This window comes from Cupressus sempervirens, chromosome 3 (genome assembly GCF_028749045.1).
Source record: "Cupressus sempervirens isolate cs-2001-9-10 chromosome 3, ASM2874904v1, whole genome shotgun sequence".
NCBI lineage: Eukaryota > Viridiplantae > Streptophyta > Pinopsida > Cupressales > Cupressaceae > Cupressus > Cupressus sempervirens.
In genome coordinates this window covers 865,872,445-866,016,623 of record NC_143120.1, presented here as the reverse complement: position 1 = coordinate 866,016,623, position 144,179 = coordinate 865,872,445, and the positions used below count along the sequence as shown (strand labels likewise).

The 144,179-nt window shown below is 35.1% G+C and overlaps 1 protein-coding gene across 1 annotated transcript; it reads left to right on the top strand.

The window, feature by feature from the left end:
* Positions 1-38,854: 38,854 nt before the first annotated feature.
* LOC149569516 (Cystathionine beta-synthase (CBS) protein) lies at positions 38,855-142,246 on the top strand. The gene is made up of 6 exons (XM_089822192.1): positions 38,855-39,132; positions 52,152-52,316; positions 111,387-111,829; positions 140,969-141,235; positions 141,487-141,659; positions 141,827-142,246. Exons 2-6 carry the CDS (start codon positions 52,154-52,156, stop codon positions 142,095-142,097), a joined length of 1,317 nt encoding a protein of 438 aa, XP_089678318.1. The 5' UTR covers positions 38,855-39,132; positions 52,152-52,153; the 3' UTR covers positions 142,098-142,246.
* Positions 142,247-144,179: the final 1,933 nt, after the last annotated feature.

Sequence of the window (144,179 nt, the reverse complement as noted above, 5' to 3'; positions counted from 1 at the left end):
AGTCAACATGTCCCTATAGAGTCTAGTGAGGAGGAGCCGTTAGATGGGGAGGAACAAATTGATAAAGTTGGCCCCTTGCCACACACTACTAATACAGATGCGGGTGACTCCCCAGAGAGGGAAACCAAGCTATGCTTCCTACACTCCGTCAAACAAAAAGTTGACTATTTCCTTCAAGTTGACTCTTGGATTGATAATGAAATAATGAGGCTGAAGAAGAAAGTGGAAACCTTGCAACATAACCAGGAGGTTGACCAAGCTATTATACAACACATGGAGGTGCAAATGGGAGATATCCCAATAAAACTTAAGGATTACTAGTAGAATCCTAGAATTCTTATCAAGGAAAGTGGAACACAAATGGAGTAGGTAACTTCAAGCATCTGTGTTGCTGTGATGACATTGGGCAAAAGAGCAAATGAAGGAACCATATATTTGGAGGGCCCTAGCAAGAGGACAAGACAGAGTTTGAGAAAGAAAGCGTTGATTGTTGCTACTTCTTCAGCTACTAACTCCATCTAGGACATGGCTAAGATTGGTAAGGAGGTAGTTAAGATGATTACAGACCTGCGATAGTTTCTTGGGTCTTCTTTTCTGGTTGTTACTTCTGGTTCCTGTGTTTGGTCCTATTTTCTAGCTTTTAGTTTTAATCTGTACTGATGGTTCCAAATCCTTGTAAAACTTGGGTACTTTATTTGGGCTTTGTTAGTGGTTTTAGGTCCCTGTAAAACTTGATTTAGGTACTGCTTCTAGTAGGTATAAGGACTCTTTCCTGATGGATGGCTTGTTTTTTACTTTTTTGAGGATGTGAAAGGGTTTTGGGGTCCCTTCAAAACCTATTTTTATCATAATCTAAAACATGCATAAAATACTTTGTTAATATCAAATTAATCTTGGATAAAATTTGGCCATTAATGATCTCTTTGTTAATTTCTTGAGACAAAAGATTATGTTGCAAAAAATTACCAAGTTCTTTCCATTAAGTTGAACACCTAGAGGATTTTTTATTAAGAAATCCTCTCTACCCATTAGAGAAAATCTAATTGTATCTCTTAAGCTAATTACATGCCAATCAACCAAGAACAAACATTTTCATGTGTACTTGTCAATCATCCAAGAATGAACATGTTTATGTGTACCTATCAATCAACCAAGAATGATCATGTTTATATGAGTGTTGATGACAAACCATTAATAAATATAACATCACATTAGATATTTAACAATCAAAATTCAACGCTATCAGTAGATATTGTCCTCATTTAATATCTTTGATTCTCACTTACTCATGAATTCATGTGGAAATCTCTTATGGAATATCTTGAATTAAAAATAGAGCATGATGTTGAACATAGCTGTGGCAAGACAATTTAATTTTGATTTATAATAGATGGGATAAATCTAAAGAAGAAGCAAAGAATATTTCCATGAAAAAGTGATGCAAGCGAGTGGTAATATTGTCACATCTCTTGTTTGTTATTATGAGAAAAAAAAATTATTTGCCTAAGCTGTAATCCTATTTCAAATGTTTTAAAGGTTATTCTTACTCTACAAGAAAACAAGAAATACAATATGCTACACATTTGTCTCAAGGAAAACATCTATATAAATCCATTTGAAAAAGGTGAAATGCTAGTTCTTAGCAAGTAGGAAAAAGAAAAAGACATGTTAAGTGAAAAGAAGCACATAGATTCATTTTCCTTCAGTATTATGAGGCCCCATGCTAACTAACTCAACATCACAGAAACATAAGTTTACTTCCCCATTTAATTGATCTTCTTTTTCCTCATGTGTATAGCATTACAATGTTAAATGTGACCCTATTAAAGGATCTAATTACCCTATTAGGAGTGACCTTGTTAGAGGACTTTAGGCAATCCATTACAATGCCACCTTGATTAAAGGATTTACAAAATGACTATTAGGTCAACCTTGATTAAAGGATTTTGGACTAATGGAATGGTTATAATGTAACAGTAGGTTTCTTGTGTAAACTAAAACTCACTTTGGAAATTGAGATCTACATTTTCTCATCTGTTGGTTCATCGACCAACCTTCATTGCCATTTTCATCACTGATATGATTGGTACCTTCTCAACTAATCACACTTCACAAACTCTTCACACTTCACCTCTGTTGTTCTACTCTTCATAGGTTCTCCTTGAGATTGCCAATAAACAATCAAACAACCTTACAACTCATTTTGTATGGCTCCTTAACTAGGTAATTTTGATCTGTTTCTACTTAAGCATCATTGCTGATCTTATGGTTAGGTTAGATTCATCGAATCCTTCTATCTTTTCATTCTCCTTCTTCTTCTAGAAACTTTTGATTAAATCATTGCCTTTGATCATGTAAAAAACTTTCCTCATGCATTAAATATGTCAAATCATCAATCCTTATCTTTTCTGCTCTTTGACAAATGCAAAATTCCAACTATATTAACTTCCAAATTAGATCTTTGAAACCTTAACTTTTGTTTTCACTCGACAATCATTGTGTTCTTTAGCTTTGCAATCACTATACTTTCTCACTCGGTCAATACTACACTTGGTCACAACTCAACTTCTTCATACATTTTCTTAGCAATTACCAACGCTTGACTTGAACTATTTCACTCAGGTTCTACATAAGTTCCTTAATCTTCTGCTTCAACTCCTTCATTGATCATGCAATATTGTTACTTGGTCAAGCTTAGCCTTTGACTTGTTTGAACTCTTAGCTTCATCCAATTATCTTCTACATTTCATGTATTGAATGAACAACACATTATCTTGTCAAAGACTAACTTGTCAAGTGTCCATTGTATTTGCATGATACTTAACCCATCTCAACTCAACATTTCACTAGGTCATCTCATGATCTCTTCTTTTCAAATCCTCTTTAGCAATCAACTAATATGAAACTCTACACTTTTAGTAAATGTCTCTCTTATAGGTTTGATACTCATTCTTACCAATAGGTTTGATATTAAAGATAACATAACAATTGCTCCGATTGTAGTTTCCAACAATCTCCCTCTTTGGGATTGATGGGGATACCTGCACCTCATATACATCATTTAGTATACTAGTTACCATGCAATCCAAAAAAGAATTCAATAATGTACTGCTCCCTCTATGTTTGTTTTCTCTCTTTCTTGGTTTCATTCTAATTCTCATTCAATCAATTTATGGATGCTCCCTTTATCAATTCAGTACATACTCTTTCACTGTAACAAAGTATGTCTCCCTCTTGAAAAAAATAATTCAATTCTGTATAACTTTTTTAATAATACTCTCCCACTTTGATCTTATCAATATCATACTCATCTCGCTCTTTATATGATAACTATATATCTCTCCTTCTTACTATATACTTGTATGGTAACTTATGCTTTCATCTCCCTCTTTGATAACAATGCCAAAGATATACCACACACATACACATCATCTTCATGTCATTGTTCTGATTGATACAACAATATCATATCTTCATAAACTCCTTCTTGTTCTAGCCATAGTTTTGTGTCTTCCATTTCACACCTTTAGGCAGCTCCTAAAGTGTAACCTCATGCATCAATATTCATGATATTGTGATTCTTACATATTGATGCAATGCAACATGTTTATAGCACTTTTGTTACCACAATAAATCACAACATGTTCATGATCTCTTCCTACATGCCTTTCAACAATTCCTTGATCCCTACAATTTTTGAAAAATTCACAATTGCAACAACATATTCAACCTTTGTTGTAGATTGCGAAATACAGCTATGCTTCTTGCTTGTCCATGAGATCAATCTTCTACCTAATAAGAAAGATCATCTACTTGTTCTCTTTCTCTTGTCAACATTTCCTTCCCAATCAATATCTATGTACACTTTTAGCTCAAATTTGTCACTCCTCTTGTACCATAGGCCATGATCTTTTATTCCTTTTAGGTATCTTAGTATCCTTTTAACTACCATCATATGATTTTCCCTAGGATTAGCTAAGAATGTAGCAACAATTCCACCAACTAATGTAATGTCAGGTCTACTATGTACAACATATTGTAGTTTTCCAATTATAGACTTGTACAATGTTTGCTTCAGCTCAATTGAATCATTATTCTTTGACAATTTGTGTCGAGTCACCATTGGTGTTCCAACTGGTCTTGACTCTTCCATACTAAAAGTCTTCAATATTTCTTTGATATACTTTGATTGAGTGATAAAATACCTTTGTTCATCTAATAAACTTACAAAACAACAAAGAATTTAATCTCTCTAAACATTGACATTTCAAACTCTTTTTTCATTTGATTAACAGATGAATTTCTCAATGAGTCCTTTCCTCCAAATATGATGTCATAAAAAATAATTTAGTTAGCAATGTTTTGTTTTTAGCTTCACTTTTCAAATACAAATTGCTAGTTTCATTAGTTCTTGAAAAACCTTTTCTTTCCAAGTAATTATGTAACCTTTCATACCATGTGCTCTAGGGGTTTACTTCAAACCATATAAATATTTGTGCAACTTACATACCATATTTCCTTTGTTTGAATTAACAAATCCTTCAATTTGTTCAATGTAGACTTCTTCCTCTAGAATTTCATTCAATAATGCAAATTTTACATCCATTTGATACACTTTGAATCATTTGTAAGCATCATATGCAAGAAAAGTTATCACTCCTTTGAACCTTGCAACTGGGGAAAAAGTTTCTCCATAGTCAACCCTTTCCTCTAGTGCATATCCCTTACAAACCAGCCTTGCCTTGTTTCTTGTAACTTCACCTTTCTCATTTAGCTCATTTCTGAACACCTACTTAGTTCTAATCACTTTTTTGTCTTTTGGTCTGGGTACTAATATCCATGTTTTGTTCTTCTCAATTTGTTCAATTTCTTCATTCATTTCTTTGATCCAATCTTCATTCTCCAAATCATCTTTGAGATATTTAGATTCAAACTCACATAATAAACATGTGTCATTCTTTAGTCTTCTTCTTGTCATGACTTCATAATATTTACCTCCAATAATTTGATCTAGCGCATGATGTATTCTCACATACTTTGCCGATACAGGTTCAAGTCTTGGTTCCTCTTCTTGTTGTTCACTAGATTATGCATGTTTAGTATCTCTTGTTGTCTTTGGTTTTAAGTCAGCTACATGTGTCTATAGTTCGACAATAATAGTCTATGACTTAGGTCCTATAGCCTAATGTTTGCAAAACTCTTCTGCAAAATCTCAACAGTGCCTAGCTGTTGATGTTCACTAGCCACCATTTCTAGTTTATGTAAGGTGCTAGGTTCACCTTCCTAGATATAAAAAAAAGTTTATAGAGTCTTTAGGTTCTTTCTTGCATTCTTCTTAATTTTTCTCTACACATTTATCAACTCTAACATTTGCACTTTCTGCAATTTTGTTAGTGTAAGAATTTAAACACTTATAAGCTTTACTCTTAGTAGAATAACTGAGGAATATGCCTTCATCACTTTTAGCATCGAGTTTACCTTTTATTGCATTTTTCAATATATAACATTTTCTTCCAAATAATTTAAAATAATTTACATTTGGTACATATCCACACCAGGTTCTAAAAGGTTCTTTATTTGTTCCTTTCTTTACTTGAACTAGGTTTAGAATATAGACTATAGTGCTTACAACCTCTCTCCAATACTTCCATGAAACATCCTTCTCCATCATTATTATTTTTGCAAAATCCATATTAGATTTGTTCCTTCTTTATGCTATACCATTCTATGGTGGTATCCTTGGTGCACTCATTTGCCTCTTAATTCCTTTTTTATTGCAAAAATGTTGAACTCATCTGAGATCAATTCACCACCTCTGTCTGATTTCAAACATTTTGGACTCTTGTTTATTTATCAACTCTATCAAGATACCACTTAAACATTTGAAATGCATTAGATCTTTCCTTAAGAAACATTACAACCATCATGCTTGAAATATTATCAACAAACATAATACAGTATTTATCACCATAATATCTTTGTATTCCAATAGGACCACATAAGTCAGTATGAACCAACCTTAGAAAACTTCATCAGATCAATATGTCTTTCTCTTGAAACTATACTTTTTCATTTTACCCATTTGACATTGTTTGCACATCACTTTATTAGGTTTGCTTAATCTTGGTAACCCTCCAACTCTTCTCATTTTACTTATGCTTACCAAGTTATCAAAATTAACATGAAATTGCCTCTTATGCTATAATCAAACATATTCACATTGTGTAAATAGAAAAGTATCATCAAATGGGTCTAAATAGAACAAGTTACCTCTAGTTTTCTTTGGACACCTCTAACTAGTTCACCAGTTGCATCATAGATCTTTACTTTTTTGTTTTGGAAATCAACTCTATAACATGTACTTATCAACTATGCTACACTAAACAAGTTATTCTTTAAAACATTAATCCAATATGCATTTCCATACTTGATCTTTTCATTCAGTTTAAATGATCTTATACCTTTCATATTGTTAGAAAGGTCAACGTTGTCGTTGCACCAAAAGATTGACTTGTGAATGCTCAAAACAACCAATAATCTTATATAACTATAGTAGGTGGTTAAGCTATCTTGCCAATCCTACGAGGGATGTTAGACCGCTGCCAACAATCCCCCTCCCAGTGTCACTTGTCGTGGTCTACGAGATTCAAACCTATGACCTAGCTCTGACACTAATTGTTAGAAAGGTTAGTGTTGATGTTGGACCAAAATATCAATGTGTTAATGCCTAATACAACCAATCATATTATAGAACCAGAAGAGGTAGCTAAGCCATGTCATGAATCCTTTGAGGAATAATGGTCCACTACCAACAATTAACATGGTGAATCATTAGCAAACTTAACACTACTTCCATTATAATGTTCTAGCTTATCAAACTTACTTGTATCACTAGTCATATTATATGAGCAACTACTATTAATTATCCATTTATCATTCTTACTTATATGTAAAATCAATACAATTTTCTTGTCTTCATCAAAATGATGTTTCATTGCAACATAAACGACTTCTTTATCATCATCATCATCAGAATTACTGTTAGAACCATCCTCTTTAGCAATATAGAAAGATTTCTTACATTTGTCTCTGTAGTCTCTTTTGTCTTTGTTGCTTCTTAATCTCTCCTTCCCTTGTACTTGAAATTTTTTCTATCCTCTTTATCATCTCTATCAAGGCATCTAGTTGCAATATGACCAACTTTGTTGCATGCAAAACAAATAATAGGAAGTTTACATTTATATTTGTCTTTTCCTCTAGGAAATCTTCTTGCCAACAATGCTTCAAGTTCATAAAGGTCATCATCAGATCCATTGTCACTTTATACATATTTATTTTCTTCTTTTTCTTAGAACCATCAAGGGCTAATTGCACTTTGAATGCAGAATCAGTATTTGCAAGGAAGTAATTATCAAAATTTGACAATTCAAATGCATTAAGTCTACCAATCAGACTATCAAAGGTAGGATGATTACCAGGTGCACATCTCAATTATTGAATTGTAGATACTCTAATTGCATAAATAGGAATTAAATTCCTCATTATCTTGCTTATCACAGTCTCATTAGTTATATGTCCTTCAGATCCTTTGATAATGTTTACCACTTCTTTGACTTTGCTACAATATCGTGCAATATTCTCACCCTCCTATATTCTCATGTTATCAAACTTTCCTCTTAAGATTTTTTCCTTAGCTCTTAACACATTCTTGTCTCCATTATGTATTTTTGAAAACTTTTCCCACCTTTTCTTAGTAGTAGTGCATTCCTTCACATCATCAAATTCTGCATAACTGAGGGTTGCATATAGTTCAATCATCATTTGGTTATCCCCATGCTTTTCTTTCATTTGTTCAATTGTCATAGATCTAAGCACCTCAATGTAGTCATTTTCAAAGTAGTAGGATGCGGAATCTTCAATTCTAGATAAGTGCAATCTCATGAGCCTTTTCCATGTTCGGAAGTTCTACTTGTTTAGCTTAGGTATCTCTCTTATACATCTTGATCTTTGACTTGAGTCACTTCAAAATTTCCTAACAAGCACCAAAGCTCTGATACTAATTATTACAATGATTTAGAATAACTGAGAGGGGGTGGGTTGGGTGGGGGGATGAATCAATTATCCTTAGGTCTAGATGTACCAATTCAACTTTTTAAACTATTCATACAACTTAATCAAACTCAAATATCCACTTGGCCTCTATTGCATATCATCAACAATTTAAGATTTCATGCAATATCTTTACTCTCTTTCTCTCTATGTGTCACCTTCCAGTAAATAAACTACTGTAAAATATAACATGCAAGTAATAACATCCACACATGATATTAACACTTTTGACACTAGTATTAACATGAAAACCCAATTTGGGAAAAACCACCAAGTAACATGCTACCAATTTTCACTCTTTTGAAGTGAGCTCAATTAAGAGCCAACCCTGTTAAAGGTTATACAACACATTGCTAAATGTGACCCTATTAAATGATTTAATCACCTTGTTAGGAGTGGCCTTGTTAGAGTACTTTAGAACATTCCATTACAATGTCACCTTGATTTAAGGATTTACAAAATGGTTGTTCTGTCATCCTTGATTAAAGGATTTTTGGGATGATACAATGCTTAAAATGTAACAATGGGTTTAATCTATAAAGTAAAACTCACTTTGCAAATTCAGATCTTCATTTTCTCATTTTTTGGTTCATTGATTGGTCTTCATTGTCATCTCCATCACTGATATGCTTGGCACCTCCTCAAGCAATCACACTTCAACTTTGTTTTTTTACTCTTCACAACTTCTCCCTAAGATCACCAATAAAAAATGAAAAACCTTACAACTCATTCCTTATGCCTCCTTAAATAGGTAATTTGGATCTATTGCTTCTTAAACATCACTGTTGATCTTAGCATTGTTAGCTTAAAGAATAAATTTGACAACTGAGTGTCAATACACTTAACCAAGATCAAGAATAGGTGCTGAGTGCAATAGATGCCAAGTAATCTTCAGGTGCCGAGTAAAGTGTAGGTGCCGAGTAAAGTGTAAATGCCGAGTAAAGTGTAGGTACTGAGTAAAGTGTAAATGCCGAGTGAAGATCAGGTGCCGAGTAAAGTTTAGATGCTGAGTAACACAATTTTGTGTAAGTGCCAAGTAACTTAGTAGAACAGCATGTGCCGAGCAACAAAAATATTTCAGGAGCCGACTAATCCAGGATATCAGTATAAGAGTTTGGAATCGCACAAACTATGATGAAAACAGTCTTTACAGCCGACATAAGGAAATCTTGAAGGATTTAATGATCAGATCAAATCTTTTATATTTCCTATGTAATTTGCATGCAGCCAATAAGAAAAATGATAAAGGCATGCAACCAATCAGCAAAAGATAAGTATTAAGCGGAAATGAAGATTGAATATGGATCGTAGATCCAGACCTAACCCTAAATCCTTGAATGTCTTTATAAAGAAGACGATATCTCATAGAGAAGATATGATAGAGAAGGAGATGATGAAGATGATGATATAGAGGAGAAGATATAGAGTGGTTGATATACTATTTTCAGAAGCAAAAGATATCAGATCACAAAGGATCAAGATCAGACGAAGCAGAACAGAGCCAGCATTCAGCAATCAAGGATTGTAAACTATCAGGTTCATTTTACCTAATACTTTCTAGCCATTGTATTAGCATGGAAATCCTATGGTGATAGGTTAGCTTAACAGCTATTTCATTGATCCTAGAGATAGGTGATTAAATCCTTTAACAGGGTGACACTTCATGTTAAGTGTTTGTAAATCCTCTAACCAGGTCACTATTGACACAACGTAAAGCCTTTAACAAGGCAAACCATCAGAAGTGGTTAAACAATATTGCTGCAGTAATTTTTGTGGTTATCATCCCCACCCCAGTTTTACCTTCTTATTCTTGGAGGGTTTCTGGGTTACCAATTTTAGGTGTTATGTGTTATTGATGCATGTGTTAGTTTCATGTTTACTTAATGTATTTACATGCATGCAATTTATTTCCACATAAAAATTTTATAGGACAAATTTTAGTACTTCTGATTCACCCCCCCCCCCCCCCCCCTCCCTCTCATAAGTACTCTTTCCACATTTGAATATTCCAACAATTGGTATCAGAGCGTTACCAGGTTCTCATAAGGAAAAGTTTAACAGCTTGGAGGAAAAGATCTAGAGATGGAAGCTTTCAAACTTGGAAAGATCATTGAAAATCAGGTGATAGATGTGCAACTTGCTCTGCATAGCTTGGAGGAATTTAGAATCAATTTGAGAAACTCATTAAAAAAAAGGAAAGATCTGGCCATAGCTGAGAATGATATACACTACAAGGAAATTGATACCACCAACATATTTTCCAATGGAGATACCAAAGAGTTTGATGCAGCAATAGCAGAACTGATGGAGAAAAACAAAATTCAAGCAGAAGAGATTAGATCTCTCAAGATGGAACATGAATCACAGGCCATAATGATATGTGAAATTACAGAACAAAAGAAAAGAGCAGTTGATGATAAGGTCATGATGGAAAATGACAAAAGGAATCTTGCAAATAGACTTGAAGAAAAATGTACTGAACTGACAAGGATCTCAAACATGCAGATGGATACACTTGCTCAAATGATGAACCTTCATCATGAACTCAATGTGAAGGACATTGAGATCTTTACTCTGAAGATGCAGAATGAACAAATGCAGAATGAATTGAACAGAGAAAAAGAGGTAGCAGAAAATCTCAACAAGTCAAGTGAAGCCATCAAGTATTTTGAACAGTTGCTGAAAACTCCAAGATCTGCCCATGATACATCAGGACTTGGTTACAATAGCACTGAAGTTGGAGAATCATCAAAAAGTGCTGAACAAAGAAGTGAAAAAGGTAAGAATACTAAACCCACTTGTCATTATTGTAATAAGAAGGGACATACTGCTAATGTGTGCAGGAGCAGAAGATTCAATCAACCAAACACACCCAAGAGTAAGAGTTTCTGTCACAAGTGCAACATGCAAGGACATATGACACAAGATTGCAGATCCAATTTCACAAGGACTCAGAGATTTGATGGACATTGTTATAATTGCAATAAGTATGGACATAGGGCATTTGAATGCAGATCAAAACCTATGTGGACATCAAATCAACCAGCAAAAATAGAAGGAAAAGAAAGTCATCATCATTGGGATTACAATACCAGGTACAATTGTCATTATTGTCAAGAATATGGACATACACCACAGAACTGCATAAGAACACATTTCAGAGGAAACTACAAAAGATGGTTGAACCAAACCACATGTTTCAGTTGTCTGAAAACTAGTCATATCAGCAAAAATTGTCCTACAAGATCAAAGGCACCCAAGTCTAAAGAGAATAAAGGCAAAGAAAAGATTGATATTGAAAAGATAAGGGGGCAAATGAACAAGACTTGGAAAAAGAGAGATGAGTGCAATATATCAAATGAAGGGATCACTTCACCCAATGGGTCAAGTGATCACACTTCATCAAACTAAGCATGAGAAGTGTATGGGACTGATATACAAAGTTATATCAGACATCAGTCCCAAGACAAAGAAGCAATTCAAAGTATAAATCTACATGAAACAAGATGTCAAGATGAAAACTAAATGTTGATGCCGAGCTACCTTTGGATATCGAGTCAAAACTCAAAACAGATGCCGAGCTCCCAAAAATGACCGAGCTGATAACCGATGCCGAGTTAAAAAAACTCCAATGGAAGCCGAGTAGAAAGGAAATTTAGTAGACGCCGAGTTAGGTTGAAATTTCTTCAGAAGCCCAGTTGGCAGTTGAGCATTTAATGCGATGAAATCAGGGTATATTATCGCGATTTCAATCATTTTTTCGCATCACAATCAAGAAGCAAAGCCGAAAAGAAAAGTTCAGAAGCAATTTGTGAAAGATTCCAACAACGATCTCGTCGATTCAAGGTATTTCTCTTAAGTGCCGAGCTACGTAGGTCTCACAAACTTGTTTGAATTATAAAACCCTAGTTTGGAAAACAATGGCCGGGTCAGGAACCACCAAGGGTTTAGAAAGCCATGAAGTTCAGTTGGTCAGCAACGAAGTAAAACAACCTAAATTTAAGCCCATACCTGAAGTAGCATACAAGAATGATCCTGCAGGTGCATTATCAGTTATTCCAGATAAAGTTGTTATGGTAGAAGATGTTCGAAGATGCTACAATTTTAAAATTGGTGCCATAGGAGACTTAGAAATTCATAGTGCATATGATAAATTATGTGAAAACAAAGTACTGAAAAATGAGTTTTCCATTGTAGAAAGAAAAGGATTAACCAAAACCCTAGCATTTCCAACTGTCTTCAAAACAGAATGGGTACGGATAGTTTTGAGCCGAATACATAATGGAGCTTTTTGGTTAGAGTCAGGGCCAGTAAAATTCACCAAGAAAATCGTTCATAGCGTTACTGGTATTCCAACCCTAGATCGGCCAAAGACCCTACGAAGTGACAAAAGGGAAGTAATTGAGAGAAATACAGGTGAAAAATGGAACAATAGAGGGATGACTATCGACACAGTCACTGATCCTCTACTAGACTTTGCTGTAAGAATTATTTCACACAAATTCTATCAATCAAGCAGATTAAATAGTGTACCTTGTATAGCAGTTGATGTTGCATACAAGATAATAAAAAGGGATCACACTTATGATCTGGCAGAGCTCATGTTTCAACAGATTAATGAAAATTTGGGAGCTATAAGGAAGAGCAAAGGAGCTCAATGTAAATTTGGATCAGTTTTGATATGTATGTTTTTCTATCTGATGAAAGAATTTCCTTCTATAGGGAAAGTTAAATGGAATCCAGAAAAAACAATTGTTGAACAAATTAATGGATACATTGAACAGATGGGTGAAAATTTTGATGCCCAAATGACTGGTTATTTTGAGGACTTCAAAAAGTCCATGAAACAAAGAATGGGAATTCTAGTTTCAATGACTGAGAAATATGAAAAAGATGTTTGTTTTCTTGTAGATATAGATTATACTGATGTGCAAGTAGTTATACCTAGAATAAGATGGCTTAGGCCACTAGGATATGAACTTGATGCTGATCAAGCCTCTGCAACAATAACAACCTTACTTGTAGAAGAAGTAGACAAAAATGCAAAAATCTTTGGAACTTATGATGTTGTCAAATCAAAGATAATAATAGAGTTGAAGACTACTTCAACAGTAAAGAAGAAAGAGAAAATGGTAAGACAAATCAAAAGAAAGTTTGGTGTAGAAGAAGAAGGGACAGCAGAAGAAGAAGGAGATGACATTAAAAAAGAAGAAGAAGTCATTGAAGAAGAAGAAGACAAACTTCAGGATCAGACTCAAGGGTCAAAAGGAGACAAAGAGGAAAGTGCTGAGGTTGAAGTAGCCAAGGAAGCACCAGTCAAGAAAAAGACCACAATTCCATCTGCTCGTAAATCCAAGGGGAGGAAAGTAGCTGCCCCAGCACCAAAAAGACCAACCACAAGGGCCACAACTCAAAAAGCAAAAGAAGAGGCTAAAGGGAAGAAGAAAGACTCAAAGAAGACTGCTGCTGAGTCAAAGAAGAGGAAGTTCATTCCCCAACCTGAAACAGATGAGGAGGAAACAAAGTCAGAAGACAACAGTCAATCTCAAGAGGTAAGACAAATACCCCAGATTGATGTTGATAAATTATGTACAGAAATTAGAAATAATGATTTGAAAGGATTAAAGAATCTGAATTTTTCTAAGCTCACCAAAGGAGAGCAAAATAAATTAAAGGAGTCTGTGTATGCTATGATGGCTGAATATAAGCACACACCTCTAGAATTAAATGACTCTATGCCGAGAGAACTGTATGTTAGAGTAAATAATTAATTATTAATTATTTATTCTATTGCTTAAGCTTACTTAGGTCATGCATTTATTTAATATTTCATATTTAATGCATGTAGTGGTTAGTTGTTGACAACTCGGGAGTTTTCTCCTTTTTTAGCATATTCCACTTTTTGTGGATATGTGCTGAGTTGTCATTTTTGTCCTCTACCTCCTTCCAGCTTGTTCTACAAGCTTCCTGGAGCTCTTTATATTCGGGCTCTCTCTCATTGTAATTTAATAGATCTTCACATCAACATATCGAAAGCCATTTCTTATTGTAAATGCATTTCTTATTGTGTTTGCATTTTTGGCTCTCATGTCCGTTTAGGGTTTTTGCCCGTGCTCCATGCTCCTCCCCTTCTATGGCTTCTCTTTGACAGGTTCGCATGCAGGTGATCTTGGCGTCTTCGGAGTTGGCTTTCCTCAACTCCAACATGGTATCAGAGCCTTCCTGCTGCTGCTTCGTTGAAGAAATTTTGAAGCCGTGATTTGAAGTCACAAACCCTAGTTTGTTTGTGCATTTTTTCTTCAAATCAAGGGATCAGCAATTTTCGGAGCACTTTCAGCCCAAACGGACATCACCATTGGATCCGGAAGGCCGTTTGCAGTCAGGATTCATATAAAGCTTTTCGTTTTTGGAGACAGGGCATTTTTGGCGATTTTTTGAAGAGTCCAGGTCGCTGCCGTACGGATCGTACGGACGCAGAGCGTAAATTTTTTTTAAAAAAAAGTGTTTTCGGCAGCGCCGCCGCCGCGCCACCGTGGGGCCACCGTCGCGCCACCCGCGCGCCGCCCGCAGCGGCCGCAGCAGGCAGCGCCGCCCGCGAACCACCGCGGCCCGGCCGCCTCCTGGCCGCCGCCCTCCACCGGCGGCGCCTCTCCAGCCAGCCGCCCTTTGCCGGCGGCTCCTCCCGCCTCCGCCGCCCCTGCGGCCATCTCCGCCGGTTCCGCCGCCCGCCAGCTGTACTGCACAGTCAGCGGAAGGTATCAAATCCGCGTGTGACACGTGGCAGGCGTGCTACGTGGCACATTGCCACGTGGCCCCTGCCACGTCATGATCCGTACCTGCCACGTCAGCTGCCACGTGGCCATGCCACGTGGCTCTCTTTTTTGCTGCGACGGCTGACGGGGCGTCAATTTAAATCGCAGGATCTGCTGACGTCAGCATGACGTCATCCCTAGGTCATCATCCTTGCTTGCACTCTCCTTCAAGTTCTCTTTTGGACCTACTTGTGGTTTTTTGGCCATAACTCTTGCATACGGAGGTATTTTTCCGATCCGAAAGAAGCGCCGGAAAGCTGGTTCCGAGACGGAGATTTTGGTGCAGGTATTTTTAGGTTTTGATGCTTTTTTATTGCCTATTTTTTCAGTTAAAGTTTGAAGTCCTCTTTTTGACTCCGGCATGCATATCTTTTGCGTCCCATGTCAGTTTTTTGAAAACTTTATATTTCTGGAAAGCTAGTTCTGTGTACTTTTCAGAACTGTAGTCTTTTTTCTTCGATTTTGGCCTCTACTCTTTCTATCATAGTTTTGGCATTTTTGCTCTATGGTTGATATTTTGAGTATTTTAGGCCCGAGGATCGTTTTCCTGGCATGGTTTGCTTTCTTTTCAGCTGTACTTTGTTTTGGTTCAGCTCTTTTTCAGTTCTGATCATTGCAGCTATCTTTTTGAAGCACTTTTCTATTTCGCACTGAGATAAATTGTCACTTTTGCATTCTGGGAGTCATGAACGTTGTTTTGAGTCAGGTGTACTTGCATTATTTTCATAAAGCACCATGGGGGGGATTATTTGTTTGCTGTTTTAGGCATTCTCCCTTTGTCAAGTGAGTGTCCCTTCCACGACATTAGCCCATGCAGAGTCAGTTAGACCGTGTCTTTATCGGTGTCTGTACTTCTTTTCCTCTCTCCTCGTTCTTGGTTCGTTTGCAGAAGATTTTGGCTCACCTTCTCAGTTGCCTGTCATCACACCCCGTCTGCATTAAGGGGGGATTATGCTGTGTTCTAATGCATCCATGGTTCGATGGTTCGATAGTGTGAACTATGTATTCAGTGGTTGATCCTACATACAAGGCGATTGCAGTGGCTGGCTACCTATGCATTTCGGTGAGATGGATCATCTACCATATAGACATGCTCGGCTCGTGCCTTCTTCTTCCATGGAGGTTTCTTCAGATCAACAGTTTGACAGATTTGCGACTTCTTCATGCTTCAGTGATGCTGCTTCTTCATGATCACTCATTGTTCCTGTTTTAGGGGACATTTTCCCTAGTTGGAGACTTCTTCAGCTCTTCACTGGGTTCTTACCTCTTTTTAGGGGAGGGTTTTTCCCATGTGGTTTTCTCTCTTTCCCTGCTTACAGAGGTTTCTTCTTCTTGCATTGTACATGGGTACCTAACATGGCCTCGTTGCCGGGACCCATTTTGCATTCATCTTAGCTTTGTGAGCTTAAGGCATTTCCCTAAGTTGCACTTAAGGGGGGGTGTTAGAGTAAATAATTAATTATTAATTATTTATTCTATTGCTTAAGCTTACTTAGGTCATGCATTTATTTAATATTTCATATTTAATGCATGTAGTGGTTAGTTGTTGACAACTCGGGAGTTTTCTCCTTTTTTAGCATATTCCACTTTTTGTGGATATGTGCTGAGTTGTCATTTTTGTCCTCTACCTCCTTCCAGCTTGTTCTACAAGCTTCCTGGAGCTCTTTATATTCGAGCTCTCTCTCATTGTAATTTAATAGATCTTCACATCAACATATCGAAAGCCATTTCTTATTGTAAATGCATTTCTTATTGTGTTTGCATTTTTGGCTCTCATGTCCGTTTAGGGTTTTTGCCCGTGCTCCATGCTCCTCCCCTTCTATGGCTTCTCTTTGACAGGTTCGCATGCAGGTGATCTTGGCGTCTTCGGAGTTGGCTTTCCTCAACTCCAACACTGTATACAATCATAGAGGATAAATGGCATTTTTGTTTACAAATGGAAAAAGAAATAAGGGAGTCAACATTGGCAAGATTGTTGCCTGATTTGACTAGAGATCAAATAATAAATGCCATAAAAAGGCATAATAACAGATTCACTCCCAAGTATAGAGCATTCAATATTCCACAGAATAAAATTGAAGAGGTAGTTACCAAATCTACAAGATTGTGGAAAATAGTTTACAAGAAGATTGAAGATGTATATAATGAGGAATATAAGGCAGAAGCAATTGCCAAGATAAAAGAAAAGGGAGCATCAGAAATAAAAGAGAAGAAACTAGTGGAGAAGGAGAGTAAAGGAGAAAAGGAAGGAGAGGCACTCAATGAGGAGAAAGAGGAAGAGAAAGATACAGCTGAGCCACAAGATCAAAGTATGCAAGACATACAGGTATCTCCTCCTAGTCCTCCTCATGCCACCATCACACCTACAGATTTCATAAAAATAAAGGATGTTACAGAAATTTCAGTTCAAAACATCAATCCATTAACTGCAGAGGATTTGGAAATCCTTGACCAATCATCTTTAGTAGAAAAATCAAGTTCAAATCCTATATTGGTCAGTGTTGATGAATTACAGAATCTAGAAGTCAAAGCAAAAGCAAGGGTAAAAGCACAAATGCCACCTTTGATCACACAAACTACTGGTATTCTATTCCTTCCACCACCACCTTCACCAAGTATAAGTACTGATACACTCCAAGTGCCAAGTACAGCAACAGGGGAAACAAAAGAAAAATCTGAATAGCCACCAAGTTCAACCCCATCTAGCATTCAAAAAGGGGATACTCAAGCTGAAGAAAAAGAGACACAGAAAAAGGAGGAGACTGCAATACAAACACTGGTTGCATTACCCAAATCTGGGACTCCAACACAAACTCTTCAGCAGCCAAGCACAGATGGATTACAGCTGAAAATCAGAACACCAGGCTCGAGTTCATCAAAAGCAGTTAGGAGACTTCACTATGGAGTTCCTAAGCTTGATGAAGAAATTAAAATCCCATATTATGAATCTAGCACTCTTACAAAAGAAAAGATTAATGAAATTCAGAGTGCACTAGACAAAAGAAGGAGACAAGAAGCACTAAGAAAGGAATACAAGCATAAGCGTACATTGAATGAAATTAAGGACATATTCACGAAAGCTTTTTGCTTACAATCTCCAGATGAGTCAAGACCAATCATGGAACAACTTTCTGATATAGTTGACCAGGTGACTAATGAAGACCAGGAAACAAATGTAAAATTACTTGAATGGTCAGAAAAGAAGTTCCAGGGAAAAGTAAACAGTAAAATATCTAGTGATATAGCACTAGCATAAGAAGAACTGGCAAAGAAAGTTACAACAGTTAAAATTGTACTAGGAAACATCTTTTCCCTGTACAACAAGTTGTGTGATTTTTCAACATTCACACAAGACACTAGCCAGAAAATACTGAGTTTGGAAAGCAATCTGAAAACTTCTAGTATGCAACTCCCTACAGATCCAGCTCAGAGTGAGAAGCATTTTGTCCAATTGCTTCACACACAAAGAGAGCTAGCCGTTTTGGCAGCAGAGGAGGCGACTACAAAAGCCAAATTGATACAAATGCAATCATCAATTACTCCTCATTTGGGATTACTTCATAAGGAGCAAATAAATACAGAGACAGTCCTCAGAAAAGACCCCAATCTTTCTTCATTTGATGGACTTGTACACCTAGTAGCAGAGATTGCCATCCAGCATAAGACATTAGATGTCGCATTAGCAAATTGGGATGCAGCTCTGAAGATACTCCTTGAAGTAAATAGCACATTTTTGGCCAAATATGGCATTTCATTGTAAAGATCCTTGACATAAGTGTCAAAAAAGGGGGAGAATAAGTAATTAAAGAAAGAAGTTGAGTACAGGAATGAAATGATAAGTATAATAAAAGGGGGAGTAAGTATAATAAAAGGGGGAGATAGAAGAGATGGCCAATTTTGAAATTTTGACAGGGAGATAGCAGAGATAAGCAAATTTTGGAATTTTGGGGGAGAAAGCAAATTTTGGGAAGCAAAGTTTGAATGAAGGATTAATTACTGAGTCACATGGGTTAAGTGTGTTTGCCACTCATGTCAAAGGGGGAGATTGTTAGCTTAAAGAATAAATTTGACAACTGAGTGTCAATACACTTAACCAAGATCAAGAATAGGTGCCGAGTGCAATAGATGCCGAGTAATCTTCAGGTGCCGAGTAAAGTGTAGGTGCCGAGTAAAGTGTAAATGCCGAGTAAAGTGTAGGTGTTGAGTAAAGTGTAAATGCCGAGTGAAGATTAGGTGCCGAGTAAAGTTTAGACGTCGAGTAACACAGTTTTGTGTAAGTGCCGTGTAACTCAGTAGAATAGCATGTGCCGAGCAACAGAAATATTTTAGGAGCCGACTAATCCAGGATATCAACATAAGAGTTTGGAATCGCACAAACTATGATGAAAACAGTCTTTACAGCCGACATAAGGAAATCTCGAAGGATTTAATGATCAAATCGAATCTTTTATATTTCCTATGTAATTTGCATGCAGCCAATAAGAAAAATGATAAAGGCATGCAACCAATCAGCAAAAGATAAGTATTAAGTGGAAATGAAGATTGAATATGGATCGTAGATCCAGACCTAACCCTAAATCCTTGAATGTCTTTATAAAGAAGATGATATCTCATAGAGAAGATATGATAGAGAAGGAGATGATGAAGATGATGATATAGAGGAGAAGATATAGAGTGGTTGATATACTATTTTCAGAAGCGAAAGATATCAGATCACAAAGGATCAAGATCAGACGAAGCAGAATAGAGCCAGCATTCAGCAATCAAGGATTGTAAACTATCAGGTTCATTTTACCTAATACTTTCTAGCCATTGTATTAGCATGGAAATCCTATGGTGATAGGTTAGCTTAACAACTATTTCATTGATCCTAGAGATAGGTGATTAAATCCTTTAACAGGGTGACACTTCATGTTAAGTGTTTGTAAATCCTCTAACCAGGTCACTATTGACACAGTGTAAAGCCTTTAATAGGGCAAACCATTAGAAGTGGTTAAACAATATTGCTGCAGTAATTTTTGTGGGTATCATCCCCACCCTAGTTTTACCTTCTTATTCCTGGAGGGTTTCTGGGTTACCAATTTCAGGTGTTATGTGTTATTGATGCATGTGTTGGTTTCATGTTTACTTAATGTATTTACATGCATGCAATTTATTTCCACATAAAAGTTTTATAGGACAAATTTTAGTACTTCTGATTCACACCCCCCCCCTCTCATAAGTACTCTTTCCACATTTGAATATTCCAACAAGCATTACGTCAAATTCATCAAATCCTTTGATCTTTTTGTTCTCCTTCTCCTAAATTTTTTTGATCAAATCCTTGCCTTTGATAATGTAACAAACTCTCCTCATGCATGAAATATTCTAACTCATCAATCCTTATCTTCAACACTCTTTGACTAATCAGAAATTCTAATTTTTTGGCCTCAAAATCAAATCTTTCAAACTTTAAATTTTGTTGTCACTCGACAATCACCGTGTTCTTTAGCTTGACCATTACTATGTAGCTCAAAAATCACTATACTTTCTCACTCAGCATCAACATGCTTTCTCGACCAATACTATGCTCAATCACAACTACACTTCATACGTTTTCTTGGGAATTGATAGTGCTTGGCTTGAACTGATTTTCTCGGCTACCGTATAAGTTCCTTAATCATCTACTTCAACTCCTTCATTGACTACACAATAATAATACTTTTTCAATCTTAGCCTTTTGAATTGTTTCAACTCTTAGCTTCATCTAATTATACTCTAGACATGTCATGCATTGATTAAACAATATATTATCTTGTCAAGCACTAACTTATCAAGTGCCCATTGTATTTCCATGATACTTAACACATCTCAACTCAACCTTTCAATAGGTCATCTCATGATCTCTTCTTTTCAAATCATTTTCATCAATCAAATGATATGGCATTCTACACTGTTAGTAAATGTCTCTCCAGTAGGTTTGACACTCTGTCTTACTAATAGGCTTGATATTGATGACAAAATAACAATTGCTCCAATTATAGTTTCCAACAAAGACTACTGTGAAAAATGGAAGTAGCCAATAGGAGAAAAATAGTTTTTATTTTTAGTGTGCATTTGATTATGAAATTTCATTAGTGCTATATTTTAGGGCACGATTTTCCATCTTAAATGATTTCATAGAAATAAACTAATACTTAAGGAGTACTCAAAAACTATAGTCTCCCACCTTAATGACAAGGACTAATAATATGAAAAGTATAAGAATAGAGATAACAAAATTTTTGAAACCCAACTCCCATATGTTGACATTGTGTAAAATACCACCACCACAAGTAATGGAGAATGAAAGTTGAAACATATAACATCGATGAGGAAAGAGCTTAAATTAGGTTAAACAACACATGTAATCATAGGCACAAAGTACATTAATGGATGAGGTAGATAGTTTATCGCCATGTTGTGACATATAATCTTAATTGTAAGTCCAAGAAATTTAGCATAAGAACAAAATCATTATCTAGCCTATATTTGTCAACTCTCCTTACCTCATTAATGTTCTACTTCAAAATTTCCCTCATTGTATGTGGATCATTTTCATTGTCATAAAACCTCATTTCTCAACATTATTTGATTTTGTATGTTCCACTATTACTATTAATACTAGCAAAACTGCTACTACTTCTTCAACCTGCATATACACTAATGCTTGGGCTACTTCCAACATCATCTAATTCTCTTCCTTTTTTGATATATCTTCCTCCAATCACTCAAGTACTTGAGTCAATATGATCATTACTAGGAGGATTCCCATTGGATTCATTTGATAATCCAACATGGTTGGAGGTCACAAAAGGAGAAAACAAGATCAATAAAGAGGATAAAATATAACTGATAAAGAGGAGAAAACATAATTAGTAAAGAAGATAGGGTTGGGATTTTGTCATGTTAGAAAAAGAAATCCTATATTTATTCGAAACATGAGTTCTTGCACATCCTAAAGGATTCAATACAATTGGATTTGACATTGAAATTTAGGGTTTTTATTTTTTATTTTTCCCTCTCAAACGCAACACACTTTTCACACATTTTTTGACATAGAGTTGATAAACTATGTTTTTATAATGAAGAATCAATTTTTTATTTTTGAATTGAAGATCTCCAAGCTTAAAATTGTTTAGGATTCAATTACATCAAGTAATAGAACAATCTTATAAATGGCGTATTGTTCTCCATTAAAGGATTCAATTTTTTCTCCTATTGAGTCTCTTCTTGATGAATCTTTGATTCCCTACTTTGATTCTTCATGAAAGAGGACGTTTCATGTTAAAATCCTCTATTAAACATAATATCACCATCCATCATGGAACATATTAGATAAGTAAACATTGCCTTCTCATTATTGCCCATATGTAGAGAGGGTTATGGTTAATTTTCTTTCAACAAAGCTTTAACGTGTGCTTAGAATGAGAAAATTTTAATAAGCAGTGGGAAAAGCATCTTTCAGATATAAAATAACATAACTTCAAAAACTTGTGAGGTATAGGGAATAGTGTTGTCCCTATAAATGATCAGTTGCTTGGTGGAATTTTATAAGGGAGACTCTTAAAAATAAGGGTTGATAGAATGGAAGGCTTAGTTTAATTATTTGGTGACAATTCTTAGAAAAGAATAATAAATCAAGGGGTCTTCTATAAAATCTTCACTTTTTTTTATTGGTATTATATTAATGAGAGGTATGAAATTATGTTTATTTGTTTTTTTTTTATGAATAGTCCTTTTCAATTGATAAAATTTACTAAGATTACAATTCACCAAAAAGGGGTTGGGGGATATAGGATCACCCCGCGAATGAGTTCAAACGGTTGAAGTCGGAAGAAACAACATGGCCTCAGCCAGAAACTATAAACTATTCATAAAAAAAAACACTTTTAACAACCTCAGGCTGCCAAGGCAGTACCAGCAAAGGGAGGAGGATCATCTTTATCAAGGAATCCCCACGCATTAGTGGGATTGTGAGGCGGACTGGGAACAGTCCAGCCATCAGCAGCATCAGCAGGATCTGGGGTAGTCGCAGTCTCCACATCCTTCTTATCTGGTTGCGGAGGAGAAATTGCCAAGGCCAGTCGAGGAAACTTGCCAGAGTGCGCCCATCCAGGGGGAGGAGCCAAAGACCAGCTAGAAGCCCGCCCAAGGGGGAACCGAGGACTAGCTAGAACCACCACGTGGTGGGGAAGCAGAGTGGCGCCTCCAACCGCCATGACCACTGCTGGGAGAGCAGTGGTGGGGACCTTGGGAGTGCGACATGTGTGAATGGCGGCTAGAGGACTGGCATCGGGAACGGCGACCACGAGACGAGGAGGCATCGACCGAGGCATCTAGAGGCACTCTAGCAATGGTGCAAGGAGCATTGCCCAAATGATTTAACAATTCCTGTAAGAGTGCAACCTCCAAGGAAACTTTATTAGCTTGCACCTGTATCTGCATAATGACATTGTTACAAATGCATGCCTTAGTGTACATTGCAATGTTAACATCCAAAAAACTGTGAGTGAATAAAACTGCATTCCTATCTTTCCATAGAGAAAACAAAATTTCCATCCTGAAAGTATGCCAAATATGGGAGAACTTCCAAGGAAATCTAGGGGAATCACCCAGCAGGATCATGTGCCATGAAAAAGGTTTGAGCTTGAAAGGCTTGAAAAAATCATGAATCCAGTGCCAATAATTCTGAGCACGCTTGCAAAACTAAAAAATATGCAAAAAGGACTCAGGTTGGCCACAAAAGGGGCATCTGGGATTAGGAACCCCAATGTGCTTGAGCCGAGGCCCTAGGGGAAGACCTTGGAAGGCAAGGCACCAACCAAAGTGTGCAATCTTAGGTTCTGTAATGGCACTCCAAATGGTGTCGAACCGTTTTCTCCATTGAGAAAGCGAAGAATGCAAATGCCACCATTGATTAAGCGTGTCCACCATCGGAAGGTGGGGCGAAAGCCATCTGTATCCCATATTGGGCTTATAATTGGTAAATGGAGTGGTAGGAAACCACTTCCAATCATACCACCAAGGACAAACAGACTGAATCCCCACTTTATGAAGTACGTGCACAGGGATGGAAGACAAAAGAAGGTCATAAGTTTGGCAATTGACATGAACAAGGCGGTATTAAACTTGCATATCCTCCCATGACCTAAAATTCATGGTGACTCTTGAAAAAATGTCCTTGGTAGTGCGGATGCCACATTTAAAGAAACGCAGAGCACTAACACCTTGAGTCTTGGCAAGAGGAGTACCCTGGAAGGCAAATAGGGGAGACCACCAAATGTTCTATTGATTTAAGGATAGCCCATTGCAAAACTCATCACCAACCCAACGAAGCCAAGGTCTAACAGCTTCCTAGGCTTTCCAGATGCTCTTTATAACAAAAGAGCCCTGTATGATCACTGGTTCACACATAGTGAGAAGGGTTTGAAAACCAATCCCCTTCCACGCCGATCTGTTAGCAGGGAAGCCTGAAGAAATGCAATGCCTAACAAGAATTTTCTAGGCTTCATCTCCAGAAATAGCTCTGATAATCCATTTAGCACAGAGGGCAAGGCCTTGCTTTCGAGTGGAAAGCAGGCCGAGACCCCCAGATTCCCTTGCGAGACAACAAAAATCCCAAGCAACTCTGTGAAAACCATGATGGTCAGAACCAGAGGCCCAAAGAAAATCTCTGAGCAAACGTTCTAATTTGAGATAGGAAGCTTTGGAGGGAGCCCAACAAGAAGAATAATACACATGGGTGGCAGCCAAAATCTTAGAACAAATCTGGAATTTATGAGCAAGAGAAAGCGGCTTAGTGATCCAATAATCAAGCTTTTTGCTAATTTTTGTAAGCACAGCATTCCAAAGTTCCACAGGGGAAGCCTAGAAAGCAAAGAGAATGCCAAGAAAGTGAAAGATTTCTCCACGAGTAACCCATTTCCATTGGAATTAGCTGAGCCAAGGTGGAGTTGGCAAAAAAGACTGTCGGTAGCAGAGTGTTTTATGCCATTGAATGGTAGAGCCAGAGGCTTGGCAAAAAGTGTCCAGACAATTTAAAGCATTTTTAATGTTTTCTTCATCTTCAAGAAGAGTAAGAAAAGAATCATCAGCAAAATGACCATTGACTAATTGGGAGGAAGAATCAGGCAAGAAAATGCCACAGACCAGTCCTGAAGACACAGAGTGAGCAAGTAAATAACCAAAACCTTCAGCAGCAAGGACATAAAGCACTAGAGCTAGCAGACAACCTTGTCTGATGGAAAAAAAAAGTCCAAAAGCTTTAGATTGTGAATTATTGATGGTGATGCAAGCATTAGCATCACCAAAGAGCATCTCCACGGACTGAAGGAAATTGGGACCAAAACCCAGAGCCTGAAGCATAGCCAAAATGAAAGGCCATTCAATGCAATCATAGGCTTTAGAAAAATCTATCTTTAAAAAGATAGCCTCCTGCTTGGACTTATGGGCCTATTCCATACCTTCCCAAATAGCAATGATGTTGTCAAGAATATACCTAGATTTGATGAAGCCAGTTTGCTCAGGCCGCACAATTAGAGGAAGCATATGGTAGATTTTGAGAGAGAGTGCCTTAGCAATGATCTTATAAGACACATTCAAGAGGGTGATGGGCCTCCAGTTGCAGATGTCCTCAGGATCACCAGCTTTAGGTATGAATTTAATATTGCCTTTATTCATGATCACTCTTAAGCTTTTAGAATGGTATGCTTCAAGATAGACTTTGTGCAGATCAGGACCAATTTGCTCCCAAAGATGTTTGTAAAATTCACAGGGAAATCCATCACACCCAGGGGATTTGTCATTCGCCATGGAGTAAACTACCTCTTTAAGATCTCGAAGGGAAAGAAGTTGCTCACAGAAAGTGAGTTGCTCAACTGCGAGGCAGTTTGGAGTAACAGTAATACACTTTTTGAGAGCCTCCTCCTGAGCAACCGAATGGCCCTGCGAAGCAAAGACGTTCTCATAGTGAAGAACAAAAGCTTGCAGGATGTCAGGCAGACTGGAAAGAACATTAGTTCCCTGTTTTATCTTTTTAATCCCAACATTGGTATGACGGGCTCAGAGAGCCTGGAAAAACTCCTTCGAGGCTTTGTCGCCAACCTCTGACTAGTGGAGATAGGCTTTGATTTGAGCTCCTCGGGCAGCATAGTTATTTGCAATTTTCTTTTCATGGCGAAGTTTGGCAAGCTGAATTTGAAGATCCACATCAAAGGGGTTGAAGGTGAGTGCTTCAAAGGCTTTTTTGAGGGCAAGGGTGTTGGCTTCATAAGACCATTTTCTAAAAATTTCCAGTTGATGCTCATAGATGCGCAAAAATCGAGCCGTTTTGGTAATGGTGTCATTCCACCATTGAATCCAACCTCAATGGAAATATGGATGTGGTTCCAAATTCCAGACACGTTGTATGTGGGAGATGGTGGAAGCATGCAACAACACAGACGTGTTGAGGAAGAATTGAGACTTGGCCACTTTGGGGACAACTGTTTGCCAAAAAATACCAAAATAAATGGGATAGTGGTCTGACAACGTCACATCTGTCAGGGGAATTGCAGGTAGATCACGATCTTCAAAAAAGGAAAAAAAAGATTGCGCTGAGATCATAGCACGATCAAGACGTTTCAATATGCGGTTAGGACCGCCTCAAAAATTGGACCAAGTGTGCCAGGCCCCACTATCATGACGGCGGCTAGTATTGGGATCAAAAAGGCCCAATTTATGACACATGTATAACCAGGCTTCTCTTTCCCCAGCTGTCCAACGGAAAGGCAGAATGCCATCTTTGTCAGAGGCCACTTCAACCATATTGAAGTCCCCACACAGGACCCAAGTAGCTGGCGACAAGTTGTCAGCAAGCCAAACCCACATTTGTGCCCTTTCCATAGCATCATTGTAGGCATAAACATTAATGACTCCAAAAGAATGATTATTAATGGAAAGAAAAAGCCAAATAATATGGTGTGTAGGGTCAAAACCATGCGAGATAATAGCAGAATGAAGGTGAGGTGATAGGAGAGTAACTACACCACCTCGGCCAGCTTCATGCTGAGAAGAAAACATGATGCTATCCTGCCAAATGACGCAACATGCAGCAGAAAGCATGAAACTAGAAATCTTAACTTCTTGTAGGCAAAGAAAATCTAAATTCCCAAGTCTATGACGGGTATCCTAGACATAGAACTTTCTGGGGAGGTCTGTAAGACCTCGAACATTCCAAGAGAGGAAGTTCATGAGAACTCTTCCATATCATCCTCGTCCTCTAGAGAGGAGTAGCTATTCTGCAAAAAGGTAGAAACTGGGTGGAAGTTAGATAGGAAATCCTCTGAACTTACAGCCTGTCGTTTTACCCCTGATATCTCTGCACGTCCAGGAGGATTGCGAGAATGCCTTATTGCTGGTGGTACTATGGAAGAGATTGCAAGAGGAGAATGAGCCCCAGCCAAGGACGAGGCCCTGGCGGCCACCTTAATCCCCTACGAACCAGTAGGGTTTGAAACCTGCAAAACTAGAACAAGTGTAATGGAATTTGCTGGTGTCCCCATGCTAGCAAGCATTGACACTTCAATGGAAGCAGGAGGAATCACGATAACAGTCGCATAGGATGTCTTGGGGGCCAAAGGATTCAAGGCAGGCTTGCCCTTGCGCCCAACAGTAACCCATTCTTCTTTTTTTCCTTCGACCTGTTTGACAGGTGTCGCTTTAGGCTGGGGTTTGACCCTAGGCATAGCCAAAGGGAAATCTCTAATCTTGTGTTCCACAGACTGGCACCTATAATAGGTGTTAGGTAGGTTCAAGTAAAGCACCTTCTGTGTGAAGGTTTGAGCGCCAATTTGGATTTCCACAGAATCCTTGAGATCTTTAGAAAGATCAACTTCAATGTAAACATGCCGCTGAGGGCGAGCATTAAAAAATTTATTTGGCTCCTTGGTAACAACTTTGCTAAGGGCTTGGGCAATAGACTCAATAAAAGGCCAGCAGGGCAAGAGTAGACCTGGGAATTTGACCCAAACAGGAACCCTAAGCTTTTTATCATCCGAGACAGAGAAGTCTCGGGACCATTTCTGAAAAATAAGCAGAGAGGAATGCACAAACCAAGGGCCATTGTTTTGATAAAAGGTTTAATGGCATTTTTTTGATGTTTAGTTATCTAATATAAAAGCATGAGTCTTAGGTTGAATCTTGTCACCTAAGAGTCAAGGGTTAATGGTTATCCATTTTGCTGAGCATGTTCAAAATATGATCACCACCTCATCTCTTATAATGTTAGTCTTGCATTGAGCAAGACTTGAACCCAACTAGCTCATTAAGAACTATTCAAAAATATTGCATTTAATTAGGATATCAAAATTAAATTGTGCATATGTGATTTTTAATATTTTATTACTAGACAATGAGAAGGTTTAAAAGTAGTTTATTCTTAGAATTCTAATGAAGAATTAAATGCCTATATTTTGTGCTGATGTTATTCAAATAAATGTACACAATTTTAAAAATGTGTCTAATTTAGAACTATCATTGATTTTACTACACGTTTAACATATTTTTAGCATATTATTCCACACCTTGCATTACGAGCATAAAATACTAAAATTATAATTAAGCTCACAAAAGTCATTAGAAGTATTCTAAGTTATTGAGAAGTATGTTGCCCATGTCTTTGATATTTTTTGATACATAAGAATTGATGCTATTGTAGAATACCTTAAGAAGATCGACAAATTATAAGGGAAATAACCTACTAGCTTGTCTTGAAACTGATTAAAATGCTTTTTGACAGTCATGGAAGAATTTCAACGACATTAGTCATTTTAAGGAAAATGATCTTAAGATTCTTTTTAATTTTTCAAAATGAACTCTTTATAGAATGAATCTTTTTTCAATGAATAAGATTCTTTGTATGAGTTGGATGTGAATTAATCCACATAAAATACCTTTAAACATTAAGACATAGAAATTGATTATGCAAATAGGAACCAATTTGGCTTACAAGAGATAGACAAAACCAATTTCAGAACTTGTATTTGTTTTGTTTATTATTTTAGGGGTTAATTTTATGTAGCCCTAGAATAAATATGCATGTTACTATATTGATCTACATAAGAAGGTATAGATATTGAGAACATATATTAATGAATTAAGATAGAGGAATTGGTAGGAATACTAAATTATTAATGTTGATAAAATTATAGGAAAATGTGTGAATAAGGATCAATTGGGATGGATGAAGCATTGGGTAATTAGCTCAACTTTATACAAGAGAGAATTACTTTTTAGTATGTAATCATGTTAATATACTCAAACAACATGGACTCAAAACTAAATGCAAATAAGAATGCAAAATTTATTACTCATTTTTGCATAAGTTGAAGGCTTGTGTGAGTCATGAAGTAGACATGCATTTGAAAGTAGATGATGAACTCATTTTTTTAATTAAACCAAAATATATAATATTACATATTAGGCACTACCATGTAATGTGATTAATATTCTTTTGAACATATTATTGGTTATCATTGTAGAACCCAATATTATGTATAGTCTCAATATAATAGTAGTAATGACAAGATAGCCCCCCTTCAACAATTTGTATTTGAATAGATGCAACAAATTAAATAAGAGGAAAAAGTAATATATTTATATTTGAAGTAAATATAATCAAAGAATGTAAACTTGATGGATGTGCTTTCTCTTGGTCCATAGTAACATTTATGAAAACATTAGAATTTTACGAGAGCATTTCTTTTCCATAAGGAAATACAAATAGTGGCTTGATGAGATATTGTACTTAATATTTTTACTACATCAATGGCTTGATGAGATATTGTAATTGAAAATAAGTATGGTACTCTAAGTGGATAGCTATTTTTGAATACATACATTGAAAGTTGTAACACATATTTTAAATTTATTTTTTCCACCCAAAGAGTGTAATATGTTTACCTCCATTCAACTTTGCATACATATTGTATTTATTTTTAATATATTTTAATTGACTTGTGCAATATAATATAAAAGTTATTTAAGATGAGCATAAATGAGTCATATATTAGTAAAATAAGAAATAATCTTTTTACTATATAAATAAATTTGAATAAATTTTATATAATTTTTTAGTTTTTTTAAACTTAGATGTAAGGAAAAAAATTTAGAAAGTTTCATTATAATTTTATTTTGTCTTATAAATGCTACATTTTTAATTTTTTTAATAAATTAACAAACACTTAAAAGATACCCATATCCAAAGGAACGCTGTTAATTTTATATTTAATAATTTATTTGGGTGCTTTTACTATTGATTTGTTGTTGCTGAAGTGCTAGTGAGAGGTGAATTGTAAAGAGAGGGGTACGATAAGATAGAGATAAGGAGTGAGAAATGAGTGTATGTGTATATAAGAAAGCTACAAAGGAAAGGATAGTGAGGTAGATAGAGTGTGCATTAGAGGGAGACATATTAATATAAGTATAGAGAGATAGAAATAAAGAGTAAGATGGAGAGGAAGACATAAAGATGATGAGATAGAGACAATTTCAATTTGTTAATTTCAGATAGCTAGATTGCCCATTTCATATATAGAGGTGAATAGATTGGTAGAGATAAAAATAGATTGTGAAACATAGGGAAAGATCCTTTGTAGATAGATGGATCATAATCAAATATCAAGATCGAGGATAATTATAAAGGGAAAGACAAAGAGGAGGGGAGTGAGAGTGGGAGAAATAGGAAGAGGAGAGGAGGGAGATAAAGAGAGAGAATGATAAAGATATACGAGGTGATATATGGATAGTGGACACATAGATAGACCGAGTAGATAGATAAACTAGACCAAAGAGAAATAGAGGTTCAAATAGGATGTAGATACATAAAAGAGAAAAGTAAAGAGGGCTAATAGAAGATAGATATAGGGAGGGAGAAATAAGTGTCTATTTGTATGAATAAGAAAGATATAAAGAAGGGGGTAGGGAAGTAGATAGGGAGAGTTTATGAATAAGTATTCAAGAACATCATCGAAAGTATACACGACTATCAACTTAGCCCTTGCACCCTTCAAAGGTGCAAGCATTAGTTCTAAACATTTGTTTATGTCTCCACCTTCATCAATTTTTCCCTTGTCTTGTTCTAAAACCCTCTTCTCCATCTTTCTCCATATAAGCCTCCTCATGTGAGCATAATTCTACACATTCCTTGCTAGCATAGGGTTTCTTAACCCCTAAGCTATAATCCACATTATTTTTGTATGCATTATCATTGTTGTCATCATCAACATCCATCACTTGAACCCATTCATCTATGTAATTGACGTTAGGTTTATTTTTCCCAATGTCTACACATAATAATTGCCCTTCAACATCAATACTTGTAAAGCTTCTTCTACCAATTTGACATTAGCCGATTTGTATGGCATTCCTTGCCATCACACCAAAATCCTTAATAATTACAATAATTTTAGATGTGGATAGTAGCCAAGGCATGTGGGAACTGTCCACCCAGTAGTCACCTTAAAATTCCCAACAATTTTGATTATATGAGATGGACCATTTTCTAACTAACAAATGACAATTTTTCCATGAGTCCTTCTAGGTAATAGCCAATCGAATATGTAAAATTATGAATGATAGAGAATTCAAATTATATTAGACTATTTAAAGCCAAAAAAATAATTATATGAAAAGAAAATAAATCAATTTAACCTTTATGGGGCTAAAGATAGTTTGTGGGATACATAATTTATAATTGAATTTTTGCATTTCAATTTTTTATGCAATTTGATGATGTGTGCTTTCAATTGGTCAATTCTCTCTTCATTAAATAAATCAATCCAAAAGTTAGTTGTCAAGAATTTTACACCAAAATTGTCCTTACTTTCTTGAAGGCATTACAAAAATGAAATATTTTTTTCCACTTTTCTAGAAGTGTAAAAAATACACACTTTCTTTCCACATTTCTTTTAGTTTTTTTCCAATATCTAGTTTCACAAAGAAGGTAACGAGAGTTAGTTCTTAAGTGATCAGTAAGAATTTTGACTTGTGAAAAAATATTAACCCTTATCTAGGCTTTTTGATGATGATTATGAGAGGAATTGAACTCTTCAACCTAATACTTTTTCTTTCTCTTGAGCCCTTTGTCCCAAGAATGCTTGTAGAACTTGTGCATAACAAAATCCTATATCCCCTTACTACTTATAGAACATCTATTAAAGTACTATTTACTAAAACATTTGTTATTTTGGCCTATCCCAATCTTTTTTCTATTTAGTGATGATAATGAGTGGGATTAAACTCTTCAATATATAATACCTTTTATTTTTTCCTTAGCTATTTCTTACAAGAATGCATGCGAAACTTATCCATAACAAAGTTCAAAGTCTTTTACTTTGTTTGTGAACTCTTATGGTTTAGGTAGCTCTCATGATGCTTCTATTTAGGTTTTTGATAGGAGAAGGTGGTTTTTGATATAGGTAAGCATAGCTTGTTGTCAATTTCTTCTTCTTCTATTTATTGTTAATGTGATGTTAATAACAATATGTTGTTAGTCATGTCAAGGATAGTTGTAATATGGGATAACACCCTTGTTTTGTTGTTGCTAATATAGGAAACAATTTTTTTATCTCCTTACTATTTGTGGGGTATGTGTTCAAAGTAGATATCATATTTAATAAACTATTTGTTGTTTTTCCATACCCAAGTCTTCTTTCTTTTTTACAACATGCCATTGAAGACAACCTTGAACCATTTACCCTCATCCATTTGCTCAATAATAGAACAATCTAGACACTTTAATAAGAATTGCAACACATTATTTGTTATGTAATAGTTTTATGTATGATCTCATAGGTTGGGTACATTGAATATTCAAGTTAATTTTCCATTTATTAAATAGAATTATGTATTAATTTGTTTTTATATATAATGACCGCATATAATATTATGATTGAATATGTAAAAGTTCTTGAGAAACTAAAATATTGTCTATAGTTTGAAAAATGTTAGTTTTGTGAGTGAGATTTTGTTTTGTCATTTTTTACTTGGAATTTTGATATAATTGTTTGTATAGAGCATATATGTCAAGAAAAATGCCATTGAATGTGTCTAACAAGATTAGAGAGGAATTATATTATCATTTTGGTGCTGCACAATTTATGGGTAGAGATTGTGTTATTAAACAAGTTGTATAAGCCATGCACAAGTTATAATAAAATTAAGAAAATTTATAAGATGTTATGATCCTTGTAGATCAATCACCTTCGACCCCTCGAAAACAAATGGACCTTGAACTCATGTGATTACAAAATATATGTCAATAGATATGAGTATCCCATATCTATATGTATGATTATCTTTTGAAAGGAACTTGACCTACCTTCATAATCTAGAACAAAGATATCTTGTTAGAGTATCTATTTAACGTTGACCCTAATTATCTGGAATATTTTTTTTGCTTCTACATGATCAAAGATCAATTTTGATCAATTGTAGAATTTGTATGGCATTTGAGACACCTAGGAGTCTACACTTTATTTATCCATGGTATAGGAGAAATACCACTTTAGGTGGTGACAGTAGTATCAAGTAAAAGTTCCTCAATTTACATCATTCTTATTATTGGGATTGATGTTGAAGCTCCTTAATTTGTATCCTAAAGTTGGATCATAAACTATTCTTTGAAATGTTGATAAAAAACTTATAAACAATCCACTCCATAAATCTAGAGCTAATCAATTATGGATTGTGAAAACCTCATTTTTTTAATTGAAGTCTTTGTTGGTGAATTGATGCTTAAGATCTAGATAAAGGGAATTGGGGTTTCCATGGGTCGTTGCTCGTAAATACAATAAGTTATTGTAGTCTCTTGTAGATTTGGGATCACTTGGTGATTGTAAGTGATTCATTATTTTTTGAGGCTAGATTTGGGCAATGTATTGAAGTAGCTCTTCTTACCATGGTTTTATTCTCCTTGCTTTTCTAGGTATATTTGGTGTTCACATGTGTTTACATATGTGTATGTATGGTTTTTAATTGTCACATTAAAAAGAAGATTGATGTAGCTGCAATAAAGATCACGTTTAGAAAAGTTATTAATGGTAATCAATGTTCAATCAAATGAAAACTTGCATTTACTAATTCACTCATCCCTTCTCAATAAATTGTGTGCCCTTCAAAATTAGTGAAAACATTTATTAAGTTCCACATAACAACTAATTCAAACTTTGACAAGATTTAAATTTTAAATTTTATTTTCTTCTTGTAAAAATAATTTAAGTTAACTTTACACCTACAAATTAGATGTAAAATAATAAGCAAATCAATACAAATTAAATCACTTTTAGAAATAAATAACAATAAACTTTTTTAAAGGTAAAATATTTTTTATTCAAGTTAGTTATGGATTGCAAATAAAAATGTGCACAATAAGAACTCATTAATAACACTCCAACCTAATAGAAACTTAGTAACAAGAACTACAATATCAAAAAATTAACAATCACTATATATCAATACCAACAAATAATAATAAACTATAATAAAATGGTATTACAAATCAATCCACACAAAAATATTTAGCTTTTTTATTACATTAACAAAGTCGCTCAAATAATATATTTTTTGTGATATTTTTTTATTATTAATACTGATAAACATTCTACAATGAAAGAAAAGGTGGAGTGTGATGGTGTGAGTTTGTTTAATGTTAACTTTTAACTTTGTAGGTTAAATTCGACAACCATCTACACATCAAAATCTTAAATTTAATTATTACCCAATATACTTTTAAATATAGTTTAATAAACACCACGTAAAATATTTGTTAAAATTATATTATTTTTTATTAGATAAATAGGTTTTACAAGGACCCTGAAACCCAAGAGTTAAAACATTAACAAGGCTGATAATAAGCGTGAAAAGCCTAGCCAAAAAAGTTCCAGTTCAAAGGCTGAAAATAAGCACAAGGCCCAGCTAACAGACAAAAACCAAAGAAAAGGCCAGGAACATAAACAACATGAAACGACCAGGGCAAAAGCCCTTACAAAAAGCCAAAAAAAGGCACAAAAAGAGACAAAAGAACATGCAGAGGATTAGTCCTCGTTCTTTCTCTCCAGGTCTTGCATGACCTGAGCTGCCTCATAGGCCATCTTGTTCTCCTCCGCCTCTTGCTAGAGCGCCCTTTGATCCTCCTTGTCTTGACCATTGTTGATGTTGTCCTTTGCGGTGTCGACCCCCATTCTGGCTTCTTCCTTGTCTTTTCCATCCTCATTATCCTTCATAACTCTGTCTTTGATCCAACCCGTTAAGGATATGATGTTGCTGCTAATGGAGCTTAGCATCGAAATCATCTGATTCGAGAGATTATGATTGTAGATTTCTAGGGTGTTGATCCTTCTCTCCGCCAAACTAAGCCTCTCACCATTGTCATCTCTTTTATCAGAGTCCGCTCCATTCCTATTATTCTCCATATGATCCACCTGCTCTTTGACCTCCTCCAGCTCATGGAAAAGCCACTTGATTGATCTAAAGTTATCAATCATGCTATTGCGGGCATTGTTCAAGAGATTCAGCCTGGTTTCCCTAGCTTTGTTTGAAATAGCCACAATAGCCAGGTCAATGAGTTCTTCAAGCCTCATCTCTTCTTGGTTATCCACAAGGACCTACAGGATCATGGCCTCTCTAAAAATGCCCATTTTCGAGGTCTTGACTTTAAAGTTTTTCCAAGCTTTCCTCATGTTATTTACCTGCACCTCCCCACCCTCAGTCTTAGAATCCAAATTTTGTCCCTTAGGTTGTGCATGAATATGGATAGGTGAAAGAGGTAGTGAAGACATGTCCTGATCTTGCTGCATAATCTCATCCTCTAGCCCCTCCCTCTTGCATTTCTTCCCTCCCTGATCCTCCTTAATTTCCTCCTGCGTCTCAATTTCCTCCTCTTTCATCTCCACATCCTCCTCCTCATTGCTGTCATCCTTCACATCTTTCATAGGATGCTTTTGCGCATGATCCGATGGAGGAAGGCAAGTTCTTGACCTGATGGGTGGCTTTTTTATCAGCGGATGAAATCATGTCATCCTTAGAGCTAAAGCTCTAAATGTCATCCGAGTCTGAAGAGTAGCTAGAGCTACCAGAGGTCACATTCTCAGTTTGAGGGGGATCCTTGCTTATAGTCTAAACCTTAAAATGCTCATAGACAAGCAACATGAGCCCCTCATGCAACGTGGGGTTATCAGAGGGCTTCTTTTTGAAGCTAACCACTGCCTTGCTCAAAGAAGTTAACAAGTAAAAAGGAAAAGAAATTTTACGATTGTGCCGAAAATGATTCAAAAGAATAAAGTGGTGGGTACAAGCCCTATCAAACCTAGGGTCCAAAGTAATATACTCTATAATAGCTCTCAAAACATACCTCCACAGTTTCTTCATGGTGTCAGGAACATAGTACGTGTCAATCTTCTTCAAGGCTTTCAGTTTCTTCTCATCCTTAACAAAATCCCGAACAGCATTAGCTGAGAGCTTCTTGTCCCTGAAAAGCTTAAAACCCTTAATCGAGATTTCAACAACGGTTGAAATCACCTCCTCAGTGATCATGAAAGAAACCCCATTCACCTTCACTCTGCCATCCTTCCATGAACCAATCATACTATTGGTCATCTCCTGATCAAAACCATGCAATTTCATTATGTATTTGGTAATCCCGCCCAGATCCAACTGCTCCCAAACTTTGTCCCTGCTCTTCCATTTCTCAATTTCGCCCACTGGCTCCTTTCTACACCTTTTGCCAACCATATCTGCACTCTGCACACCCTCAATTCTCATATGCAGCTCGCACTGCAACAAATTGGATCCTCTGTGACTAAGCAGAATGCAGAAAGAATTAACCCTTCTGTTGCTCCTATTGTAAATGTAATAAATGACCCACAAAGCATGTCGACTAGTCTGTAATAAATTGCAGGAATTACAATTTCCCATGTTAACTTTTTGGGAAGTACCCTTTCCCCTTAATCCATTCATACTCATAATTGCAAGTTGATCTTCTCCGTGCTTCCTTGGATCTTGTCCAGATCGATCAAGCTTTTAACATCCGTTGGAAAAGTATTTTCGGGATGCCATGTCATACTTTGGCTTGCATCGACCCCAATATTTGCAAACTTGTCAGCGACCAGGTTAGCTTCCCGAAAAATATGAGTGACATGGACTCTACTGAATTTGGCAAGTCTCACGAGTCTCATCAATAAGATTGCAATCGACCATGATGGCTGAGAGTTGTCATTAATACATTTTATTATGTTGTTAGAATCCCCTTCAAGACAAAGATTAGTACTCCAATTTCAAAAGCCAGTTTGATAGCATTACACGCAATATTCGCTTCTGCAAAGTGGTTGGTTTGATAACCCAGCAGGAGGGAAAAAGCCACAATCCTATTTCCATTATCATTCCTTATTATGCCTCCACTTCTCGAAGAGCCAGGATTTCCCTTGGACACTCCGTCGAAGTTGGCTTTATGCCATCCTTCTGGGGGGAGAAGCCATTTGGCTTCTTGTCTTTTCATCTTTCTGTCTTTTGCCTTCTCTTTTTTTCTGCCACCTAATTCAATATCTCCCCCTTTCCTTACTAAATAGTTTTCCTTTATGTTTGCAAAAATTTTCTTTCCTATCACTTTAGCCGGCTCCTCTTTATCTCTAAAGATTCTGTTATTTCTCTCCTTCCAGATGCTCCAATAGAAATTAGGCAGGATTTAGGAACTTAATTCCTGAAGTTGAGACCCATTGAACAGACACTTCCATTGACAGAAGAGATCCAGGAGGTTAAAAGGCACACACCAGTTGAATCCCAAGTCTTGAGTGAGGGAAACCCATACCTCCCTGGAGAAAGAGCAATGAATGAACAAATGATTGCCAGTCTCAGTCTGATCTTTACATAACTCACATCTGCTAGGCATAATATGACCTCTTTTTATGAGGTTATCCGGATTTTGTCCTCTAGAGCCAGCCAATAGAACATATTAATTTTTGGAATGAGGCTAGGAATCCAAGCCCTCGACTAAGGAGGAATCTCTTTTAATCTCCAAAGGGCCGAGTACCCAGAGGCGGCAGTATATTGCCCATTGGCATTATCTCCCCAGACCAACTTGTCCCCATTGTTATTTAGGGCCATATAGTTAAGCATAATCATGATAGTGTTAAGATCTTCAGAGATGACGGAAAGGTCTATCCATCCCTGGTCATTCCTATAGTTACTAACTTTCTGCCCAAAATGGTTGATGCAATCATTCATCCATACCTCATAGATGGGGTTGTTCATAAGGGGGCCCTGAATGAGCTAGCTATCGAACCAGAACTGGATATCCTCCCCATTTCCCAGTTTCCAAGAAACTCTAGAATTAGCCAGGTCCCTGACTTTTAAAAAACCATTCCAAATAGCAGATCCTCTTGGGATATCTTCGCTGAAGAGGGTAAACTGTTTAGAGGGTCTCTTACTATACTTGTTTTCCATAATGTCTCTCCATTCCCCTGTACTGCTAAAGATATGCCATATATTAAAATTATATTGTTTGCAAATGTAAATCATTTTTTTTTTTTTTAAATTTTAAATTTTAAATTTAAGTTAGTGCATAAAAACAGAAATAAAGGAAATGTTAATAATATTAGATATAGTAAATTAAATTTTAATGATTTAGTATGGAATTTATAGTTATCTATGAATATTTCTTTAGATAGATTTATTTAAAATATCTACATTAGTAATTATTAAATTTACAAAATTTTTGTATATAACCCAAAATAAAATAAAAAACCAAAAAAACAAAAAATAAACTTAAAAGTTACATTTATCGGCATAACACCATCATTACCGTTGGAATATATTTTATTTTCATTTATAATTGTGAGGAAGAATAAAGCTTTTATCAGGTGTCCTCCTCCGGCACTCCCACTTGGCAGATTGGACATTTGGCATTCGTGGCTTCAACAGGTGGTCAATTTTTTCCTCGTTTCTCGATCAGCTGGATTCTGACGAGAGTAGTCCGTTTGGACGAGAAGGGTATAATTGGCAGACAGTTTCTGAGACCAATGAGGTTTTTGAAAATTAGCTTGTGAACAGTAGCGGCAGCCATTTTTATTTCGAAATTGTCACATTGGTGAAAATAATTTGGGCGATTATCAATTGTCCGACACAAGGTTTCAAAGAAGTCAGCTTCATCAGATTACAGGTTAGCTCCACCCGATACTACTCTGAATCTTTTATATGCATTCTTCTGTTTTTTCTTTAACACTAGACTGAGCCCAAACAGTAAACCCTCCTTAAAAGCAATTTGTGAGCAAAAACGGGGATAAGACTAATGGAATAAAACAGTGAAAATAAAAAGGAAATACCAGTTCCCGGTGAAACAGGAAAAATGTGGTAGAAGCTGACTCCCAAACTTTAGTAGATCAGTTTGAGCTAGTAGGGTCGGAGGCAGACATGATAGACATTGTGTTCAAAACTATAGCAGGATCAGACATTGTTACAACTGGTAGCTCTAAAACAGGTGAAATGTTGTAAATGGATGAAGACTATGCTCGGAATGATTTCTAATTCGTTTAAACTTTTCAGCGAATCTTTTAATGACCTAGTTTCAGTACTCATCCATGTAAACAAGTAGCTCGCAGAGGCCATGCATGCTAGGATACCCCCAATGCAACATTCCAAGCACAGAGGGGAAATGTATGTTAATGCAAAACAATACAAAAGGGATATGAAATGTAGGCAGATCCGAAAAGTAATTATGCAAAAAGGGAAGAATCATAGCCATTCTACCAAAAACAATGTTTAAAACATTAGATTAAGCAGAAATTGAACTTGAGTAAATTGAGCAAAATCAAAATAAAGGAAAAGATGATTGCAACATCTCATGCTACACTGGTTTCCAATAATCTGGACTCTGGAGTTTGAGACTCAAACAGAAGACAAGGTGGAAAATAGGGAAAACACAGCTAGCCCTAGTTCAACACCTTTATTATGGCTCTCAGTTATTTATGCAAGTGTGGTGTCCCCAATAAGAATTGTGAAGAATAACCATCAATTTACTAAACTCTCATCTGTTGTGATGTCTCATTTTCGTTAAGGCACCAATTTCCCTACTTTCTTCTTGTCCTTAATTCTTTATAGAGAACTTATCTTATTTTTCTCCTAAGATAATTTCTCTATGGTCTGCAGAGACCCTCTATAAATTGATTATAATTTATATAATATTATTGTAATTCATTAATTATCTAAATATGATATTATGATTGAATGAACTTGTACAACATGTTAACGACCAAGGAATGCTTATATTGGTAAGTGGGCGTATTGGGGCTTATATGTAAAGGCTTTATTTTGAATAGATTTTTCCTCTGCCAATTATAGATCATTTTAAATGACAATGTTCTATAATAGATGTCAATCTATACTTATGTGCTATGTCTCTCGGTAGTTGCACCCTGCCTTGAGACCTCTTAGTAATATTTTTCTCTATATTTGTCGGTTGACTCTGTATTGGTTGTAAACTATGTTGGCTTTCTGAAGGCTTCCACCCATATTCAAGGATTGTGGTTTTGTAATTCACTAAATGGTAATTGGTGGTTTAAATTATATTTCTTTATCGATTATGTTTGATATTATTGATTTCTGTTGGATATTAGAAGTAACCTGTCCCCTTGTTAAGTTGCTCTTGAAATCAGAACAATGTTCTTATAACGTCATCTGCAGAGACTTATTTTCCTTAAGACCTTTCTCACTATGATAATCTTGATACTATGTACAATTAAATAGTCAACTTGTACTATCCTTCCTTATAATAATAATGGATAATGCTAAGCAAAAGATCTAAGTGATCTTTGTTATGGATTGATTGATTCTAATACCCTCTGGAATGTATATGGTAGAGACTAAAATTTGGAAAACCTTACAGTGGGACTCTAATAGCCACTGGCTAAGTATAATGAATGGATTCTGGCAGATGTTTTAGAGATAGCAGTGTAGGCACTATTTTATAGTTCCCTGTTACTACTGCAGGCAGCTTATATGGGTTGCTACTCCTCTAACAGTCAACCCTGCCGTTGTTTGAGTGCAAGGATAAGTTCTATGATTTAATTCTGCTTGCTGACGACTGGGATGTCAATCTTCTCCTTGGTCGTTTGCCAGTTGATTGTATTATCAAGCGCTGACTGTGATGCTTTTCCTCATATTTATATTTGCCAAGTCACCTTTATTTTTCCTTCGTTCTTCACTCCAATCCATTCCATAGACTTGGACTTCCAATATTCTTGATTTGTTCCCTATATGATAAATATCTGTGATCTCCTTCCATATTTGGTTCAGTACTCTTCTAATTTCTGAGTGTGATAAGTTTCTGATTGTCTATTTCTCCTTATCCATTTATACGATGCTATGGTGGTCTCTTCATAGGCACATCTATTCGCTAATGTGTCTCTGGGTGATAACCACAACCATTTATAATTATTGGATATTTACTTAGTTATTATTTCTTTATCAGTTATATTATTATTATAATATAATATATATATTAATAATTTCTTATTATTTAATCAGTATATATATTTAATATGCAAGTCTAAATGTCTTTTATATATATATAATACATATATATTTATATATTTTTTACTATTTTGTCTATACTATTGATCACGTATTATATCATTACAATATACTATCTTGTCTAATTGTATTTGTTTAAGAATTCATCTATAATATACTATCACTATATATTAATTGATGTAATATTATATTATATTATGTGAATTTGATAAAAATATATATTTAATAATAGATTATGTTATAATATTTTATTTATTTAATTATTATTAATTTGATTATCGTTATTATAATCATTATAGTTATAATTATAATAATAACTATATATATTATTATTTCAGGTATCTAATTTTATATTATTATTATATTGTTACTCTAAAATTTCATTCTAGAAGGGGACATTATAGTTGGGATTGCTTGCCCTCAAGCAATTCAAACTTTTCAATGCGAGTGTTCACATGCAAGGTCGGTATCCAATCAAAGAATCCTGGAATGGTAATGCCAAGTTGAGGTTAGAATAGCAATACATACATGAATATAAACTATCAGCCTGAAAATACATCATATTATTAATTTAAAAACAATTCAAAAAGATAAACTTATCTAATTTTTTGTAGTGCTTTGTTCTCTCGATTTTGCATTTGACGCGCGATGAGTCCTAATGAGTAGACTTAATTTTTTCTCAAATCTTATGGGTACCTTTTCAGTCCACATCTATAATCTTTAGGAGAGACTTTATCTAACTCGAGGTCTCTATGGATATCTTTTAGGACTATCCATCTTATAATCCTTAAGAGATACTTTATCTCATCCCAGGCCTCTATAGATATAATCTTTGTTTGTAGTGGGGTGCCCTAGCGATTCTCCCATAATCACAACATAGTAGGGTGCCCTACTAGCGGTTCTTCCTTGACCACTATTGTGACAAGGAGCCCTCAACGATTCTCCCTTAGCTACTTTTGCAATAGGGTGCCCTTAGCGATTCTCCCTCACTTACAACACAGTAGGGTGCCCTTACAACAATTCTTCCTTAACTGTCGCTATAATGGGGTGCCTTCACAATTCTCCTTTAATTGCAGCTTGGGTCTCTTATGCAATAGGGTGCCCTAGTAGTTCTCCCTTAATCTCAGAGCAATAGGGTGCCTTTGTAGCAGTTCTCTCTAACATGCTACTACAATAGGTTGCCCTAGCGATCCTCCCTTAATTGCAGGTTGGGTCTCTTCTACGATAGGATGCCCTAGCAGTTTTCTCTTAATCACAGAGAAGTAGGGTGCCCTTGTAGCCATTCTCCCTAACACACTATTGCAATAGGGTACCCTTGTAGTTGTTCTCCCTAACACGGTACTGCAATAGGGTACCTTAGTGGTTCTCCCTTAATTGCAGCCTCAAGAAGGTGCTAACAATACGGTGCCTTAGTGGTTCTCCCTGAATTACAATGCAGTAGAATTCCCTTATAACGGTTTTCTTACTACTACTATAATAGGGTGCCCTTGCAGTTCTCCTTTAATTGCCATTCTTTCCTTTATTTATTTTATATCTTTAAACATCTATAATAATAAAAAATGAATTTATACATTACTGATTGCTTAGGTTGTCATTGTGGCTATAGTTGAACATCTACAAAGCTCGATTGCCTTACCCCAACTTATTGGTAATATCTATATACTTATTGATTATAATATGAACTCATCTTACTTCTTGATGTAGATTTGTAATATCATTCATTGATTCAATCTCAAAGAAAGACTTCACATTTCCTTGTCTTGAAATTTTCCCTGCAGGATGGCAAGCTCATGCTCTGATACCACTGTGGTGTCCCCAACAAGGATTGTGAAGAATAACCATCAATTTACTGAACTCTCATCTGTTGTGATATCTTATTTTCGTTAAGGCACCAATTTCCCTACTTTCTTCTTGTTTTTAATTCTATATAGAGAACTTATCTTATTGTTCTCCTAAGATAATTTCTCTATGGTTTGCACAGATCCTCTATAAATCGAGTATAATTTATATCATATTATTGTAATTCATTAATTATCTAAATATGATATTATGATTGAATGAACTTGTACAACAACCAATGAATGCTTATATTGGTAAGTGGGCATATTGGTTACATAGTTATTCTTAAGATCTCTAGGCTTATATATAAATGCTCTATTTTGAATAGATTTTTTCCTTTTGCCAATTATATATCATTTTAAATGACAATGTTCTTTAATAGGTGTCAATCTATACTTATGTGGTATGTCTCTCGGTAGTTGCACCCTACCTTGGAATCTCTTATTAATATATTTCTCTATATTTGTCAGCTGACTCCGCATTGTTTATAAACTATGTTGGCTTTCTAAAGGCTTCCACCCATATTCAAGGATTGTCATTTTCTAATTCACTAAATGGTAATCGGTGGTTTAAATTATATTACTTTATCCATTATGTTCTATATTATTGATTTCTGTTGGATATTAGAAGTGATGTACCATTGTTAAGTTTCTTTTGAATATCAGAACAATGTTCTTATAACATCATCTGCAGAGACTTATTTTCCTTAAGACCTTCCTCACTATTATAATCTTGATACTATGTACAATTAAACAATCAACTTGCAATATCCTTCCTTATAATAATAATGGATAATGCTAAGCAAAAGATCTAAGTGATCTTTGTTATGGATTGATTGATTCTAATACCCTTTGGAATGTATATGGTGGACACTGAAATTTGGAAAACCTTACGGTGAGACTCTAATAGCCACTGGCTTATAGACACTAGATATAGCTGTGTAGGCACTATTTAATAGTTCCCTGTTACTGCTTTGGGCAGCTTAAATGGGTCGCTACTCCTCTAACAGTCAACCCCGTCGTTGTTTGAGTGCAACGATAACTTCTATGACTTGATTCTGTTTGCTGATAAGTAGGATGTCGATCTTCTCCTTGTTCGTTTGCCAGTTGATTGTATTTTTAAGCACCAACTGTGATGCTTTTCCTCACATTTATATTTGCTGAGTCACTTTTATTTTCCTTCATTCTTCACTCCAATCCATTCTGTAGATTTGGACTTCCAATATCCTTGATTTGTTCCCTGTATGATAAATATCTGCAATCTCCTTCCAATTTGATTCAATGCTCTTCTAATTTCTGTCATGATAATTTTCTGATCGTCTATTTCTCCTTCTCCATGCATACAATGCTAGGGTGGTCTCTTCATAGACACATCTGTTCACTAATGTGTCTCTCAGCGATAACCACAACCATTTATAATTATTGGATATTGTTTAGTTATTATTTCTTTATCAATTATATTATTGTTGTTATTATAATAATATAACATATAAATTAATAGTTTTTCAATGTTTAATCAGTATCTTTGTCAAATTTTTAAGTCTAATTGTCTTTTATATATATATATATATATATATAGATTTCTACAGTTTTGTCTGTATTATTGGTGATGTATTATATCATTATAATATACTATCTTGTCTAATTGTATATGTTTAAGCATTCGTTTATAGTATATTATCACTATATACTAATTGATTTAATATTATATTATATTAATTTGATAAAAATAATATATTTAATAATAGATTATGTTATAATATTTTATTATTTAATCATTATTAATTTGATTATCATTATTCTAATAGTAATCATTATAGCTATAATTATAATAACTATTTATTAATATTTTAATTATTTAATATAATATTATTATTATTATTGTAAAATTTCATTCTAGAAGGGGACACTGCAGTAAGTGAGCTAATGATGTTAAAATATGAGAGCGTCGGTTAGTATGGAAAGATGAAATTGATAACTGTGTATGCATGCATGGATGTTGGTTCATCATGTAAACTGATATACATGCATACACACACAATCATATATATGATCTAAATATCTATCCTTTCCATCAAGGATCTGACTGTGCATATTTTGCCAGGTATGAAACCAGCGACTATCTCCTGAAATCGTGCAAATCAATCAAGCATTGTTTAAGTATATATTCATTGCTTTATATATATCGATCTTGACTTGTTATTTAAACAAGCACTAATGTGATTCGTGTTAAAGTTAGTTAACTGCTAACACTTGATTAGGATCGGGGCTTTTGGAAACTATTCACATTGCACCGTCATGCCTCCTTATTTTGATTATACATGACCGCCCTTTCATAGGGCTATATATGTGGATGAAATTACAAGAGATAGGACCATTGTAAATGATAAATAGTTCTATCTCTAATATTCACATTGCGCCGTCATGCCTCCTTATTTTGATTATACATGACCGCCCTTTCATGTGGGTGAAATTGCAAGAGGTAGGACCATCATAAATGATAAATAGTTCTATCTCTACCTTCGAATATTAGAAGAAAGCCAAGTACTACTTTCAGAATTTCATCTAAAATCTGAACATTAAATTAGTATTGTGATTGTTTGATACCTGCAAAATGAGACATTCAGATCAGTATTCTGGAAGTTGAATAAATTGCATTATGCTACTAAGTTTACCTGTACATTTACATGGTATCATAGCCAAGTTAGGAAGACCAAAGGTAAACTAGAGAAATTAGCCTACGTACTTTGATAAAGCACCATCACTCAGACTGACAAATCCAATCAGATTTGAGGATTGCCTTGAGGGTGCCAACAACTTCGTAGCGTAGAAATTAAGAACCATGATGATATTAGATGAGAGCAAAGTAGATTCATATGTAAAAGATAAAAGGACATAACCTGAGGATGAGCCATAAATATCCCAATGGATTGAAAATAACAAGAAAGCTATGAAATTGATTGTGGATTATGTGAGAGACCACATAGTACCCATACTGGCAAAACAACCAATTGCATACCTCATGTTAAAATCTCTAGAGAATACCTTTGAGATAATAATACAGGCAAAACCCTTGCACTTAAAACACAGTTGAATCATATAAGTATGAATAAAGGAGAATCTGTGAATGCCTTCTTCATGAGAATAATAGAATTAAGGGATTATCACACATTGGGTATGAGGTAGAAAGCAAAGAATTATCCCTAATAGCTCTAAGCAAACTACCCAACTCATGAGAATCATTCAAACAAAGCATAAGTGCAAGGTCGAAACTCCCAAAGTTAGACCGCCTAAGGTCCGAAGTTTACAAGAAGAAGCTAGGCGGTTACCAAAAAGAATCAAACAGAAATCCATAAAAGAAGACCTTAATGTACCGAATGCCAAACATCATAAGAAAGGGAAGAAGATGAACTTCAAAAGCAAGAAAGATTTTCATGGAAAGGGCAGGGAAAAGAGATATGCTTCACAAGTCCAATGTTTTAGATGTGATGAATATAGACATTATGCTACCAAATGCCCTGACGAAACAAGCATCTTATGCTAAAGTTAGAAAAAAAAAATATAGAAGAGGACTATCGAAGAGGACTACGCAACTTATGAGAATCATTCAAACAAGGCATAAGTGCAAGGTTAAAACTCCCAAAGTTAGACCGCCTATGGTCCAATTGTCTACATGAAGAAGCTAGGCAGGTGCCAAAAGGAATCAAACAAAAATCCATAAATGAAGACCTTGACGTACCGAATGCCAAACATCATAAGAAAGGGAAGAACTTTAAAAGAAAGAAAAAATTTCATGGAAAGGGCAAGGAAAGAAGAGATGCTTCACAAGTCCAATGTTTTAGATGTAATTAATATGGACATTATGCTACCAAATGCCTCGACAGACTTGGAAAACAAGTGTCCTATGCTAAAGTCAGAAAAACAAATACAGAAGAGGATCCTGAGAAGTTCCTATTCTATTTAGCACTATCAAAGCATGTATCAAATAAAGTTAATACTTGGGTGATTGATAGTGGGTCATCTAGACATATCACCAGATTCTAAGAACACCTAGATACTATGGTTTAACCATTGGAGTGGGACCTGTAACATCAATTTAGAGTCCGACATCACTATTCGACTACAAGATGTACTATTTGTACTAGGTATTAAAAGAAACCTATTAGCTATATCCGCCCTAGAAGATAATGGGTATAGAGTCACTTTCATGAATGAAAAAGTCTTGGCATGGCCAAAGATTGCTACTTTTAAGAAGGCTAAAACAATAGGTATAAGACATGGATACCTATACAAACTCCGCACTGAGTCAAAACAAGCACTCATTCATGAAACCTATGACTCCAACGAAATCTGGCTTAGAAGATTAGGGCATATACACTTTCGAGCCCTAACATCTATGGAAAAATTTGTGACAAGACTTCCCAAACTAAACACAATCCATAATGGGATATGTAAGGGGTGTGCTTTAGTGAAGAACACTAAAGGATCCTTCCAAAATAGTTAAGCAGAACTAAAAATGTTTTGGAATTAGTCCACTCAAAACTTATGTGCACCTATGTCCTCCCATCTAGGGGAGGGTCTCTATATTATGTAATTTTTGTGGATGATTTCTCCAAAAAGACCTAGATCTACTTCTTGAAATGTAAAGAGTCAGAAGAGATTCTTAAGAAATTCAAAGAATTCAAGTGCCTAAAAGAGAAATCATCTGAAAAGAAAGTTGAAACCTTGAGAACTGACAATGAGAAAGAATTCACTTCATAAATCTTTAAAGAGTTTTGTATTAATGCTGGGATTAAGAGGGAGTTCACTGTACCCTATAATCCTTAATAAAATTCAGTGGGTGAGAGGAGAAACAAAACAGTTGTGGAAGCTGCAAAGTCAGTGATGTATGACCAAAATCTGGATGCTTCGTTTTGGGTAGAACCTTCAGGAACAACTGTCTACATTCAAAATAGATGTCCTCACTCACATCTTTATAATAAAACACCAGAAGAGGCCTTTACTAGGATAAAACCTGATATAAGCCATCTTAACACATTTGGGTGTCCTGTATACATACATGTAAAGAGAAAAGGACATAATTAGAACTTGCTGGGAGAAACCCTACTTCTTTTGATTACTAATGGTAGTCTAGGGAAAAATTAAGGTATATATAATATCAATATGGGGACATTATAGTTATAGTTGATACTCTTGAGGGAAAATAAGAAAACGTTTGATATATATTCGTACACGAGCTCGTTCATGCATTCTTATGCATATCTTTGAAAATATTGATTTTTTTTCTTTTATTAAGGCTTGTGCCAATACTCATTTCTTATCATCGATAGACCTTTAAAATTCTCTTATTGGCACTGGCAACTTTTTTTTAAGCATATCTATTTGCAAGATTGTTTGTATACACACAACTTTGGATTTCATAAAGTTTTTGATTATTACTGCCCATAGATTACCCTATTAAATTTTTAAAAAATTCCCAGCCTTTGTATTGACATGTATTTGTATCTTGGCGTGTGGACATATACTAGGTCATTTTTTTGCACTATTTCTTTTTCAAAAATTTCCTTGCTCAAGCACTTGTCACCACTTAGGCACAGGCTTGGTCATCGGGGCAAAATATTTCTTTGGTTTAAAGATAAAAATGCAACTGAGTAAATGGTGTGTACGAAGGCATAGGCATGCACCTAAGTACTATGAATTCTCTTTTGCCCTTCACTTTATTCTAGGAGCATTTGATCCTCCATTTGAACACCTTCACACATGTTTGCACATTTTTCCCACACACTTGGAAGATTCTTATATGTCCTTAGATGTGTGAATTGAGCTCCTTTGAAGTGGCACTTTCCTCCTTTAAAGGGTATATTCTTTAATAGTAAAAGACAAGGGAAATTTTTTGTTCTTGTATGTAGCTTCTAGCAAGTTGCATTTGTATGAGCATTAACGTTAGAATGAGGACAATTTTTGGCATATTTTATCTACCTCAAGGTAGTGAGTATGTGCACATCTTGCCTCAATGTCCATTTGCTTAGAGATCAATACAATCCTTCAAAAGTAACTATGAAAAGGTCTTACTCTTTATTTTATCAACACTATTTGTATATGTTCTTCCATTTAGACTGCCCTTCTACAAAATTCATTAGTGTTTCATGCTTTGTGCATCTTTTTTTTTAGTACTTGCAGTTCCATACATTTTTCCTCTTTATTACAAATTGGGAAATTATTTCCTAATAGGTTTCTTAAGCCATTAAATAACATGAGCTTGTTTTCTCAAAACCATTGAACAAGAGTTTTCCAAATAAGTTAAACGCATGCTTCACCAACATTAATCCAGCAATGAAATTTCTTTCTTGAAAGTAACGAAATGAATACTAAGTAGACCTTCAACTAACCTGACTAGTCAAGCATTTTTTAATATTTATCTCCGTTGAAGAGAGGAATCTCAATCTTTGTCTCAACTTGAATAGAATTTTCTGTTTTAATACTTGCAATTCCATACATGTTTCCTCTTTATTACAAATTGGGAAGTTATTTTCTAATAAGTTTCTTAAAGCCAAGTAACCTAGAGCTTGTTTTCTCCGAGCTATTGAATACAAGGGTTTTTTTCAAATAAGTTAAAAGCATTCTTTGCCAACATTGATCTTGCAATGGAATTTCTCTCTTGAAAGTAAGAAAATGAATACTAAAATAGACCTTCAACTAAGCTGACTGGTCAAGCATTTTCGCATTCATATCTCCTTTGAGGAGGGGAATCTCAATCTCTGTTTCAATTTGAATAGAAGTTTCTTTGGTAGATTTGAATCACCCTGGAATTCTTCCTTGCCTTTGGAGGTGAATTTTCCTTTGCTCTTGGCATTTTTGAAGGAGCTTAGCCTCTTTATGTCCACAATCAATTTCTAGTTTGTCTCCCTTGATTGGGATATACTTGCAACATCAATTTCTATCTTGAGGAACTTTGCTTCTTTACCAAGAAATTTTGTATCTCATTTTGTTCTTCTTAGTTCTTATTCCAACTACAGAATTTAATCTCTCTTTCACAAAGGCATCAAATCTTCTCCATTTGCTCTTGCGTTGGGCATAAACTCTCAAAATCACTTAGAACAATTTCCTCAAGGAAATATCTTATCTTGCTTCACAACATAAGATGGTTAGACCAGAGAATAGTAATCAACATTCATACTCAAGTCAAGGAAACAAGAATTTTGATTTGAGGCAATTTAAAAAATTGATTTGAAAGAAGAATATGAGCAAATGAAAACAATTGAATACATAAAGAACACATTGCAGAACACAAACATAGGAATGAAACACTAGCAGAAACAAGGAAAGTAAGCCTTCTATCCTATATCTGTAATGAGAAATACAAGGGGCCTATTGATCATCAGGGTTGGGTTACTAACACGGATTTAAGATTAAAAATGATCTTTTTTCCTGAGTTTTTATGGGGGACACATGGATGTCTTAGCTGCAGTTAGGAGATGCAAGGGAATATATTGAGCCACATGGGAATGTGCCATCATCTCCAAGACATGTCCATTACAGTGGGAGGCCTCAAAAAGCTTCCTCATTGAGGTAGATGCCATGGAAATTTCATTGGATGTTTGATGGTCTAGGGATGTTCCCCAAAATCTTATGTCCTAGAAACATTGTCATCTTAGAAACACCTAGTTTTTGAGATGACGAGTCCTTATGGAACATTTGATGTTTTTCAAGTTCCTAGTTATTTTTCAATTTAGCCTAACAAGTTTGTAGCACTACATCTCACTAAAATTACATTTTTTTGGTTCAAGGTTCATTGACATTGCATTTCTATCTCATTTCTTCATCATTCGCTTATTTTTATTTGCTATTTGCCAAATATTCTATGGAGCACTCTTCATGTAACATTCAACCTTCATATGTTTTTTTTTTCTTAACTGAGGGCAGTTACTGCACAAGAAATATATATTGGAAGATTTGATTTGGACTTGCAACATATATTTGAATCCTGTATTAACCTGTGCCAATTCTCAAAGTTACCTATTTTATATTGTTTCCTAACAGGAGCATGAGTGGAAATGCTTTAAATCTGTGGACTTCTAGATTGAGGTACATCAAATAAGAGAAATTAGATGTTACAAATGAACCCATACACTGTAAAAGATGGCATGCCTAATTCCAATATCAATTGATGATCAAATTTTTTAATGTTAGGATTTGTTGACCCTTATCACAGTCTCCTATGATATTGTGATATGTTTTCATGTGACACTTATTTTTTTACATCCATGTATGTAAAGAGGAGCCCAATATTTGTTGAGGGTAGTTAATTAATAGCCAGTCCACCAACAATGATTTTAATAACATTAGTTTAGAAGACGATTACAACATTAGCCTTAGATATGAATATTTTAATCATTGAAGATCATGGTTAACCAATAAAGCTTTATGTATCAATCTCATAAAGCTCTTGTGTTGTGTTGAAGCAATATATACCTTCTTTATCTGTGTTCTGATTATGTTGTTATACCATAATGCATCTCATTATTATCAATACATATGATTTAAAAGTATTAAATTAGTTGATATTGCATGAATATTACATTAATGTGTTTTTACATTGTACTTAGTGATGGCAGTCTCTTACAATGTTTGAACTTTGGATACTTATATTTGAACTTTGGATATATATAAACCTCGATTTTTTTCTTGATGATTATACCATCTCAAATCGTTTACCATAATATCTCATTATTTGCATTACATATGACTAAAGGATTTTTATTTAATTGATCTCTCATACATAGTAATTTATGGGCTTTTTTGTTGTACCTAGAGATGGCTGTTACTATTTTAAAAGACAAAGGAATCCTTTCAGATCAAGTATATTTTGAGACTGTCCAGGCTAGAAAAAGATTACCAGTTTCCTTGCAAGAAACATTAAACAAAGCATTTGCAAAGATACCGGTGTCTTTCTTTCCTGAAGTTTCCAGAGGCAAAGGTAAGAGATTTGTAGACAATGATATATTTTGGCTGAAGCAAATTTTTTATATTGCATAAGTTTGTTGCCTCATGTTTCTGTTTAAGCTGCACTCTTGTTTGTGTATACAAAATTTATGACTTTTGTTTAAAATAGGGTTGTTCAAATTAATCATTGAGGGATGGAAGTTGTTTTGTCACATTTTTCCAATGTTCTTAAAATCATACAACTTATCAATAGTTGGTGATAGAGACCAATGTTTGGGAGGGGCAGTCTAGTAACTATTGATCTCATGTTCCAACACTCGCTTAGGAGGTATGCCTTTGAAATCTTTGATAAGTTCCTTGAAAATTTCCAAAAATTCCTCATCTTATGTTTGTTCTTCATTGTTAAATGCTGAAAGAATCCTTGAATTCAACTACCTTATTATCTTATATTGAACTACCTCATTATCTTGTTTTCCTTTATAAAGAAGCAAAGCAAACATCCAATGAGCATTAGTTTTTGTATTGATTAATAGTTACTTTCATTTGTGTTTATGGTGTATCTCTCCCCAACTTTGACCAAAGTGTATTCATTAGTTTTAGGAATTAATCTTTACTTTGCCTTAGTCTTAGGAATTTCCTCATTTTGTCTCTTGCAGGATATTTCAAGGAATCCATACTAGATGTTTCTCCTTTAATGAGTTCTCGCAACTAATCATTCTTTATTCCAAATATATTTGGAATATTAGTTTTCCTCCTTATGAGGTGACATATTGCACTCACATAGGCTGCTAGATGGCATGTTTGGACTTGGGAGTTATTTGTGACTCCCTCTCTTCACCTCTATAATGAGGCACCTCTCTCTTTTTCTCCTAGTTGTAGTAGTATTTTGTATGATTGTTTTCCCTCTTTTTATCATTATAGTTTCTCAAGGCTTTTACCATCTACAAAATAAAGTTTTTTTTCGTTGTTCTTCCCCCTTTCAATTTTTGTGTCTCCTTGGATCTTGGTGTGCACGCTCTTCATTTGGGTTTCATTAATGGCAACATTTACTTTCAAGTGATAGCTCTTGATTAGTTAATTTCAGATTTTCCATGTTATTATTCTTTCAGTTAGCTTGTCTTAGCAAGATAAGAAATTTATGGGATTGTCAATGGCTAGTCCATGAATATGAGGAGTAACTTCTACCCCAAGCCTGTTAATGCAATGCTTGTTTTTATGAGATAACTTTGCACTGTTTGGTGCCCTCTAACCCAACTCAATTGGTTAGTAGAGTGTCATTGGGTTAAATATTAATAGAATTACTTAAAAGTTTCTCTTCAAAAAATAGACTATTGGCACACTCTTCATTTGGGTTTCATTAATGGCAACATTTACTTTCAAGCGATAGCTCTTGATTAATTAATTTTGGATTTTCCATATTATTCTTTCAGTTAGCTTGTCTTAGTGCAAGATAATAAATTAATGGGATTGTCAAACGCTACTTTATGAATATGAAGAGTAACATCTACCCCAAGCCTATCAATGCAATTCTTGTTTTTATGAGATAACTTTGCACTGTTTGGTGCCCTCTAACCCAATCCAATTGGTTAGTATACTGTCCTCGGTTAAGATATTAATAGAATTACTTAAAAAGTTCTCTTCAAAAAATAGACTATTGGCCGCTCCGTCACCAATACAGGATATAATAATGGCTAAGCTTTGTTTCCCTTTTTGTTAAATATATAATCTAGAATAAAAATATAGATCCTGGAAATAAAAGTATATAATCCTTATATATGTATGTATGTATTTATTTAGGCTTAATGGACTTTTTAAGAGGGATAAATAGGTTTAGGGTTTCAATCTTGTTATAACAAGCCTTACAAACCCAAAAATTTCTCTTTCATTTTTTAGTGTTGAACACCAATTGGATAAGTTTATTGCTGATGAAATTTTGAATATTGTCATGATGTCATTTACAATGCCTTGGAGCAAAATCCATTACAAAAATTGAAGATTACAAATGTGAAAAGCCTTAACCTTCAACATGAGATTATAAGAATGGAATAGCTTGTTGGATGGTCTGTTTTGTGTCATAGACATGGAACAATTTGCTGTTTGTGAACAATTGGAAGACAGAAGCAAAATAGCTTCCCCTTAAGTGATGCATTGATGGGGATTTTAGGCACACCACCAACACAAAATAGGAGTCCACTAAGGGTGAGTCATATTCTCTCTTGAACATGGATAAAGGTTTACTAAACTTTCAGCAAATACAAATCTCTCTCTCTCTCTCTCCAAGGTTTACTAATCTAAACCTCACTTCCTAGAAATAAACTGAAAAAGGATAAAGGTTTAGAAAGGTTTATTCCTATCTTATCCAGTTCCGAACTGGATAGCTTAACCAGATGGACTCAACCACACATAACTAGTGCTATCTTCTGGGGTTATAAAATTATTTTCTTATCATTAAGCATTTGTTACACTCATATGCATGCAAAAATAACAAACAACTTAACAATTGAACTAGGTCTCATAAATAAGTTCATACTAACCATGCACTGTGGCCCACATCAGCAAGCCACAAATAATATGAATATGAGAAATGCAACACATTGAAACAAAATATTATCCATTAATTTAACTAAAACTAAACTGGAATAAAAATATTTTCTTATCATTAAGCATTTGTTACACTTATATGCATAACCAGTGCTATCTTCTGGGGTTATAAAAAGATTTTCTTATCATTAAGCATTTGTTACACTCATATGCATGCAAAAATAACAAACAACTTAGCAATTGAACTAGATCTCATAAATAAGTTCATACTAACCATGCACTGTGGTCCACATCAGCAAACCGCAAATAATATGAATATGAGAAACACAACACATTCAAACAAAATATTATCCATTCATTTAACTAAAACTAAACTGGAATAAATTTGAAGGTAGAACTACACAACTCTCACAAAAGACACAACTTATCACCAAACTAGTGAGAAGTCTGCATTCATTTTGGCAGTATAACAACTACAATTCTCAAAACCCTTCTTATTATATAGTTTTGACTTTTCAAATCAATGGCCAGGATTAGTCCTCTCCAAGGGGCCAAGATTAACCTTCTAGAAGCCTTTTTGGATTAAAAAATATTACCCTACGCCTACCATATTGATGTAGGATTATCCTTGGGCTGTTAGCAATCTTGCATCACCCAAAAAGATATTTGTTGTTTTCTGTTTACAGCTACCTGTCTGACAGTTTCATTTGGCAAACACTCGTTTGTCTTTTCTAGATTCCACGAGCTTGGCTTCATACTGTGGATATATCATGGAACATTGTCCTAAGTGCGCAAGCTTTAATGTGACAACTGCTGAAGTTATGCTTCATCCTCTTGGGTGCTGATTTCCTATGTTGTTCTTCATATGATGCCTGGTAATTAATTCAACGAGGTTCTTTATTTAAGAGTTAGCTTATGCTCTCTTGGATCTAGGCAGTTGGTTGACATGTGGACCTATACCTGAGGCTGCATAATGTTATCTCATATATTATGTATTTAGTCATGAATTATTTGATGGTTAGTTCTAGTGCGGGAGTTCATTGCCCGATTCAACAAGTTGATCGATCACATCCCAGCTGCTAGCAGACCGACTCCAGATAATTAGAAGACATTCTTTATAAGCTTTATGCCTCCTGATATAAGTTTCGATTTGAGGAGAGTGCATGTAGCAGATTTGCAAGCTGCTCAAAACATGGCAATTGAGCTTGGGCATAACCTTATAGCTTCTGGTAAATGGAAGCGTGAAGTGCAAATGAGAGCATCTACCAGTAACACTGGCATTACCAGCAATGCCGAAGCAATGCTGCAGAAATTATCAAATGAAGTCATTGCATTAAAGAGACAGATTGCCAAACCTAGTCCCTTGTTTCAGCAACCTTACCAGGATATATTGAGAAAGAACCATGAGGGGAAAGTATTACAATTGCTACTTGCTCAGCAGAGGCTAGCCATAGAAGCCCTTCCTAAGAAAGGGAATATGTGCATCTTTCACCTTACCATAGACCACGACGGACACTCATGTCTTGAGATGACAAGATTCATGCAAATGAGCACCACAAAGGAGTTGTCTGTGGAATTCCCTGAAAGCGAAGATGATTCTACTTCAGATGGCGACTCTGGAAATTATTATCTAGAGTAAGAGTTAGATTTGGAAAGAGGTGACTGCTTTGCCACCCTATATAGAACGCAAATGACTGTGATGACGAGAAGCCAGATAAAAAAGGCTTCGTCTCCTCTACACCTGTTCGAAATAATGCCACTACAACTACTCTAGCCAAAGCTAGCAACCTTGTTCCCTCAACTTCGCAGAAAGAGCAAAGTGGTAAGTCAAATAACTCATTTGATATTGTGCAATATTGTAAGGATGCTCGAATACAGATAACATCTCTAGATTATCTTAAATATAATCCCTCTTATTTGCAAAGGCTAATAGATCATTGTAAGGGGAGTAACAATAGTGCTAATGTCAATGCCAGTGTGAGTTCGCTTCCAAGAAGAAGAATTCTTTGTCCTAGCTACCTCCCTAGGCCAAAAACCCAACCCCTTCTATGTATCCTTATTCATTAATGACCATAAGCTAAGTCATTGTATTATAGACTTAGGAGCCTCAGATGATGTCATGCCTGCCATTGTTGCCCAAGCTTTAGGCTTACCGTTAACCAAGACATTTGGACGGTATTATTCTATGGATGCTAAGCGAGTTCCCCTTGTAGGACAAATCAAGGATGCATAGGTAGCTTTGGTAGCACACCTTGCAAAAAGACTGAAATTCACTATCCTAGTAGCAAACATTTCGGCTAGCTATGGCATGCTGTTGAGCCGAAGTTTCTGTAGGGACATGGGAGGAGAAATTAAGCTTCATTGGTCATTGGTCGCATGCAATTATTCCAATAGGAAATAAGAATGTCAAGCTTGAGCCAGAGGAGAAGGAGAAGTTCACTGTCATGAAATTTGACGACCCTAGGGCTTAGATCCTTTATCAAGAAATAGAATTTGGCAACTATATGTTATCCACTGACACAGATTTCATTGAAGAAAAACAAGAGCCCCCTGATGATGACTAGATGTGGATGTTAGAGCTCGATGGAAGTTGTGCGTTTGCAAGTTCTGGAGCAGGTGTGGTGTTGGTGTCCCTCGGAGGAAAATTGATACATCTTGCGTATAATTTGGGAGTTAAAAAACACAAACAACACTACCGAGTATGAAACCCTTCTCCTAGGTATAGCTACAGCTAAATAGAGAGGAGTAAAGACTCTTAGAGCTCAAGGTGATGCTGAGCTGATCATTAAGAAAGTTTGGAATCAATATACTGTGAAGAGTCACTGATTGCGGAATCATAGAAACAGCGTATGGGACGAGTTAGAAGGTTTTGATGCCTTCTCAATTGTGGCAATTCATAGAGAACAGAATGCACGTGCTGATTCATTGGAAGTCTTGACGTCCTTGCTTCTACCACATCCTGACTTTGGAGATCAAACTTACAAGGTGGAAGTCTTGTTCCAACCCAATGTTCTTGACAATGTGGAGTCATGGCAAGTATTTGAAGATGACAAAAAGATCCAACACTTTCTAGAAGGATATGATGCATTTGAAGGGTTGTATTTCGAAGGAAGCAAAAATCCTTGTCATGACCTGTCACCTGATAGCAAGAAGGAGCTCGAACTAGGCATTGTCCAGTTAAAAGGTAACAAGATTCCTCCCCACCTGGTTTCACTTGAAAAGCTTTTCAACAGGCACGATGCATATGTTAGGAGAGAAAGGGATAGGAAGGGAGGAAGTACTGGTGAGTATGATGGACTAAACATAGGAATTGAACTTAGCCCGAAGATGATTAATATCGAGAAATGTTGTACTAAGGAAGAAAGGGTAGAAATGAAGAAGTTTCTCATAAGTTACCAAGAAGTATTCAGTTGGGGATATGAGGATTTAAAGAGCTTCATGGATGGGAATTTCAAACATAAGATTCCCCTTAAGCCTGATGCAGTACCCTTTTGATAAAAACAAAGAAAGTATAATCCCATTATTGAAGGTGCCATCTTTAGAGAGATACACAAGATGCCCAAGGCCTAGATTATCTACCCAATCCATTGTTCAACATGGATTGCTAACATAGTCCTTGTTAGGAAGAAGAATAGAGAGATAAGGATTTGTGTGGATTTCAAAAACCTCAATCAAGCATCATTCAAGGACAATTATGCCCTCCCTAATATGGATCACCTCTTGCAGACTTTGGTGGGCTTTGAAATGATGTCAATGCTTGGATGGTTTCTCAGGTTTCAATCAGATTCAAGTAGATGAAGCTAACCAGCATAAGACAATATTTACCACTTCATGGGGAACATTTGCCTACAACAGAATGCCCTTCGGATTAATCAACACAAGAACAACGTTTCAGCGAGCCATGAACTTGTCATTTGGAGAACTAAAGGACTATATTGTAATCTACTTGGACGACCTCACCGTCTTCTCAAAGAAGAGAAAAGATCATCTAAAGGATTTGGAGGTATTGCAGAGGTGCCGAGAGCATGGAATCTTGCTAAACTTGAAGAAGTCAAACTGAAGGCAAACTATTTGGACATATAGTGTCACAAGAAGGCATCAAAATTGATCCAGAAAGAGTGATAAAACTAACCTTCCATTGAGCAAGACAAGAGTCAAATCCTTCTTTAGTCAGGTGAATTTCTTGAGATGGTTTGTCCTTGATTTCTCTGAGATAACTAAATGCATAGTAGACATGATGAAGGGTAGCCAGAGTTTTAGATGGAGTGATTCTAGAAGGCATTTAAAGATATAAAGTTTGCTATTGCAAAAGCTCCTGTTTTGGTTCACTTGGATTATAATAAGGAGTTCAACATCTACTGTTATGCCTCAACACATATGCTACCAGCCATCTTGATGCAAGAGAACAAAGAGGGAGTTCAGGTGTCCATTGCCTTCATGAGCGTCCCACTTAAAGACCATGAGCTCAAATACTCTCAGATGGAGAGGTACGCCTATCCAATTGTAAGAGCATTGAAGAATTTTCGTTTTTACATATTGCATTCTCATTCCGTAGTGCACGTCCCAAATTTTGCCATAAAGAGCATACTTACTTAGCAAGATATTGGATGCAATACTCGAGGAGCTTGGATGGCTAAGGTGCAGGAGTACGAAATAGATATCAAGCCCACCAAGCTTGTTCACAGGACTGGTCTATGCAAAGCAATGGTGGAAAATCGAGAAGAAAGTGATACATAGGAGATCTCGAAAGTACTGATGGTAAGTAAGTCTACAGGACCCTTGGTTTTCCAATATCGTGTATTTCTTAACATATTGTGAATGTCCTGAAGGCCTTACTGCTAACAAAGGAGAGATATCAAGACAAAGGCAACCAAGGATGTCATCTCTGATGATGTTTTATATAAGAAGGCCATAGAGGACACCTTTGTAAGGTGTGTAGACAAAGAACAAGAGAACTTGTTGAAAGCATTTCACAACGAGGCATGTGGAGGTCATTTCTCATCCTCTGTCATGGCCTTCAAAATCTTAAGACAATACTATTATTGGCCGGGAATGTTCTAGGATGCCTACAAGTAGGTGGCTAACTGTGGTAAGTGCAAAATGTTTATTGGTAGACCTCAATTAGTTGTATTGCCTCTAAGGCCAGTAGTTATAGAAGCTCCATTCCAGCAGTGGGACTGGATTTCATAAGGCCCATCAACCCATCGTCAAGCCATGGTCACACTTACATCTTAACTGCAACTGACTACTACACTAAGTGGGTTGAAGCGAAGCCGATGAAGAAGACTACATTAGAGGTGGTATGTGAGTTTCTGAAGGAGCACACCTTTGTAAGGTTTGGTGTACTACTAAAGTTATGGATAATGCTTCCTACTTCTCTTCTTTGGAGATTGTTGAGTTCTGCTACGACAACGACATTTAATTAGGCCATTCATCAGAGTACTATCCCCAAGGAAATGGACAAGCCAGGTCAAGCAATAAGAATTGGGTTTTGCATCATGAAGAAGTTGGTCTCGGATAACCAAAGAAATTGACACAAGAAGTTGTACGATGCATTGTGGGCGGATAGGTCCACACCGAAAAGAGCAATTAGAGTTTCACCTTTCGAGCTGGTCTATGGAGACGAGGCCGATCTGCTCTTGCTTCTGGAGCTCTTTGCCTATAAGTTGTGGACTGTAATTGAAGACAAATACCTTCAGTAATGGATTAGAGAAGCGGATTATGTACTTGACCTTGGTACAGGAGGATAAAGAAGAGTGCGTGGACTGCATCACTCAACACCAGATGCAAATAAAGGATATATTTGACAAGAGGGCAAGGCCACAAAAATCTATGGAAGGAGATATGGTCTTGTTGTGGGATAAGAGACGAGAGCCCATAGGTATGCAGTCTAAATTCGAGTCTCTCTGGAAAGGCCCATTCAATATAGTTCAGGCAAATCAACATAACACATTCAAGTTGGCCTATCCCATTGGAGAAGTGTTGCCATTGTCCTACAATGACCAGGACCTAAAGTTGTAACGGATTTAAATAGAGAGTAGTTAACCCCTACATGGTATATAGTAGTTAGTTGTTTGTTTCCTTTCCTTGCTGTGTGTGTGTGCTTAGGTTAGTTTGCTTTCTGTCACATGCATTTAAGTTTTGTTCGCTTTCTATGTGTTTTGTCGTTCGTTGCTTGTGTGAAACCAGAGATGCTAGGTCCATGCCTAAGTCCCCAGTTAGAGCCAACTATTGCCCTTGTTTTTCTCCCCTCTTTTAAGCTTCATGCTTTGAGTACAGTCAATGCATATAATTCTAAGTGTCCAAGACTAGGTTGCACCTTAGGTGGCTTTCTTCTCATTGTTAATCAGCCTTGCCTTCATTATGCAGGATTTCAGGAATTCACCACTCTGGTTTCCCTGTTGACCCTTTATGTGGGATTTAAGTCAATCGAATGTGTCAAGGTCTATTAGTGTCATAGGTTGGGTGGGAGTGTTGTAGAGCATCTTCCAAGATGAGAAGAAAGCTAAAATTTCAACTAGATGATCATGATTCGCCTAAGTATGCACTCAATCAGAATTTCACCTGTTCAACTTCTCTTTCGCCAAAGGCGAAGCTCACCTAAGGAGTTTTCGACATGTGAAGAAAGGTTGTCTCTAGAAGAAAAGTTGTAAAGGAATTGAATTGGAAATGTTAAGAGCATGGTGTCTAAAGAAAAGGAGTCCCTTAACTTTTCCAGAAATGAAGAAAGGACTTAGTGTTAGCACTAAGTCGGAGTTTCACCTCTATTGCTGCTCCCCCAACTGGAGTAGTGCGTGGGCTACTTTTTGGATAGTGCGAGTTGAAGTGCATTTTTGGTGATAAAAGGAGGAATATGCTTGTGGGGATTCCCATATTATGCTGCTGGAAGGAGATAAAGTTCCTGAGGTCGCCTGAAGTGAAGAAATGACTAAGTGGATGCTATCGAAAAGAAGCTATTTTAGCTACGCTTCGGTTTCGATGAAGGTGATTCTCCCATTTCCTGAAAGTACAACTAAGATGAGTCCATAAAGTATACATGTGAAGATTTCACCTTTTGGAGGTACTTAAAGAAGTTTTGAGCCAAAATTTTAGTCAAGTTAGCAAAGTTCCATCCAAGTATGAGCCGTGTTGGAATTTCACTTCTTTGGCTACGTCCCCGACTGAGAAAGCACTCCTAGTGCTTCCTCTCCAATTTGTAAAGTTAAAACATACCTTTTGGTAGCGGCTTAATTATAAAAGGGAATATTCTTGCAGAGATGCTTGTGTGATGCTACCTGAGAGAAAAGTGACCAAGTATAAAGCTTGTCGAAAAAGTGGAGATTGCGCCTCTCCCACGACTTAACTAAAAGAAGCGTATTTGAAAAGGAGGCAAGGCTTCGTCCAGTCTTAGTTAAATAAAATGCTTTCTCATAAGCCGGATTCTCCCATGAAGTGATTCTCCTTCAAAGAAGAATTGGAAGAGTGAGTTCCTTGCTACTCCAGAGTTTAAAAGGAAAATGTCATAAAATCTATTGTACGACCTCCTAATAAAAGTAAAATTGACATGAATGACGTCAAAGGGAGCTGTTAACCTTTGGTCTTAATGGTAAATCTGATTGTAATGCCATTATAGGGGATTTTCTGAGCTAATGGGCCGTTCCTCACTCATGTGACATGGGAGATTCGAAGCCCAATGATTAGATTTGAAATCGATAAGATGGGATTCTTGGTTCTTCATTCCGCAACGGGAAATTTCATCTTGAGTGTGAATTTTTTCTTGCTCTGTGCATTTATATATAGTGATGGTTGTTAGAACTGGTATGCACGATCGTCTTCCTAGTCTTGAGAGAAAATTAAAGGATTACATTGATACATCTTTTAGATTTTATGATCTCCACGACCTGCATAGGAGATTTAATGCACAACCCATCCATCCCATCACTTAGGAGCTTAAGGAAAGTGGATTGGTTGAAGCGGCAAGGTTCCCAATGGCAGTTGAGGTACCAAAGTTAGTCCAGGATTGCATCGCAAGATACAACCCAAAGACAAAGCAGATCAAGATGCTAGATGATTTCGACAGAGGTCTCACACAAAGTGCCTTTGATGTCTCCACCAGAGATGAATATTGCGACATAAATTTTGGATCGTTTGCTTCCATGTATAATGAAAAGAAGAGTCTACGATGGGCAGACATCATGGGGACCTAGTTCCAAACCCCTAGAAGTAAGACCTACAGATGGTTTAGAGGCAGAATCTTGGTTGTTGTGTTTGGAGAGATGCTATGGATTGTGTCCCTATGGGCTAACCTGAAGGACCATTTTGCTATCCACTTATTATGAGGGTTTGCCTCCACATGGTGGGATGCTGAGAAGATTGTGTGGCATTGATCTAGATATCCTTACATGGGACACAGAGGTTCAGAGATAGATATTTATTAGAGCACTAGAGGTAGCATAAGATTGACGAGTTGCATGATTTGCAACAGAGGGGGCTTATAGTGGCACTGTGTGAGAGTAAACTTTTAGAGCTCCTCCCTTATGTTGACTACATGAGGAATTAGAAGTTGCGGATTAACCACTTCATTAGGGGACTTAACCCTTTATTGCAGGACATCTCGCTAGCCAGCACCAATGGGTTTCAAAGCTATAGTAGAGAGGGTCCTTATTATGGAGGATATACGCAATAAGGCACAGGACATCTGTGATAGATCTCAGCACTGTAGTTGCGCTACTCATGGATCTAGACCCCATTGTAAGGGGAATCGAAGGCACTGCTCAGGATCTTTTGTAGCCACTCATGCAGAACAATATTATAGGTAGAAGCTTCCGTAGGGATACTAGGGTGTTAAGCCCAAGCAAAGGTAGACATAAGGTCCTTGACGAGATCAGAGAACATAGGCTCTATATGCACCTCTAGCAAGGACTTAGTAGTCCACTAGAGGTGGGTTCAGTGGATCTAGTAGGACAAGGGGGTAGCAACAACCCAGGCCTAAAGGAGTATCGGTTCAGACTCGTGGACCTTGTTACGCTTGTGGTGTGATGGACCACATTGCTAGAGATTGTCCCTTGGGGCAAAGGGCTAATAGTTAGAAGGTAGCTACATTTGAGTTGACAATGGGTGACATGGGTTGCTCCTACAGAGTATTTGCAGGTATGATAGGAGGTAGTAGCACTTCTATATTATTTGATTCAGGAGCTACAAATTGTTTTATATCTCCTTTAGTGGGTGAGCATTGCGAGCTGGTGCGAGTTAGGTAGGATGTTAGCTGGGAGGTAGAGCTAGCCTCTAGAGCTAGGGTGTTTGTTGGATCATTGATTAGGGATTGTCCTATTCAGATTGGAGATATAATCACTTGCACCGATCTTCATGTCACCCCCTTGGGTTTAGATGATGTAGTCCTTGGCATGGATTGGCTAAGAGCTCACAGTGTCAAGGTGGATGGTAGGGAGAAGAGGGTAGAGTGTGTTGATGATCATTGTTCACCTATAATTGTTTCGAGTATTCAGAGGCCTATATTTCTTTGCATGATCTCCACTATGCAACTTAAGCGGTGTATGTGTAAGGGGTGCTAGATGTATGCGATCACCATTAGTGACAGAGAGAAAGAAGAGGTTGAGCCACATCTTGAGGATTATCCTGTATTCCAGGAGTTCGCAGATGTAATTACTTCAGAGTTATTGGGTATGCCACCTCCTAGGGCTGAAGATTTTCACATTGATCTTGTTCTAGGAACCCAACTAGTATCTAGAGCACCCTATAGGATGACTAATCAAAAGCTCAAGATTCAATTAGACAAACTCTGGAGAAGGGGCACATTCGTCCTAGTGTCTCACCATGGGGAGCACTGACCGTCTTCGTTAGCTGTTAAGAACTGATACCCACTGCCCAGGATTGATGACTCGTTTGATCCGCTTTAGGGTGCTCGAGTGTTGTCAAAGATTGATCTTAAAGTCAAGGTACCATCAGCTAAGGATTTTGGGGAGTGATATCCACAAGACTGTTTTGTGCACGAGATATGGGCACTATAAATTTACAATGGTCGGTTTCAGACTCACCAATGCCCGGATAGTATTTTTGAGCCTCATGAATGGGGTATTTCGCTCATTCTTGGAAATATTTGTGGTGTTATTCCTAGATGACATATTGTTTTATTCATGAGATGAACATGAGCATGAGGAACATTTGAGACAAGTTCTACAGTGCTAGAGAGATAATCAATTGTATGCCAATTTGTCCAAGTGTGCTTTCTTCCGTTTTGAGGTCAGATATCTTGGTCATGTGATATCAAGCGATGGGATCTCAGTAGACCAATCTAAGGTTATGCTATTATGGACTAGCCAACAGCCACGACAGTTACAGAGGTTAGGAGTTTTATGGGTTTAGCCGGATACAATAGACGGTTTGTAGATCGTTTCTCTAGGATAGCATACCCTATCACTTCCCTTTAGAGGAAAGGGAAGAAGTTTGAGTGGATAGAGAGATGCAGGAGAGCTTTTCAAGAGCTCAAGAGGGCACTATTTCAGCATTGACATGGTTAGATGGTATCTATTTCACCTCAAAACTCTTAGTTTCACTATCTAGTGCATCAATGATGCTTTTGGTAGGTCAAGTGGATTTTTAAAAATAAATGCTCAAGTTATTATTATTAATTAAGTGTTCTTTTAAAAGTTAAAGCAAGTTTACATCCTTATTTGATGGGGCATCATGAGAGGAAATATTTTTTCAAATTAAACCTTATTCTTAATAAAGGGATTGGGTTTTAGAGGATCAGAAAGGGGTCATTCTTTGGGCTCACTTTCATATGGTCGAGAATAATTTTTTTGCATGGATATGTAAGGGGTCATACTTTGGGCTCACTTCGATATACTTGAGAATAAGTTTGTATGGATATGTTGGGATTTCTCCATTATTTTTTTATGAGAAGAACTGTCATGAATAATACCATTGATGCTTGCTTTTAGTTTCATACAAAGATCTTTGTGCTTCAGTGTGGCGATTTCTACTTTTTCATAGGAAGGATTTGAATTTAAAATATTTTGAAGTTCTTCGATTAAAAGGTGTGAGAGAGTTTTTTGCTTGGTTTGAGGGATTGCTAGGAAGATTATGGTTGATGTGATAAGAGTAACTTTACATTTGATTTTGTAAATGGGTGATAACGTCGGTCGGATAGTCAAATTGATAAATTCATACTTGATCAAAATTCATTATCTACTGTCTGTATTCAACTCGGAGTTATAATGAGAATTGTTGATATGATAAATGACTAATAATTATTTATATTAATATATCTTTATAATTATATATATATATATAGATACACACACGCTGTTATTAAATAATTATTAATCATATCATATAAATTGAAATTGATAATAATCAATCAACCTTGAGTTAGATAATTTCTGTTTTTTGATTTCATGAAATCGGGTGTATTTTCATTGACCATCTAAGTCTATATTACTATATTAAAATCTGATCATTATAGTAATATAGACCATCTAAAGTCGATGTTGTTATTGCGTTAAAACTGATCAGTATCAACTATCTAACGTCGATATTATTATTATTGTATTAATACTGCAGTAACATTGATCATAAAGGAGGAATCCACACTCTAATTGTAATCTCTTTGCCTCAAATTAAAAAAAACAAAAGGCTTTTTATTTATCATTAAAATATATTGTTTGAATTCATATTACAAAGCCGTGCCTTATCATGTATTTTTCTCCATACAAAACTGAATATCTTTTATTTTTTATAAAAATGCATTGCTTATGCTTGTCGAATATATATATATATTTATCTCTTTAAGACACATATATATCTCTCTCTCTCACATACATATATATATATATATATATATATATATATATATATATATCATGTATTTTTCTCCATACAAAACTGAATATCTTTTATTTTTTATAAAAATGCATTGCTTATGCTTGTCGAATATATATATATATATATATATTTATCTCTTTAAGACACATATATATCTCTCTCTCTCTCACATATATATACATATATATATATATATATACATATATATATATCTCTTTAGAGACATATCAATAATCATCTGAGTCGAGTCGCTTCATAAACTTAATTATTTGAAAACTTTATATACTATCGGTTTATAATTATTAAGACTAATATCCAATTGCAAATTATTTTCATCTTTAACATTCATTTTTTAGTGCGATTGCTGGCGTTTTCATTGATACGATATTCGTCTCTTCCTAACTCACGCCCGCAACATTTCACAGGGTCTTTCGATCTTCAGGAAAATGAATGTCTTTGTCATAAAGAGCTCTTAATGTGTTTCGATGGCTAACTTGAAGTTGGGCTCTTCAACAATAGTTATAACGGACTAACCTCTTCGCAGAAGCAATACATTTTGTCATGTTAATATCAAATCTGCTTGTCCGACGACTTCCATCTTCATGTTCCTCAGCTTCAGTGGTTATGGCTCGGGCAAGGCAAATCGTTTCACACAGTTCGCGAGAAATGCAACGCTCCTCCGCCTTTCACTCCTTTTTACTGTATTCGCAATTTGTATTTATTCTATGAAATAATTTCTTTACGGCAGTTTACCAATAGTTTTCGGCACCTCTGATTCATCTTTAGTCCTGATATGCCCGTCCTTGTATCATGATATAAACATTGCCAATGATGCATACGTGGCTTCTACTGTTTATGTGATAACGTTTTTTTATTATGTGGGTTTGCAATGATTGATAATCGTCGCCCACAAGAAGACTCATTCCCTCGTAACTGAACCTATCGTTGATGTTGATTCAAACGGTGATTGGAGATTGAATACAAAACAGTAGTCATCGCTACTTCTTGAAATGCTATCGCTGGAGGAAACAACTGAGTATAAACTCCCAAGGATTCAATGACATCCACACTCCTCTGCTGAAAACTCCCGACACCATCATTATTCACCACAGAAATAATCTGAAGTATATGTAGGTCCTCCTTTAATGCCTAGCGTATCAAGATCATTCAATAGGTTCTCTACATACTCGCTGCTTTCCCTTGTGTTAACTATTCAGATTTTAGGAGACAAAATACTGCCGAGTCTCAACCTAGTGTCTTATTACCTGATTTTGAAGATATGCTTTTATATCTTAAAATATATCATAATTGCTGCCTTTCGACAGGTTATTGCTGGTTGCTGAAATGTCCCTTAATCATATGTTTGGCCATAATTTAATCGTACAGTTTTGCGCGTATTTTTTATTGCTGCCATATGCTTCATCATTCATTATGATTCTTAACTTGTTACGGAAACGTCTTCGTGCATATTAGTTTCCATTTGAACTATTGCTTCCTTCAACCACTCAATCTTTACAATCAATGTATTTATACAATTCTCATTATATCAATTGCTTTACTTGTAAGATATGCTGCATCCTTCTTTTCTTTTTGCTTTTTAACCAAACAAATTAAATATGTATGTCGCTTTTTCCGGCTGAATTGTTACAGAAGCATAAGTCACTGTCCAACTGGATCACTGTATAATATTAGTTTGGGTATGTGTGTTTCAGCTCTTGTCATGAGCACCAATAGATAATGACTGCCTTAGCTTGTATCTGTAATAACCAGTCTGAATATTATGTGGGTAAGTTACTATGTTGGTAGGTATCAATGATTTTCCTTCATCACGTCATTTCTTTTATGCTCATTACAGTCAGAAACCAAAGACTTCATATTAGCAGCTATTATTTGATCATTCTTTGAAATCTGATTTGTTCATTATGCTGACATTGTCAAACATCTCCATTATATTTGTTATAACTCTTGAGATTGATATAGCCCTGGTTTTTCATACCTTTGACATTGATGATGCTAGCTTTTGTAGTTTTGTTCATGCTCATGAAATCCTTATACATAAATGACAATAGTTCACCAAGTCTCCAATATTATTTCTCAAATGGAGGCCTTGATTTTTGCCAAAAAATAGGGCTCCATCAGTCTCATCTATTTTCATATACCCAAAGGAAAGAGGTCCAAACTAGAACCTTTAGGAAAAAGGGGAATATTTGTAGGCTACAGTGAAACATCTCAAGCTAATAGAGTCTACATACCAGGACAATAGTTATTGAATTAAGCAAAGATGTAATCTTTGACTTGAAGAGGTTGCATTCAAAAGATCAAAAGACTCTCATGATCTAGACATCGACAATCAAGAAACTCCTCAAAATATGGAAGTAGATCCTACTTTCTGAGATTCAGAGGGAGACCTGTCAACCCACAAAAGATATCATTCAAAATGAACCTATGGACTCTACTGAATCAAGAAATACTACAACAAATCGTAAAAGACCTATTTGGGCAAGAGAGATGATTCAAGAAGCTGAAAACTATGTAGCCCCTAAAGGGACTGTTAGAGAAAACTACATTGCTCTCATAATTATGAAATTCTAACGTTGCAGAAGCCATTAAACATCAAGTTTGGAAGGATGAAATGACAGAAGAATACCAATCTTTACTTAAGAATGATGTCTCAGACATTGTACCTAGACCCAAAGATAAATAAGTTGTCTAATCTAAATGGCTCTTCAAAATCAAACATGCTGCAGATGACAGTATTGAAAAATAGAAAGCTGGATTTGTCACTTGAGGATTTTCTCAAAAGGAAGGAATTGTTTATGAAGAAAATTTTATTCCTGTTGCTCGATATACACCAGTTAGAGCTGTGGTTGCCATTGCTGCATCAAAAGGTTGTAAAACATGTCAAATGGTTGGGAAGGCTGCCTTTTTCAATGGTGTAATAGAAGAAGAAGTCTACCTAGAAAAACTTGAAGGGTTTGAAATTCACAGTAATAAGACTCCTATCTGCAAATTAAAGAAGGCCTTATATGGGCTTAAACAAGCCTCTCGAGCTTGGTACAAAAGGATAGACAAATATCTGTCAAAACTTGGCTTCTCCAAGAATGATGCAGATCCTAACCTTTATTTCAAGGTAATTAATGGTGGCATGCTAATACTCATTCTTTATGTTGATGGCTTACTCATTACAGGAGAAGACCACCTTATTAATCAATGTAAACAAGATCTAGCATCTGAATTTGATATGAAGGATCTAGGCCTTCTGCATTATTTTCTCAGGTTGGAAGTATGGCAGCACACTGATGGCATTTTTCTGAACCAAGGAAAATACACAATTGTTATTTTGAAAAGATTTGGAATAATGGCTACACCTATGGAGGCAAATTTACATAAGCTAAAAGAAGCAGCAACAAACTCAGAATTGACAAACTGTACTCTCTACAAGCAGATGGTTGGATCCTTAATGTACTTAGTCAATAATAGACCAAATATTTGCTATGCAACAAATGCTTTCACTTAGTTCATGTGTGAACCAAGACAGTTACACCTGATAGTAGTAAAAAAAATTCTAAGATATTTGTGCGACACATTGGAGCTTGGATTAAACTATGACAAAGGCATAAATCTGCATGGGTATACTGACTTTGATTGGGTAGGAAGCATAGTTGATGGTAAGAGCACCTCAGGATGTTGTTTCAGCCTAGGATCGGCTATGATTTCCTAGTTTAGCATAAAACAATCTTCTGTTGCTCAAAAAAACACAGAAGCAAAATATTACATCATCAATGGGACCCTGAGAAGTTGTATGGCTGAGAAAACTTCCAGTTGGGTTATTTGGGGAATCCTTGCCTCCCACCACCATTCACTGTGATAATCAAAGTTGTATTAAACTCACCACGAATCCAGTACTCCATGACAAATCAAAACATATTGAGATACCCTATCATTATGTTAGAGACATGGTGGAGATAAATGCCATTCAGTTGAGATATTTAGCACAGAGGAGCAAACAACTGATATTCTCTCCAAGTCACTCTCCAAGACAAAGGTAGAATACTTGAGAGGTAAACTTTGTATGATAAAATTGTTATTTTAACTTTTGAGATCGAGTCTCAACAATATTGCAGTAATGTATTTTAAAGATGTTTTATGAGTAAACTCTTTTATTGTCATGTGCGAAATTCATGACTTAATGGGCCCCTGTGGACATCATTGAAATGATGACCTTCCAATGATGAACACCTGTATTTCTGATTGTTATAATGAGGTGATGACTTTAGAATAATCAAATCTCACCATCATGATGGATATCATGTAAATTGATATCCATGGATATGCCATGATATTTAATATCTCTCAAGTAATACTATCTGATTGACTGATATCCCGAAAACAGAAGTTATTTTATTGAGATATATCATGGTGGATATTATGTATCCATGGATATGCGATGAGAAGATATCTTTATGGCAGGCATCATGACGCCTGTGCATATACCATAATAGATATGAGTATGGTGAATATCATGAATCATGATATTTGTAGACGTGCCATTTCTTTGGATATTATCTTAAGGTAATATCATTTATGGTAGATATCATGAGACCTGATATTCGCGGACATGCCATAAATTGTTATATCATATTAAGATGATATCTTTACAAACTCCTACAATGAGTTATTGTATTTTCATCCTAAAAGAGATTATCCTCCCTGGCTAAGAGGGACAGTTAATGGTTGATAGCATAGGTCAGATCAGTCAAATTGATAAATTTGTACTTCATTAAAATACATTCAACTCAAAGTTATTATGAGAACTGTTGATAGGATAACGACTAATAATTATTTTTATAACATCTTCGTAATTATATATATATATATATATATATATATATATATTAATGATATGCATATGTATTAATGATACACATATATACTGTTATTAAATAATTATTAATCATATCATATAAACTGAAATTGATAATAATCAATCAACCCTGAGTTAGATAATTTCTGTTTTCTGATTTCATGAAATTGAGTGTATTTCCATCGACTTTGTACTAACATCTGATCATTATCGACCATCTAAATTCAATACTATTAGTGTTAAAACTGATCAGTATCGACTATCTAACATCGATATCATTATTGCATTAATACTGCAGTAACTTTGATACATATTTGGTATCACAGTTATCTGCAATCAGCATTGTATTGAAATGTCACCTTGCATAAGGTAAGGCATGCCTCTGCCTCATGGAGAGGCATGTCCGAGGCAACATAGGGACATGTCTCATGTCATAAACTATGTATATATGTCATAACATGTGATTGTTGGAAAGCAGCGAAATCATTTAGTGTGTATACAAGATATAGAGACAGTAATACTTACACATTATTTATATTATACAAGTTACAAAGAGCAGTAACGCTCACTCAAATCTGTTGATTCTTTATACTAATTCTGCAAACACAATATTGGTAACAATATTAGTGAATATTATATTCAAGATAAAATCTTGAAATAAATTAAAATTCCTCATTACTTAAACCTAATAGATATTTAATAGATTTTGTTGCATGACTTCATTATCTTCATGGGGCATAGGGTTTAGAAATTGTGGAAGAGTGATCTGTGATGTTCATTTTGGACACGATTTTGATAAATAAGAGTTAGGCTAGGTAAGTTGGTGTTTTTAAAGGTGTCAGGTATTATCATATGTTGGGATTTGACGTTGGATTGTTGTAAGGAACTTGTTGCACCTGACCGAAGCAATTCAGTGAATAGGAGCAGAAGAAAGACACCGTTTGAGATTGTCACAGGTGTGAATCCTAAGGGAGGCACAGAGTTAAGGGATCTTAGTCAAGAGGAGTGTTGAAGCAGAGGAATTTGCAGATCTTATGAAGTCATTACATGAAGAGGTTAAACATCATTTGGAACAAAATAATAAAAAATATAACAAAAATGTAGGTAGGAAAAGGAGACATAAGGATTATCAAGTGAGAGATGAAGTTATGGTTCATTTGAAGAAAGGATGATTTCCTATTGGAACTTATAGGAAGTTGAGGATGAGGAAGTGTGGACCTGGTAGGGTCTTGAGGAAATTCGATTTAGGGAATTCTTATGAAGTCAAATTATCAGAAGATAGGGGTATATTACCCATATTCAGTGTTTCAGATTTGTAAAAGTATCATGAACCCAGTTTGAGTTTAGAGGATGGATAAGATGTGGAGTAGTAGTATCCTAACAAATTGATGGAAGGGATTGAAAAGATATTGGCCAATAGAGTTGGAAGGAGTACTAGAGGTAAGGGATGTATGGAATATTTGGTGAAATGGAAGGACAAACTAGTTGAGGATTCTTCATGGATTTCTCAAGCTGAGTTGGATCATTCTATTTCTTCTCAAGCATCAAAGTGAAAGACTTGTTGTCACAAAAGTTCACACCCTTGTCCAAAGATTTTACGTAGGGACAACCTTGTGAAACATGGAAACAACCTCCAAGTTGTGGGAGTTGAACTGTGAGGTTGAGTCTTCGGAGAAGGTTGGCTTCCTTTACTAGTCGGATGCACCTAACTACTCTTGAGAGAAAAAGTGGGAAGAAGGTAGTGCATAAAACATTAACCTAATCTATCCTAAAGAGGTGATGCACCAAAATAAAGTGTTCAAACCAATCTTTGCCCATATATGCACTTTTAAATCATCATGATACCAAAAGATATACACATTCAGACTTGTTTTAATTCAACAATCACATACAGATCAAAAAACCAAGATAAATGACAGAAGGAAAATGAGATTCACTTATATATCATTCATAGGTCAAAGAGATACAGTCATGCAAGTTCAAATAGCCACAAAACATTGAAGAAAGGCAAATAGGTCTTGCATTGTCATCAATGGCTAGGGAGATAAGGTAGAATGGCATATAGTTCAGAGGCAAAGGGAATTTACACTGAGCTTGTAGAGCAATGCCAGTGAAACAGAGAGGATCCGACCTTTACAAAAATTACAAAAACTGGCTTTATAGCTTTGGCATAATTGAGATACCTTGTCTTGGAAGCCAAACTCAAACATTATCATCAAGTTGCAAAGAGACATTAATGCTGATACAAAAGGATTTGCTCAGGTACACATCCATATGTAGAAAATCAGATTCCTATACGTGTATTCAACTCTTGAAGGGACAGAAATGACGACCATAACTGAAGATTGGGTAGATGGATAACCCAAAGTGGTAAGAAGATAGAAGATTATTCACTAGGCATGGGGAAAGCAAAAGTAGTTGTAGACGATCAAAAGATCGATTTGGTCATTTAAGTGCTGTCGGTATTGCTTGCCAAATTAGATATATTAGTAAGTCAAACATATTCAATCTTCATCCTGTACCTTCTTGCAATTTCATTGGTTGAAGACCCTTTTATTTTTTTAGCCTGGACAAGTGAAACACCTTCATGGTCAACTTAAGGTCCTACAATCCTACGATTGTCCAACAAGGTCAAAACCCTCGTAACATTTTTAGTTTGGAAGTTGATCCTTACGATCTTACACTCGTCAATTATCTTATGGTCGAAGGTGCCCTTTATATTCTCTACGATGTTACGATCGTCAACCTATCTTAACATCGGGCCCTCCTTTTACCCTTCTTACGATCTTATGATCTTAACATTACCTTACGATCCCACGATCGTCAACTTACATACTTTGGTGTAGCATCGGTGACTGGCATTCAAACCTTTGTGATCCTTCAACAACATTGCCCTACGATCTTACGACAACCCATATCGTAGAGTCGCGAGACCATTCTTTTCTTCTCACGATGTTACGAAACGGCTAACTAACCTTACAACCTCACGGTCGCGGTCTGGTGTAACATCAGAACATACACTTAACCCCTACGATCTTACGATTGTAGTTATCCTAGCCTTTGTCGTGACTTACGGTGGTCTCATCAATTGCACCTACGATCTTATGAATAACTGCTTTGTCATAAGATCGAAACATTGCTTTGCCTGCTTTTGTTGATGAAAAAAATTGATTGAACCCTTTGCCTCTTCATTCGATGAACTACTGCTTTGAAAAATGGTTCCTCACAATGCTACGACAATAGGAAACACATGAGATTGGGCCCACATGGACATGTGTTTGAAGCCTGCTTCCCCGCTTTGACTAAACCTTGCACACCTTCATAATGCGGGGATGCACCCACTGTGGATCTTCTTGATCTGATGGTGGAAAGAAAACTAGCTCACTTACTGCCCATGTCAAAAGACACCAAACTACCAAGTGTTTTGACACCTTTTCGACTGTCTCTGACAAGCTCAACTTTGCGGCCCACAAGGGAGGTGATATCATGAAATCCACGTGTTGAGACCTCACTTTCCCGCATTGTCTAAACTTCCTGCATCTTCAAAATGAGAAAAAGTGAGAATTGTTGATCTTAATCCATCTGACGGTGGACAAAATACAAGCCCGCAAGATATTAAATCATGCAACCAAACAATACAACATAAGGTTTTAATACAAAGTAATTTTGTGCCCTGTTATTTAAATTTTCAAATATGTGAACGTTACTACGTTTGAATTCAAATATGGCAATTTTGGTGGGAAGGCAAAAAATGACCTACAAGACTCACTTCTGAATAACTCTGGGTGTGTGATGCAGAAGTGTCTTGGGTTCTTAGTAATTTTGCATCAACCAAAAACATTTCAGTTATAGTTTTAACTTTGTTTTACAGTTTGTACAGTCAGGGTGATCTGTCAGATGATCCATCAGTTACATTCTGTGCAGTTGGGAACTTATTTAGGACCTAGTTGTGGATGATATTCTAGGATTGCAACTCATTTGGTCAAATATTTCTCGAGTTATGCCGGATTCTCATCGAGTTACTGTTTTCTTGCCAGTTTCTCAACCTTTTTGTGAATTCCAATCTTGCAATGGGAAATCCCGATATGTAGTGGTTGGTGGTGCAATTTTTTATGTTTGTGGCTCGTGTATGGATCTAAACCTCAAGTTGCCAACTCTTACATGATTTATGTTAGAGTTCTATATGATTTAGGACTGGTCCTATTTGTGGTAATATGTTTCCTATGCTTGGGGAGTGTAATCCTTTGCCAAGATGACATGTGTGTCATGTGGCCTATATATTGTGTTGTGATAGATCTCTTAGGACATTATGGTGATGATTATAATGAATTAAAGGATTCAAGGCCTTTGATTGTGTCAAAGTGTAGCTTCAATAGAAGTGAAGAACACTAAGTATATATATTTCTGATATTTTTTCATATACTTAATATGTTTGTATATATACCACAACAATATATATAATAACTGATGTAATATATTAATCTCTTAGATATCAAAATAGTATGTATTGGGCATAATATATATTCATATAAACAAATGATAGTTTGGGATTAGTCAGTCCACAGAGGGACATGACTCTACAGGGAGGGACTTAGATTCATATAAAGATAAATAACCTTCTCGTTGAGATACATATCAGTCAAGTGGAAATATAGTATCTCCAGTGGCAATCTGTAGTATTATAGAAATAGTATTCTCCAGCGAAGTCTGCAATCTTGGTTATATTATTAGATACATCAGTTTACTGTACACAAACAGTCCTAAGGTAATCACAGACAAGTTTCAGTTATACTGAGATTTATAAGAAGCAAATTTATAATCAGAACTCAGTTATAATATATCAGGGAAGACAAGTTCAATATATCTATTCTCTCTATCAGAGATCCATAAACTTTTACATAGTATCAGAGCCACACTGATAGAGAAATTCAGCCAGTCTTATATCAGATTTAAATCTATTAAAATATCTTCAATCTAAAACGATGGTGAATCACATAAGATTGGAAGATAGACTTGAAGGAGCCTCCAACTTTGCATCATAGAAAATACGAGTAATGATTATTCTATGAGAAATGGAATTAGAAGGATACATAGAGGAAGATAAATCTATGCCAGAGAATGATCCAAACAAAAGAACCTGGAAAAGAGATAACAATAAAGCTATGAAGATCATTATAGATTCTGTCAAAGATCACATCCTCCCATCTATATCAAGCCTTAAAACTGCTTATGAGATGTTTTCCATTATTAAGAATACTTTCAAAATTAACAACACTAGTAGATTGTTAACATTGAAGCAAGTCTACTATACATCAAAATGATTAATGGAGAACTGATTACATCTTATTTTTTAAGAATCTCAGAGTTAAAAGATCAACTTGCAACTATTGGAAGTTAAGTAGATGACAAAGAACTCTGCATTGTAGCACTAAAAGGACTACCTTTATCTTGGGAAACTTTTATTTGTGTACTAAGCTCTTGACTGAACTGTTAATTTTTACTAAGTTTATATCAGATTTCTGGTATGACTTTCTTTTGGTTCAGAATCTTATTGTTTGAATATGGATATGTTGCAGATTCAAGCTTCAATGTTTAATTGATCTGATTTCCTGCAGGGCTTTATATGTATATGTACTGTTATAAAGATAAGAAATGCTTTTAATCACTGAACTTTAATTGTTATCCAGATCTTGCTTTGTATTTATTGATTTCGATACTTGCAAGAATGGATTCATTTGATATAAATAATCTATGATAGGGTATGTGGGTGAATGGACATGTCTCTAGTTAGAGACATGACCAATGACCATTCACCCGTATATCTTAACATAGATTAGTTATCACTGACAATTGCTAATATAGATCGATTTACATAGCACTCATTCATTATTGTGTATAACTCACACATAATACTTGCATGATCAAAATATCAAGATGCCAAATATGGATCGGCATTTCCAGTCAAGTTGATAATAGTATGAGATAAACAATGATCGAGACATACAACCATGTCAATAATCATATGAAATACATACAAAATTTTCTCAATGAAATATATATATAAGTGCATCAGTTGTATTTAGAAGCAATATTAGAATAACATTGAACCTATGTTCCTCGGGGACGCGTACCCGGCCTAAAACCCGACGTTTCGGGGACGGGGACGTTCCCCAGCCGTCCCCAAAAAGTGAAAAAATGCAGAGGACATCTCGGAAACTTGGGGACGCCTGAGGGGAAAAAGGGGGACGGCCAGAAGTATCCAGTACGGAAAGGGGACGACATCCCCTTTCCGTACTGGGTACTTCTGGCCGTCCCCCTTTTTTGTTTGCATAAAATTAAAAAAGTTTAACATAAATTTTTTTTTCAAAGTCTCCAACTTGGTCGGCCAAGTTGTCCCCACCCCTCCAAATGCCCTAAAAGGCAGTAGAGGCAGAATAGGAGCAGCAGGCTGCTTCATTTTTCTATGTTTTTTTTAAAATGTTGAACATGAACATGATTATGATACATTGATACTTATGACTTTATGGCAGCCCTCTACCCTTTGGGCCTATAGCTTTGGGCATATTTTGATTTTGATTTTCAGATTTATCATGTTTATTATTATGAGATTATGATATTGACAATTGTTAATGTTCATTGTTCAGTGTTCATTGATATTGATATGCATTTTGACAATTGGGTACTAAAATTGGATATTATTTCCTAGATGGCATTCAAATGTTGTATTTTATGGTTCTATAATGTTTAAATGACATGTATATTTGCAAATTTCAATATATATTTTAAAATTTTCCTATATATATATATAGCCGTCCCCATTTGCCGCCCCCCCTCGTCCCCAAAATCGCCAAAAAAATTTGCCGTCCTGGAAACCCGTCTTGCCATCCCCTGCTGTCCCCGTACCAAAAACTTAGGGGAACATAGCATTGAACTTATGTATATCAATATGCATGTCATATTGATATGATATATGCATACAGTTCATATTTGTTACTCATAGTGTTTCTCTAACCGAAGCTACATACTTTAACACTCCCTCTTAGCTAGGGAAGACGAAATATATATGTCAATAAGTTCACCTTATTTGCAAGAGTGATATCACCTATCTTGTGACATCAAAAATATAATATGCTTAAGAACATTAAGTCACATGATGTATACCATAATAGATCATGATATATCCATAGATATTACGTCTCATAATATCTACCATGGAGCATAATGATCTTCAACTGATAGCAAGTCTGATGATATCTATCAATATGCCCAACTAACCATCATGAGATGTTCATGAATATCAAGTCTCATGATATTTATAGTGCTATTGAGGCCAAGATCATGAGTGGTCATTACTAGTCATAATATATCTACTAATGATTAGCCATAATGTTTCATGATGAGATGACTAATAGACCCGATCCAAACGGGGTGATTATGCACTAATTAGGTTCTATTTAAGACCTCTAATCTTGAAGGATTATATGCTCAATCCATTTCAATATATTGAGGATGTAAACAATATGATTAGTTTGATGAATAGATCATATGCTCGATCCAAGAGATAATCTGAACACACAGATTTAGTAAACTTAACTTATCTGAGGTTAGATTAGATGCAAGATTCTTTGAAGAACAATAATTCTAGTTTGGCACATGCACTGGACATGATCTTGAGTTTGACCGACGCTACATCTATCAACACTCCCTCTTAGCTAGGGAAGATAGTTAAGTGTACATCAATTTAGATATCACCTAACTCGTGATATCAAGGAATATATAGAACATCAAGTCACATGACATTCTTATATCCTAGTTATGGTATGTGCAGTGACATCACCTCTCATGATGTTTATCATAACATATCATGGCATATCCATAGATATTATGTCACATAATATCCACCATGATTATCTCATAAAGAACATAATGATCTGGAAGAGATATCACGTCTCATGATGTCTATCAAAATGATTAAGAGATACTATTATGACATACATATGAATATTAAATCACATGATATTCATCATGATAGTTAACATTATAAAGTCGTCACGTTACAATGTTGAATACAAGTGTATATTATTTGAAAGATTGTCACCTTTCAATAATGTACATTGGGGGGCCATAAAGTCATGGAATCACTCGCATGACAAAAGGTTTACATAGAGTCACCACACATTCTATCTCATGGAGTTGTCATGGCATCACATACATGACATCCACTATGAACCATATTAGAGGGTGGGATCCACTATGGCTTAATCCATAGGGTGAAAACAATGGCTTTCACCTCAAACTTCTCTCTCAAAAGAAGGAATAGGCAAGGATACAAATAATAGATCACTGATGCTTAAGTTCCTCTTCAACTAAGGCTTCATTCTCCAATGTATTGGGCTTGTCCCAAAAGTACACAAAACTTCTCTCTAGCATGAGGCTTGGTGAGAATGTTGGTCGCCTATTCTTCAGTGATAATGTACCTCAACTGAAAGTTAGAGAAAACATCTCAAAATGGTCTACTCTCTTTGTATCAATATCATTGGATGTCAATAGATGTAGATCCTTTAGCTGCCCTCCTTTGTCATGGAGGCATGTCTTATCTAATTCCAAAATAACATGAGTGAATGTAATAAACTATGGGTTTATACCCAAATTTTGCTATATCAGGTATTCATGCTAATTCATCTTCCTCCAAGTACATTCCCCAACCTCTTGACCTCCTCGTCCAAGGTTGCTTCTAATACAATGTCAGAGTCCCTCTAAATGTTGTCTCCCTCTACAAAGGATGGATCTACCTTGCATTGCACACATGGATGAGAAGAGGTTTTACACCTCAAATCTTCTCCCAAAGAGGGGTACAACATCACCATGTATTTCTCACATAAGGTGGTTTCACTTTGCATTGCTTGCAGAGGGTGGTAGATACAATTGGATGTATCAAGGAAGTAGTCTACATGATTTCTCCCATTGCAACCTCTTACAAAGAGAAGTTGTTCCCTAGTAAGAGGAATCTCAAACACATTTGGTATTCAAACCTTTGCCCCATTATCTTTATACTCTTTGATTGGCCTCACTCAACAGATAAGTATCTAACAACATTGAAGTCATACTTGTTTACATGCTCCAATCTGTTACTTTCCTTGGCTCCCTACTTTGGCCTTTTTAATCTTCCCCATCAACATGAGAGCTCATTAGAGATTCTGCATGAGTACCACCAAATAAGAAACCAAAGCACCTATGGCTTTTGCAACAGAGATACCAAATGTCCCTTCAAATCAAGAGCATCTTCCATCATGTTTGAGCATACACATTTGTCTTCCATCTCAATGCAGTTTAAAGGCTGTAAGATATACTGATGATTTAGTTTATATTGCTTCCCAAATAAATAATAGAAAATATATATGATTGGGCATCTATCTTTGAACCCATATTACTTCCATATAGATATCAAGCTTAGTATGCTTTGCAAATTGAGAAGGCAGGATTATTGAGTCTGCTTCTAGCAAAATTCTCATATATGCTCAATATCAGGAAAAAACGATTTGCTTGTGCTTATCAAATAGTTTCACCGATACCTAACAAGGTGAGATCATTATGTTTCACAGATTTCATTCCTTCAATATAAACATTAAAAGTTCAAGCACATCTTCGAACTCTTCTATGAATCTCCAGGCACTCTCATATTGTTGTCTTCTGAGTAGCGGTAAACAATAACAATCTCCACAGGATGTTGTTACATAGCAATATCTCAAATTAACTTACAATGGCATGAGAACCTCTATATGCAAATGATTGTTATACAAGGAATGAAGACTTCTATGATTTCAAGTACTATTTCTTCCACGTCTTCAAAAATGAGAATCCTTTAGATTTAGGAATCTCCTTTCCACTCCAAACTCAAATATTCATTAAGCATTGCTTCAACATAGATTCATTTGAAATCTCTTCACTAACTTGCATTTACACAATACAGAAATTTGAGGTACTTCTGTAACTGAGAGAGAGCTACGATCAATGAGTTGCATATATGAAATGAAGTAGAACCAATCTCACAAATATTCATGAAAACCATTGTAATGTTCCATGAGCCTCTAGGGATAATATAGTTTGGATTAAATATTTTGGTAATTATACTATTTCAGTACTCAGATAAATATGTTCTGCCACTCATATACTATTGTTCTCAAATAAAACAAAGTTGATGCTACAATTCTCCTTATTCAAATCAAATTTTATTAGCACACAAGCTCCATAGTATTATGATCACTTAGTCATCCCCAATTTCATATAGAATTGATAATGATCCTTAGTTAAATCAACAATTTATCTCAACCTGGCAATGAAGTTATTCATGGTGAATTGATACATTATTCAGTTATATAGGGTGACTGTTTTCAACTGACCTCTTGTGCTCTGCAGCATATGGTTGACATATTCATATTCTCTCACTATGTCTCTTCAACCTGTGAATCCAATTCTTGTTAACAGAATCTTGCATCGTAACCAGGGTTTATAAAGCCACTGATTTTGTCTGCACAATAAGAGGGGATGGATGTTGCATGATAATTCACTCTGGAAATGAATTTCCTGCATGTTTATAACTTCTGTTCCCATCGAAGTGCCATTCCAGCGCTTCATCTGTATTCCAAATTTAATCCACTTTTAAAGAGTCACCAATGCTCCCTCTGAAGACTTGAACAATGGATTCCTTCTATTGCAATTTGTAAAAAATAGCAATAGCTGCCACAACAAATGCAGTGCTACTGGTCATTAAGTGATTGCATCAATTATTTTTATGCCTGCCACAAATCGCAGGTCTGAAGTCAAGTGCCATATACAAAACATGATCTGGCAGATGGTAATGTTTTGATCCAGATGTTATTTTACATCTCTGTTCTTTTGTAGCATAATCATATTATAATCCTGGGTCATGAGAAATTTAAATCCTTTGATAAAACTCTGAGATTTACCGGCCGATTAATTGACACCAGGCAGCTACCAAAGATAAAAGGATATATATCAGGTAAATATGCATACATAATGAATCTGATATTGATCTTGCTTTACCGTGGCTCTGATACCATGTTAATTTTTACTGAGTTTATATCAGATTTGTAGTATGACTGTCTTTTGGTTCAGAATCTTAGTGTTTGGATACGGATATGTTGCAGATTCAAACACTAATGTTTATCGATCTGATTTCCTGCAGGGCTTTATATGTATATGTACTGTTATAAAGATAAGAAATGCTTTTAATAACTGAACTTTAATTGTTATCCAGATCTTGCTTTGTATTTATTGATTTTGATACTTGCAAGAATGGATTCATTTGATATAAATAATCTATGATAGGGTGTGTGGGCCAATGGGCATGTCTCTAACTCCATTCACTCGTATATTTTAACTTAGATTAGTTATCAATAACAATTGCTAATACAGATCGGTTTACATAGCACTAATTCATTATTGTGTATAACTCGCACATAATACTTGCATGATCAATAATATCAAGATGCCAAATATGAATCGGCATTTCCAATCAAGTTGATAATAATATGAGATAAACAATGATCGGCATATACAACCATGTCGATAATCATATGAAATACATACAAACTGTTCTCAATGAAATATATATAAGTGCATCAGTTGTATTCATAAGCAATATCATAATAACATTGAACTTATCTATATCAATATGCATGTCATATTGATATAATATATGCATACAGTTCATATTTGTTAGTCATAGTGTTTCTCTGACCAAAGCTACATACTTCAACACTAACTTCCTAAATTTGAGCAACTTAAAAATGAATGTACTCAAGAAGAGTCAAGATTAATTTCTAGAAGAATCGGTTTAAATCAAGAGGGAGATATTCAAGCTCTCCAAGTCAATACCAACAATAAAGGAAAGAATGGTAAATTCAAACAAAAAAGAAAGGAATTCAACAAAATATACAAGAAAAGAGATTGGTCAAAAGTACAATGCTTCAAACGTGACAAATTTGGCCATATTCATAACTTTTGTCCGAAACAGAAGGAAATTCAAGCAACATTAGCAGAATTTAAGATGAAAAGATGAAAACTTTGCATTCTTCTTAGCACTTTCAAGTGAACTAAAATCCAAAAAAAATATATGGATAATAGATAGTGGAGCATCTTGTCATATCATAGGCTTTAGCGATAAATTTGAAAGCTTTGAAGGATAATTGGGGATAATTCTATACACTCGGTAAAAGGTATTGGATTGTGTTCAATTCAACTAAATTCAAGTATCACTCTTCAACTAAAGAATGTTTTGTTTGTACCTGGTATAAAATGAAATTTGGTCTCCATCTCTGGCCTTGCATACCAAGGGCATTGAATCACTTTCCAAGAAGATAAAGTTCTATCCTGGCCAAAGAACTCCAATACTAAGAATGCTATATCCATCGGATTTAGAGATGGAAGTCTGTACAAACTTTGTAATCATAAAAATCTAGCTCTAAATCTTCAAACCTCAAACACTAATGAAATTTGGCATAGAAGACTAGGCCATCTTCATTTTCGTGCTTTATCATCTATAGAAAAAATAGTAACAGGGTTACCTGTTTAAAACTTGATTATTCCCATATCTCTAAAGGATGTGCTCTAGGTAAAAACAGAAAAGGGTCCTTCCCAAAAAGTGAACACAAATTCAAATCTATACTTGAACTCATTTATACTGGACTTATGTGGTCCTACGTCTGTCCCTTCCCTAAGTGGACGCCTCTGCTATGTAATTTTTATAGATGACTATTCTAGGAAAACTTGGAATTACTTCCTTTAACTTAAAGAATCAACCAAAGTGTTATTCAAATTCGAAGAATTTAAAAAACTGGTTGAAAACCAATCTGAATAGGAAATCAAAACCCTAAGATCAGATAATGGGGTTGAACACATTTTAAAAGCTTTTAAAGATTTTTGCATCTCTGAGGGGATTAGGGGGTAGTTTTCTGTACCATATAATCCTCAACAAAATGGAGTCGCATAAAGGAAAAATAGATATATTATTGAATCAGCTAGAGCTATGATGCATGATCAAAACCTTCACACCTCCTTCTAGGCTGAAGCCTCTAATACCACAATTTATATCCAAAATAGATGTCCTCACTCAATATAGGAAAATACAACTCCTGAAGAAGTATTTACTGACAACAAACTAGATTTAAGCCACCTAAGAATATTTGGGTGCCCTGTATATATTCACATCCCTAAAGAAAAGAGAACTAAACTAGAACCATTAGGAAAGAAAGGCATATTTATTGGATACAATGAATCATCCAAAGGTTACAGGGTTTACGTCCCTGGACAAAGAACTATTGAAATCAGTAGAGATGTAAAATTTGAAGAAGACTTTGCTTTTGACCTTTCCAAGAACATTGATGAGTCATACTTAGAACCTACTACTATAGTAGATGAGAATCCTCTAACAGAGAATGAGAGGGAGATGGATATTGGAAGTCTTGCACCTCCTAGTCCAAATTCAAAGAACACTGAAAATCCTAACAATAAAAAGAGACCACTTTGGGCAAGAAAAATGATAGAAGAAAATCATATAGAACCTGATGAAGTGGTCAGAGAAAACGAGAGAAAAAGAAACCATTCATGCTATCTAGCACTACTCTTTGAACTCATCAAAACAGAGCCTACAACTGGCGAAGAAGCATTATCACGCCAACCTTGGAAAGAAGCAATGATTGAAGAATATCAATCCATACTAAAAAATGATGTGTGGGATGTTGTACCCAAACCCAAAGATAAATCAATTGTCTCTTCTAAATGACTATTTAAAAGCAAGTGTGCACCAGATGGTAGCATTGAAAAATATAAAGCTATATTTGTAGCTCGCAGATTCTCACAAAAGGAAGGAATAGATTTTGAAGAAACTTTTACTGTAGTTGCTCGTTACACTTCTGTCAGAACCATCATAGCTGGTGCAACATCCAAAATGTAGAAGATACTCCAAATGGATGTTAAAATTGCATTCTTTAACAGTGAAATTGAAGAAGTATACATCGAACAACCCAAAGGATTTATCACCCATAACATAAATTCTCATGTATGTAACTGAAGAAAGCATTGTATAGTCTTAAATAAGCTCCCAGGGCATGGTTCAAAAGGATAGACAACTACCTCTCAAAATTAGGATATTCTAAAAATGAAGTTGATCCTAATATATATTTCAAAATAGTTGAAGGTGATATCATTATTCTTGTACTATATGTTGATGATTTACTAATAACAAGTGAAAACATCTTATAGCAAAATGCAAACAAGAACTGACACCATAATTCAACATGAAAGATCTAGGGCGTCTTCATTATTTCCTAGGTCTAGAAGTCTGGCCAAAAAAGAATTACATCTTTCTAAATCAAGGAAAATACACTATTGACATTCCGACTAAGTTTGGGATGATGGATTGAAAACTCTTTAACTACTGCCATGGAAGCAAATCTACATAAATTGAAGAATGACAGATTTGAATCTGAACCTACTGATCCTACTTACTACCGGCAAATTATCGGGTCACTGATGTACTTGGTAAACACTCACCTTGATATCTGTTATGCAACTAATTCCTTAAGTCAATTCATGTGGGAACTAAAGAAAATACATCTCATGGCAGCCAAGCAGATTTTATGATACTTACGTGGTACAATTGGTATGGGCCTCAAATATGATGAAGTTGAAATCAATCTTCATGGATATTTAGATTTTGATTGGGTAGGCAACTCTACTAATCGTTAGAGTACTACTAGATGTTGTTTCAGTCTCAGGTCAACAACGATCTCTTGGTTTATCAGAAAGCAATCATTAGTTGCCTTAAACTCTCTTGAAGCAGAATATATAGCTTCTTCCATGGGAGCCAAAGAAGCAGTATGGTTAAGAAAATTGCTGGTCGGATTGTTCCGAAAGCCCTTGAAGCCTACAGTCATCCACTGTGATAATTAAAGCTGCATTAAGCTTTCAGTGAACCCAAGTTTTTACAATCAATCTAAGCATATTGAAATATACTATCATTATATTAGAGACGTGGTAGATCGAAATGTTCTCAAGATGGAATACATAAGCAAAAATGAACATACAACTGATGTACTTACTAAACCTCTTTCCAAACCCAAATTGGAATATTTCAGAGACAAATTTGGTATGATTAAATTATAATTGTAAACACTGAAATCAGGTTTCAGTTTTCTTATAATTATGTATATTCATTATTGATTAAAATGCCCCTATCTTATAGTTGCATCAGATATGTAATGAAAGATGATGATCTTTCATTGAAATATATAAATAGAAGGTAACCATTGTGACGATCTTTCAATGTAGTAGACTTAGCATCATATAGCTTATGTGCATTAATCAACATATTAGAAGGTAGTCAAGGATACATGGGACAAATAATTCACTATCTTGAAGAGGATTTTTGGAGAGTACATGGTGCTTATTAACAATCAGCAAGCTTGATGAAGGAGATGGTAAATATATATATATATAAAAGTTTTGACTCACCTTTTTTGTTGATGTCAAAGGGGGAGAATACTAAGGAAAATTGTGAACTGTTATGTATACTTTATTGTAAGGAGCTATAAGTAGGGTAAAGTATAGTGAAAGGGGGAGTAAAGTATGAATATCAGATGTTAAGATGATAAATATATGAAATGATCCACATTTTGCAAATTTTGTTTGGCCATGTGAAGAACTTCACAAGTTTTGAAATTTTGACGATTTTGGGGACTTAGCCAATTTTCACACATGTTGCCATCAATGCTAAAGGAGGAGATTGTTGGCAATTTGGATAGGAAGATATATTAGGATGATATAGGATTGTCATTTATGGAAACATATGCTTGCTATGAAGAAGGGAAAACATAATAAGTTTTCGATACTTGCACTTAGAAAATTGTCTAAGTAAAATCTAGGAAAACAATGAACTGTTGTACATTTTGCTTTAGCGCTGCTTACTGGAAGCAGTTGACGTTATGCACAATTGAGGGAAGGAAGTACATGATGTAATATGCATGCGGTTAAGAGCGCTTAAGAATGTTCGCTGTATGGACAAAGTTATGGAAAGTTTTACAAGTACAGGTTATACGGACAGAACAAAGAAGATAACAAAGTAAGGGCATTTTGGTTAAGGGATTGTTTTGACTTAACAAGGGTGGGACAACATCCTAGATGCTAACCCTCTCTTAAAAAATTTTATTCAAAAGATTTAGCAAGATATCAAGCAGCAAGGCTGATAGGATAAAAGAATTCAGTATAAAGGAAGAACTTTTTGTTCGTAAAAAGTATGGCATTAGTAATGTAATGTTGTAATGTTGTAATGCGCACTTTGTATGATCAGTATTGATGTGAACCTGATGATAATATAGTCTTGTACGGTTTCATGATCAGTTTTGTGAAGAGAGCTACAAAGGACAAATTAGATATTGAAGATATTAGCACAGTCAAAAGGTTTTTGTATCTATGCCTTTTTCTATAAAGTTTCTACTATTGTATATGCATGTTTGAGAAGTGGGCTCAACTTGATACTTTTGTATTGTAACACCAACTCCTAATAGGGTTGAGGCTTCTAACAAGGCCTAGCCCCTCTAACAAGGACAAATACACTATACAGTTGTAATAGACTCCTAACAGGATCAATATCTTTCACAATATACTTTTGATTAGTGGATCATTTTGTGGGTACCATCCCCACCAGGGTTTTCCGTTTGCTAGGTTTTCCTAATTAACAAATAATGGTGTTGTGAGTTGCATTGTATTATGGTTATGTTTACTTTTCAGTTTGATTACTTATACAAGCTTAAAGATTGTTAATAATATCCATAGTTTGGTGAAAATTTGTGGAACACCGATTCACCCCTCCTCTCAGTATTCCCTATTTCTAACACTTTTTTGGGTGGTTAGGAATTGCTGATATAAAGAATGCTTGTAGGGTTGTCCACAACAATTCTGGGGATGTATATGGTGGCTATGACTTGCAGAATATTGTGAGGAAAATGCCTATATGGCTTTGCATGTCATATATTTGAATCTTGTAATTCCATTTTATTGGAGATAATAAAAAGCCAATTTCATGTTCTTGCAAATTTTGTCTATTTTGTTGTGTGTGTTTGCGTTAATAGGGGGAGGAATTCCAAGGTAGAGCAATTTGGGAAATAATATATTATTCTCACAAACAACAATGAAAGTGGTGACGTATTTAAATGCAAATTGAATATTATATTATTGTGTGCTATCCAACCTGATTTGATAAGTTGTATTGTTTTGTGAAGAGGTGCCTCTTGGAAGGTATGAAGGGAGGTTTGTTCAAACTCATTTGGGCATCCATTCAAAACAATGTCTTTCTATATAGGATCAGGCTTATGAGGCAGCTCCGAGGTTATTAAAAATCAGCCTTTGTAGGATCAAGAAGGCTTTGTGATTGAATCTTAAGGGTAAGAAAACCTTAAAAGTGAATTTTTGGAGACCTATAAGCTAAATTGAGATCAATCTAAAAGGTTAGATTTATAGCAGATTCAAGGCAGACGAAAGTGAATGTTTGGAGGGACTTATTTCAAGAACATCAAGCAAAAAAAAAAAAAAAGATAATTTAATTAATGTCCAACAAGAGACCACAAAGGGTCAAAGGAATTTCCAAGAACAAGGAAGAAGGGCTAGCTTGTAGTAGGGACATCAAAAAGTGCCTAAAGAAAGAAAGCAACGACAACTCAAAAAGGAAAGAAGAGAGGGAAAATGTTGAAATTCATATCTATTAGAGACAATTAATACAACAAAGAATTTCAAAGATATAGTTGAAGCAATCATACAACAAAGACCATCAAACCTATAATAGAGGCAATCATACAACAGAGATAATTAATCCTACAACAAAAGTAGTAGTAAATATTATCCATAATTTCTCTTTTATGAATAGAAATCATTTGTTTTTATATATGCATGTAATTATTCCATATGAGTTGGAGGAAGTATGATACAAAGACATAGTTTACTGATCTAGGTCTAATCAAACATTTGCCTCTTGTGGGTTTGGTGACGAGTTGATTACCCCAAGAGATGGATCTAGTCCTTGTTGGACATTTTTGCCTCTTGGGGGTTGTTGATGAATTGATTACTCTAAGAGATGGATTTGGTCTTGGTTGGATGTTCTTGCCTCCTATGCGCTAAGTAACGAAATTGATTACCCCACAAGATGGAGTGGTCCTAGTTTGATGCTCTTGCCTTTTGTGGGGTGTAAGGCGAAAGGCCACGATGAATTTATCATTGGTTATGTGATGGTAGCTCTTGATTCTGGGACATTGGAAAGGAACTCCATCAATGAGATTGGTTGTATCATATGGTTGAGTTAACTTTCCCAACTCTAGTAGGAAGTATACGTTTTATTGATTATGTTTGAATTGTAATTTTATGGCAAAAACTAGGTCATTGGAAAAAGGGAACATTGCATTTACAAGAACATAGGTAGAAGATTTGTTTTTTGAAGAGTTCAAAGTTGCATTAGAATGCCCAAGAAGATAATTAGTGACAAAGACAACAAGTTCTTGAGCTCATTTGGGCAAGAAAATCTAGATTGAGTGGGATTGAACTCACTTGTAGTATCAACTATCAACCATAGACAAATAGGTAGATTGAAATTGTGAACAAGTGAGTGGAAGAGTATTTTGTAATTACATTTAGGGTTAGCACAAGGCATGGGTAAGATGGTTGCATCTAAGTGATGTCAATTATAACTTTGCTTGCCACCACCTATCAATGAAGATGTTACCATTTATGGCTATGTACGGGCATGAAGATCCTAGTTTCATTGACTTGTTGTTTGAGAATAATAGGGTACCAAAGGTCAAGGAATATTTACACAATAGTCAACAAATAATTCTAGAAAGAAAAATTGTAGGTAGCTCAAAATCAACAAAAAATGTATGTAGATCAACATTGCACTAAGCATTCATTTTAAGGTTGTTGATATCATTTATTTGTGTGTGTAGCCTTACAGGTGGTCTTCGCTCAAGAAGTGTAGATCATAGAAGTTGAAGCCAGGGTTTAATGGCTCATTTAGGATCTCTAAAAGATTGGATAAGTGGCTTACAAGTTTGAGGTATCAACAAGTAGCAAGGTGCTTAGTGTTTTTCATGTGTCATGCTCAAAGGAGGTGTTGGGTATAATGTAGATCCCTAGTTCAAGTTGTCACAATCATAGGATGAAAACTTATTCTTTTTTCAAAGGCAATATTAATGATTACAAGTTGTATACACTAAGGAAGAAGAGTACAGATAGTGCCCAGTGAAGTGGAACAATTTGTCGGTTGAGGAAGCTAATTGGGCGAGTGAGTAGTAGTGTAATTTTTATACCATCAAATATCTCCTCTTGAAGCTTAGTTAGCTTGGTGAACATTAGCCTCTTCCTTGAGATTTGGCCAGTTAAGGAACCCCACAATTTGTGGAGCTCATGACAATTTGTGGAGTACATGAAAATTTATCCTTTGGTATATTTTGGACTTTTTTCAAATGTTTGACTTCCTTGGGTTCTTGCTCCTTGTTGCCTCCCTATTCTCTCCATTTCTCCTTTATATTTGGTTGGTCTGCAATAGTACATCGTATTTTATCTTTCAGCTCTTCTCATCTAGATGACGATTCATGAAGTGTGATTCAAAATGTTGTTTTTTGTTGTAAAAACTTGCTCATAATTAAACCTAGAAGCCGCATTATTTCTATTTGATGGAATGTGGAAATCTTCTAGCATTGATTACATGAGAATTATCAACAACTCAACATTTGACATCGACATTGTCCCTTGGCATCAATTTTACCTTGGAATGCTTAGTTTGCGTATTTGATGCATCGATGACGTTCGTGGTTCAAGTTAATTATTTTAAATAAAGGCTAGTGTTATCTTGAGTTTCTGACATGGGGATGACAAAGGACAACAAGAAATGGGAGGACAAGTTTCTACGATGACATTTTTTTTTGCCAAGGTTGGGGACAGTGGGGGGATGGATAAGGGGGCAACTATATAAATATATGGAAATTTTAAAATGTATGGAGAAATTTGGAAATATACATGACATTCATATGCAAATATGGATAAAGCATGTTGTCTAAACTTCATAAAAGCTTAATATAAAAGTTTACAACATTTCATTGTTTCAAAACACAATATGCATTCAAAATTAAGGAATTGGAACTCATTGTCAATGTCATGTATGCATGTGATAACAAAAATATCCAAATAAGTTAATCATACAAAGCCAAAATGCCCAAAGGCTAAGTGCTGCCATATAATTTCATGTTAAATAAAAAAATCAAAATACATAAAAACAAATTACATTGTTACTTCTATTCTGATTCTGCTACTCTGAATCAGAACTAGAGTCATCGAAATGATCACTTTCATCATCCTGGGTGTGAGAAGAAGGGCATCCTCATCCAATGGAACCCAAACCAATATTGGTGGTATCTCCTTCTCATCCACCTATGCCATATCTTCACAATCAACATCCCATCATAATGTTGGAGTCTACCTATCCTCTAAAGTTTGACGGTCCTGAAGTCAAAGAGCACAATGCATTGCCACTAATTTCTTCGCTTATCTAGAGGTAAGTCTATTCCTCTTGAGGGATTGGATAAAACAATATGTAGATCAATTCGTCTCTACAACAGAGGAACTAGCAACCTCTGCAAGGACGCGAGTTGCAAGCACCTTCCACTATGATGTATCTCTCCCATGCCATGTCCATCACATAATAGGATCTATTTGTGACTTTGTCCAACTTCGCCTGTGGTTTACTCAAATTTGGGCCACAATAGTTTGTGAAGTCAAGGAATTGTGTGCCAAGTATGGAAGCCTCCTGCTCTCAAAATATCTTATCAATGGCTTGTGAGAAGCCATCTAATGCCTTTGGATGATTACACAAAGGAACCTTTCCATCGGATTTTGCATGACATTTGGGATTTAGAGCCATAGGATGCAATATGCAGAGGAGTATTCTCTGGAGTCTACCAATCTTGAAGTCGAAGAGCATAATGCACTGCCACTAGTTTTTTTTCTCGTGTAGAGTGTTGATGTTTGATAGCTTTAGTCGGATAAATGTATTATATATAAGATATAATTGATATGTGTGTGTGTGTTCTTTATATTTGAGATATAAGGTTATTATTATATGAGAACGATTAATATAATATAATTATATATATAATTAAATTTATTATTATATTAATTATTTGATTAATGAATAGACATGTCTTATGAAGGGATATGTCTATTCATGGCCTATTCTCTATATATAAATCTAAGAGGAAGTTGCAATTGGAATACACATACCAATCTGACAATAGTACATTTGTAGCAGATCCGAAAACCCAACATGGCGTAAGAGCCAATTGCAAATGTAATAATGAAAAAAATACAGAGTTTTTTCTTAACAGATGGATAAAAGCATCACATAGTGACATAGCAATCAGTTGTCTTAATTGTTTGATAGAGAGTATGAGAAGTAAATGAGAAGGCTTTGGATTTGCCGAGGGTTATGAAGATCACTGTCAATTTGACTTTGACAATAACTTTGTCCTGCAATACTGATTTTGACACAACACAGAGATTATGCAGGTGTACCAAAACGAAGAATACAAAAATAATTATAATATAAACGTTATTTGAGTAACAATCTACCTACTGGTAAACCCATAACATCAGGTGACATGGCACATATAAGATGTTGATAAGGTCAACAACTAGGATTGACCAAGTCAGACAAGCATTGCCGTTATATAATAAGCAAGGGCCAACGAGGATTAAAAAAGGATAGAGGTACGAGGCTTTGCATTCAAAAGTGTGCGAGGAATTATATTTCAATAGGCCATCCAAAAAATATTCACCATCTTCAAGATAAATTTGAGGCATATGACAGTGAAGGCATTTGAGGCATTGAGCATCAACGAGTTAAAGGTGGGTAGAGAGGTATGATGATAAATATCAGATATTATAGTTTAAAACACAATGATTTTTAAAGGAATGACATATAGTGTCCTTATGTTTTGAAAGCCTAAATGTTAGAGTTGAAATCAAATAATTAAGTTCTTACCATAAATAAAGGTCATTAGAAGTACTCTTTAAAAGATTGCGAGTAAAATATAAAGGAAAATGACCTTAATGAAAAAGTGTGATTATAATCCAAGAGAAGGTGTTAGTTTTTCAAAAGAGAGGACTTTATCAATTTAAAAAGTCACATCCTCCATATGATAGAATATAAATGAGAGATATTTTATTTTTAAATAAGGAAAAGAGAAGAATGTTTCTTAGAAGGAATTTAGAAAAAGAACAATTTTTATGAGCTTATGAAGGCAAGTTGAACAATGCCATTAATTTCTTATTGAATGGCATTATCCTTTGATTACATAAGTATTTTTTTCTTAAGTACAATTCCTAAGTTGTGTATTCCTAATATAGTCAATCTTTTATTTGTATCTCTATACATATTTTAAAGAGCTATTTGCCTTGACCTTCTCCTATGTCTTGATGATGTTCTTGTAGGAAAAGGAAGATTGATATCAAACTTAGAGGGAGACTGAGATTCAAAGGGAGTCTAACACTTTGTTAAAGGCAAGATTGGATAAGAAGCTTAGAAGATTGATATTTTGAGAGAGCTTGACATTTCATTAGAGGCAACCTTAAAAGAGAGGGAGGAGACCGAGGATGTGATTTTAGTCAACCTTCAGAGATCTCGGTCTTATTGGTTCAGAGGGAGTAAACCATGTTGAGATGGATTCTCCAATGATTAATAAATTGTAGCAGTCAAGAGGACTGTGATTTATGAATATACCTCGTAGCTATGTGATTTTAATGGGCATGCCCCTTGTGTACATCATGAGGAAGTGAAGACTCCCAAATAATATCACTTGTATTTGTAGAAGTTACTGCAATGTGATGATCTTTCAATAACTTGTATTATGAGATCAAACAAATTGAGTATATGGCGAATGTCTCACATCTCAACATTCTAGAAGGTCATTACTCAGAGTATTGGGTGAATCTCATTGATATTCTGGGAGACCAATATTCTTGATATTAGATGTGATATCAAACCTTATTTTAAGTATTTTGTGAATATCATTGATATTCTGGGAGGCTAATACTCTTGATATCATATGTGATATCAAACCTTATTTTGAGTATTTGGTGAATATAATTGATATTTTGGGAGGCCAATACTCTTAATATCAAACCTTATTTTGAGTATTTGGTGAATATCATTGATATTTTGGGAGGCCAATACTCGATATCAGATGTGATGTCAAACCTTATTTTGAGTACTTAATGAATATCATTGATATTCTAGGAGACCAATACTCTTTGTTGGGTGGATATTTTGCAATTGACAGTTTTGGGTAAAATCCAACCGCAGAATAGGATGATCAGCCATAGCGTGTGAGACACATTCTCTCCTACCTTAAAGGGAAGGCTCCCCTTTCTCACTGTTCTTTGGATGAACTCAAGGTAAGCAAAAAGTTGAGAGATTTTGTAAGGGGTGTTACCAATATTCTTTCCTTTTAGCTTTCAGGAAAGAATCCACCTACCCCTCAAACTACACTTCTATCTTAACGTTGTAAACAGTGATACCAATAAACCAACACTAACTCAAAGGCTAGCTGAAACCATACTAGTTTGACTCTAAGTCCTATTTTAACCTATTCTATAAGAATAACCTCTACCATTGGGCCACAAAGACTTCCAAAAGTAGGGAATTCTAACTATTTTTCGTGAATTTGAGATGGTAATACAAGCTATAGTCAAAGCTTCTAGTCTATGTATTGCCACAACCGCTCCTAGTCAAAGCTTTGGCTCCAATTGCTTCCTAAATCACTATGCTCTATTATTGAACACACAATAATAACATGAATCAAAGACAATAGGCACAAATTACAATCCAAGCTTCTAATTTGCTCTATCACAATTGTTTCCAATCAATGCTTCGAATCCAATTGCTTCATTTTATTCACTTTTCTCCCAAATTTGTACTACACAATCAAAGTTATGCTTGCACAAGTATGGTAGAGCTTTTTTGCATACAAAAAAAGATGATTTTTACAATGAGGGGGCACTCCTTTACATAGGCAAAGGAGTTGAGAAAAAAGAGGAGGAAAAAGTGGGAGCAACTCAACCAACTTTGACCTAGTCTAACTAACAAGAGAAATTATTAGATTACATGTCATTACACATGTAAGTTGTATTACATGTAATTACACATTTTCATGTAATACATCCTCTTCAATTAAAAACATGAAATAAGAAGTAGAAAGACATAATAAGAGAAATGAAACAATCCTAGGGATTGTTTCGAAGGGCCTTGTAATTGATGATGCAATCCTGGATGATAACAGGATCAGGAGTTCCTGTATTTCATGCCCTTGCATTCACCTTGATAACCATGGTGTTGCGTCTTTGGATAGCCTCTGACTCTCTTTGATGAATTGTTCGTTGTCATTTAGAAACTTGATGTGATCAAGCTTTTCCTCGTTCGAGTTATCATGAATTCTCCTTTGTAGATTGACACATTATGGAGTCTCTGACACTTTGAAGACCTTTTTGATGATGTCCGGATGTAAACTAGGAAAAAATTTCCACCAACACTTTTAACTTTAAAAAAAAAAAAAGCTTTGAAGCAAAGTGCTTGGCGCATTCCCACACGAATTCAGATTCTTAGACAACCATTGGGAAAATGAATATTAAATGAATTATTGGTTCTTGAGAATCAATGAATGTCTTCTTCACTTGATGTCTTCATTCTTTATAGAATTTTGACGTATCTTGAGTTGCTGCAACATGAAAGTCTCAATGGGATTGAATCCATCATTGGAAGATATAGATTTTGACTCCATGAGAATATTGGCAAAATGGATCTCTGAGGAACAATAGATGTGGAGTATTGATTAGATACTCATAGAACATATGTAATGAATTGGATGTGATATGGAAAGTACATGTGGAGGGCTAAAATGGGACTTAGGAAGATGGATGGTATGTAAATGCATATGGGAAAAGAACGAGTTCTTATAAAGATGACTTGAGGAATGAAGGCTAGGCGCATGGGAGTGCATGCCAATGGGTTCTCAAGATGTCATTGCACGGAAAGGGGATTTCATGTATATGCTCATTTAATGAGTGCGGATAGTGAGATGCCTGAAAATGGAAATGGAGAATGAGATTACATGTACGTGCGGATGATGGATGGAAATACATGTAATTGCATGTGAAGAATGAGATGCAAAGCATTATGACATGGAATGATGGAGGTGAAATGGAAAGATGATCTTGTTCATGGGAAAGAACTTTCAACTTCTTCAAAATGAAGAAAAACCAAAAAGCAAACAAGCAAAACACAAACACAAAAGAGAAACATACCTTTGGCAAAAGATTCAAACATGTCAACAAGCAAGGCACTTCAATATGCAAATTCAAATTTGGAGTTTAGAAAAAAACCAAAAACATGGAAATGAAACATTTCATCATTTTTGAAGGGAAAATACACTTTTCATGGCATCTAAATCAACAAGTGTGAATCATCAAGCCAAAACATGCATAAAATCAACAAGATAAGCATGCATTTAATTAGCAAGAAGGAAAATGTCCACTTGATAATTGTGTGCCAAAAATGAAGGAGAAAGAAACCCCAATGTTGAAAAATTCTCAAACAAACTTGGACCTCTTCAACCTTGCAATGATGAATTCGAAATGAGCATCTAAAGATGCTTTTTCCATGTTTGTACCCAAAACATGATCAATAAATACCAAAACACAACATTTTTGGCAAAATGCAAGAAAGGAAACCCGTTTTTGTCAAAAACATGGTTCTAAAAGGGCATTACATGGATTGATTTTCATCTTAGAATGCAAAAAACGTGCCCTCCAATGTCATCAATAATGAATAAAACTCCAAATTGACCACTCCTTTGGCAAAAACGTGAATTTTAAAGGCCTAAATCTTGGTGTTTATGTCCAAAACGTGGCTCCAACTTAGGCTGAAACAAAATGTTTTTAGCATGAGTGAGGATGCAAAAAATGCCTCTTGAGGGAAAGATTTCAAGTCATTCCATGGAAGAATCTAAGATAAATCACCAAAAACGGGTTCTTGGAGGCCAATGACATGATGTTTTGCCTCGAATCTTCAAAAACGGGTTTTAGAAGGGCAAATGCATATGTTTGAATCCAAAACACACCTTTTGGAGGTGATTGCATATTTGAAACATGCATCCAAGACCCAAACACACCTTTTAGAGATGATTACATGTTTTAAAAACATGCAATGGGCTTCTCCAAGACCAAAACACACCTTTTGGGTGCAAGTGCATGTTTTAAAAATATGTTTTAAGCTCAAAAACGGGTTTAAGAGATGCATATACATGTCTCATTGGACAAACACATCTTTCAAGTGTCATTGCATAAATCAACTTTTTGATGCCTTTGCATGTTTTTTATGCATTTACATGCATTCTCTTTCAAAATCGCATCTTTAGGTGTAACTGCATTTTTTTTATGAGATATGCTTGTAGACATGTGAAAACAACTTAAGTGATGAATTAAGCACATGTTAATTTGATTTTTGATAAAATATTACTTAAATTGGCCATAAATAATATTTACAGTATCATATTAAAAATATAAAGTGCAAATATCATTTTAAAAGTAATATTTGTTAGAGCATTTGATTTAAAAATAAAAAATCAAATCACACTATATAGTTAATATAGTCACTTAAGTGAAAAATCAAAAAACAACTCAACTTGAAAATATAACATAAAGTGCACAATAGTTACTTTAAGTGAAAAATCAAAATGATAAACATAACATAAAATGAATTTAATTTATATTTTTCAAAAAGTGAAAGTCAAATTAAAAATATAACATGATATTTTTAATTTGTGCAACTACATAAAAAATGTCCATTTTTTGGGCACTAAATTGGTCATATATTTTGATTGCCAACTCCGATTAAGCCCTAAGATAGACCGAATCGAAGATAAAACCGAAAGTAATGACTTGAACAAAACTAAAGGAGTAAAAATCAACAAACACACACTCAAAAACAAGGAAAAGGACTTTGAAGGCCTCAAAAATCAAGTATAGGTTCGACAAACTGTAAAATGAAAAAGACTTGACGAAAGCCTTCAGTAAAAGGATTCATTAAATGAATTGGAGTTGATTAGTTGATCAATACTAGCCAAATAAAAAATGAATTAATCTCAGAGAAATGCGAAACTAAGTTGAAAAGGTTTCATACTGTTACCTGCATTTTGTCGTCGCAAAATGAAGGACAATTGCCTCTATCTGGGGAAAGTTACTCATTTGTTTTTGAAAACAAAGAGTGACATAGAATCCAGTTCTCTAAGTGCCTTTATCCACTTGATTGGGCTATAGAGTCAGGCGACCAAAAACAAAACAAAACTAACGCGACTAAAACAAAACAAATCTAGAAAAAGGAAAATGTGCAAGTGCACTTATTAACAACAAAGAAAAACCTACCTAATTAAAACTAGCCAAAGATTGAAGTTTTTTAGATTAATTGGAGTTGATTGGTTGATTAATACTAACCAATTAAATAACGAACCAAACTCAAAGAAATGCGAAACTAAGTTGAAAAAGTTTAGTACTGTTACCTACATTTTGTACATATGAGACAACACTCTTGATATCAGATGTGATATCAAAACCTTTCGAGTACTTGGTGAATATCATGTATTGATATTCTTGAAGATTGATACCCATATATCGAATGTGATATCAAATCGTGGAAATCTTTTGAGATATCAAATGAGATATCCTTAAAATTGTTATTTGTAATATTATGTTGAAGTAATATTTATTCTTATGTGGTTATCCTTCAAAGCTAAGTGAGAGTTTTGATGTTTGATAACTTCGGTTGGATAAACCTATTATATATAAGATATAATATAGATATATATGTGTGTGTGTGTGTGTGTTCTTTATATTTGAAATATATGGTTATTGTTATATGAGAAAGATTAATATAATATAATTATATATATCATTAAATTTGTTTTTATATTAATAATTTGATTAATGAATAGACAAGTCCTATGAAGGAACATGTCTATTTATGGCCCATTCCCTATATATAAATCTAAGAGAATGTTGCATTTGGAATACACATGCCAATTCGACAATGCTTAGTACATTTGCAACTGATCCAAATAACCAACATAGAGGTAGTGGATAAAGCCATATGTAGACCAATTACTCTTTGTAGCAGAGGAACTAACAACTTGTTCAAGGAGGTGAGTGGCAAACAACTTCAACTGTGGTGTATCTCTTCCATGCCATGTCCACCACTATATAGGATCTTTTTGTGCAAATACGACTTTGTCCATTCTTGTTTGCGGTTTACTCAATTTGGGCCAGAAAGGTTAGTAAAGTCAAGGAGCTGTGCATGAAGTATGGAAGCCTCTTGGTCTGAAAACATCTTATCAATGTCTTGTGAGAAGTCATCTAATACCTTTGGTTCATCAAACAAAGACTATCCAATTTTGCATGCCATTTGGGATTTAGAGTATAGGACGCAATATGAATTGGGGTATTTATTATGTTCCACCTTCGCGTCACCATGGGCCTAATATGCTCCTCATATAACCCTAAAGAAGGATCCTTAGCTACAACTTTTTATTATTATTCTTTTCCAATATCTCTCCAATCTAATGACATCTACAATAGGGGAGATGACAACACAAAGATATCTGCAAATGCAAACAAACAATTCGAAAGTATTACATAATTTGAATTACAAATTATAGTCTCCCTAGGAATTCTCTCTTTTGCATCTCCTTTTGAAACATCTTACAATGACCTAAGAAAAGTATATCAATATTAATTTTTATCATGTGGCTGATAAAATTGTGATATTTGATGTGTTGCCAATGCATTCTTTTGCTAGCTAACTCTAGGAATGAAGTTCATCAGGTCAATAAACATGTGCATAATCAAAGAACCATACTTGAATATCTTTGATCTGCCCTTCTTAATCCTATAATCTTATCCTAGTTTTCCCATAACTGAGTTCTTAGAATCTCACAAATGTCAAATTACGTATCTTCCTTCAACATTCAGTAAGCTATGTGAATTAGAGGGGCTGATATAGAATTTAGTCTATTGTTATAGTATATTGTTATTGTTCTTTGATCCCATTTTGACTTAGTAAGCTCCTCTACAACCTTTTGCTTAGTTGATTTGAGTTTAGGGGTTTCATCAGTGGCACTAAATCAAGTCACTTCTTGACTAAGCTCCTTAGTGATCTTGACTGGATGATCATGTATCCATAAGAATTGATCACGAATCCTGCTAATCACAATCTTAGTCCGTTCTGATTCATTGAACTCCACAAAGTCTATATACTAATTTAGGTTAACTTTATTTAGCTTTTCAAATTCATCCTTCAAGATTCTGTTCTCAAACATGGATTTATATTGCTTACGAATATCTAGACTACCAATTTCTTATAATTTGCAATTGGTGTATGTGTGAATGTCCTCCGCATGCATAATGTCAAGGGGCAAATGTGGAAATGTGCCCTCTAGGTCACCTTTCATCAATTTAAATGGTTGTAATTTGATTTTTACCTATGCTTCTCCATAATGCTAACTATCTGACAGGTATTCATGATTATGCTGAAAGATAGATGTAATTCGCTCTGATAATATCTTTTAATACCACTAGGGTTTTCTCACAAATCTGACAAACTGCTCAAATCTCTTGCCAAATCAGTTTTCATCTGTTGTCTTCAAGCTCTTCAAGTGGCAATGTGAGTAATATGACTTGTAATCCTTTTTTATCCCTTCGATCTTCTTAATTTGATCATTGGATGTCGTTCATAACCTAACTGCCAAAAAAATAATAAAAACCAATAAACCAATAAATCTCTTGCCATCATCATTATCTTGGTAACTTTGCTCGCAATCCAAGATGTAGCATTGTAGGATCAATCTTCAACTATGGTCAATATCACATCAAGTGTAAAGTTCTGCAAATTCTGTACTAAAAGTCAGATTTCTATAATATCCTTTTCTATTGCTGAAGATAATCTTCTTAAGGTTCTGAAGGTAGGAGGAGTTATCACCTTTAACTCTTATCTGAACTTGATTTATATCTGCAATATATTCGTATAGGTATTATTGCTTGAGAGAGCAGACTTCTTATTATTATGTGTCCTCAAGCTACAATAATGCCTACCATATATATCAAGACCAAAGTGCATGTCCCTTAAAAGGAACATGACCTTCCCTAGGTCAGCCCAAACACCACTTGAGATAATCAGCACCTCAAGGAATAATTAATCGCTTAAATAACCTAACATAACAAGTTTGTTATGGTTAGTACAAGATGTAGTTTCTTCTGAGAATCGCCGCATATCTTATGTCAAGTCTAGAGCATATAAAGGCTAACATATGATATTAATGGAAGAAGACTGAGGTGTGGTCTCCACTTCTCAGACCAGTAGGATTACCACGTTAATATTTAACACTCCCTCTTAACTTGATAATCATACTGAGAGATAACATATCTAGCATCATCAGTTATGATGAATACACATAGATTGATACTCTGTATCTATCTGAATCTTTTGAGAAAAGTGATATCATGTAACATATGATACTAAGTCATATCACGTTATGATTTATCACTTTAGTATTGCATGTAATGCAATGCACAGGATAAAATCTGAGGAACAATTAAGTTCTTCATTTATCTAGGTTGTGATTTATAGGAACTGGCATTCCTATATCACAACATGATCCTGAGTTAAGATATACTAGAACATAGGATAAACTCTGGAGAATAATAAAATTTTCCCTTTATCCAAATTGTGACTGATGGGCATAACAATGTCTACATCACAATGTGATCTTGAACTCATCTAGATCTGACAATAGATCTTTACTGTTTAGCACATTATCTAAGAGGTCGTCATCTCTCATAATGCATTATATACAAGTGTTCATTATCTCAGAGATCGTCACCTCTTAGATAATGAACACAAATGGTGAAGCCCATAATAGTCAATAGCCTGACAATAATAATTTTAAAAATTATTTCATTAAGAATTAAAGAATACAAATGTATAATAATTCAACCATACCAAGTCTTTTCCTGAAGTGATCTATCTTCACTCTAGAGCAAGGTTTGGTAAGAATATCTACCGTCTAATCTACAGTGCAAATGTATTCTAATTTTACAGAATTCCTGTCTACCATATCTCTTACATGATGGTAAGGAATTTCAATATGCTTGGACTTGTCATGAAAATTGAATTCGCAGAAAGCTTAATGGAACTCTAATTATCACAATGAATAGTAGTAGGATTCATGAGTTGACTAAATAATCCCATAAGAACTTTCTAAGCCAAAATGCCTCCTGAGAGGCCATTGCTGCAGCAATGTATTCAGCTTATGTGGAACTTTGTGCTACTAGTGCTTGCTTTCTGCATATCCAAGATATCATTGCTGAAACAACATCCTGAAGTGCTTTTCCTATCAGTAACGCTCCCAACTCAATTTGAGTCTCTTCTATAATCTTTCCATCCAATGTACTTCATCCCTTCAATGTTGCAATAGCTAGGACTATTCTTATAGAGGTGTATCTGGCAACTTGGAGCAAAGGTTTCTTCATAAACAATTCCCTTCTTCTAAGAGAATGCTCTAGCTATGAATATGGCTTAATGCTATTGTCAGCAACATGATTAATTTTAAATATCCATTTAGAAGAAACAACAACTTTCCTTTCAGGCCTTGGAACAATTTCTCAAACATGGAATCGTATCCTTTTGTCATAGCAACCTTCCAAGTTGTAAGTTTAAAAGCATTTGAAACATTGGTGGTTTTGATTTAGATAAATCACTTATTTTGGTTCTGGTTAGATAGTAATAAATCTGACATCTAATCCATGATGTCACTTGTACTGGTATCAGATATTAAGCCCACCAAGTACTAAATCGGACCAATCCATGATGTCACTTGCAATGGTTTTGGAATATCAAATACATGATATTCACCAAGTGCTCCGAGTACTATTATCCATACATTAAGTCCACCAAGTACTCAATCTTGAGTCAAGAAGACTCAAACCATGGATTTCTACTATCCATAGATAAAAAAAATATAATCACATAGATAAATTTAGCCAGATATGCAACAAATATGGTTTATGCTATATTCACATATCAAATACATTATCATGCAAAATATCCAATTATAGACTCAACTATATAAAAGAGGTTTAGTCTTTGCTATAACATAGCCAATGATTGTAACAAACACAACCAATAATGTAGCCTAGGCTAAATATAGTCTTGAAAAGAAATGCTAATACATATGAATCCCCAAAGGAAGAGTTTATAATGCAAAACTAGGTGAAAGTAGGCCCATATAAAACTCTCTTTAGTTTGAGCATCTCTAAGGTGGGTTCAATCCACATATGCAAGTTGTCAATTTATCTATGATTGTACTTAAACCAAATTGAAGTAACTAAAGTCCATGACACCTAATGTGATCCACTCTCTTAGTGAAGAGTTTACAAGTTTCCTATCTGCTTCCTTTGAGGTTTAGATTTTACTACTTTTGGTAGGACTCCCTCTCAATATGTACACTGTAAGATCCCCTCCCGTTATCTAGCCAAAGTTTGTGGATAACTTCTCAAGGGGTTACATGTCATTATCAAACCATGAGAATTTCTATTTATGTCACTTAGTTCAGATTTATCTCAAAAATTATGGTTTAACCAGTTTTAATTCTTTAACTCATACTCAGAAAGAAATGCAATCACACCTAAGGCTCATTTCTGACAAGAGTCATATCACAAAAAAGAAAGTTATTAACAACAAGCGTAAAATGATTGAAATACTCCCTCTTGGTAGAGATGGCTTTGGTCTACACAATAAGATAGTTGATTTAACCTCCCTTTGAGGCTGAACATCTCCCTTTGAAAATGTAATATCAAATCAACATCCCCATCTCACAATTTGTTGCATTCTTTTCTTTCAATTGTCATTGCCATTCTCTAAACCGGTGCGTAACACTCTAGTAATTATACATTATGTATACATCTACGTCTACCTTTGCATCTGCCCCAATGCTTTCCAAATTTAGTTTCCATGCATTCCAAATTTAGTTTCCATGCAACAATTTCACTTCTGGTGGAATCTCTGTTCCAATTTTTTTCCAACCCCTTGAATAACTGTGATTCTCAAGGAATGCTGAAAATGGTGATTAACTACAGTAGTGTTGAATCTTGATGTATGAATCTAAACTACTCCATACCCTTAGTTAATTTCCTAGATATACTCGAATCTGGTCTCTAGCGTATCAGAATTTTCACATTGTTCAATTTATCAAATGGAATCTATCACAACTTGAATATACTTACTTTGTCTCTGAATCGTTCAACTGCCTCCAATTGCTTCTACGACAACTCCTAGTGCATGTAGTCTGCTATGAATGGCAATCTTCAACAAGTTAGCTACAGACAAGCTAAGGTTGAGACATTGTGCTCATATGAGTGGATATATGTACTAACTCATTGTATGCAGGTCGACGTTACAACTGGAGCTTCTTGTAATAGCAATATTTTGCCAAACCATGACACAAAGAAATTCTTTGTAACGGTAGTAATACCAATCTCCACCAAGACTCTTGTTAGGAGCAAGGAATATTTTAGAGTTGGTGGTTATTTTTTTTGTTTTTTTTTAAAATTTAATTTCCCGATACTCTAGACACATTCAATCGCTAAGGAAGGCTCTCATTTATTTATTACTTTTACATATACACTGTCAATGATATTTGTCGTGTAGCTCCAATTCTATGATCAAAATGTATTCTTGTACCTCACGATGGTGTTTTCAATGTGACAGAACAATATTCATAGATTTTACGACAAGCTTCACTCTTAAATTTCCTGTGTGAAGCTAAATTCAAGACAACAAAATCGTGTAAGAGGCCATACCGATTCCGTTCCCCAATATGAACTCATCTCATGGCAAACAATAATGATTTGTATGCTCCATATGAACATTGTGCCCAATACTACTGAAGTCGTCAAAGATTATTGTCGATGCTTTACCTAGGTTTGTTTATAAGCTCCACTATCGTTTCAACAAATATTAATTCTCAGGGATGATACAATACTATATTACACATATGATAAGAACTTATTTATTTTGCCCAATAGTTTATGACTTTAATGCTTTGAAAGTCAAATATTTATAACCTTCAGAGACAATCCGACTCGTCTAGCTTTCAGTCGTTCTATCTGTGTAGTACCGCCTTTATAATAACTTCAACCATAGAAAGTCCTTGTCACGGAATGTAGTGAAACAACCTTTCCAATCAGCTTACTGGTTTAACTCTCCTCCCAAATATATCAAAGAAAGATCACCAAATAAACTTGTGTCAAACTGAGGATCAGAATAGCAAACAATGGAGGAAAAACGAATTTCAGATTATCTAGATTTCCATTATCAAATTGGTTCAAACTTCTTACTCATTGTGCTTCTAGAGAAATAAAATTTCTGGGAAATTCTAATACACCATCCCTTAGTCAAGCTTGTTCGATTCTGCCCATGAATTTGGATGGATCTACCTTCAAGAGATTAAGCTTCCAATGAAGGAACCCACCCTGATACCATGTAAAGTTTCTACAAATTCTGTACTAAAACTCAGATTTCTATAATATCCTTTTCTATTGCTGAAGATAACCTTCTTAATGTTCTGAAGGGAGGAGGAGTTATCACCTTTAACTCTTATTTGAACTTGATTAATATTTGCAATGTATTTGTATAGGTATTATTGCTTGAGAGAGCAGACTTCTTATTATTGTGTGTCCTCAAACTACAATAATGCCTACCATATATATCAAGACCAAAGGGCATGTCCCTTAAAGGAACATGACCTTCCCTAGGTTGGCCCAAACACCACTTGAGATAATCAGTGCCTCAAGAAATAATTAATTGCTTAACTAACATAACAAGTTTGTTATGGTTAGTACAAAATGTAGTTTCTTCCAAGAATAACCGCATATCTTATGTCAAGTCTAGTGCATATAAAGGCTAACATATGATATTAATAGAAGAAGACTGAGGTGCAGTCTGCACTTCTCAGACTAGTAGGATTATCATGTTAATATTTAACATCAAGAAATAATGCCATCTCTAGGGTTCTTTAGACTTTCTGCTATATTCTCTACATTATGTTTTTGACCTAATCAAGTTGCTAATGAAGAATTCACACTAGGAGCTTGTGCGATCTGACCAGTAGAATCAATCTGCTCTTTCATAAGCCATGTCTTCTTTATTTCATCCTTAACTTTACCTACATCAATTTTCTTCCCTTTTCCATGATTGTTTACATCATTACTCTTAACTGAGCCATTTATTCTTACTCCATCAATTCTATATTCTGTAATTCTTAGCAATATCTCCATAGATAAGTAGGAGATAATTTCTACAACAAGTCAAATTTTGATATTGCTATCAGGATTTAACTGTGATTTTGAGTCAAACTCATTGGCCCATGTTTCATAAGTAGTGATTAAACATGAATCCATCTCCAATGAGTGCTAAGTTTTCCAGTTATTCTCAGGGAGATGGATTCATGTTGAATCACTACTCATGAAACATGGGCCAATGAGTTTGACTCAAAATCACAGTTAAATCCTGATAGCAATATCAAAATTTGACTTGCTATGGAAATTATCTCCTACTTAACAATTGATGAGCTTAAGGGGCTTTTTAATGAATGGTTCATACAACACAAAACTTGGTGAAGGTTTTGCAAATGGGGTTGCGAGCTTTGGGTTTAACCATGGAGGAAACTCCGTAGTTAAGCGCATTCAGGCTAGAGTAATACTGGGATGAGTAACCTCTCGGGAAGTTCCGGTGCTTCACCCTTGTGAGCATCACCTAGATCCAATGAGTGCTAAGTGTTCCATTTATTCTCATGAGAGATGGATTCATGTTGAATCATTACTCATGAAACATGGGTCAATGAGTTTGACTCAAAATCACATAGTTAAATCCTAATAGCAATATCAAAAAAAAAAAAAAAAAGAAAGTCCATAATTTTTGCATTTGTAACAATACCTTTGATTGTTCGGTTTAGTCCTCAATCTACAATTCATTGCAATGTGTACAGTTGTTACAGTTGTAGCATGTACGGTTTCCTCCATTGCTATCAAGTCTAATCTTTGGTCTAGCTATGGATCTGCATTCTTTAGATCTGTGTCCATACTGCCGGTAATTGAAGCAATATCTAGTAAAAGTTGTAGCATTTGAATTGCTTTGACATTCTCTTTCCCTATGACCAAGTGTTGCACATAAAACATTTGCTATTGAAATTTGCTCATTAGTTTGATTTATTAATATCTCTTTGGGTCTCTAAGTCTGATTTTCTCTAGCTTCAGTAGCCTTAGAACATTCTCCTTACTCTCAACCCAATCCTTGCTTATTTCCAACCATTCTATGCCTTACCAACTAGTCATCAAGCTTTTCAGTGCTTGATTTGAATGTATCTTTCAATTTCTTTTCTTTGACTAAGTTAATCCTAAGACTTGATTCATTTTCTCAAGTTCTTGCTTATTTTTCTTTGTTTCATCTAGATCAAGTTACATTTGTCCGATTTGTGTGTTCAATTTGTGACATTCATCCGATTTGTGTGTTCAATTTGTGACATTCATCCGATTTCTCCTTAAGGCATTAAGTTTTTCTTGATTCCATGATCTTCATCTCATTTCGAAATTCCTTTTTTTCTTTCATTACCTTGTCAAGTTGCTTCGATGAAGATTTTTCAACCTCAATAATAGTGTTCTCATCAAATTTAATTTGACTAATAAGTTCCTTTCTTTTAGATCTTAAGTTGTTCAACTAATCTGTGAGTGATTTGATAAAACCATCAACTTCCTTAAGATTTTCCTCTAACTCCATGTTCTCTACTTTCTGTTTGTCAATGTCCTCAAGTGCAATCAAGAGTTACTAATTTCCATTAGGATTTTCCTCAACCTGTTAGACTTATTTTGAGCCACAAAGCTCTGATACCAATTGTTATGATTGAAGAATCTCGAGAGGGAAAGGGGGTGGGGGTGAATCTATATTCTAGCTCTTTTATAAACTTCAAACTGCTTGCGCAAATACCATATAAAGCATCTAGAAAGTAAACTAAAACATAACATAAAGACAATCAAAGAACTCATAACATCCTATTTTGTTTTCGAGGAATACTTTGGTTAAGGGAAAAACCCTGGTGAGGATGGTACCTACAATTATCCCACCACTGCAGTAATAAGTGCTAGGTTAGAAGCATAAATACAAAAAGAGTGGGAATGCACTTGCATTAGGCACTCACTTGGAGCTCACTACTCATATACAAAATAGATTTGATCCTCAGTCAAGTTCACTGTACAAAACAAAATTGGACTTATGGTCCTTTATTGAACTGACTAGTAGCATCAACTATGGTTAAACATTTTTGATGAGGTTTTGACAATATCTCTGCATCAATACAATCTCTAAATACATAATTCGCATCTGCACATCATATCTGCCTTTCACTAATCATGCTATCTTTCACAATCAAAACTCTCTTTTCCATGATTTCCTAACTCAAAAATATAAGTCATGTTGGCTCCCAAAATGAAACCTATAGAATCCTCGACCAAAACAACATAACAATGCTTGCAAACGAAGAGTAAACAATTCTAATGCCGCCTTGACCAAAATAATTCCTTTTCCAAAACTTATCTTGAATTAATTCATTACACTGGTAAAACATTACTGGGCTGTCCTGTTCTTCACGAAACTGTCAACCTGACATTCAACAGTGAATATCTCTTGCATACAATCTCTTTAAGCTCTTCGATAATCGGATTAGATGTAGGGGGGATTTGGGGTTTAAGGTCTCCTTGTAGGATTCTCTTTTTCTATTCATCCCCCATTTTTTTTATTGTTGTTGTTTGATTATGTAGTTATAGTTATGTTTCTTTGAGCACCATTTACTGCCCTTGTGGTGGGCTGGCCTTTTGTTTTGTGTTTGGCAGTCCCTTGGACCCTCTTTGTGTTCTTTTGTTGGAGATTAATAATTTTATCTTATCATATCTATGATTAATGGGGAAATAAATAATGCAAAAAATCTCCATGATTTTTTGAAAAAATCATTGGAAAACCCAATCATTATTTTTGTAGAAAAATGATTCATAACTTGCAATGAAAAATGATCTTAGATTAGAAAAAAGAAATTTTTTTGTGGAGTCCTTTTGAGTTCAGGAAAACCATTGACCCTTGGTCACAAGAACATAGAACCCTTGCAGGTCTTAAGAAATTCGTTTTTGTAGTGAAAAAAATGGTAAAGAAACCAAGAGAAAGCACAATTTTTTGCCAAAAACTGAAAACCCTTGATTTTTTTAATTTTAAAATTGAGCAAAAAGACTTGTGAAAATTTCCTCAAGAAATGTGCAAGAAAAACGATAAATCTTATTCCATAAGAAAAACCAATCAAAAGAATCCCACATTTTAATAGAAATTGAGGAAAAAAACTTCTATAAATTTCTAGGTCTTTAAATCAATAATTTTAGCTAAAAATCACCGTCTGCTCTGATACTGTGAAATGATAATCGATTGGTATTCAATATGAGAAAAAGAAAAATATTTAAATTAGCAATTGTAGGAATATATGTCAATAGCAGAAACAATCAAGAGCTAGAGACATAACAGAAAGTTAACTAACTAAACAACTTAAAGAACATAAAGTTATTAAAAATTGTTAGACTTATGAGAAAGTTACTGATATGACTATTATACTAAATATTACAATGTTACTTCAATAATTAAGCTTCTGATTCTCGACAATGTTTTTTAATTTTTTACGAACATGAAATTGGTTGATACTGCCTTCTTATTATTTTTGTCATGTGTTGCCTTGTGTTGCTAGTGCAGATCGAAAAATATGTATAATAATTCCACCATCAATTTGGATGATTTAGGATCACACTTAGTAAGTGCTAGCAACATCTTCATCGAAGATTGAGGGATTGTAAAATGTTTTGATGTTGTATTTAGTTATAGTTCTACAAAAACAATTTGCTCTTTTAATTTTGCTTCAGACAATTAGTTTACCATCCATCAACATTCCACATGATGCCATTTTGTATGCATTTGCATTTAAATCAATCAAATATGGTCTCAGCTTGTTTTTTTATGGACTCATTTATTGATTCATTTATCTCCTCATTGAAGTCTGCAAAATAAATTGCATTTCTAATTAAATATAATCAATTTTTAAAAGTTTTTTTGCAACTTGTTTCTGATTCGATTGTGCAAATATCTCATGGATTGTGGAAATCTACTTGTTCTTAATTTTCTAGTTGTTGAGTTTTTGGGACTTGGTGAGTTTTCATTGTTTGCGAGTTTTCAAATATGCCAGAAACATCTAGATCAGGAAGCATTTTCATCGTTTAGTTGGGATAGGTCAACCTTAGACAACTTGTAAGCGTTGTTAGTTGCAACGTTAGATCATAATTAATCAAAAGTACAAATGTGACTGGGAAAAGTTTTTCAGGGTACTTTATAATGGAGCCTCTTTGTTTGACTATTTCTAATTATAAAATATTCTATAAAGGATATGATACATTCATATATGCAACTTGTTGCATAACTTTCCATTTGTTATCTTTGTTTTTTCGGTTTCCTTTTCTATGTGTTTGGAAGTGTGACTAAAATAATAATAGAATATGGTTGTTATTATTATTTTATTGTCCATGCACTGGCTGAATTATTTAATTTAATTTTTGTCTAATCTTTTTCATTTTGTGCAGCAATTGAAATTCCAGGAGATGCATCAATTGCAGACACAGTGCAGATTCTTTCAGAACACAATATTTTGTCTGCTCCAATACGAAATCCACATGCAGATGATACCGCAATATGGTATGACAGATATCTTGGTCTGGTAGACTATTCGACAATTATATTGTGGATCTTGGAGAATGCAGATCTTGCAGCTGTTGCTTTAGCAACAGGATCAGCTGTTGTTACAGGGATGGGTGTTGGAGCAGTTAGTGCTTTGGGAGCACTTGCGTTGGGAGCAACTGGTCCAGCTGCAGTTGCTGGATTGACAATTGGGGCTGTTGGAGCAGCAGCTGCAAGTGGAATAGCTGTTGAGAAAGGAATTGGGAAGGATGCCTCAACTGCCGCAGGTTATTTAGGTGACGACTTCTACAAGATCATCCTCCAGGAAGAGCCTTTCAAGTCTACTGCTGTAAGTTGAATTTCTTAAACAGTTAGGTTTCTACTACAAGTGATTGCAATTTTTACTTATTTTCTCCACAAATCGTAAAATAAAGTACACAATATGAGTTCTTTGACAAGTATTTGGGTTTGGCTCTTGCACTAGGTTTGTATGTCTATTTGAATAAAGCTTATTTGAAACTATGAAATCAAAAGTCTGTACATAATTCACTGCTTTAGCTTGCTGAGAACTATGATCAAACTCTTTCTTGTCCTTATATCTGACCAATTTTTTTGCTCCGACTCTTTTTTTTGTCTTTATATCTGCTCAATATTTTTCCTAATTCACTCATTAGTAACAGTGAACATTGTGAAACTTTACTTTTCTTTCGTTTGTTCTTTCAACTCCTAGAATATTGATTTGTAGGATATTTCTGTGATCTAGAACTCCTGAGATTCATGTTTCAAGAGAAAACAAGATTGGCTTGATTGGGAGAGGTCAATGCATGGTGTTTCACAGATAGTGGCCACAAACAATTTGCATGTGTATTTACCATAAGAACTTTTAAGTTGAAAGTGAGCCTAGTGATTTTGAAAAGAAGGGGTTTGTGAAAGGTAGTTAAAAGATACCGAGTGAGAGGTGGGCTAGATTAAGTACTCTTGTTTGATGTTTCATTAGCCTGTTAAAAAGTAAGTACTAGAGTCATTCTCTATTCTCACAATACCTATCTCACTCTGGAAAATTTATATCTTCATACATCTCCTAAGGCTTTTGTCGATGTATCTTACTTGGAAGATTGAAGTAATTGAAATAGAAGAAAAAAATATGTGGTGGTAGGTGATAAACTCCTTCAAGGCTGGTAATTTGTATGTGCTTGAAGCATAATGGAAGTAGTGTACAATCAAAACAGTAAACCCGCGTTTATGATTATTGATGTCTTCATCAGTTCATGCTGTCATGTTCAGTGCTTTGAAATTTGCAGGGTTTACAGTGCCCTTGTATTGAATGGGGGTGCACATTTCCACAGGAAGCTGCTCAAACATGACCTTGAGAAACTATTCACATTTGTGATATAGGACAACAATGCATTAGACCATCGTTTGCAAGAGTACCGAGTGAGTTGTTGAGTACTTGCAAGGTTTTTTCTTTGTGAATATGAGCAAGGTCCACTTGCCCTGTTTTTGGGCCAAGTATTTGGAAAAGAACTTGTGTTTTTTGAGTAATCATTGAAACTTGCCAAAAACTATGTATGTTTTTTTAGTTGACCCATGCCAGCAACAATGTATCAAAAGTCTTGTTGTTAATAGGGCAGGTGGAATCAAGTCTTAAACAAAGAGATCCCTTGCATAAGGAAACTCCCCATAGTTTGGGTGGTACACGTTAATTGTTGGTAGAGCTTCAAGGGAAAACCTTGGCATGTAGGGAAAACCTTGGCATGTATGGAGCCTGTTGCATATTAAGAGGTTGGGATGGGAGATCGAATTATAGAGCCTCAAAAACATTGCCCAAGGGGATGAGCCATGAGGCTGAATTTTAGGCCTTAATCCACAATTTGAAACTATGTCTGTAATTAAACATTCAAGAACTGAAAATTAAACATTCAAGAACTGAAAATCTAAGGCGATTCTGTTAATTATAGAACCAGAATAGCATAATATATAGATTAGATATCTTTAAAAACACAGAACAGATAGACACAAGGATTTATCATGGGAAAACCCTCCATTTGAGGGTGAAAGGAAAACTCTTGGCTTACCAAAAGCCACACAAGATGAGTCCAACAAACACAAACACACTTGGCTTTCCAATGACTCTTCGATCATCTTGAGAGTCTCTCAAATATGCAGTGTCTTTAGTAAATGACTGGGCTGGAACGAATGGAGACTTTCTGCCAACAAACAAACAAACCATCAATGCTGATGAAGATTACAATTTTTGATAGTTGTCTATCACAGATATAGTTGATATCTTCTGCACCTAGCAATCTTTAACAATCTCTCTCTTAGCAAAGGAGATATCTTTTCTAGACTCTCACCTCAACATGACAGTCACAATGGCTACACCCATTGTAAAGGAAGCCAAAACTCTAGCACGGGGTCTCTCAATGTGATAGCATCATGGAGTTGCTCAACATGATGTTGACCATGGCTCCTCCCATGTGGGAAATAAACGAAAGCTCACTTCATGGAGTCACTCAACATTATGTTGTCAAGGACTCTCTCAACATGACATCCACTATCGCTACTCCCATGAGTGGAAAGTGAAACAAGGGCTTTTACCTCAAATTTCTCTGTTTAAGAGAAAAATGTGTTATTAGCAAGTAGCAAGAATCACTGAAGTTGAGACACTCTCTCAACAAGATCACCATTCTCCACAATACCTATACTACCTTAGGGCTTATTCTTAATGGGTCAAGAAGTGTGCCTATAGTACTGTCCAAATGTGCTCACAGCCTATCTAAAATGTGGTTTCTATGTTATTTAGTATATTCTTTGCACAAACACAAATTGTAGAGAGGTAAGATGATGTATTTCCCAGAAAAGCTTCATCGTTTTTATTAGCAAGGCTTGAGAATTAGTCCAATATTCATTTCCAATTTAATATATTAATGAGTTCATTACCACGCTGTACCAAATGAAATACAAGATTTATTTGAGTACCCTAAGGAGAGTTCTCAAAGAAATTTAAAACAATTTACAATTCCAAAAATGAAAGCAAGGGTTTCTTGGCATAGGAACCGTACATGGCCTTTGCTGAAAAGGAAGAAGTTTTCCTTCAAAAAAACAATGAAGAAGAATAACCAATGTTCACTGTGTGCTGCTCCTCCTAGCTGCTGTTGCTTGTGTATCTGTGATTGCTTCCAGAATTTCTGCCTCTATCTATCCACCTGGCCTTTGCTGAAAAGGAATGTTTTCCTTTGAAAAAACAATGAAGAAGAATAACCAATGTTTACTGTGTGCTCCTCCTAGCTGCTGTTGCTTGTGTATCTGTGATTGCTTTCAGAATTTTTGCCTCTATCTATCTACCCATCTCCCTTTCTAACTTTCATCCGATGCCTTTTTATTTCTGCTTTAGTTGGTGAAATATTGGCGGTGATATCTTCCAGAAATGCTTTGGAACCATGTATACATTATTCAGATTACTCTTTCATTGTAGGAACCTCGTCTTATCTGTTTTTGGTGGCCCTAGGTCCCCAAAATGAAAAATTATTTCTCCCTCTTTCATTGTAGAAACCTTGTATTATCTTTAATTGGAGGCCCTAGGCCCCCAAAATGAAAATTTATTTCTCCTTCTTTCATTGTAGAAAAAACTTGCCTTATTTTTAATTGGAGGCCCCAAGCCCCCAAAATGAAAAATTATTTCTCCTTCTGTCAATTTTTTTGTTATCATCTCCATATAGCATTACAATTCCGAAAATATTTCCTCGATCTGCTTGGACGCTTACATTACAGAATCTTTTTTAATAGGTTATACCATCAGATTACCATAACATGAATTCAATCTATTAATACCCAATACCAAATATAACATATAACATAACTAATACCATAAGATTAATAGAGTTTAATACCATATGAATGTGAGGGAAAATAGTTTTATGTATTTATTTTCAAAGTAGTTCATACATCTTTCATGTTCAAGAGTCCTTAAATATATCTTGGGCTGGTTACTTAAACGAATCGACACATCCCTTTGCTACCTAATTGCCCAAACGCCTTACTAACAATTCTTAATCAAAACTATATGATACTAATGTTTTATTATGACTCTGCCTAAGTCACCTTCTCCAATTCTCCTTCTTTTTTGAAAATTTACATTTTTGCCTCCAAGAAGGCCCTTTCTTTGATTTTTGTGACCTCCTCTTCTGCTTGTTGAAGTTCCAGAAACATTTTCCTGAATACACCCTCTATCTGCGTTAACACCTGCATGAGGAGTGGCTTCTCTGTGTGTGTCTCTATAATGTGAGATGTCTTCCATTTCTCTGTTTCTTCTTCCTTTTCCTTCTCCCATCAAAGCGATCCATTCTTCATTACATCCACCCTGCATAAATGTCAAGAGTGATTTTGCGTCCTTCACTACTGTGTCCATATCAGACTCCTTTGCACTCCTTATGATTTCTTGTGTGGCCTCTTCATTTCCTGTAGTTCTGTTAAAAACTTTTCAGCTTTCTCCCCAAATGGAAGTACCTTCTTTTCCATTATTCCATCTATTTGCTCACTTTCTGCCTCCATCCTGTCTTCCTTTCATATATGTAGCAAGGTGAGTTAGGGTGTAGCTACATCAGTTACTTGCATTTGGAACTCTTTCAATAACCTGTCTACCTCATCTTTCTCCATTTTTTGAACTTTTCTCTTGGTGGCTAGTACCGATTTTTTTCTCTTCCATCCCTGTTCTTCTAGTCTCTGCTAGTGCAACCACTAAGGCAAGAGGCTGAGCTATCTCTACTCTTGTGGGGTGGCCACCTTAGCCTGAGGTATTTGTTCTATTGAGACCAAGTCTTCTACGAACGACAACTGTGAGGTTGTTAAATGATATTCTTTTAGCTCCCCAGTCTGGTACTACCAATGCTCTTCTTGTCTGTGGCATGCAGTTAGCATTTGTTGACGTATGGTTGGCCTCTCCCATTTTTTCGTCCACTATCCTTTGCACCTGTCATACCATTTTTAGTTGTCGTACAAAGATTCTTGCCCATTTCCTCTGTATGGCTGCGCTCCATCTCCTCAGTATGGTCCACAATATTTGGTATACAATCATCCGTACAAATGTCTTTTTTTCTTCTATTGTACAGTTGAGTTCCCCTACAACTCCCTTATTTTCCTCCATGCATAGAGTCATACGGTGGTTTTCTTCACCAATTGTCTTTCTCTTTTCTCAGCCGTACGCTGTATGGAAATTTTTCTCTCATCCTCTTGCACTGTATGTCATACGGAAGATTTTTGCTCCTCTTGCACCATATGCCACATGGCACCTTCTCCCGCCTTAGCTTTGATCAATGTCATACACCATACGATAGTCTCTGGGGCTGTGGCTTCCTTCTGTGTTGTACATCGTACGGTTGTTTCTTGCACCTCAAATGCCTCCGGTGCTATATGCTGTACAAATTTCTCTGCTCTTTAGTGTGCTTTCTCAATGCCTCTGTCCTTTTTATACCTTTTGTCTAGGTTTACTAGCTGCTTTAATATCCTTTTGTTTTGTTTGTTCTTTTTCTGCATCTTTCCTTTTATTTCCCTTAAGTACCATTGCATATCCCATTGTTTCTGTTGAATCATGTCAGATTTATTTGAATGAATATTTGAAATCTTATTTAGTATTCTTTACGTTTATCTTACTATGTTCAATGATGTATTGTAGTATTTATTAATTTGTGATAATATAATCTAAATCTGCCAAGAACCTTGTCAAAGACTGTAGTTTTTATTCAGTATGTATATCCCATTTTCTATAGATGTATCGGCACCGAAGATGGTAGCAAATATATCTTTCATTGTCCTTTCATTAATGTAGGCTTCACCATATATATGTGGCCGTGGGGTCACATCCACGATGGGTGACTGCAACATGGAGTCACAACCCATTGTGATTGTAACTTCCACGGCACATAAGAAAACAAAAATTGATCCAGTTAAAGATTGCTGACAGGTCAAGTCAATTTAACAATGATTTATTACTACGCCATCAACATAAATAATATAAAGTATATAAAGTTTATAACATGACCGATAATATAATGGAAGACAATCAGTCCATAAGTCAGTCAACAGAGATTTAAATTGTTTACTGTTTTGATTAATATAATGACATTATATATATATATATATATATATATATATATATCTTACGAGTCTTATTATATTAATTTCTCCAAAATAATAGTACCTAAAAATATACACAATTTTTTTTATCTTATATATAATGAATATATAATATATATAAAATAGTATAGTCTCATAGGATTTAGCCAACTTAAAACTACAACAACATTAACACTACTTCTTAGTTGAGGAGGATAAACAAAGGATTAGATATTACCTCAATGTAATATCAGCAATGACAATTTCTTTGATAAAAAAAAATCCACCATTTAGATATCATCCCATGATATCAAGAGTAATGGCCTCAGATTAATATTAAGTCACACGATATTCACCAAGTACTCTTAGTAATGGCCTCCTAAATGTCAAATTGCAAGATATTCACCAAGTACTTTGAGTAATAGCCTCCTAAATGTCAAGTTGCATGATATTCACCAAGTACTCTGAGTAATGGCCTCCTAAACATCAAGTTGCACTACATTCACCAAGAACTAAAAAATGTCTAGAAGGTATGTGCACATGTATCCTCAATGACACTTCTCATAGGAACATTCATGGTCTGTTTAAGGAACTTAATCCACCATGCAAGATATAATCTATCACGATCTGCTTAGACATCATAGGATATCCATCATAATAGAAAATTAAGTTATTGTAAGATTGTTACCTTTCAATAACTTCTGCAAATAGAAGTGATAATCATTTGGAAGTCGACACTTTCTCTAATGTACACAGGGCCCATTTAGTCACAAAAGTAACATTCATTAATAAGGTAATTCATTAGTACAATAATCAAATATCCCGAGACTCTTCTCAGTAATTACAACATACCAAGTTTACCTCTTGAAGTGTTCCATCCTTGTTTTTGTAGCAGGTTTGATGGTAAAGAGCAATGAACTCCCTCTCAATCCAATATTTCACAATTTTTGAGATATTTGAAGCTCTTTTAGAATACAAATTTCTCTGAATCCAAGTTTGAATTATTGACTTTAGGGAGGTAAGCTTGATGTTTGAGTCTAGTAGGACATTTTATTGTAGTACGACCATAGTTGTCGCATCTATAACATTGTACTTTAGTATAGTCTTTTTGTTTCTTGAATGATTGTTTACCATTTGAGTCCTTTCCCTTTTTCCTTTTCAAATCAGTGGTGAGAATCTAAATGTCTTCATTAGTGGATTCCATATCGATTCTTGTAGATATTAAATTACATTCTTCTTGAATGTAGTCATCTTTTAGTTGATCAACTTCGGGGAGCTTGGAATGAGCACTTACTCCTTGTCTAAAGTTTTTCCATGAGATAGGGAGTCCATTTAAAGTTATTAGAGTTAACTCTTCATTATCATAGATGTGAGAAATTGTTGAGAGTTGATTTCTTAGTTCTGTTATCCGCATAAAGTATGAGGTGATAGTCTCTCCTTTATTCATTTGAATATTAGAGAGTTGATTTTTAAGAGTAAAAATCCTGCTAGTGTTGTTGATCTCAAACATGTTTTTCAGGGATTTGAACATATCATATGTAGAGTCTAACTTTATGATAATAGGTAGTAGATGATTCTTTACTCCCTCTACTAACAATTCCATTGCTCTAGTAGTCTTTTTCCCATTGACTCTTTTTGTCATTTTTTTTAGAGTTTTAGGAGGGTTTTCTACAATTGTTTGTAACTCGTTCTTTCTTAGTATCCGCATCATTTGTAGTTTCCAAGCTTCAAGATTTGAAGCACCTTAAAGTCTGATTCCATTCACCATTTTGATAGATATAAGTTTTTAAAATTTAGGTGTATATTGATTTGCCGGTAAATCTGATTTTGATCGTCTCTTTTAACCTACTCTGATACCAAGTTGAATTATATCAGATTTATCTGAATGAGTATTTGAAATCTTATTTACTATTCCTTATGTTTATCTTGCTATGTCCAATGATGTACTGTAGTATTTATTAATCTGTGATAATAAATATAATTTAAAGTTGTCAAGAACCCTGTCGAAGACTCTAGTTCTCATTCACCGTGAACATTCCGTTTTCTGCAGTTGTATCAGCACCAAAGATTGTAGCAAGTATATCTCTCATCATCCTTGTTTTAATGCAGATTCCACCACATATATGTGGCCATGGAGTCCCATCCATGATGGGTGTCACTCCAGTGACCACACATATATGGTAAAATCTACATTAAAACAAGGACGATGAAAGATATACTTGCTACCATCTTCAGTGCCGATACACCTGCAAAAAAAGGGAGGTTCATAGTGAATGAAAACTATAGTCTCGACCCATCATGGTCATGACTTCCATGACACAATAAAACAAAAATTAATGAAGTTAGAGACTGTTGACAAGATCAGTCAATTTAGTAGTGATTTATTATAATGCCATCAACATAAATAATATAAAGTTTATAACATGACTGTTAATATAATGGATAAGACAATCGTTCCATCAGTTGGTCAACAGAGATATAAATTTATTATTATTTTGATTAATATAATGACAATATATATATATATCTGATCAGTTTTATTATAATAATTTCTCCAAATTAATAGTACTTAAAAGTATACATAATTCATCTCTCATATATATATATATATATATATATATATATATATATATATATATATATATATATATATATTCAACTATAATGGTATAGTCTCATAGGATTTATCCATCTTAAACCACAACGACATTAGCAATTTCTAATTTGTTAATTTGGAAAGTCTCTTGCCTTTCTCTATAGCTTTTCAGCCTGGATCCATTCACTGAATCCTTAAAGGGTTTACCATCTAGTGTGGATAATTTTATTGCTCCATTAGTTCCAACCTCCCTTATTTTGTAGGGTCTCGGCCAACAGACCTTAAATTTTTCCTGGTTGTGGTTCATTCTTGCCATTATATTTAAGTATTCGTTGTCCTAGTTGAAAATTCATTCTCCCGAAACACTTATCATGCTAGAGCTTCCTTTTGTTTTGTGCTTCCTTAGTAGCCCATTGTGTTGTAATCCTCCTTTCATCCAACATTAGTAGAGTATTGATCCTCTCCCTCAAGTTTTTTGTATCTCCTAATTTGTGCTCAACTGCAACCCTTAGGTTGGGAACTGTGTATTATGTGGGAATTACAGCCTCGTGTCTGTACTTTAATTGAAACAGAGTTTTCCCTATAATGGCTCTATAAGTGGTCTGGTAGGGCCATAACACGATAGACAACCTATCCTCCTAGTCATCTTGTTCCACCCCACATCTTGTACAAGATGGATACTAATAGTTTGTTTGTGGCCTTTTCACCTGAGGATAGTATGCATTGGAAAGTGTGAAGATCTTGAACTTGATTGTCATCATTCAGATCACTTGATTTACAAAATGTTCTCTATCACACGTTATTTGAATAGGCATGCTAAATCGAGCTACGATTTGTTCATAGAGGAATTTGGGAGTACTTAGTGTTGGGTTGTTAGGAAGAGCCTTTTCCTTCATCCATTTTGTAAGATACTCTGTGGCCATTATTACATATTTATGTCTTTGCATGTTGCTCACCTTTAGGGTTCCTACAAAATCCAATCCCTATCTTTCAAATAACTCCTGTGGTTGTGAGGGAAAAAGAGGCACGAAGTCCCTCTTCAAGGGTTTACTTTCCCTTTGGCATGTGTCAGAGCTCAATACCCATTCCTGGGCATCTGTATGTAACGTAGACCATTGTAGTTTGACTAATAATACCTTGTGTGTTGTAGTATCAGGTCCCATATAGCTTCTTGCAATTCCTACTCCTAGAATCTCCTCCATTATGCATCTGCATAGCACTTAATGTGGCCCCAATTTGTATAGTAATTCCTTGATAAGTTGAAATCTCTTTCTTTTCAACACAATCCTCCCTTCACTCACGGGCATATCTATTGGAAAAGTAGAAGTTGATAAATATTGGCCAATTCCTTCATACCAATGAGGTATTACTACAATTTAGAAATGTGCATCAAGAAAATCCTCAAGCACTCCCTCTATAGGTTCTCTTGACCGTATCTGAGACATGGCTCCCCCGGACGTACTATGATTTTAAAAGAAAACTCTTAGAGGAGGATTAGCCACCTACTTACCCTTCATTGCATAATAGGCTTGTTTACCAAGCACACCAAAGCTAGATGATCAACAAAAAATGTGAATGGGTGGCTAACAAATAGTGTCTAAATTTTTGGACAGCATAAACCATACCTAGTGCCTCTTTCTGTTGTGCTATAGTTCCATTCTACCTTGCTTGCAAAGTACACTGGATGGTCCAATCACTCCCATCCTATCTAGGCTAGCGTGCCCCTTATGCATAGTTAGAAGCATCCATGTGAATGTGGAATTCCTTATTCCGATCTAGGTACAACAAGATGGGTGCTCCTACTAGTCTTGACTTCAGTTCTTAGAATGCCTCCTCTTGTTCCTTTTGCCAAGCAAATGGTTCTCCCTTTCTAGTTATCTTCTCCAATGGTAAGGATACCCGCAAATCCTTTTATGCACCTCCTATAATATCTGACCTTCCCTAGGAATTATTTGATGTCGGTTACATCTATAGGTTCTCCATATGGATGATAACATTGATCTTATTCTTTACACACTATGTAGCTAAGGAGTCTTCCTTGCAGAACCATAAACTAACATTCTTTGGATTTAGAGACAATCTGGCCAGTTAGCATCATTCGTTGCACTCCCCCAAGGATTTCAAATGGTGTTCCTTCCTCCTATAAATTGACTAGTCATCTAGAAAAGCTTTGAAGTTTCTCAAAGACATCCCATCAAAGATGTGGAGTATAATCCTTTAAAAGGTTGTTGGCGTGTTATATAGTCCAAACAACATTCAATTGTACACATACTTTAGCTTCCACTACAAATGTGGTTTTCAACTTGTCGTCTTTAGCTATGCTCATTTGGTTATACCCCAAAAACTTGTCCATGTAGGAGTACTTTTCATGGCTTGCACTTCTTCCAGAATGCTATTAGTGAACAAAATTGGAAAGGGATCTTTCACCATTATTGTATTAAGACATCTGAAATCTATGCAAATCTGAATCTGATTACCACTCTTCCTCAACATCTTACATTCTGGTTGGAAGACCTCATAAGTGCCCATTTGCTAGTGAAACAACCCATTGAGGGAGCTTGTTTCATCTTCCCAACAATTCCCTAATCATAATCTATATATATATACACACACACACACACACACATATATATACATATATATGTCTTCTTCGTTAGGTTATAATCCTTAACCTTTGTCCCATTCTTCCCCTTCCGTGAAGCTAGTTCTTGACTCATCATTTGGTCCCAGAGGTTGATTACATACTTTTGCCCTACTTCAATAGAGGTTGATTACATACTTTTGCCCTACTTCAATAGAAAGGTATTCTTCTTCCAATTATGAATTCCTTTAGCTGTAACAAGCCAACCTCTTCCCAATAGTGCTTCATACCCTTTCTTTTGTAAAGCAATGTTCATAAAATCAAGAAAAAATTGTTGCGTACCAATTACCACTTTCAATCCCATCAATGTTTCAATGGGCTTGATTCTGTGTTGGTCAAGCCCTACCGACAAAGCTATGAGTGGTCAGAGGGTTGGATTTTCAAGGGCCTTCTAGGTTTCTTCAGGAAAGAAGTTAACACCCAATCCTCCATCCACAGTACTGTCTGTTAATTTGCAACTCATTATTTCCATTTCGACCATGGCAAGTGTCTTCCCCATCCCTATTGTGAACAGAGTACTACTATCCTTTCTCCCTTCGCTTCCTCTTTTCTTCCTCCCTTGGGTTTGTCCTCCTTATCACTCCCTCCTTGTGTTATAGCCACCCTAAATTGAAGTAAGGTTTCTAACAACCCTGCTCCCCTCATTGGTACAGTGGCTTGTAACATTTGTTGCATGATATTAGTTTCTGATATTGATTTTAGAGGAAGGGGGTTTGGGGAACTCACCTATCCTCCTTTTGTCACGGCTTCCTGGATATCTCTCCTTGCCTCCCTGAATTTCCCTTTTCCTTACTTGCATTAGGGTAGGTGAATTTCCTCGCCTGGGTCTTTGTAATGGCTTGGACTTCCCTTCTTGGTTATGAGATATCAAGCATGTTCAAGCTTTTCTGTGTGGGATAGTCAGCATCCTCATGATTGCCAGGTCCACACCATTTGCATACCATCACTCCACTTTGTCCTCCACTCTGGTAGTCATGAGCAAAATGGCCCCATTGATTAGCTTTTGCATTGGATCATAGGGCGTCCCTTGGTATCGTATTGGATGTGGCTCTAGGGTGTATTAGAATTGCTATTGTTATTACTTCCTTGATGATTGTTTCAATACCCTCTTGGTGTTGCCTTCATATTTGTGTTCCTTGGAGGTGTGGATTGTTCACCTTGAGTGAAAATACTTGGGTGCTCCTTGCCATAAGTTTATAAGGGCATTCCTTGATGGAATGTCTTAATACTTGGCATATATCACAAAATGCCTTCTTTAGACAATTGGTTTTAGTGTGTCCCTCTACTAGTGTTAGTTTTCATGGATTGCTGCAAATGTACTAAGCACTGCCGGATATACTGGTATGTGTGTTCCAAATTACAACGATCTCTTATTTGTAATGAGCATAAGCTATGAAGAGACATGTTCCTTCATGGGACATGTTTCTTCATTAATTAGATAATTAATATAATAACAAATTTAATCTCACACACACACACACATATATACATAATATTAATCTCTCCCATATAATAATATACTTATTCCTCAAATATAATGAACACAAATATATAAATTATTTTTCATATATATAGTTATATATAGGTTTATCCGATAGAAGCTACCAAACATCAACACTCCCTCTTAGCTAGGGAGGATAAACACAAGACAAATATTACACCATTATTAATGACGAATTTTAAGGATGTCTTTGATCAGAAGATATCCACCATTTTGATATCACGAGTATTGGCCTCTAGGATATCAACATATGATGTTCACCAAATACTGGAGTAACATTTTGATATCACATTTGATATCATGAGTATTGCCCTCTAAAATAGCAACATATGATATTCACCAAATACTCTTGAGTAATGACATACAGAATATCAAGATATGATATTCACCTAGTTCTCAATAAGATATGATATAGCATCTGATATCATGAGTGTTGGTCTCCAGAATATCAACACATGATTTTCACCAAATGCCTATTATATATCTATAGAAAAAACTCATAGACTGTCATGTGCATGACATTTAACCCTAAGTTGTTGATTTACAAGATATATTTCAACATTGACATAAAATGTATATCATGATTTAAGTTATTGTAAGATTGTCACTTTCCAATAACTTCTATAAATACAAGTGATAATCATTTGGAAGTCATGACTTCCTCATGACGTACACAGGGGTAAGTCCCAAATAGTCGTGAAGTATATTCATGAATCACGGTCCTCTTGACTGCTACAATTTATTGATCATTGGAGAATGCATCTCAACCATGGTCTACTCCCTCTAAATCAATATGAACAAGACCTTTGAAGGTTGACTGAACCATATCCTCCATCTACTCCCTCTCTTTCAAGGTTGCCTCTGATGAAATGTTGGGCTCCCTCCAAGTGTGATATCAATCTCCCTTTTCCTACAATAACATTCTCAGAGGAAAAGATCAAGGAAAATAACTTCAATAGTACATATAGAAATACAAATAAGAATGTTAATATTAATTATCATGTTAGTAATTTATCTCATGTCTATTACTTAGAACAACATAAATGATTATAACATAACTGTTTATTTTATATTTTCAGCAATACATTAAGATAACATAATACTTAATTTTATTCATAACACAATAATAATTAATTCATAACATATGAACATATCATATATATAGAATGAACTAATCTATGTTACCCCGAGTTTCTAGTACAGGGACAACAGGACAAATTTTCGGGACAACAATTTTTTTTGGTGATTTTGGGTACAGTATTATATATATAGGGGGAAATTTTTAAAATATTCATTGAAATTGCAAATATATATGTCATTCATATGAAACTAAGCACAAAGCATGTCATATATATATATATATATATATATATATATATATATATATATATATATATATATATATATATATATATATATATATATATATATATATATATAGGGAAATTTTTAAAATATACATTGAAATTGCAAATATACATGTCATTCATATGAAACTAAGCACAAAGCATGTCATTTAAACATTATAGAACCATAACATACAACATTTGAATGCCATCTAGGAAATGATATCCAATTTTAGTAGTCAATTGTCAAAATGCATATCAATATTAGTGAACAATATCATAATGATAAACATGATAAATCTGAAAATCTAAATCTAAATATGCCTAAAGCTACACGCTCCAAAGGCTAGAGGGCTGCCATAAAGTAATAAGTATCAATGTATCATAATCATGTTCACGTTTGACATAAAAAACATAACATAGAAAAATGAAGCACACTACTACTCCTATTCTGCCTCTACTGCATTTGGAGGGGTGGGGCCCACCTCGGCAAACTAGTTAGGAGCCTTAAAATTATTTTTTAATTTTCACTTTTTAATTTTTTTTGCATTAAAAAATAAATAATTCATTTCTTTTTAAAATAAATAAATTAAAAAAATACATTTGGGGATGGTTGGCTATACTCGGTACGGTTGGGGGACGTCTAGGCATCCACTATCCCTATTGGGGAGAACCGTTCCCCTTTTTTTCCCAGCCGTACGTGGACGTACCCTGCTAATTTGCATTTTTTGGGGACGGCTGGAGGACGTCCCCTACCTGTCCCCTCATCATCGGGACGCTCCTATCTCGGAAACAAGGGTATTTTGGGCGGGGATGTCCCCGGGGAACATAGGAATTAATTGATTTATAACATTAGGATAAAACATAAAATATTTCATACCTCTGATTGGGGTCCACTTTAGCTTTCTCTACCCACATGTACCTTGGCGACCTTATTATAATATTATATCAGTATTATATTATATCAGCCTTATTTTCTTCCCATCTTCCCACTTAATTTGCAGTAGGTCCATAACTTTGCCTTTGTTAATTTAATCAATAATATTATATTGCCTAGTCTTGTTTGGATGACTTAGGGAGACTTATTTTATCACCCCCAATCTCTCATTAATTATCTTCTAGAGATACCATGTAGAATGAACTTGCAAGTGGTTGTTTTCTTCACTAGTTATATTTTAGGTTCTTTTTATTAATGATTCAAACATTTGTTAGGTAGTCCATAGGCCTTTAGATCAGCCGCGACCTCTTTATGTCTGAAGAGAAATAAATCATTAGACTGACAACAAATTGAAACTTGGACAAATCCATGTAGGCTTCTTGCTTGTTATTGTATTTAGTAAGCAAAGTGGATTTTGCATCATTACGAAGGCTACACTATTGAGAACTCAAATAGACCTTCTTTGCGTATTTGATAAACACAAGGTGCATGTTGTTGTCACACTGTTGTAGAGTTTCAACTGTTCGTGTAAGGAAACACGTTGATGACTCATGCCAGTAAAAAAATTACTCACTTATAGTCACTCAAACACATTCTCCTATATTCCCCCACATTTATTGTCCTTATTCCTGCAACATATTTGTTGGTCAAATGTTCTGCTCCCACCAATTGGTAAAAGTTGATAGGGGAATTGCCAGTGGAGTAGTAGGCAGGAAGTGAGGGAGGAGAGCAAGAGGTTGATTAGCCTTGGATCCCTTGCGGTTGACGGCACGCCACCCATTGACTTTGTGCAAATCCCAAACAACCCACACTTTTGGTGTACTCTATAACCATAAAGTTCGCCACACTTGGAACACTCATACATAATATCCTACGTATTGTATTCAATTTGGGAAGAGTATGTACACATTCTTAGATACATATCCTAGTACAACCTAAGGAATGACAATGCGGTGTTAAATATGAGAGTGGAGAAAGAATATAGAATGGTGGAGGTTGGCAATTTTTTACTAGTCCCAACCCTTGATTTGTATTTTCCTTAGTTCTACACTCTCATGTTTCGTCCACACTAATCAATGTCATCAGTCCTCTTAAATGGGGATTGAACTTATTATCCAATGGGGTATGTCGATTTTTTTTTTTAAGGCATTCACGACTTACAAACAGTCTAGATTGATAAATCACTGTTATTCAATCATCCCAATGTGAACCAACAAAATTGCCAAAAAGGTTTAACCATTGCACAAATGAGACAACTCACCCTATGAACTATGTCTCTCCTTACTCCACATATTCCATCATTTTTGGTATATCTTTAATCTTGGTAAAGATAGTTTGATGATGAAAGATTTTGCTCTTTCGAATTTTGTGACAGGGGACTTCCTTTTAGATTACAATATCTAAATTGTTCTATTACTAAAGAGAAAGTACAGGAAAAGAACACTGCTCTGATACAATGTTAGTTTTCATGGATCGCTGCAAATGTACTAAGCACTGCTGGATGTATTGGTATGTGTGTTCCAAATGGCAGCAATCTCTTATATATAATGAGAATAAGCTATGAAGAGACATGTCCCTTCATAGGACATGCCTTTTCGTCAATTAGATAATTAATATAATAATGAATATAATCATAGTTATAAATATAATATTAATTTTTGTCAGATAATAATGTACTTATATCTCAAATATAATGAACACACACACATATATATATAAATTATGTCTCATATATATATATATATATATATATATATATATATAGGTTTATCCGACAGAAGCTACCGAACATCAACATTTGGCAATTTGTGTACCAAAGTACCTTCCCTTCTTTTGTGCCTTCCTTTCCGGCAACCATCTCCTTCATCATTCACATCATGTCCCTCCTTAGTGCTTGGATTGTTTTGGATTCTTCCTCACTCTCTTTCGTATTGTCGCTATCACTTCCATGTGTCCTCCCTTTTGAGATTTTATTTTTATTTTCGATGTCCATGACTCGTGTGCAAGCATCGAAATAGGATGATAGTGGTACCACTTTTATCTTCCGACGTAAGGATGGACTTAGCCCTTTGATAAACTGTCTTTTCTTCAATCTGTCCGGTGGTTTGTTTTCTAATTTGCCTATTAAATCTTTCATTCCCTTGGTATAGGCTCGTACGGATCATTTTTGGCATATCTGGTGTTATATAGCAAATAATAGAATAATAGGGGCCCTTCCTATAATTGTGCCAAGAGGCCCTCGTTTAAGTTTACCTAGATCCTTCAATGGACCGAGTTGTGTTTAGTAGCAGATCCAATTAAGAACCTGAAGTGGAGGAACTCGTAAAGAAATGATAGGCCCCATCAGATTCAATAAAAAGTCCTTATAGGGCACCCAACAAACCAGACAATAGCTTCTCGCAAACCCCCAATCTATGTATAGTAGATCGTTTAGCACATGTGACATTCTGTAACTATCTCATCGTCATCATCCCTTAATAGTCTTAACTCTTCTTGAAAGGTCGATCAGAGCTCTTTCCATGTTGCTTTCTTGGTAGCCTCTAACTATGTATACTAGTCAATGACAATCCCCCTTAGGTTGGCCTAAAATGCTTTTAGCCACTCAACTTGACCATTCTCACCATTTATCCTACCATATAGTTTGTGTCTTGTAGTGACGTGTTGGATCGTTTGACTCGTTTCCTATGAATTTGGGAAGTTTTTGTTTGTTTTCTATTCAAGCCATCTTAGTTCTCTAACTATTTCCTTGAGTGTTTGCTCCCAACAGAGTTACTCCTTGAGTGGTTTCGCTTGACAAGGTTGCTTCTCTCCCTTCTTGTGCTTCTTCTTTTGTGTGACTAGAGTTTTCTTCGTGGCTTCGTTGGTGTTTTGTGCGTCTGTCCACCCATTCCTTATTTCTGGTTCTTCTAAAATTGTCATTTTCTATTCCTCTTATAGTGGTTTCAATTAAGTTTTCTTCTATTTGGTCTGGGAGTTTTGATTGATCAACAAGACCTTTTAGATGGTGACGCCTTTCCTCCTGCTCCCTAGTACATAAGGCCTTCCATAGTGAAACTTCCCCCTTAGTTTTTCCTTTTGATACTTGTCTTAGATCTTTGTTTGGAATTAGGGGCATTAATTGGTTTGCTGCTGAGATGTCCTATGTCTTGGAGTATCCCTCTCCTTGTTTTCACAAAGGCTTCTCTCGGCAAATTGGTGAAGTATTTGTTGCCAACATTGCTCGTGTTGAACTTTGGCCTATTCCTCCTCCAAATGCACTAGGGTCCTTGCCAGTAACTAAGGTATCTATCCAAAGAGGTTGTACACTGCTCATGAGATTGAAAGTTCGTCCCATATTGCGCTCTTAGGAACTGCTCTCTCTCTTGGGTTTCCTTTCACATCTACTAGTCAACAGAAATATCCCACACCTCCACCACCTCTTGTGTTACTTGATCATCCCTTGTTACTTCTTCCTCTTTCCCGCTACTGTTTGTGACTGGTACTTGTTGTAGGAATGACTGACCCATTACTCCATTGCCTTTGTTTTCATGAGACCTCCACATTCAAAACTAGGCAACGATGCCAAAAATGTAGATAGGTTATACTGCAGATTACTAGAACATGAATTCAATTTATTAATGCCCAATACCAAATATATATATAACAGAACTAATAGCATCACATTAACAGAATTTAATACCATATGAATGCGAGGGGAAATAGTTTTCTTTATTTAATTCCAAAATAGTTCATACATCTTTCATATTCAAAAGTCATTAAATATATCCTGGTTGGTTGAAACCAACACATCCCTTTGCTACCTAACTGCCCGAACCCCTTTACTAACAATCCTTAATCAAAACTATATCAAAACTGTATGATGCTTTTAGTATGACTCTAAAATCTTCGTTTCTAATGTCCCTTAAAAAGCTTCGCTGTAATTTCCCCTATATCTGACATTATTCAGTTTATTACAAAGATGTGTCACTTTTAAAGTTTTAGGGTTTTCTAACATCTCTATTGCAATTCATGTCAAATGAAAACTTATCTCTTGAACTATGTTTCACCTGTATTTCACGTTTAAGAGAAAAATTATTCAGCAACCCTAAAATTTTCTCACAACCTCTCTCACTTTTTTTTTTTTTTTTACATGCTCAATTTTGATATCCCATATGGGCTCCATTCTCTGATTTTTTTAAAAATACCTTACCATATCATAAAGCAGATAAGAATCATTTTCGAAAGTGTCATGCCAAAGTGTAATTAGAGCTTCCTCTATTTCCTTGTCATACAGGGGCCTTGAAAAAAGATTGAAATTATTTTCTAATGTGCTTACTTCTACCTCTGGAGTTCATAATGCACACCCTCATCAAATGCATCATCCTTTTCAAAGAACTTTACCTCTTAAATTATATCACTCTATTAGTTTCCTCATCATTTCTGTGAGCTGGAAAGCTTTTAACTTTTAAGGTAATTTTTATGAACATACCTTTGATATTCCTTGTCCAACAAATATGAGATCTGTTCGATACTTGATGCTGAAAAGCTCTTCCTTTTTCCTCGCTTTCCCTGATATATGCTTTCATCTTATTAATGAAATCTTCACGATTCTTTGGTAGAAATGAATCTGTATCCTCCTTTTCTTTAGGATCAATATGTTCAATCTCACTGCTGGTGTCCGAGAATTGAATTTTTTTCAGATCATCCCTAACTTCTTCACACAATAAAATTGAACAAATCTGAAGTTTATTTATAGGTGTACATATTTCTGTATTTGATCACAATGTGTGTCTAATGCAACCTCCTTGAAGCATACCAACATATCCCTGATACCTTAGCACATCTAGAGCCATTATCTAAAATTTGCATCTAGGGAATTTTGAACCTTCATGTTTTCATCCATTAGCAATGATTTGTGGCATTCAATAATTTCACATCTTTAATTAGTTTTTCCAATTTTCTATTCAATGCACCTAGTATAAGGAAATCAATACTACACTAGGAAGAACTACTACTAGAGTGTGTCATGCATTACACACCACAAACAAAGGCAATCCACTGTGGAAAGAATAAGGTGTTGAACCTCCTAACTGGAAGAGCAATTAGAGAAACTTTCAATATACCATATTGAAAGTTGGGAGTCTACATAACATAGGAGCAAGCCTTAAAGCACTACAATGATCAAGTGGATGCTTGTGCTATGAAGATGAATGAAGAGTAGCTAATTGAACCATAAACTCATCATTTAGAGATACTGAAACTGTTCAAATTAACCAATTCAGATTTCAAGGAGGACTATGGCTAAGAAGTGTCATGGTAGAGCCACAAGGAGCCATTTTTGAATCCTAAATGTTCTACTTCATGGACAAGATATCTACAGGGGCAGTAATACTTGAATGGCCGAAGGTAATCAGTTACAACCCTGATCTTCAATTGAGAATGATAAAGAACACAAAAGCATTTCATATGATATCCTACTTGGTGTAAATGTTGGCCATGGTATTCAAGTCTCTTGGATCAACCACGTTGAGGCGATGTGCAATTGCGGCAGGAGAATTGTTGTACATGAGTGCTACCCACAGCTATGCCTTCATAATTATGGGCCAAAAATAATAGCCAAATTTATCTATGTTTCTATTGCTTTGTGTCTAAACAGCAAAAAGTTTTATGATGTTTTAAAAACTCTATTTACTATAGGTCTAGAAACTTTGAACAATATGCGGTGGTTATATAGTTATGGACTTTTTCTGTTTTTAGCAAGAATACTCAATGATTTAGATCATTGTTATCCTTATATCATTCCTGTGTGAATGATTGAAGCATAGTGGGTTCCTACAACCAAGTAGTCTAGTCTCCTATAGCCATGTGGTGTATGCATATTCATGAGGTCTTAGGTTTAATGAATGAATGCAAAGTGGAAATAGATGTACCTGCATGTTTTGTGCTCCTAACCCTTGGCTGCAAGAACAAGTGAACAATGAAGAACGACCCAGCAGGAGTCTAGTATATCACAAACAAGATCTTGGACAAAGTCATTCAGCGTAGAGAGGGAAATGAGTACAACATTGAAGACCTAGCTTATTCGCTTGCCTTTTTTATTGGATCAGTTGGTGAGATTCTAATGAAGATTAAACCCAGGGATAAGTTATCCTATATACTCCCTTGTGGATATGTTGAACTATTTCTTTTTTAATTGGGAAAATTTCTCATTTCTATTTTAGAGTAATCACTGCATCCACTCATTCTGTTGGAAGTGGTTAGCAAGTAAAGTTTTTAATAGGTTTGAGTATAAATAAGAGGTTGAGATACTCTTCAGAGGTTAAGGGGAAAGCCTCCCAAAAAGACCCCGAAACAAGACTCAACCTCTGTTGTCATTGAGTCTTTCAAATCGATCACTAGGAAGGAGAAACTAAACGTTGGGCAAAGAGTGGATGATATACTAGAACAACAAAATGTATTCATGGAGGAAGATGCTCTACAATTTGACTCATAACTCTTCATGTAGTAGAGGGATGTTGTGTAGGAAGTTGCTGAAAATATTTTTTTTGAAGAGGGAATTGTTGAAGAAATTTATTTTGAAGAAGTTTGTTGATGAACAACATGTTCCACCAAATCAAGGTTTAGATGGTCTTGACCAATTGACCATTGTGGCCTAACAAATGACAAAAAATGCTATAATTGTATGTATAAGAGGGTAGGTATTTGAACCACCAATGTTATATTTTTTTGTAGATGACCAAGGACTTGATACATGCTCTGATCTTTCTATCACACCTGGTGCAGGAATAAGCCTGTAGAAAGATATATTTCTACAATAGGCCCTATGTTATGGACAAGAGGGTAGGTATTTGAATCATGAACTTTATATTTTTTTAGTAGATGACCGAGGACTTGATGCACCCCCTGATCTTTCTATCGCACTTGGTGCATGAATAAGCCTATACAAAGATATATTTCTACAATAGGCTCTGTGGGAATTGGAAAAGGAGAAACTACAAAGAATAATTGATAACTAGAAAATGAGGTGCAACATAAAGATGAGGAAATCACACAACTCAAAGATAGGATTACCATCACAAACCCGGTTCTTCAACTAATGCAATGTAGGTCACCAGCCAGGGTTTACACCTGAGTATTGCTATAATTTCACTTACCACATGACTATTCAGATGTTCCCATGTAGAGCTCTATACAAGTATGATCCCCTTAGTTTCATGGACTTATTATGTAGCAATAGTAGGGTACCTAGTGTAGGTGATTTGTTCTAGGATATTTAGGATATTATGAGGCTCTTTGGGAATTGGAAAAGGAGAAACTACAAAGAATAATTGATAACTAGAAAATGAGGTGCAACATAAAGATGAGGAAATCACACAACTCAAAGATAGGATTACCATCACAAACCCAGTTCTTCAACTAATGCAATGTAGGTCACCGGCCAGGGTTTACACCTGAGTATTGCTATAATTTCACTTACTACATGACTATTTAGATGTCCCCATGTAGAGCTCTATACAAGTATGATCCCCCTAGTTTCATGGACTTATTATGTAGCAATAGTAGGGTACCTAGTGCAGGTGATTTGTTCCAGGATATTTAGGATATTATGAGGACAGTGAGGGATATTATTAAGATAGCACAAAATCAGTAGAAGCAGTATGTTGATTAGAGGAAGATTGTCCATTCCTTTCAGATGGGCAATATGGTTTATTTGATGTTGCAACCTTCCCGACAATCCTTTATTAAGAAGAGAAGTTGAGAAGCTCAATCCCCATTATTATGGTCCCTTCCCCGCAGTGAGACATGTGGGTGAGGTTGCTTATAGGTTGGATATGCCAATGGACAACGGAGTACTAATGTGTTCCATGTGTCGCGCCTCAAGAAGGCATTAGGCAAACATGTTGTCCCATCTTCGACCTTACCTCCACTAGATGATGAGGAGAGACTTGAGTTGATCCCTGATGCTATTCTAGATATCAGGAAGAGGTATTTGTGCCGGTGATTCATTAGAGAGAATTTGGTAAAGTGGCAGGGGCTTCTAGATGAGGATGCCAATTGGGAGCCTGAGGATATTCTTCAACATGCTAGAATGCGATTGGTTGGGGACAAGCAATCTTGGGGAGGGAGGACTATAATGTCCCCATTTTAGTAGGTTCCTGTAGGTGTAGGAGGGCATGGTTTGTTCATCATTGTGACCCTCGTGAGTTGACAGTTTGATGTGAGGGTCACTGTTGAAAGACTTGCTATTTATAGTAAGTCAATTATGTGTGATTGTTTTTAGCATTGCAGTGGAGGCATATGGTATTGGGCATCATTAGTATTTGATTGGGTAAATTAATTGAGCTTCAAATTATAAGTTGTTTATTAAGACTATCTTTATAAATGACTTTATCATTTAAGTGATAATTTGAAAGTGTGCGCAAGAAGCATCTTAAGTGAAAAGTGTATTGGAGAAGCCACACTTTATTTTTTGTTATAAAAGAGACTCTTGGAGAAAATTGACCCATTCTCTTGCCTATTGATTTTATAGCTTTGTGAATTCGCAGAAGGTTCTCAATAAGGGTTTTGTGAGGACTGATTCCTCTCTGTTTGCACTTTGAATCATTGAAAGATTGTGGTGAATTGTGCTCTGATTATCTGGGAATTAATTCTGATCAGATTGATTGTAATTTTGGAGCTGTTGTATACCAAAATTATCAAGTATCTTGCTGCAATTTGAACAGAATTGGACACCCACCATTTCCTTTCTTTTGGCATGAGTTTGTAGTTGTTTGGAAAGGCCATTGCTAGCTGTTTTTGGAGAATAAGTGGAGCTGTGATTTATATCAGGTTTGGCCATGGTTTTTGTTTGCCTTCTACTGCATTCACTGTTCCTTGCAGGCCATATTTCCTGCTGCAAACAGGGTGTTTGGGAGCCCGCATTTGCTTCATCATTTGGTAGCCATCCTCCTAAGAAAGGTCGGGAGTTCTTGGAGTGCGTTTGCAATTCGCCAGCTGCGTTTAGACCTGTTTGGAGTGACATTGCAACTGCTAGGCAATGTTAATGTCCAGGACTGCTGCATTTTTTTTGGGAGTTGGGTTTTATTGAGATTGGCATTGGTAATTCAACCAATTTGCTGCTACACATTGGACACCAATCATACCCAGATTCCTATCTTAATTACAAATTATATGAGGGTTATTTGTAATAACATTACAAGTAATATGGTTGCAATTTCCTAGTTTTCTATTAGCATCATTAGTAGTTGTTTCTGATTGTTCATTTCAACATTTCATATTTGTATTTGAGAAATAAATAGAAAACATACATTCCAAAAAACAAAAAAAGTTGCCAAGACCAAAAACAAAAGAAAAACATTCTCCCACATTGCTTAGTGTGAGCCTATCATGATAATAAGATTTCACTATTGTAAAGTCATCACCTTACAATAACAAAAGTAGAAAAAAATTGTTCATCATTCAAAGGTTGTAACCTTCTAATGATGTTCATAGGGCTCATCAAGTCATAAAATACACATATGGCATAAAAAGGGTTTACTCATAAAACATATTTGGAATATATTAGTACAATAGTTTTGAGACTCATTCTCAAATAAAAATTACATTTCAATCATGCCAAGTTTACCTCTTTAAGTATTCTACCTTAGTTTTGGAAAGTGGCTCATCAAGTCATAAAATACACATACGACATAAAAAGACTTTTCTCATAAAACATATTTGGAATATGTTAGGACAATAGTTTTGATACTTGATCTTAAATTAAAATTACATTTCAATCGTGCCAAGTTTACCTCTTAAGTATTCTACCTTAGTTTTGGAAAGTGGCTTGGTGATAGTGTTGTTGCTTTCTCTTTTGTGCTAAATATGTCTCAACTGAATGGCATTTCTCTCAACCATGCCTCTAATGTAATGGAATGGGATCTCAATATGCTTTGATTTGTAATGGAATGCTGGGTTAGGGAGCTTAATACAACTTTGATTTTCACAATAAATGATGGTGGGAGGTAAGGATTTTCCAAATAATCCTACAAGAAGTTTCCTTGGCCATACAATTTCTCGAGCTCCCATGGATGCTGCAATGTATTCAGTTTCTATCGAGTTTCTGCAGTAGAGGATTGCTTCCTATTGAACCAAGAAATCATAGCTGGTCCGAAGTTGAAACAACATCCTAAGGTGCTTTTGCGATCGACTATACTTTCAGCCCAATCTGAGTTAGTATATCCATGTGTATTTATGTCCTTCATATCATATCTTAGGCCATGTCCAATTTTACAAATAGTGTAATGTCCCCACTAGTTAGGACAAGAATACCTGCAAAACCAATGTTAGAATTTATACAATAATAAATTATATTTCACTAATCACCCTCTATCCTAACCCAACCTTGAAGAGGTCTCCACATCAGGATCAATAATCCTCTTGAGGATCTTAGATCCTTGGTTACTTCTCTGTCTTCAATGAAGTGCTCCCTTTAAGGTCCATCCTAGAACAGACATTCTCTATCCAGTGCCTTTGACACATATCCATGTGTTAACATCTATGAAATATTTTTGCCTTATAACGATATTAAGATCACTATCTTCCCTAAAAAGGGACTCCCTTGATCTTAAACCATTAACCATTAAGTCATGTGTGTTATCCATTTCAAATTTTATCTTTACATATATATATATTTTCCACAAGTATGATTCATGAATATAAATAAATTCATAGTTAGACGAATATAATCCATAAACATACCTTTCTTACCTTCCTTTTTCTTGGTCCATTTGGCTCTATCTTAGTCGGCCCTTCAATGAATTATTCCTTCTAGAGTATCTCAACTCTATATTTTCTTTCGAAAATTCTTCCTTTTCTATTTATAAGGAAAAGATTCAATACAATTTTGTGTTTCTTCTTTTCTAAGAGTCACAACTTTTCATAAAAGAGATCCTTTGAAAAGTCACAACACTTCATAGTTATAATCCTTTCGTAAAGTCACAACACTTCATAATTAAAATTCTTTAGAAAAGTTCAAATACTTTATATTTACAACATTTTTGAAAAGTTGCAACTATTCATAATTATGACCCTTTTGAAGGTTCACGTCCTTTCAATACCCTTGATACCTTTTCCGAAAGTCACTTATTTTCTTCATATCACTTTCCTCATCCATTTTTCTTTTTTGAACTCCTATCTTCTCCTCCTTTTTTTTCCCTATCTCTAAAATAAAGTTTCCTCCTTTTTATATCTTAATTTTAAGGAGTCATATCTATTTGTTAAATATCTTGACTTTTCATTAGATTTAGTTCATTTATATTATTCTATGTTATATTATTTATTTACTTATTTCTGTTTATTATTATTTATTATTAAATTCTATTTAAAAAGTTAACATACTTTTTGTAATATTGTCTATTGTATTTTATTTTATTTATTTATTCATTCATTTTAATTTAATTATTGTCTAATTATTTAAAATATCATATTAAAATTATTTCATTGATAATATCGATTAAATAATAATAATTTTCTATTTTTATATAATATTATTAGTTTTAATATAACTTTATTACCATTATTTATTTAATAACATTGTATTATCTAATTATTATTAAAATTCTATCTAAAAATGGGGATATGACACAGAGATATCTCAGAATGTGTTTGGCTGGAACTAGGTGTAAATGTCTTGGCTCACACATGAACTGATTGAGAGCATTTGTTGCATAGCAAATATCTAGTCTGGTATTGACTAAGTACATCAAGCATCCAATCATTTGTCTCAAGAGAGTAGGGTCAGCCAATTTTGAGTTGGCTGCAACCTACTTTAGCTTTTGTAAATTTGTCTCCATAGGTGTAGACATAGGTTTGCAATCCATCATACCAAACCTTTTCAAAATATTAATAGTGTACTTTCCTTGGTTTAGAATGATGCCATCAGCATTTTGCCATACTTCTAAACCAAGAAAATAATGTTGATGACTTAAGTCCATGTCAAATTCAAATGCTAGATGTTGTTTCCATTGGGTAATGAGGTGGTCTTCTCCTAATTAGTAAATCATCAACATAAAGAATGAGAATCAACATTTCACCATTTATTGCCTTGAAGTAAATGTTCAGATCTGCATAATTTTTGGTGAATCCTAGTCTTGAAAGATATTTGTCTATTCTTTCATACCGTGCTTGAGGAGCTTGTTTAAGTCCATATAAAGCCTTCTTAATTTGCAAACATGCAATTTTTTAAAAATGGATCACAAATCCTTCAGGTTGTTCTAGGTAGACTTCTTCTATTACACCATTAAGAAAAGTAGTCTTTACATTCATTTGATGGATTTTCTATTTCTTTGATGTAGCAATGGCAATCACAGCCCCGATGAATTTTCCATTTCTTTTTGAGAGAATCCTCGGGCAATAAATCTTGCTCTATGTTTTTCAATACTGTCCTCTGCAACATGTTTGATTTTTGAATAGCCATCTAGATGAGACTAGTGATTTGTCTTTGGGTCTAATTACAATGTCCGAAATATCATTCTTAAGGATTGATTGAAATTCTTCTGTCATAGCATCTTTCCAAACTTACATTAGAGGGTTCTGATTTGATAAGTTCACTCGTAAGTGCCATATAGCTAGAGTACGTTTGTGGTCTTTTTCTTTTCCCGAAGGTTCCTCTTGCAGTTGCATAATTTTCAGCTTCTTGAATCATTTTCCTTGCATTTTTTTACGACTTATGGTAGTGTTTCTAGTGCTTTTTGTCCAAAGAATCACAAAAAATCATTTGTTAAAAACAAAAAACTTGCCATTAAAAAATAAAGCTGGTTATATTGCAAAAACCTAAGTAAAATTAATGCTATATGTTTTTTCTATCCACAATGGAGGCTGGTCATTTTTATGCACGACAGCAGGAGAAAAAACCGAAGGTAAAGTTTGAGTTGTTATGCCTACAACTTGAGACTTGCAAATTGGTGGAAGTCTTCATTATATCAGTCATTTTCAATAAAATTATTATTATTTTTAGTTCCTTCTAAATCATTTTGCTGCAGGAAATGTTAAAGGCTTCACATTAGACTCTCACATAATATTCTCTGTATTCAGAGTTTGTTGTTTTTGGCTAAGTTGCCAATTCGGGTTTGGGGATGGATTCGGGTTCGGGGTTCAGGTTCGTGGGTTCAGGCAAATCTTCTTTTTCCGATTTGCATTCGTGGGTGGGTTTGTGAGTATACATACATATATATATATATATATATGCAAAAAAGAAAAGAGAAACGTCTGTAATTGTAAAACTAAGTCATTTCATAGTATGAATATATCAATGTTACTTAATCATTGATCATTGATCAATGCCAAATGTCAAAGATAAACATTAAATACTTGCTCATAAAAAATGGTTTTTTAATGTTTTTAAAGTCACTTTTTTGGCCCCATGAGCCACGGGTTTGTGTGGATTCCTCTCGGTCCACTTGGATTCTTCCATGTCCATGGTGGGTATGGGCAGGGTCCCTGTTGGGGACTGCGCGTCCGCAGTGGGTCCAGGCAGTCCCCAACAGGTACCCTACCCGGATCTGAAGCGGACTTGGGCTCGAACCCGAACCCGGACCTGAGCTCCAGGGTTTGAACCTGGCTTCTTAGGTTTTTGGTCTACAATATGTTTTGAACTCAAATTGCTTCAGAGGTTGCATTTGTTCTTTGGTCTATGATATATATTTAACTCAAACTTTGATTTACAAATGATGGAATCAGTAATATGCTCTACACATTGAGTGTATAGTTATTTAAGAATATTTTAACAAATTATATCTTATCTAAGGCTCAATAAATTTCCCATTTATCGGCAATTTTTTCCAGAGTTTTTACTGAGCCCCAAGTTTTTGAATTTTTTGGGGCCAAAATAATTATTGCAGAGGAAGAGACCCAGACTTGAGCTCCAGGGTTTAAACCTGGCTTTATAGGTTTTGGTCTACAATATGTTTTGAACTCAAATTGCTTCAGAGGTTGCATTTGATCTTTGGTCTATGATATATATTTAAGTCAAACTTTGATTTACATATGATGGAATCAGTAAATATGCTCTACACATTGAGCGTCTAGTTATTTAACAATATTTTAACAAATTATATATTATCTAAGGCTCAATAAATTTCCCATTTATCGGCAATTTTTTCCAGAGTATTTGCTGAGCCCAAAGTTTTTGAATTTTTTTGGGCCAAAATAATTATTGCAGAGGAAGAGGTTTTCATTTTTGTATGAAACCACCATTGTGTTGCCAATCTCTATGTTTTTTTTATATGCATTTCATTTACGCCTGTAGTGCATTTATCAAGATCATAGTTCTCTTGCATGTGAGATTGTTTAAGTTTGCTGATTGATTTTTCAACCTTTCTTTACAACTTCTCTGCAGATTCAAACAATTGTCAAATCCTATAGATTGACACCATTCCTACCTGTTCAGCGAAATGATTCTATGTTGATTGTGCTGCTGTTACTTTCAAAATATCGTTTAAGAAGTGTACCTGTTATTGAAATTGATAAGCCATCAATTAAGAATATGATTACCCAAATGGCGGTTATACAAGGTCTTGCACAATGCAGGGGTCGAGACTGGTTTGACGCTATTGCTAGGAAGTCCGTATCTGAGATTGGGCTTCCTTTCATGTCTCCAGACAAGGTATTAGCTCATTTTTTGTTATATTCTGCATGCTTCCGATTCTTCTCCATTCATCCAACACAATTTAGCTTCTTGCATTTTATTTATTTTCTACTAACCAATGCTTGAATGTGTTTTTGAGGATCATGCATAATTGCCCCTTGCTATTGAATGAGTGGAAAATCACAAATGATTATTGAGGAACTTATATAACATCAAGTTCTCACCGCACCACATATTCTTAATGTTTCTGATACATTTATCACCTTTAGGTCATTTGCATTGGTGGTGATGAGCTGGTACTAGAAGCATTCAAATGCATGCATGAGAACCAAATTGGGGGTCTTCCAGTTGTACAAGATTCAACAAAGAAGATTATTGGGAATATAAGCATGAGGGACATACAATTCTTGCTCTTGCACCGAGAACTCTTCTCTAAGTTCAGGTAATGTTGGAATCTTTTGTGCATCTTAGTGTGTATTGCAAAGTTGTCTATACTTGCTCAAACAAGGACTACTTCTTGTTGACTGTAATGCACATTGTAAAGAAGACAACGTAGATTTCGAAGACTTGTTCTTGTTGGTAATAATGTTTTGAATTGGTCTTATTCAGGCAATTGACTGCTCTGGACTTCATGAGGACTGTTGTTTCAACTATAGACTCATCATTCATGATGCCTCCCATAACATGCAAGTCTGACACTCCTCTGGGTGATGTGATAGAAGTCTTAGCAGAAAAGGATATTCACAGAATTCATTTAGTTGATGAGCAAGATGAATTGTGTGGGGTTATTACTTCGAGAGATGTGATATCATGCTTTGTTTCAGAACCTGAACATTATTGTGAAAATCATTTTGAGCTATTACTAAATGGTATCTGTTAGACTCATGGTGATTTTTGAGTTCACATTGAAGGAATTTATACTCAAGTGAATTCTCCATTTTGGTTGTAAAGTTGTAAGACTACCACTTTGTACATTAATGGATTGGCAATAATAAGAAGATCATTTATAAGTGCCACAGGTTTGATTTATTTATCTATCAAGGTCTTTCGTTTTGTCCTTTTTTCCAATAATCCCAATGAAAGGTTATTTTAATGAGAAAACAAGAACAAGTGCCGAATGTTTCAAAACCTCAACGTTATGTTGAAAATGATTTTCAATTTTGTGCTCGTATTGACTGCTAGTGATCATCGTGATTTTTTATTGCTTTTTTTCATTGCTCATTTAAGGAATTTGTACTTAGGGAAATCCCCAATTTGCTTGTAAACCTGGAAACCAATCAACTCGACTTCTTGTATGAAAGGGATTCGGCAAGTGAAAAACATCTTCCATATTTGCACCGGCCGGATGCCACTCCCATGTATACATACTTAGTCAAGCTTCTGCACGTACTTTACTGTACAATTAATAGTTATTTAGTAAATGCGTACAGGGATTCAATCATTTCATAATGTACTTTGCAATTAATAGGTTTCGAGCAAATGTGTACTTCTATTCAATCATTTTGTTTTAGGAATGGATATCATTTTGATTTAATATATTGTTTTAGTTTATTTATAAAGTAATTTATTAGTTTTTTTTCTAATGATTAATAAATTAAAGAAGAAATTATAAGTTTTCAATAATGTATTTCATTTATCAACATAAATTAATTTAAGAATTATCAAATTAAATTGTAGCATTATCATATTAAATTGTATGTTTTTTAATTATTTAAATAAATTTATAATTTTTATTATTATATATTTTTTTTTATAATTTTAAATAAATTCATTTAAATTTTTTAATAATGTATCATTATTTCTCTTTCTCATATAATAAATTTATAATTTTTAAATTTAATTTTTTTCAACTAATCTAACTTTAGAATACAAATAAAATAATGTTGACTTAAAGAACCCTATTGAAATGTATCATTGTATTTCATATAATATTTTCATAATTTCTAATTTTAAATTTCATATTATATGTTGATGTTAATTTTAATTTTTAAATAAAATAATTTTTAAAATAAAATAAATATATGCAAACCAACTTTTACAAAAGTATTTTTATTTGAACAATATATAATTATCTTTTTTATTTTATATGTTAATAATTAAAATAAATAACATTATTTTTTTACAATGAATTACTTTTGAAAAAAAAGGATTGAAAATTAATATTTATACTCCTTACACATACAATTTAATATGTTTCTTAATTTTACTTTGTTATTTTTCTATAAAGAATTCAAATTTTTATGATATAATAATATATCTACAATTCACTAATCTTAGATGATTGTTTGCATTGAAATGTACTACTAGTACTTTGAGATTATGGATTTATAAAAATATAGTCTTCTAAATATTTTTAGAATATATCATAGTTTTACCTTATGTTTTTTTAATTATCTATTATTTACTTTTTTGCAAAATTTTGTTAAAGATTGATTCTTTTTAATTCTTTTTAAATGATGGTTTTATTATATAATTATTGTTAATTTTTTTAATACTCTTATCATTAAAGTAATGAGAAAGTATTTGTAGAATAAATAACTTGTTTAAAAAGATTTTTTTTTTTGTTTTTTGGGGGCTATTCCAACTTTAATTCAATGGTAAACATAAGTACAACGATAAAATTAAAAACTAAAATATAAGCATACACTACTATTAAAATAATAATAATATTTTAATATTTTAAATCAAATATAATATAATGAAAAATTGGTTAAATAAATTCACTAAATTTTTAAAAAGTGAAAAAAAGCATAAATAAAATTATATAGAAAATAAAATAAAATGTTAAATCTAAATGATATTAATTCCTAAAACAATTATTAATATATTATTTTATTTTATTTATAATTTTATTAGATGATTGGAATCTAATAGGACTTTAAAAATAGTAACAATTAATCACAACAAATAATAAAAAACAATTTAACTTCAAACAATTACCAATCAAAAAAAAAAAAACTTA

Excerpts from the sequence above, each read along its gene's own strand:
- LOC149569516 (XM_089822192.1), top strand. The coding sequence starts at position 52,154 with ATGGCTGTTACTATTTTAAAAGACAAAGGAATCCTTTCAGATCAAGTA. Across the intron at positions 111,830-140,968 it reads AGCCTTTCAAGTCTACTGCT|ATTCAAACAATTGTCAAATC; the intron begins GTAAGTTGAATT and ends ACTTCTCTGCAG. Across the intron at positions 141,660-141,826 it reads GAACTCTTCTCTAAGTTCAG|GCAATTGACTGCTCTGGACT; the intron begins GTAATGTTGGAA and ends GGTCTTATTCAG.